This window comes from Mastacembelus armatus, chromosome 3, assembly GCF_900324485.2.
Source record: "Mastacembelus armatus chromosome 3, fMasArm1.2, whole genome shotgun sequence".
NCBI lineage: Eukaryota > Metazoa > Chordata > Actinopteri > Synbranchiformes > Mastacembelidae > Mastacembelus > Mastacembelus armatus.
This window is the reverse complement of record NC_046635.1, coordinates 113573-250590: the sequence shown is the minus strand read 5'-3', so window position 1 is coordinate 250590 and position 137018 is coordinate 113573. Positions and strand designations below refer to the sequence as shown.

General features: G+C 39.7%; 12 protein-coding genes and 2 non-coding genes across 17 annotated transcripts; 3 read left to right on the top strand and 11 right to left on the bottom strand.

The window, feature by feature from the left end:
• Positions 1 to 558: 558 nt before the first annotated feature.
• LOC113138039 (tetraspanin-18-like) lies at positions 559 to 23931 on the bottom strand. The gene is made up of 9 exons (XM_026320162.1): positions 23793 to 23931; positions 15571 to 15647; positions 6274 to 6369; positions 5481 to 5675; positions 4252 to 4326; positions 3197 to 3295; positions 2581 to 2748; positions 2127 to 2210; positions 559 to 1363 (listed from the first exon to the last, which is right to left on the bottom strand). The coding sequence occupies exons 3-9, from the start codon at positions 6334 to 6336 to the stop codon at positions 1316 to 1318; spliced, it is 732 nt and encodes a 243-aa protein (XP_026175947.1). The 5' UTR covers positions 6337 to 6369; positions 15571 to 15647; positions 23793 to 23931; the 3' UTR covers positions 559 to 1315.
• A 6198-nt stretch (positions 23932 to 30129) lies between these two features.
• LOC113138146 (CD82 antigen-like) lies at positions 30130 to 51483 on the bottom strand. Its single transcript, XM_026320320.1, has 9 exons — positions 51294 to 51483; positions 41633 to 41705; positions 40349 to 40421; positions 36268 to 36389; positions 36016 to 36090; positions 34281 to 34379; positions 32864 to 33037; positions 32703 to 32786; positions 30130 to 31372 (listed from the first exon to the last, which is right to left on the bottom strand). The coding sequence occupies exons 2-9, from the start codon at positions 41693 to 41695 to the stop codon at positions 31295 to 31297; spliced, it is 768 nt and encodes a 255-aa protein (XP_026176105.1). The 5' UTR covers positions 41696 to 41705; positions 51294 to 51483; the 3' UTR covers positions 30130 to 31294.
• A 2328-nt stretch (positions 51484 to 53811) lies between these two features.
• Positions 53812 to 57365, bottom strand: LOC113137972 (G2/mitotic-specific cyclin-B2-like). Its single transcript, XM_026320024.2, has 8 exons — positions 57134 to 57365; positions 56714 to 56827; positions 55796 to 56080; positions 55569 to 55727; positions 55263 to 55499; positions 54635 to 54775; positions 54431 to 54541; positions 53812 to 54355 (listed from the first exon to the last, which is right to left on the bottom strand). The coding sequence occupies exons 1-8, from the start codon at positions 57158 to 57160 to the stop codon at positions 54245 to 54247; spliced, it is 1185 nt and encodes a 394-aa protein (XP_026175809.1). The 5' UTR covers positions 57161 to 57365; the 3' UTR covers positions 53812 to 54244.
• Positions 57366 to 58720: 1355 nt separating this feature from the next.
• Positions 58721 to 68240, bottom strand: kmt5b (lysine methyltransferase 5B). 3 transcript variants are annotated; one of them, XM_026319948.1, is made up of 10 exons: positions 68094 to 68240; positions 65459 to 65716; positions 65233 to 65380; positions 64938 to 65103; positions 64740 to 64849; positions 64480 to 64646; positions 64340 to 64359; positions 64079 to 64215; positions 63620 to 63819; positions 58721 to 63245 (listed from the first exon to the last, which is right to left on the bottom strand). In XM_026319948.1, the coding sequence occupies exons 2-10, from the start codon at positions 65625 to 65627 to the stop codon at positions 61756 to 61758; spliced, it is 2607 nt and encodes an 868-aa protein (XP_026175733.1). In that variant the 5' UTR covers positions 65628 to 65716; positions 68094 to 68240; the 3' UTR covers positions 58721 to 61755. The 3 variants fall into 3 exon arrangements, with proteins under 3 accessions (XP_026175733.1, XP_026175732.1, XP_026175734.1); XM_026319947.1 differs by lacking the exon at positions 68094 to 68240 and adding an exon at positions 67699 to 67889; XM_026319949.2 differs by lacking the exon at positions 68094 to 68240 and adding an exon at positions 67293 to 67675.
• A 1936-nt stretch (positions 68241 to 70176) lies between these two features.
• Positions 70177 to 72986, top strand: pole3 (polymerase (DNA directed), epsilon 3 (p17 subunit)). Its single transcript, XM_026320317.1, has 4 exons — positions 70177 to 70609; positions 71435 to 71520; positions 71778 to 71896; positions 72016 to 72986. The coding sequence occupies exons 1-4, from the start codon at positions 70544 to 70546 to the stop codon at positions 72204 to 72206; spliced, it is 462 nt and encodes a 153-aa protein (XP_026176102.1). The 5' UTR covers positions 70177 to 70543; the 3' UTR covers positions 72207 to 72986.
• An 855-nt stretch (positions 72987 to 73841) lies between these two features.
• On the bottom strand, positions 73842 to 76115 carry rpl12 (ribosomal protein L12). 2 transcript variants are annotated; one of them, XM_026320315.1, is made up of 6 exons: positions 75956 to 76115; positions 75308 to 75381; positions 74851 to 74949; positions 74647 to 74728; positions 74475 to 74561; positions 73842 to 73997 (listed from the first exon to the last, which is right to left on the bottom strand). In XM_026320315.1, the coding sequence occupies exons 1-6, from the start codon at positions 75990 to 75992 to the stop codon at positions 73879 to 73881; spliced, it is 498 nt and encodes a 165-aa protein (XP_026176100.1). In that variant the 5' UTR covers positions 75993 to 76115; the 3' UTR covers positions 73842 to 73878. The 2 variants fall into 2 exon arrangements, with proteins under 2 accessions (XP_026176100.1, XP_026176101.1); XM_026320316.2 differs by having other exon boundaries at positions 75881 to 76092.
• Positions 74223 to 74350, bottom strand: LOC113138313 (small nucleolar RNA SNORA65). The gene has a single exon (XR_003296442.1). It is a non-coding gene; the product is annotated as a small nucleolar RNA SNORA65 (small nucleolar RNA).
• Positions 75123 to 75250, bottom strand: LOC113138315 (small nucleolar RNA SNORA65). Its single transcript, XR_003296443.1, has one exon. It is a non-coding gene; the product is annotated as a small nucleolar RNA SNORA65 (small nucleolar RNA).
• A 12862-nt stretch (positions 76116 to 88977) lies between the features above and the next one.
• LOC113138095 (potassium voltage-gated channel subfamily G member 4-like) lies at positions 88978 to 93347 on the top strand. Its single transcript, XM_026320242.1, has 2 exons — positions 88978 to 89736; positions 92505 to 93347. The coding sequence occupies exons 1-2, from the start codon at positions 88978 to 88980 to the stop codon at positions 93345 to 93347; spliced, it is 1602 nt and encodes a 533-aa protein (XP_026176027.1).
• Positions 93348 to 98210: 4863 nt separating this feature from the next.
• LOC113138088 (C-C motif chemokine 7-like) lies at positions 98211 to 99842 on the bottom strand. The gene is made up of 3 exons (XM_026320229.2): positions 99663 to 99842; positions 99453 to 99573; positions 98211 to 98775 (listed from the first exon to the last, which is right to left on the bottom strand). The coding sequence occupies exons 1-3, from the start codon at positions 99724 to 99726 to the stop codon at positions 98661 to 98663; spliced, it is 300 nt and encodes a 99-aa protein (XP_026176014.1). The 5' UTR covers positions 99727 to 99842; the 3' UTR covers positions 98211 to 98660.
• A 5613-nt stretch (positions 99843 to 105455) lies between these two features.
• On the bottom strand, positions 105456 to 109519 carry LOC113137923 (gamma-aminobutyric acid receptor-associated protein-like 2). Its single transcript, XM_026319921.1, has 4 exons — positions 109281 to 109519; positions 107236 to 107291; positions 106956 to 107128; positions 105456 to 106015 (listed from the first exon to the last, which is right to left on the bottom strand). The coding sequence occupies exons 1-4, from the start codon at positions 109312 to 109314 to the stop codon at positions 105925 to 105927; spliced, it is 354 nt and encodes a 117-aa protein (XP_026175706.1). The 5' UTR covers positions 109315 to 109519; the 3' UTR covers positions 105456 to 105924.
• Positions 109520 to 109990: 471 nt separating this feature from the next.
• Positions 109991 to 126282, bottom strand: nqo1 (NAD(P)H dehydrogenase, quinone 1). Its single transcript, XM_026319922.1, has 8 exons — positions 126146 to 126282; positions 124720 to 124821; positions 113813 to 113955; positions 113038 to 113205; positions 112472 to 112602; positions 111782 to 111895; positions 111001 to 111102; positions 109991 to 110621 (listed from the first exon to the last, which is right to left on the bottom strand). Exons 3-8 carry the CDS (start codon positions 113814 to 113816, stop codon positions 110304 to 110306), a joined length of 837 nt encoding a protein of 278 aa, XP_026175707.1. The 5' UTR covers positions 113817 to 113955; positions 124720 to 124821; positions 126146 to 126282; the 3' UTR covers positions 109991 to 110303.
• On the top strand, positions 125949 to 129030 carry LOC113137922 (interleukin-17C-like). The gene is made up of 3 exons (XM_026319920.1): positions 125949 to 126055; positions 126140 to 126369; positions 127817 to 129030. Exons 1-3 carry the CDS (start codon positions 126032 to 126034, stop codon positions 128052 to 128054), a joined length of 492 nt encoding a protein of 163 aa, XP_026175705.1. The 5' UTR covers positions 125949 to 126031; the 3' UTR covers positions 128055 to 129030.
• Positions 129031 to 130462: 1432 nt separating this feature from the next.
• Positions 130463 to 133594, bottom strand: LOC113138030 (beta-1,3-galactosyltransferase 1). The gene is made up of 2 exons (XM_026320145.1): positions 133301 to 133594; positions 130463 to 133047 (listed from the first exon to the last, which is right to left on the bottom strand). The coding sequence occupies exons 1-2, from the start codon at positions 133369 to 133371 to the stop codon at positions 131763 to 131765; spliced, it is 1356 nt and encodes a 451-aa protein (XP_026175930.1). The 5' UTR covers positions 133372 to 133594; the 3' UTR covers positions 130463 to 131762.
• Positions 133595 to 137018: the final 3424 nt, after the last annotated feature.

The window sequence follows — 137018 nt, the reverse complement described above, 5'->3', positions numbered from 1 at the left end:
AGAAAAGTTGGAAAGTTAAGAATAAAGTTGGAATCCTTCCTGAACACCTAACGTTGTCAGATTTAACACTGAAAACAAATTTTAAGAAAAATATCTGCGTCATAAATGACAACCTGGAGTCACTGGTTTGACCAATAAGCACATCATAAGCAGAGCTATTAGGAAACTGAAATGAAATAAATATTTACATGACATGTGAATAACAAGACATGCTGTAAATGGAGCTGGAGCACATTTGGTGATTTACAGAAACAGCCACATTCTGTGCAGCAGATGCTGCAGAGTATTTGACTCAGACACTGACGGCTTCAGTGTTTTCAACCTGTTCATTCATCCATCTCCACGACCGTCTACGTGTCCACATCACGGCACACAACACTTCATTTTAGCTTTACAATTTTTCATCATCATCATCATCATCATCATAACTTCATCTTAAAGCCTTCACTCATCGTCTATAACTATATAAGTCATTTCTCATTGTATGGGGTCTTTTAATACAGACATTGTTAAAATTGTTGTTTATAACTGCAGGACTTTAAGAAGATTCATTTTAGTCTTGCATGAGGATTTTTGACTGAAATGGGACAGAACAAATAAAACAGGTGGTAATAAATATAATCTAACAACCAGGTCCCTACACATGAACATCAGACTGAAACAAACAGTTTGGAGACTGTCTTGGAACATGAGAAAACCTCATGGAAAAAAGTAAAGGTTTATGACAAGAACGCAAAAATGTTTTCACGAGGCCCAATGTATTCTCTCAGTAACATGGTCAGCTGTGCATTTCTCATATTTTCTATTTAATCCTGACAGCTCGGACTCTTCTGGGATTAAGTGGAATACAATATGTGCTGAGTACGTCATGTGTGATGATGGTACCTGAACTGTTTAGTGCAGAACTGTACAGTCCCTCTGTGATCCTGAAAACCAATCACAATGGCGAAATTGAGGTTCTAAGTCAGACTTTCATTTGTGTGGTGCGTCTCCTGGACCGAAGTCACGCCTGTGTTGAGCAGATGGTCGATAACTCAGTTTTCCGCAGAGTGTTTAGCTTGTAGGCGTTAATCCTTTAGTAAACAATGCGGAGTGCAGGACCTCAGCCTCAGGTCATGGATTACTACCTGTATGTGCCTGTTGTGCCCAAAGCAGTACCTCAGATACCCTGCTGCTGCTGCGAAGTACAAAATGATGTCACAAAACCAGTGAGACACATAAACGATCACTGTACAAATACATTTCATATTTTACAGTTTTTCTTCTGCTGGAGCCGTTCTGAGGGCTAGTGATGACGATGCTGAGCACGCAGTGGTTACTGGATGCCTCTGAACAAACACATTGCAAACACCATGGCGAAGAGCTGGGGAGACACACAGCGATCACACTGAGTTAGTTTTAAAGCTGAGGAAAAAAAAAACAAAACATTTTAACGCTTCATTCGTCTGAACATGACGGCAGACACAAAGTGTTGCAGCACAATAAAAGGTAGTCAGGATTTTATTCCAGAAGGAAAAAACAGTAAGGGGGAAGGAAAAGACCAAAACCAAGAAAGTACCAGACCAAACAAATGACTTTATTTCTGCCTGAAGACAGAAAAATCTTTAAAAACACCTCAGAAATAAAGGTACATTTTTTTAAAAAGCTCAGTCATTTTCTGGGGACGTAGCACTTTCACCTCACAGCAAGAAGGTTCCTGGTTTGAATCCCATTTACACCAGTTTCCTCCCACAGTCCAAAGACGTGCAGTTAATTGGCGCCTGCAGCTGTGAATGTGAGTGTGAGCTCTATGACAGACCGAGATTGGCTCCAGGACAAGTGTTAAAGAAAATGGATGGATTTCCTAATTCAGATGGACACTGCAGTATGTAACTGAACAAACAGAGGAATGAGTGTACTTATATCTATATTTAGCGGTCTGGTATGTAGTTGGAGCAAAAGGACGGTGTATGTAGGAAAATAAACTACAGTGTGTGTGCTCATGGTAAAGAAGGAAGTTAGATGTGACTTGCCTTCAGTAGTTTCTGACATTAAGAAAGACCCTTGTCTTTGATCCTCCATATGAAAAGTAACACACAATAATTATCCAGTATCTTAATATGAAAGGGTGAAAAAACAGCACGTACTTCGATTGTCAGCACCACAATAGCCAGAGCTCCTGCTGTGTAGATGTATGTTTCGAAGTAGTCCACCATTGCAGAGTAACAGCCCTGCATGAAAAAACAAATGCTGCTATTAACACACAGCCTGGTTATGCAACCACAATGAATAACCTTTATGTCCTTAATGAAACTACACTGTGGTGCATCCATTTTACAGCATTTCTGTAATAAAGTGTTTGATATTCTGTATGGAAATGTGCATGACACTGAACTTACAGTCTTCAATTAAAAGTAGCAGTAATACAACTCATTTATTATTAAAATGCTGCTCACACATTAATGTGTCTGTGATAATGATCCAGTATGAAGGACTTTTAGTGAAGTGTTTTTAAATTGTTCCACTGCTGCTCTGTTTTTGCTGTGACACTTTCCTCAAACACGACAGGACGTGCATTTAATTTGTGCTTCCCTTAATGACCTTGTTGTGTCTGAAGGCCACGCTGCCGCTCACGCACTGCTCCACACTCATGTCTCCCGGGTGACTGTTCCTCTGGCAACAGGCCTCAGGGACCATCTTGTTGGGGCTGAGGAGCCTGAAGAGGCTCTCCTCGAAGTCCTCGGGCCCGCTTACCCCACAGCAATCGAACTGTACAGACGATGGGAGGGGACAGAAGGTTATAGGAATTAGAAAAAGGGAAAAATGCTCTTCAGCCACTCTAAAATGCAGCAAGGACTATGTACTAAGCTTTTATTGAACTGGGCGTCACAATAAAGGACATCAACATGGTCCTCATCATTTTACACCTGGGTCTTCCCATAGATGGCACCACAGAATTGATGCCATCTCCAAAATATCTGAGCATCAACATCACAATAAACTCAGATTATATAGGCCACACAACTTTATCACCATAAAACACATTTTGTGATATTGGAGGTTGTTATAGGACTTAAGGCTTATAATGTATTTCTTCATTCGGGTCTGGATATTTCAAACCATCAAACTGTAGACTGTAGGACGAGGATGGATGGTGCCGCTGTCACACTGGGCTGACTAAATGTTAGTAAAGAGCAGAAAGAGCACTGGTAATGACCGTGGTCATGATGGCGTTCCATGTGGAGGTAAAGACGTCTGTGTTGTTGTGACCTTGGTAGTGACGCTTCAGCTCCCTGGTGAAATACTCTCTGGTTAACTGTACAGAGACACAAACACAGGTCAGGTACTCATGACCTATAAATAAATAGTGAGTATAAACAGTTCGCTGCTGTAGTTTAGACCAGAGCTGTTTTTTGACTAACATGCTGAAAATATTTAATAACATGTCCATCACATATTATACTGCATCCATCTCCAGTGCCTTTCTTTGTCAATTAAAAACCAAAAGGCAATTTTGGAGACTTATGAGTGCTTCAGTTCTTACTCTATTTATTTACATTTGAACAACTGTTTCGTCATTAATGCATTTTTTTTATTTTATATTGAATCGTAAAGGAGTTTTTAAAGTCTGTGTTAAAGGATCGATGTCTATAAGGATCGAATACGAACTGTTGCATTTGTTTAATCAATGAATGAGCCTTTAAATCTACACAGGGAGCAGGTCTCCTTTCATAGAGGCAGCCATGTTGGATCACCATGTTTCTACCGTAGCCCAGAATGGACAAACTAAACTATCGCTCTAGACGGGAAGTCACGTTTTGTTCTAAAGGTGTACCCTCCCTCATACCTGGAAAAAGGTGAGGGTGCTGAGAAGGTTGTATTCTCCAAACTCACCAGTAGATGCTGCTGAGTGTTTTACACATTGCACCTTTAAGGTTAGAATCAACTGAAAACTGACATAATATGATGGACAGGCTGTATAAATACAGTGGCAGCACCTATGTAAAAGTGGAATCACTTATAAAAACACATGAAAAACAAAACATAATGTCTATTTGATACCTAAACTGTTTAATAAGTATTGCTGGCAGTACTGGACCAGTAAAGAACTCATGGTTTTTACTGTTCTTTCAGACTTTGGGAAGGGCTGAGCTTTAAATTTAGCAGCTTCCTATAACTTTTCTTGTTGAAAAGACAGTTTCTGGACACATCACAACATAAATGAGTACTGGTTAATTAAACTAGATGCCCTGATCCAGAGACAGAACTCACGTGCTCCCTGAAGAGGAAAGCCAGGATGGCAGCTGCCAGTTCAGCCAGGAAGATGAAGAGGATGAGCATGAAAAACTGAGAAAAGATCAATAAGAAGTGACAGTGTGACCCAGTGAGCTTATGCTGGTGGATTATTACTAAACTCAGACGGTCTATGTAGAACAATCCTCCATTATAACTTCACATAAATAACTAAACTAAGCTAAAGTAAACATACAGTAATTGATGTTTTTAAAATATTGTGAAAGGAACAAATATAAACCGTTACCAAGATAAATAACTCAGTTTAAATAACACTGCAGTATACTGGCAACTAATTCTGTCAGCATTTTGTTTGTAAGTGAGCTAGAGTTAGAAATAAATGTTGAATAAACAAATAGAGCCAGAGTTACAGTCAACTCCTCTAGATGGCACACTTGTATTGTCTCACATTCATGAATATTATGGATGAGACTAATAGTTTCCCTTTATTTATAATGGAGTTTCAGTACATTTGCAAATACTGTGTAAAAATAGTAAAAAATAAATCACAACACCAAACACGTGTAAAACACGAAACACACTTACCCACTGGCAACAAAACAATTTCTGGATATATTTCTATTGTGATTTTAATATGGACTCTAATGACACAAGATTTGGACTAAAAGAGATAAATAATGAAAAATCACAAATTGAAATATTAACATCTAAGGTGGTCACGCTTCTTTGGTCAGTTACACATTAACTAAGATTCACACCCAAAACAAGCTGATGTAGTTTAGACGCCGCCAATATGATGAATATGATTATAGATGAGGTGAACTGACTCTTAAATAAATCTCAAACATTGATATACACTCCGAGATAAAACATTTCCAACGTAATACTACAAATATCAGCTGACTGCAAATGGATCAGTACCTTTGCAGAGGTATGAAGTACTTTAAATACTGGTTTATTTATTTTAAATACAGGTTTATTTCTCAACTGAATCTGTATCAACACTGATTATTTATGCTGTTATGACACTTCGTATTAACACCGGCTCAGTATAGGTGAGACTATGGTCAACTGACAGAACAAGTTACTCAGCTACCAGCTACAAGCATCTAACCTCTGATCAAGATAAAACTGAATTTTACTCAAAGTCTGCTTGGTGCAGGACGATGACAACGTGTGCTGTAAAATTAAATCCATATCACAAACATCAATGAGAGAAAACTTCTGGGTCACAGGCGCAGACTCACAAACAGCAGGAGACATTTGTTCTCCCTGATGGCCCCGCAGCAGCCCAGGAAGCCCAGCAGGAACAGCATGCTGCCCATGGCCAGGATGACGTAGACCCCGGTGAACAGCAAGGGGTTGGCTGCCACAATCTCCCTGAAGCCCATCGGGTCCACCAGCACCCAAACACTGACACCCAGCAGGAAAGAGCCACCCAGCTGGTAAAGAGGTTAATTATTTAGTCAAACTGATAGATACTGTGCCTCAGATACTGACTGCACTAAGGTTACAATAAATAAGCCCTCTCCCCTGCTCAACAGCTGCTGTAAGTGCTGAGGTGCTTGAAACAAACTGGTTTACCTTTGAAGACTGACAGACACAGCTCTTTCAGTGGCAACGTTAAAAAGGTGAAGCAGAGTTTAGACGCTGATCTGACAAACAGGCTGTTTAAGAGACGTCTTTAAGATGCACTTTAACAAGGCACCAAACGCCCCATTGCTGCAGCGGAGTGGGGCCACGCTGGGAGCCTCCAATGTGGGACTAGCATGGCTTAAAAATAAATTACTCTAAGTATAATTACAATATATGGCACTCTGGCACAACTGGAAATAAGAGGCATGTGCAAGCTGCATCTCATGGACAATAAGTGACTAATGATGCTTTCATTTTTCATTGTATGAGACCTTTTTATATTTTTATCTTCTAAAACATTATCAGATCAAATTCAACCTAAAACGTTTCACGATGGTTTTCTTGTCTCCTTTGATTTAAGTCGGATGTTAAACAACATGTGAACAACAGAAGTGTCTGACTCACAAAGATGAAGAAGTTGAAGATGAACATCAGGTACTTCATACAGCTGAGGCAGTCGCCCTCCATGGCTGAGCCTCTCGCTGAAACCTCCCCCTGCCCCTGACACACACAGACAGACACACACAGACACACACAGACACACACACACTTTAAGCTGGTTTTCTGTATAACTTTTGTGATGCAATGTGTATTTTCAATGACATATTTAATAAAAATGGCTGCTATTAAAGCTGAAACAGTCAGATTTTAGTTTAGTTAGTTTTTTGGTAATTGACTGACTGTTTTTGGGTTTGGACTGAAAATTGCACTTACAATGTATTAAAACCAACACAGCACAAATATGCTTTGTCCAGTAGCATGAATAAATGCTGCATCTTACATTAAGATGCTAAAGGCAGGCTAACTGTTCTGTCTCGAGCAGCCTGATGGAGAAATGCAGGATGACACATCGGCAGTAACAGTTTTTGTCAGTTCTGGGGACGTGACACTGACAGCCTGTCCCTGTGGGATCGTATGACACATGCTGGCTGGTGCTGGGGAGGACATGTTGATGTAGTTGGGCCGTCAGTGGGGGTGTGAGGAGGACCAACTGTGCACTTATGGTCCTGATGGTGTTTACCAGTTAAAGCTGAAACACAGCCACCTGTCCCATCTGAGGGGATGGCAAGCGGTTTCATCTAATAACTGCAAATTTAATCAGGAGGATGACTACTGCGAAGGCTTTCACATGTTCCGTGTCATTTCAGCGTGTTGAAGGTCCTAATTTACCTTTGGGAATAAACAGTTCATCTGAACTGCTCAATGCACATGGTGATTCTTTTTCTATATATTGCAGGAACGAAATATAACAATCATCACTTTTTGTGTTCCTCAAGGTTTCATCTTGGAGAAACTGACCAAACACCGAGTGTAAACAAGAGGAAGATTTCAGAAACAGGCTACAGTTAAAATCTGTAGTTTCATATGGCAGGTCTGTTACTATTCTGTTTCTCTTACAGGCAACTGGAAATTACACAATTGACTTGAACTGAATTTGATCTACGGCCACACTGTCCTACGAGTGCCCAATCCCTGGTTAGTACTCAGATGGGAGACCACCTTGGAAGACCAGGGGCCACTAGACTGAGCCAGCACGGTCTTAGTGTGGGTCCAAGTAAATGAGAGGGTTGCATCAGGAAATACATCTGGCAGAAAACCAAATCAATCATGCTGATCAATTGATCCGCTGTGGCGACCTCTAATAGGAGCAGCCGAAAGAAAAAAAAGACAATTTAAATGAGCATAACTTGGAATAAATAGATGTTCCTGTCAGCAAGAATATGAAAAAGACGTTGGTTTGATGGAGATATTTCCTGCAGGTCTCTGGGATTAAACCAGGCAACACAAGTCGCTGCAGCTTATTTACCTTCTCAGCTTCAGTGAGCTCTCAGCTGTGTAAATGTGCATTTACTCCTAATTTGACTGCTCTATGTGGAGCTTTTACATTAATGAGGTAAAACGCCGGGTGCTTTGCTCTCACTGCAATTAACCACAGGTTTTGTGATTGCCAGTGCACTCTGGGTAATTGCAGCCTCTTTGGGTGAGGTCAGGGTTAATAAAACAAGGCATTTACGTTGGTCGGGAATCTGTCTACACATGCACTCAGTCCTATTAGCACATCCATGTCAATCACTCGTGTCAGCACAATTACACAGGAATTACACAGATACATCTGTTATTATGAAATGAACAAAAGGAAAAAAAGCAATTACAGAGACTGACTGTAAGAAAAAAAAACAAAGATAAAACCAGAACAAGACACAACATATGTTGTAGTGTCAGAGAAAATATGATTAGAGAGCCGTGTTTATTGCAATCGCAAAACTGCTGCCAGAGCTGACAAGGCAGAAGCAGGCATCTTGATTAAAAACCAACAGGGGTCATAGGTAGAAAAACAGCCGTCACTGCTACAAGTAATCGTGATTTAATCAGTAATTATTAAATTACTACAATTATAATTATGTGATTAGAATTATAATTAAAATCCAAAACAGCTGTAAGTGTAAACTCACACCAGCTGCAGGTTTAATCACAGAAGCTTGAGGATGATTTTCTTCTCTGCTCAGTCGAACAGAAATCCTGTAACTTCACCAGCGAGAAATGTGAGAGTGATGTCTGCATGAATGTAGTAATGAACAACTGGTCAGAACCCCAGTAAAATAAAACAAAGCACCACTTGTTTCAGCCTGGTATGAAGTTGCTCTTACATATAGAAAACTATTACAAATAAAGCTCAAATGGCCAATTCTTGGGAAATAGAAACCACAAGGTCTTAACTCCTCAAATCTAAGCTGTGTTGTCTCTTCAGTACCTGCATACTGAGCACAGTGTTTTCACACAGAGCGAGGGCATTTAAGGTATTTGGGATTTAACTGAGGATTTATATTAAACTATTAGGGAGACTATAGACTGAGCAATCAAAGGAAGTTGATAATCCCTCACCAGTTTCCCAAAAGCAAATATGACATGTGTCTAAATGGACTGAGCCCTGCGGTGGAGAAACTAATCCATATTCGTGGAGGGAAGGTTCACTGGAAACTGCAGCTTTAGTTCAGGTTGAATTGGTACAAAAGAAAAAAGAGAAAAACAGAGAAATGCAGGTCGAAGTCTTTGTTGTACCTTGAATTCTGAATGTGTACTGAACACAAACACATACATACTGTACACAGAAGATAAAGTGGTGCTCAAATCCCATTTAGCAGCTGTGGCTCCTTTCAAAAACAGGCCTGTGTGCAGCTGGGTAATTTCACACAGCCACACAGCGAATGGCCACAAATGATTCGCTCTCCCCTCTGTGCTCACGGAGAATCGTTCTGCATCGACTCTACTGTCCTGCTGTCTCCTCATTGCGGCTGCTTCCTGTGGGCCAACACTGGAGATTAAATCTACCGACACTCAGACTGTACATACCGCACGTATGGGATGAGCTTGTGGTATGTGTCTGTCTGTTTGCATTGGTGTGTATCTGATGTGTTTAGCCTTAAACTTGCATTGATCCACTGTTTTGGTATTGTGGGCGCAGCCATACAACAACAACACCACAAATATTATCACCTTATATGGGTGATGTGTCTAAACAGCTGCATATATTATATATTCAGAAGACATAGAGCAACATCAGCATTCAGGAGTCACATTTCTGGACACCCAGTGAATCCTGTATTCATTCTCCTGCTAAATGCTCCACTACGTTAAACAGCTAGTCTCTAAATTTGTCTGAAGACACTGGGCATTAGTGCCATGTGACAATCAAAAAAACACAGGTCTTTAAATCTGGAAAAGGTGGGGCTAGTATTTGAGATGAGAGAAGCATCAGGCCCAGTTGGAAACCAAACCAAGACCTCCATCCGCACAGGGCGCAGCGTGAAGCCGCAGGATGAAAGACACCCATCTAACTTGTTAAAGTTTGATGGACGGGCTTTGCTGGAAAATCCACATCAACAACTGAAATCAGAATCACAGGATCCAGGAGGAAAAGGGCGTTAAAAGACCTGAAGAGGCAGAGAAAGGAGCTTCTGGTCACGGCTGAGGAGAAAAGACTTGAGGTGCTGCCTCACAGCCCTGAGGTGATCACGGGGTGAAACACCAGAGAAGGTGGGGAGGTGAGGACCTGCAGCCCGTGCGCACTGTCCGAGGTGCAGGTTCTCAACTATCGCAGTGACTACTGAGCATCTGGGTTCAAACCTGCCAGATAAATCTTTTGCCTCAGCTAATAATTAACAAACGGACACAGCTGACTAAGCATCAATGTCTGAATCTGAAAGATTTTTACAGCATGAAAAAACTCTTTGCACATCTAAAAGATATAACTATACATATGCCTTGTCTTTTCAAATATCTCAATTACAGTGATCAAAATAGTTAATTATTTTTTACTCAATCAACTAATCAAATAATCATTGCAGTTTCACACCAGAGTAATGAGATAAATACTTTGGCAAATGGAGCCAATGTATTATTATTATTATTATTAGTTATACCTTAACATTTCTAGAGCTTAATATTTCAGTTCAGTTTTACTTCCAAAGTGATGCCTGATGCATATGACACTTTTATAGCATTTATAATACAGCCACCAGCCCATAATGTTGGGGAATGCAGAGTCAGCATATTGCAGCAGTGAAACAAGATCCCAGTGTGAATCCCCAGGCTTTCCACAGTCAGTCTGTGTAACCGCTTCTGCAGTGATTACCCAGCAGTGACAGGACGCTCCAGTCCAATAAATCACAGTGTCACAGAGGCTGGAAGGAAGTGCAGTTGCAAACAGATGTGTGTTCCCTCGATGCTGGAGAACTAGCGGACCTGATTGCCTCCATTCATCAGAACAGTGCTGTGCAGCAATGAACAGGGACAGTGGAATAAGCCCAGTGGATTTAATCTTCCTGCAACTGAGCACCAGTAATGAGAACCATGCAAACACAGATGAAGTGCCAAAACCTAAATATCCGTGTGGCTGCTAACTACCTGTGTTGGTCCTGATATTCTGAATACAGTGAGTTTTACAGTATATTCTTACTGATCCAAACATTATTAACATAAAATCAGCAGTTTGTGCTGTTCAGTTTATCCCAGAGCTCTTTGTGATGCAGTATTGTCTACTTCCCCCTCTAGGTTTTATTAATAAATCTGACAATATTTAATATTTTTTATCATTAACAAATCCTACAAACATTGAAAACCATAAATAAAGTGATCCCCAAATTTTCATGCATCAAAAGTCTGATTTATCTGATTTGTTTGTGCCACAGAGTGAACTCTGTTGTTGTTATTAAAAACGTGTCAGTGAGCCACACTGCATGGTGGAGCAGAGGTAAACTTGTTTATGTGACCGAGCGCAGGGCTCTGCTTCACCAAATCATCTGTTCTTTAATCTGAATTAACAGTTCTGAGCTAAACGGATGGAGATAAGAAACACTGGTGAAATGGGGGAGGAGAGAAACCCCGGACAATGCGAGCCTGAGGAGAGTGTTTTCACAGAGGTAATTATCATCACTGCCCTGTCTGTCTTTGCTGAAAGCTACCGTTATGAAAACCAGTCACATGGACAGTTTCGCCGTGCCTCATAACCATAAACAGCACGAGGCAGGGGGCACATCAAATTATCTTCTTTCACAGACTTTGAGTTTGAAAAGGTCTTGAGACGCATACCAAATAAAGCAGGTGGATGATGAATACATAAAGAAGGGGGCGTCCCTGAGGGCAGAGGAGGTGTGAGCCTCTTTGCAGCAACCATATTGACTAACTTTTCTGTTCTGAATGCTAAACAGATGTGGAAGTATAGAAGCGGAGAGACAAGAGAAAGGAAAGCTCTCCTGGGCTCACCAGCAGTTTCAGATTAATTAGCCATATCATCAGCCACGTCAATGAGGCCAATTTAGTCCCATTAGCTGCTGCTGCAGCCATTTTACAGATTCAGAGCTGGAAAGCTAAAGCACAAAAACCACACAGCAGTCTCATACCACTGCTTAAGACATGCTTCATAAGAATCTGAGATATCTGACAAACATTTACTGTAAAATTACACTGACTCCTACTTTCATATATCTATGAACTCTATATCTACACAGATGATCCCATTTTACACCAGTTAGCACGTGTTGCTATTGAACAAGGTTGTTTTATTCTACTTTGAAGGCAGTACTGTGAAACTATTTTTGCCAGTACAAAATGCTGCGGACAGAGCACTGGAACCAGTAGACTGGGTCTCACTTTTGTAACCTACTGGTTCTGGAAAGAAAGTAGTTTTCTTAGAGGACAAAACAATTACACATTCACAACATCAGCTATTATGTTTGAATAGAGAGAGTCCTGGTATAGCCTCCTACAGAGGGTTGTTTGGAAGTTGCAAGGCCAATCAGTTGCTCACAGTCCATTTAGTGCGTCACTTAAATCATCCCTAACTGTGCTGTGAGACAGTGAGCAGCTGGTGCTGCTGTTTCAGTAGTTCTTAACTCCAACCACCAGCAGCAGGGTGCACCTCCACCGCTGCAGGTCTCTGCTCCCTCCAGTCCTATCGCTGTCTGTCAAACTGGTCCACTCTATAATGTCAGCACACATTTCAACAGAAAGTCTTGTAGCTTAAAGCAGAGGGAATGTTTACTGATATGACAGTAACTAGCATCACAAATGTTAAAAGTATTTGCTTTTCTTCGGACCTAATGTTGCTACAAAAACATCTGTCATGGGAAGGCGGTCAGTCTAGCTGTGTTTGGCACTGCCCCATCCTCTGCACCACATCTGCTGGAACCTTCACACTGAAAACAATGGATGTGGGAGCAATTCACCTCCATTGCTCATCATGTGAAAGCACATTGAAAGTGTATTTTAAGTCTCAGTTTAATTTAAATGAGCTTCTAAATATTTTGCCACAGATGAAATAAACAAGTCACAAGTGTCAAACAGCAAATGTCAGAATCAGACTAAGTCTGCAAACATGCCACAGGCTCCAGGCACAGCGTTGCCTTAAGCTAAATGCTAACATCAACTTATTAACATGCTGCAAGTAGATTTGTCCTGCTAACCACATTCGTTTTGTGTTATCATGCTAACATTTGTGAATTTGATCTATGCAAAAAGCTGTTTTGTAAATATTTTCCATAGACCAGACAGAGTGAGAACATTCAGTAAATAACCAAATCTGATGGAAAACAATTCAATACAAACTCACCTAAAACTTAAAAAAACCCAAAAAATTCAAGGGAAAGTCAGTAGGCGTCATCCCATGAGGATCAATTTCTGGATAGACAGAGAACATCCAATAGTGATTGTGTACTTGGTTTGAACTAGTATTCAGGACAATATGGAAATAATCTGGTCAGAACCATCAGCCGGCAACTGTCTGACCTGATTAAAAAAATCTGAGGGACGGTATTGATTTGGAGCTTCACTCCAGGGAAAGTATTGATTATTTGCTGATAAATTGAGGTCATTGAGGTTAACTGTGAATTTCATGAGTCTCATATTTACATTGATACATCCCAGTAAATTTTTTGTAACATGCTGCAAATGCTGTGATGTAAACTGAACGCAGTAAAGACTGCAGTACTACACAAACCTGACAGAGATCCACATTTTTACAGGACATATTATATTTTTATGAATTAAACATAACAACAGAAAACAATGTTAGTGTAAAATAAATGCCCTTAATTTTTTTATATGGAAATTGTAATAAAATGCCTGAACCTGAGTCACATAAGTGTTTCGTGACATCTTTTCCAAGTTGAGATGATTTTTATTCCCCTCACAGTTGAACTGAGGTGAAGGTGATGTAATAATAAGTGCTGACTATGCACTCGAGGACAACTTGTATCCTAAAATAGACTTTAAAATTCAGAGAATTGACCTGAATTATTTAACACGTAGCTAAAATAACTACTAGCATCAGTATTGGCAAACGTGTCATGTTTTAGTCAGGGCTGCAGACTAGACTTTTCCAGGCTGTTGGTTTGGAGCCGATATAAAAGTTGACAAGAGGAAGAGAAAGATGCTTGTGCTCGGACAAAGTGAGGGCTGTGAAGGGACAATGCCACTTTAATTTATTTATTTTCCCTTATTTTACTCATGGAAAGTCCAAGTGTTCCACTCAAATGTCTGTTCTGCAACAGGACTTTGACAGTAACAAATAAGACATAAACATCTTATGAGTCAAAACTAAAAATAATGTTCAAAATTGAATGAGGACTGAGGACTGAACATTCAAGCTCACCATCTGCCACAGTCACACATTAGGACACGTTCATGTTTGTGTGTCTAAATATGTGGGCATGACCACATGCGCATGTGTGTTTCACCAGGTGCTTCAGTCCAAGCAGCACACAGTGAGGAGATAAATCACATTCCAGCCTCTCGTTCTCCATAAACAAACACACGTACAAACCAGACGATGAATGTGCTTCTATAGAAGAACAGACACTGACACTGTACAAATGTTAGTTTCAACTGGACTCAACACTTAGCAGCCAAATCAGCTTGAATTTATGTTGGGTCAATTTTGCATAACAAAAGTCAGATCACATTTAACATCAGCATGGCACGGCAAATAAAGTATTGACAAAGTATGTGTCAAAAACAAATCAATCAAAATATTTACCAATAATCTGTCATAGAGCACCAGAGCTATTAAAAACAGATTAGGGACCAACTCTGACGCACCGGGCAACATGTTCCTTCATTACCAGACACACACTGTGTAGTCTACTTTGACTCCTTCCCACCAACCTGCTGCTGCAAATACTCACTGGAGAACCAAATGTGGATTAATCTGCTGCTGCAAATAGTTCCCAACAGCTGCACTTGCTCCTCCTGTTTGAGTAATTGTTTAAACAACAGTGACCGGCTGCTCTAGATAATTACTGGGCGCTTCGAATAAAATAAATCAACATAAGGGAGAGGAAGGGGGAAGTCAGTAGTAATCAGTAGTCGGTAGTCGGCAGTAGTAGTATTCTGTAGTAGTCAGTAGTAGTAAGGTGTGTTTCATCTTGTCATTGACAATACAAAATATTACCATTATATCTAAATAGTTTTTTAATTTTAAGGTAATTTTGGAAGATAGAATTTGAAGCACTATTACACTACATCAAGACGTACATGTATTTATCAAATTATATATATTAGTTTTATTCAGATAAACAAAATCAAATAAACTGTCTATACATTTGTCTGCAATTAGAGAACACAATAAGTAATGTTTTTAATTCCTGTGAATTACTGGATAATTTACCTTCCTCAGGTTTCTAAGTTATAATTATAAATCCATAAAGCTTTGGAGTCATTGCTCAGGCTAAGAAAACAGACAGATGTAAACAAACACTTTGGTAAGCAGAACCCAGGAACATGGGAAAATACTGAACAAAACGTAAATTGGAATATTTGAAAACCAAAGGGAACTGGAGTGTAGGAAGTTCAGAGAAAAATAGACTATGTGTTAAACTGCAAATCACAGGCTACTACTTATTCCAACATAAATATATTCAAACATTTAGGATTACAGCACCTAAAACAGTTCAAGTCTACTAAACGATGAATGAAAAATAAATAAAATGTAGATTTTTTTTTTTCTCCACTCCAATTCAGGTTCTTTCACTGTTGCTGTGTTTTTAAAGATCCTCATTAATCACAGAAGCTTCACTCAGAGTGAACTGGAAAGTCCTCATGGTTATTCAGGATTAAGTTTGGTTTGTTAAACCTACTTTCTGAAATACGCAGCTAAAGACTGAACTCTGGACTAAGTAGCAACAGAAAGCATCGTACCATATATACCTGTTTAATGGCTGTCGGCTTCAAATGTAGGTGAGAGGTTCACGGGTTCTTTAGCCTTTGACCTTGTGCTGCTTTAACTGTGGAGAAGAGAAGAAAGCGGAATAAATATGGTGCATTAAACATGTATTTACACGCTGTGAGAGGAATAGCCAAAAGGTATTAAATGCCTAAATAATCACAGGGTGGGACAGTAAACCCCACCTCATGTTTTGGACTCTACCATAAAATGCTGACAACATCTCAACCGTCCCTCAGACTTTGATGATTTTTATCCAGCCAATGAAATAACTACCAGATAGACTGGCATCAAATATTGTACAGACATTTATTGACCCCACATGATGAATCAAACTGGCTGATCCAGATGTTTGTGGTTCCTATTAATGTTGTATAAAATTTCTTGACAACTATTTAAAACATTCCTATAAGATCTGCTAAACACATTCACGTTCCCTCAGGATGAACGGTTCTGCCTTTGTTCTCACTTTTCACCTTCATCAGGTCCAAATTTAAATTTTTCCAGCTCTTTGGTTTAGACCAAAAAGCTGCAGGAGAAATGCCATTCCCATCAGTTTCACCTGTGTTTGGTGTTTAGTGGTACATGTTCAGCACCTGCTAGACTGAGGTCAGATGATCTGTTGGAGTAGGATCAACCATTAGAAGACGTCTATAATTAATTAGGAGAGCTCAACTATCTATCAGACCTAAATGGTCTATAGTGTATATTAGTGTTTATTACTCTTAACTATTCCACAGTGACGGCAGTGAGGAGGTACAGTATGTGGCCCCACATTTAAAAACACAAGTCTGACCCTGCAAGTCTCAAATGTATTTCCATATTTCTTAAGTCACGACTGGAAAGTTTTTCAAAACACTCTTCTAGACAAAAGCACAGATATGTTCGTACTGTGACTCCAGCCTTGTGGTCTTTCCAGTGCCGGGCTGTTTCTATAGCAACCATCACATGCGAGCAGGAATAAAATCTTGATCGATGTGGCTGCTGCAAAGGTACAGTACCCACAGTGCATCAGGCCATGGGAGAGAGAAAAGGAAAAATCACTTCAGAGTGATTCATCACGCTGCGGCGTCAATGCTCTGTGTTTGTGTTGCATGATTCATTGTTCATGATTCATGGTCTTTGTTTTCAGGAAGTAATTAAAAACTATTTGTCACAATCTTCAAGACTTGTGAAGTAAACGGACATGAAAAGAGATGAATCGAGTCGTGACAACACAGAATGAAATGGAAAAACACTGATAACTAAGGCTGAGTAAGTAAACTATTAATCGGTCTATAAAATACCATCAGACAATAAGACGATACTGCAGCAAAGTTAAAATTGGACACACTAATCCTACGGTACTTAGGAGCCTTTGTTGAATATTCAACGTGACTACTGTCCCCTGTGAGCCACCATTTATTATTCTGTGTGGGTGTAATAGGCAGGCAGCTCTAGGATGCACAACATGTCTCTGACTTTTCTTTGATTATACAGTAGCACAATATGACTGACCTACAGTCTTCATTGGTCATTTAACCCCCTGGAAAATGTTTCAAAATGTATTTAACTGGAACATGCCTAAATATTCTTTAGTAAATTTGATACACTTAAGCTTAAAAACCACAGTAAAACAAAAGTATTTGTTCAAGAAGAGTTTAACAGTCAAAAAGTCTGTTAATCTGCTTGTTTATGTTTGATCAGATCTGACAGACAGTGACCAGGCACCTTCCACTAACAACCATATAAAAACTGAGATGTTGCTAAATCCTGTTCACCCTTTGCCTTCACACACAGAAATGTGAAACAACCAAAGCTGTTCAAACTTTGGCACAATACTCTCTGCTCATGTGTGAGCCCAGTGTTCATACTGTGGTGTGGCACTAATTGAGAAAAGTGTTTTCACACTGCACACTTTGGATTCACCCTGACTAAACAAAAAGGGCAAACTGGGGCTTAAGACGAGATCACATTAAAACACCTGCAATTAGAATTAATTCTGGCTTATTCAGCTTTTTGCCAGTGTTGCATTACAGTTTTACATGTAAGTAAGTTAGCTAATGAAGAACTGACCAACAAAAAAAAAAAAAAAAACTGCATTAAAGCCAGGTCAAAGTTTCACTTTATTAAACTACAGCTGACAGAAGGTCATTGCCAAAATACAGAACAGGCAAAGGCATTTAGCATACGCTAGCTGCTATGCAAAAATACATGCTATGCAACGGAAAGGTCATGTGAAGGTTACCTGTAAATACATACAGCTGCTGGTCACTGCTGTGAGGAAAAGGTCTTCAAAATAAAATATTAATGGCCAATTAAAAACACACTGTGTGCAGTTTCTGGACAAAACTGATCCTAAGTCAAGTCATTTTTTATATTAGTTCAAAATCTCCACATTCCCTTGACAAGCTTGTCAAAAATTGTTGTAGTGAACTAATATTTAGGTAAATGTCTGTTCAGTGCGATGTTGTGTTGTAATCCTGTGTACAGCTACAGGTTGCTGCTGACAGCTGTGTTGGTGATGCAGGCCTGTCAAACAGAAGGCACATGACTCACGGATGTGGAGGACCTTCCAAATCTGTTGACAGCAGCACTGCCCACACAGCATAAAGCCCTGCTCCCTGCTCCTCACTTGTTCTACCTCCTCAGTGAGAAACCAAGAGAAAAAACACATTAACATACATGTAGACATGAGGCGGGATCGTGACTGACTGTTCACACTGTAGGAGAACTGAATCTTTCATCTGTGCCGTGTTTAATGATGTGCTGTGGATGCTGTCAGGTCGTAAATAGAGGACCCAGATGGAGACTCAGGGAAAGGACACAGTCAGGGTGGGTGGGGTGGTGGGTGTAGGGGTTGGGTGTAGCACAGGGCTCAGTTAAGCTGGTCACCAGGATGATGAAGCGTGTGGTTGTGAAGTGTAGCAGGCTTGCCGTGAAGCGTGACTTGAAAAACATGCAGGTCGACGTGGCTTGATGACTGGAGAGTCAATGTGTGACTACAATGAAATCAGGCAGCTGGTGAGTGTGAGCCTAAACGCAGAGCAGCAGAAAAGACTGATAGGGGACAGGTGAGACCAGTCAGGGCAGGAATCAGTCATGGCAAAGCTGGGACCAGAGGAAAGATAAAACAGAAGTGTGTCAAAATAAACGTCTGAAACAGAATCGTGACAGATGCAGAGTCCAGCTCTGTCAAACACACCTGAACTCCACCTCGGCCTTTTATTTGTCAGTGGGTTGCAGAGACACACGCAGGAGATGGGGGAGGAAGAAATGGGGGGAGACGTGGGACAAATGTTGACAGCTGGACTCAAACCGCCGACATCCCACATGCACATGGTGCACTGCCAAAGTGTGAAAACGATTATTGTGCAAATCAACAGCTGTCAGTGATGACGCATAACGCTGATGATTCATAAGTCTCTGAAATCTTCATTAACCTGTTAAAGGTTTATAATGCAAAGATCATCAAACTGGTATTTCCTACAGGTTCGTTCACCATCAACAGCAAATACTATGTTTAACTGCTGCTTGGTGTGTGTAGATGGAGAGAGTAACGGGCGGTAAAAGCAAGATGGGAACCATGAAAACTGATTTTAATTTAAATTTTAGGTAAAATTATAAGCTACTAACCTAAACTGACCAAAACTGTTAACTCTGCAGAAGCACAAAAAACTGACAACCAACATCAAAACAGAGACAGAAGAGCAACCTCAATCACCCTGTCAAAAGCTGGTTTCAAACCAAAAGTTATCTGCTTGCTTTAAAAACAGCTTTTCCCCTGATGGAAGTGTGATGAAAAGGCGAGTTATTCCCAATTGTTGCCAACATTTCAGCCCTCACTGCCACCTGACGGTGCTGAGCTGTCAGCCCGTGGAGGACAAACCAAATCTTAAAAAGATGAAAGTGAAAATGTCAAGCACAAAAGCAGATACATAATCCTCCAGAGACCCAACTACACCTGAACCCCAAGAGGTGTATGCAGAGGTGGAGTGAGGTGCCCACTCTCTTCTGGAGGAGGATGGGTTGTGCAGCTACTAATCAGCCTGGTACTCACTTCGATTAACTGCGTTTATGAAGTGAAATCGCTCCATCAGGTGTGAGTAAATGCACCTTTCTGACCTTAACGTCCCAACCGTCCATGCAGTCTGACTGGGACCACACAGGGAGCAGAAGAAACGTCTCAGCCATTACAGCCGGGGCCATCTGGTTCAGGTCTGCAAGAACAAACTTGTGCGTGTGGAGAAAACTAACATCTGCTGGTTTCTCTCAGTGGCCTTAGACTGAATTATTGGTTCCCAAGAGTTGAATGTGTGCACGAGTGGCTTGGTGCCAAATGCTGTTGTGATTTAGCCACTGTGTTACAGCACCACTTCTTTGTTATTTAATAAACCACAAGGCCTGAATTACCAAAGCATTTGGTCTTGGCAGAATGTGCTTAAAGCCACCATGCTGCATGTGAGCTTTGTACAGCCAACTATTATGGTTAGATGGTAAATTCTTTAATTCGCTTAGCTGAAAGTCAGCCTCTAAAACCCGAGAGTAACTTCTGACTCGCAGCTGAACCGTGGTAAATAATCTGTCCTGTTACTTCCAATCACAAAAGATTCAGAGCTTAATCAAAACAAGGTCTGCACACCAAATTCTACAAAAGTCTCTTTTATTTCTTAGAGTATTTCTGCCATGAAGCAGAACAGGAGGGAAAAAGCATCAACGTTTCAGCTATGCCATCGTCAGTGTGCAACTGCTGAGCCCTTTTACCTTCTTACTAACACTGGGTGCTGATCTACTCATCATGACAACTGCATAAAGAGGACACCTTCAGTCAAAGGATGTCCTCAGCACTGCCTGTCCAGAACGTCCTTATAGACACAATCCAAAAACACTAAACCTTATATTGAAGAAACTGTATGGAAACAAAAAAAAAACCCTATAAAATACATAAAATAAGTATCGATAAGAAACATCGAGGGACATCAAGATGGTGTCCAGCACTAAGACCACCACAGTCAGCCCTTTGTCAGTGGACCAGTCATAAACAGTCATCTAGCTAAAGAGTTTAATTCCCTCTAGGGCATTTTATCGATGCTCCTCCTTGTCCTGAGACTCTTTATTAAATAATCTCTCACTTGCCTTTACTTCATTTACAGTATCGATTTAACAGCAATAGCTTTTTTGCATGTATGTATCTCATTTCTGATTCAGTGCTATGCTCTTTGCAGATGGGATTTTGAAACCTACTTTTGTCTGTAATATCTTAAGTACAACTTACACAACTTGGCCACAACGCAGGGAGTGAACCAGCGGTTTGAGCAAAGAAAAGAAATGCTGGTAAAGTGTCCGGGTGGTGACAGAGCAGAGTTCAGTGCAGGGGTCACGGTGTGGAGGGTGGGGCTTACCATCTGCTCTTTAATTCAGTTTGGCTCAATTTGATCTTGTTAAAACTAGAAACCATTGAAAGCACCAGGGCATTAGCATTCTGTGTTTGAGGAGACAAGGATGTGTTAAAGGCTGCTAATGTAATCAACAAGTCCCTGTAACAAACCTTTTCCTTCTTCCTTTTTGTCAGATTGTCATTACCACTCTATCATACACATTTCTCAGCAGTTCTAATAATCACAGTAACAAAAAAAAAATCAAACCCATTTCATTGATCTGAGAATTTGCCAATTTTCTGTTTTATGTTATTATAAACTGAAAAGCTCAGATTGTTTGGCAAAATAATTAATTTACAGACATTATCTTGTGCTGTGGGAAACTAAACGACACTTTAACTAAGAGCCATTTTTAACTTTATGATCTTTTATCAATTAAACGATGAACAGATAAAACAAGAACACAGGCTGCAGATTCACCGATAAGTTACAGGTGAATGATTCACTAATCCAATAACTGAGCAGTTGTTTCAGCAACTAAACCAAACAACGAGCTCCAATGCCTCCTGTTTGGACCAAACTTTCCTAAGCAAAGGTTAAACCAGCAACACTGCATCCCAAGCTCAGCTACCAGGCTGGTATCTAGTATTCAAGCGTGTATATCGACAGCCCCGAGGTTGATCTCAGACCGGCCAGTGCCACTCTTCCTTCAGTTTACCCCCAGTTTGGAGGGATGAGAGGTAAAGTAGCTGCCAGTTTTCAAGGATCACACCCCCAGTGGCTTGTCAGGCCTTTGTCAGGCACTGCCACCCTGCTGTGATGCACGAACAGACGGAGTGTCTTGGTGCTGCACATGAAGAAAAGGAACAGATGGACCTGTGGGTTCTCCTGCCACAACGTCTGTATATTTAAAAAACGTGGGACACCACAGACATAAGGACAGTTTCAAAGATTTTTAACATTATAGTCCTCTGAACACACCATCTATCACTTGAGGATTATTTACACAAATAAATGGTTTGTGTACCTAGTGTGTAGACAAGTTAGAGCGTTGCAGACGTCACACTATCCCAGTGGACATTCTTCATTATCTTCTGATATTTTATAGACATGCCGCTTTATTCATCATTAAAAAATATCAAAAGACAAAAAGGCAAAGAAAATGATCAGCAGCCCCCTTTGAAAAATACACCAAAAATCAAAATGCACCAACCGCAAAGAACATTGTCAGGAATTTGTCCAGGTTTCCCATATTAAGGTGGTAATTGACATCTGAACATTTGACACTACAGCACTGCAGCGTGATATACGTCTGCTTTTGGCTCTGCTGATTTGGAACACAGACTTGCTCAGGTGGTAAATACAATCCTACTCTGAAGCATTTATTCATGCAGATGGTGCGCGTTACTGTGCCAAACTGATTTATGCAAAATGTGAAGGAAACTCGACACAGAGGGAAAAAGCCTCTTGAAAGCCTGGCAGAAAAAAAAACAAACTCATGGGGTCAGTTTGTGCTGATACAGACTCAAGGTGTGAAAGTAGCAGCAACCGGCAGCCAAATGCTTGTTTGGCTGCTCGACTGGCCACCGTGCCAAGTAATCAACTCTCATTTGGACACTTCATTTTGCTCTAGAAATATATCTGGCTGACAGACTGTCAACAGAGCAGGTAGTTCCCTGTCTTACACACAAGCATTCAGCTAACAGGTTCATCCACTGGAAGGAGCTGGGCCTCAGTCCTGCCACCGCTGTCCTTCAACTCACCCCACAGAAAAACGTCCATTGTGATTAATTATAATTACACTACATTACATAATATTCCTGAGGTTACACGCCGCATCAGGTCGATGCAGACACTCTTTAAGAGGCCCTGCAGCTACATTTAGCTGCCATGATAATCGAGCTACAGGTACGTCGGCATCCTCCACTCAAACAGTTAAAGCAGCCCAGCAGATCAACGCCGATATTTGAAAGATGGGCTGAAACGATTAGTTGATTGATTGATTGATTGATTGATTAGTCTGTTTCTCTGTTTCCAAAGATGTGTCAACAGGAACAAAACTCATCAGTTCAGATTTTATATAAACTGATAAATGTACAAAAGTACAAATAAAATATTGTGAATGGATGAGACCTGAATAGTTGACTGGCAAATATTCAGGTAATAAATAATTTAGTCAGTTTTCAAAAACAGTAATTTTCTACTTGAAGCTTCTCCAGGAATAAGTGAAGCATCCTTCACTATCTTATCATGGACCAAAGGGTTAATGGATTTATGAGTAATTAACACGTTTTATTGATTATTAAAATAAATTGAATCTTAGATATATGCAGAACAGATCTGCAAGAATTAGTTCATAAATCATCAAAGCAATATAATCTACAACTATTTTTAAAAAAGCATTTTTAAGCAACAATACCACAAATTTTTCAGGCTCCAGTTTGTCAATCAAACAATCATTGGCCTCAGCCCTGAACAAGACAGTTTACAGTTTTATATATGGATATTTACATGTTGATCAATACATGTAGGCTGATTTATCAGTGGGGTCTATAGTTTAAAGGACCACGTCAAACTATCACACTATTGATGCCATGACATTTAATTTACTGCTGTTTGTGTATTTAACATTTATTTGACTTTAATTCAGCCAAAATAAATTTTTGAGCTGTCGAACCACTTGTTTCCAACGTGTTGTTGTTCTAATCAATAAAGTGTTTGTGTCTCTCAATATTTCAAAGCAGTTTCTAAGTTTTAAAACCATCGTTGGGCTCATTTCAGCCCGTGGTTCCAATTTTCAGTGTCTGATAACAAACCGGACACAACAGACTATTGTCAGTAAAACTTACCGCCGAGCTTCTTTGTCCAGGTGAGACTTGTACCTGCGGTGGCAGCGAGGTCGAGCTAATTAATCCAACAAACTCTCCCAGTCCACACGAGTCCGTCCGGCAGCCCAGGTCCGCGCAGACTCGAGTCCATGTCTCGATGTGCCCGGTTAGAAACGCGACGCACGAGCCGCTGCCGCACACCACCCACCTTCCTGTTTCAGAATAAAAGCACGGCAGGCACAGGTGTTTCAACAAAACGTGACCTGTCACAGTCACCTGCATAACACAACCCACACATTTCATGGGCGGCTTGGACTACCTGCTAATTTTATCATGGGAGCTGTAGTTTTTTTATTCTGTGCTCACAAATAATTTATCATTGGTAAAATAAATAATAATAAAAATAACTGGGTCTTATATACACAGTCTGAACAAGTATGCAAAGGGAGAAAGAGAGGCTGTCCTAACACATCTGAATTTTTGACAGGCCTGTCTGCTGTTGAACGGGCTTGTGGGTAATGTAGGCAGTGGACCTTGAAAAGGAAGAGAAATGTGGGCAATAAAAAGATAATACATCAGTTGCAATCACTTTCTAAACTGTCCATTGTGAGTGTGTTTCAGGCGAGCTATGTTAAATTGGTATAGGCTGTTAATTAAAACTGCCAACACATTACTGGACTTCCTGTGAAGTATTTTCTATTTTAATCTGAAATGATGGAGGGAAACTGTCCCTTTGACTGACCTGCTCATAGACAAACTATGATAAAACAACAGCACAGTAACCTGTAATATTCAGGCACCATTTGTCCTTCTCATCTCCTGATCCTGGTTTACGTTGTACTTGGAAAATGATGCTTATGTGCACAGGCCATCACTCACACCGTGCATTAAACCACAGAAGAATATAAAATGAGGGCGAAGGGAAAAAGGATGACACATCGAATCTTCTATCCACTGATGCAGCTCTTTGTTTTTATTGACGCTGGGCTCGCTTTAATTGAGATGTGTCTGATGGACTAGTGCAGCCCCCGGTGCCTCTGGGCAAGGTGACCTGCTCCTGTTTGATCATTAGGCTGCACAGTTCAGTTTAGTTCGCCTGGATCCCTTTGTACATCTACTGAAGCACAATCATTTCAGGAGAAAATAAGAAACATTCATTAAACACCTGGAAACATCATAAAAAAATAAACTAAAATATTCATGCGACCCAGTGATAATAAAACCCAAACAAAGCTATGTCCCTGCTCTGCTGGCCCTGCTGTAAACGGACAGTTTGACATTTTGGGAAATGCTCCATGCTAAAATTTAATAAAAATGTTCCAAAAACATAAAACTTTTAGGCTAATTTGAGAGTATTTTCTTCTATTTTTACACATATAAATACAATTCTGTGATATTGTTTATTAACTACAGTATAACTCCATTTATTGGAAGCTCTTACAATAAGTCATACAGAAACTAATACAGTGAGATTATTTCTTCCTTTTCCTGTTCATCTTCATTTCCCTCCATATTCCAGTATTTCCCTTTATTATAACAGAACGTTAAAAACCAGCCACTAGACAACGGTCAAAGAAAATGGGCTAAAAACAGCTTTACATGTTCGAAAGGCTTCAGTTACTCAGACGCACCAAATAAAACCTGAAGTACGGCAGGTGGAGGTCAAGACGCAGACGACAGTCGCCACAACACAAGCAAGCCAAGAACAACTTTGGGACATACAATACACAACATATGACAGAATATGATTACAGACTTTGGACACTCAACCTGAATAGGGGCCAATTACAGACACAGGCAGTAAGTGCACGGGATGCAGTTTGCTTTTTCAAACAGATTTTTTTGTTTTCATTTTTGACATACAACTTGTTGAGCATGCTCAGAGTTTTGTCCACCCCTTCACCTAAAAATCTGTGGTGAGGTTTAAGCAACAACTATAATGTGTGCACCTCCTCTCTCTCTCTCTGTGAGTGAATATAACAGGCTCTTGAAAATACACAGTATTTTAACACTTGAGCTTCTGTGTGAAGGGAGGGTTAGGGCACAGCCCACACAGTGGAACGGCAGACAAGCGTGTGAACAGGTCACCTCAGTTTCCTGCACTGACAGAGGAGCACCATCTGTTGAGTTTGTTCAGCACAATCAGGAACGAGTGAAACCACCTTCTCCATGGGTGGTCCAACCAGCACCCACAGTTTAGTTCTGAGGAATGTTCATCTCCTCTCTTGTATGTCGACAAACACAGACTACCAGTTCTGTTCTTTGCTCTCTGAAACAGAGAGACCGGCAGCGGTTTACAGGCTGAGACTGGGAGGAGGATTTTTAAATAATGCAGCAGTATTCTCAGTCTCACAGTAGGTGAGAAATCCAGTGACAGCAGGGAAACCATAACACATCAATAGGATTTATCTCAGCTTAGAATTCATATTTTAAAAGCTGCACCTATCATTATTTTTATAGTAACAGTGGATGACGTGAAGTTGTATAACATGAAAAAGGGAGCACATTATATTATTTAAGGGCATGTAGGTGTTACTGCATTGGTTAAGGATCCCTGCTCTTGTTTACAGATGCAAGAGGCAAAAAAAAAAAATCTCTGACAAACCTACATGAAGCAGACAACAAACAGACAGTCAGTGAGGAGCTTGTGAAAGAAAGTGCAAGATTGAACAGATTGGACCAAATCAAAGCTGAAAGAGAGGGACTGTTGGAAACAAACTGGACTCCAGACGAATAATAATCTTGCTCCATAACTGTTAGATGTGTAAACAAGTGTTCAACTTCATAGGAGGAAAATTTGCCAATGTTGTGTTTACAGCCTCTTTTATCCTTCAGGTGTTGCTGGAGCCAAAACCAGCTGACACTGGATGAGAGGCAGGTCACACCCTGGACAGGTCACCAGTCTATCACAGACACCTACAGGCAAGTTAGAGTCCCCAGTAACCGAAACAGTCTCTCTGGACTGGAAGCTGGAGAAAACTGACAGACACAGGGAGAACATACAAACTCCAGACAGATTCAAACCCATAAACCTCTAGCTGTGAAGCGATAATACTAACCACTGCACTACCATACAGCCTCATTTGCTTAATATATTATCATATGTCAGCCTGACCCTGTGTAGGAGAAAGACATATTCTGCAGCTGTTGCTTAGAGAGCAGCTATGTCAGAAGTCAAACAGAAAACACTCTGCACACAAATGTTTTCCTCTGGTTTTCCAGAGCAGCACTTGCCATCCTGCATGACACCTTGTCTATGTCAAATCACAATTCTTGCTGTCTCATCTTGTACATTTTGGACATACAAATAAAATCCCTCCCTATTGGTGCTGCCTGGAACGACATGGAGCAGTGAGTTGCTCTGTCTCTGTCCATTACCCCGATGCGTTTCCCTGCCACATGTGACCGGCACCGTGGTCGTCGCTGCAGGAGCTTGATGTATAAACCCTGACAGGCCTCTGGATGAGCTGCAAGCATGAAGGACTTTGGGAAAGGAAGGTCGCCCACTGTGGCTTGGCACTAGCAGGGGGTAGATTTGTGTCTGTGAGGTGTTGTAATTCAAAGAGTGCTGGAAACAACTTTCAGTCTGATGATGTGGAAAAACATATAGCGCATAACGCCGAGCCAGCTCTCGAGCAAGAAAAATAACTTTTGTTTAAAGCTAATGCTAATGGTGTTAAACAGGACTAGTCCACATGTTTTTTTTAGAAGAACAGAGATATCAAAACTTCTTAAATCACTACTGCAGAAAAATCCACTTCTCCACTGTTCATTTATGTGTTTACAACACAAAACTTTACCTAAACTGGTCTGTTTGGCTGCTAGCACAAGACCTTTGGCTGGAGGTCACAAATCACAAACTTAAATAGTGACCTGACAGAGAAAAGTGCTAATTATGGATTTAATAATGATAATTAATTAAGAGCATAGAGCTGTAAATATTCTTATTAGCTGCGGGGGTTTACTTAATGCAGAAATTCAATTTACCTTTAATATATCTGCATTTCAAGTAGCTTACCTTTCATTACTACTGTTTGATATTTTACCTACAGGAGTAGAAACGTTATTTTGGTTAATAAATAAGGAAGAAGAGGAAGAAGAGGAGGAGGAGGAGGATGAGGACTCCTGGGTTTCAGCACTTACAGATTAACAAACGCTGTTGCCTGTTCAGGAAAAACATCTGAGAGACCTTGTGGACATTCACGGCTGTCGGTAACTCCAGGTGAGGTCCTCCACGCTACGTTGCCCTTATTTACATGCACGACGAACCAGAATCAGTGAATATTGAGCTCAAACCCCGAAGGACAGAAAGACTCATGCAACATTTCAAGAGCCAGTCTATCAAAACACATACAGCAGCAGCCTCAGATCTGAAAGGATTTGGAGTTGGACACATTTCTGACTTACACCTCGTTAAGAGATATTTCTAATGAAGGCCCAAACACATCTCTCGCCTTCTGAATAGTCCTCGTAGATTCAGCTATTCTACAAAGCACACTGGTCATGATAACATTTCCTCATCAGCTTCACCCATGATATATTTAAACACACCCATAGTGTTTGCCACTGATAGTCTGACACTGATGAAACAAGTGAGAAAATGCTAAGGCAAAGTGATGGAACGTAAACCTTTTGTATTTTTAGGTTAATTGTGACTTGGTTCTGTCTATTTCCTAGAAACATCAGGTGTTGAGAGGTCAGAACTAAAATATCTCAACATGTAAGATATTTCTCGACATGATGTGAACGAGTCCTGCTGCTTGAGCTCTGAACGTTTTCCGCCCAGCTTATCCTGCAGAGGGTCGCGATAGTGCTGGAGCCAGTCCCAGCTGACGTCGGCCAAGACGAGGGTAGAGGTCAGCGAAACATAAAAGTCTTCGCAGGGTCTTAACCTCCTCAGTCATGTCACCAACCGCCATGAATGAGACGATGACCCCACACAGGCTCCCATCCGTTTCACTAATGACTTCCTCTCTGTGCATCCAACGCCGCTCGTTATGAGGTGAAATTACATTATGCTTAACATGGCTGACGATGACCTCACCGGTCTGGACTGTGCAGAGGAAGAGACTGTGTGTGTGTTTGTAAATGCAAGGTAGCAGACCTTCACATACACACAGACAGATGCCTGTTTCCTGTCAGCTGTTGTTTCTCACATGTCTGTGTTGAAGGATGTGGAGAGAGAGAGAGAGAGAGAGAGAGAGAGAGAGAGAGAGAGAGAGAGAGAGAGAGAGAGAGAGAGAGAGAGAGAGAGAGAGAGAGAGAGAGAGAGAGAGAGACAGGTGATTTCCAATGTGGAGGTCCTGGAACAAGGAGTCACAAGATAAATCTGAGGGGTCACGATGAGAATCCAACATTTTTCTTAAATAAAAATGTTTTTAAAATATTTTAGTCATAAAAACATTTTTCATTTTTCAGCATCAATCACGTTTCAGTCAATTGTAAGTTTTGATTAACAAGATAAACAAGGCAATATTCCATTATGTGTACAAACTAAACAAACACCCATTACTCATCATCATGATCACCACAAACTTCATTCAGCTTTTCATCGGTTAGGTATTCTCTACATTTCTCTCTGTATCCTTTAGGCACTTTCAGAATAAAAGCATGTGCTACTGATTAGGGCTTTGTGTGGAGTGGCATCTTCCCCTAGTGGGTTGAATAAGAACTACAGTACAGCACAGCTCCACACGGTCACTGCTCATTTTATTCATCAACTGATCCTCATGTTCTCTTCAGTAACTACGGCTTTTGAGCATGTCACATGATCTTCATTAGCAGATGCCAGATGTCATGGAAATGCAAATTTATAAATATTTCCAACACCAAAGATAAAATACTTGTCAAGGACATACGTCATCAGTGAAATGAAGCACCTGAAGGTGCAGCAGTTTCAGCCCAATCCGCTCCAGGTTATATCTGCTGCCATTCTGCCACCTACAGGCAACGGATATTAACTGTGGATGTTTTAGCTGATGTGGTTCAACCTATCCCCGACATGATATTGGGCATTTGTTTCATGGGCCCCTGGCATTGTCCTAACGTTCTATTCTTCACCCATGAAGCTCAGCTCAGACTGAAAATTGCTGCATGGGCTGCAGCTATTTCACTTCTTTTCTAGTATCATTTATATATTAATTCACACAGGCCTGCACTGCATTCATACACCTGGAAGCAGAATATCTTAAACACTGAGATTTATGCACGTGTTATCCAACAGTTACTTACAATAAAACAGTCATGATTTTGGGGCTGCTGAGTTGTGGGTTGTAAAACGAACACTACACTGCCTTGATTAGTACAAGCTTAAGGGCCGTGCAGTTACACTACAGGAAAAAACACTAATGGATTTCAATCAATCTACTGTAATCAGTTTATTGGCAAAATGAAACAGAATGAATGTTGTGAGTACACACTTACTAATCCAGCTAGCTACAATACCAGACGTCCATGTAGTCGTAAACACCCTCTTTGTCTTAGACAATTATAAGGTTAATGGGAGGTTTTTCACACAGACTGTACATTAAAAAAAAGACAGATGGTGAATTTTTACAAAAATAATATATTGACTGAAATTCTACTTTAATTTGTTTCAAATTATTATTTGGCATAAAGAAATTTCAATTTCAAGATGGATCTGCCCCCAAAATTTTGCTTGTGCTTTAGAATAATTTGTTGTGTCATTGTTCCTTCACACATATCGCCAAAGTGCCTAAAAACACTGTGGCCTCTTAAACAAACTTAAAGCTTAAAAAAAGAAAGTCTTGTCCAATTACAACTGTAAACTGGGGGAGATACTTTGGAAAATAGGCAAAGGTTCCTCTTTAGTATGTCGTTATTTCAATTATTTCCACAACAAAATTCAAAATTAAGAAAAAAATATAAGAAAACCACCAACTTCTTAAAAATTCAAAGAGAAACCAGGTGGTTAAGAAAACAATGGCAGTATGTCTTGGATCCAGATTCACACAAATAACTAAAATTATATACAAAGTACTAAAAACTTTTCACAAAAATGCAAAAAGGCTGGTCTATAAAAAAAAAAAAAAAAAACACACACACAGACTCACCACACTAGGTGGAATTTCCAGTTGTCCAAATTAACAAAAAACTTCTTTACAGACAAACATCATTCGTCTTCAGATTTTTTAGGGAAACTAAAACCATGAGGCAATCATTTACAGACAAATGGAGACCAGCAACACTGTCATTTGAGCCCTGTCCTTATTTCACCTTCTCCTCAACACTTCCTACGTTAACAACTATTTACCATGATGGTCCTCAAATTTTCAGCATCATGCTCTGATCCAAAGCTCAAAACCAGAAAGTCTCTAAAGTGCTCCAAAGAAACTGGACTGACAAGTGCCTCGAAAGAAGAAAAAATATAAAACAAAATATAAAAGACATTTTACATTTGGACACAATGTCTCACCAAATACAGGGTGGAAATAACGCATTATTTTTGCAGCCTCTTCTTGTTTGAATCTGCAGTTTGACTGTGTAAGTTCCTCCATTAGTCTTTAGTACTTTGGCACCTTGGTGTAATCCTCTGCATGAACGTTCTTGCACAGGCAGATGGACAAGATCATCCCGAGCAGCTGTGAAACAAAAACACAAATCAAACTTTTTACATCCTCAAAATATTCAAACACATTAAATTTGTTTCAAGTTTTAAAGTAGTGAAGTTACACAGCGACAGTTTTTCCCACTTTTAGTGCACAAATCAATGCACATTAAGATCTGACAGTAAATATTTGACTTCACCGTCATCACATGGTCACAGGCCCATTCAGTCCGAAACAGTTATTTCTCTCAAAAGTCCAGAAAACGACAGACAAAACAACCTCCAAGGGATGGATTAACTTTTACTTTAGACACATTGAGTCAGGCGGCAAAGTGCGTCCATATTTTGTGAGAGGACAGAAGTGAATGCTTTTTACGATTTTTCAAGACCTGCAGAAAAACTGTCCCCGCTCTGTGTTGCACAGTGAATCACTGCTGCTTCTCCATGTTTAGTTCGCAGTTTCCATGTCTCTAACCTGAGGACTTCATTAGAGGGTTCATTTTACAAAAGAGTCAGAGATTTACAGTATCCTGGTCTAAACCATTGAGAGATTTACTGACCAGCAGCAGTACAAGCTCTGTGGTTTAGGACACAGGAAGTGCGTACAGAGAGCTGATCTGGTCTGTCTTTGTTACGATTCTGGCAGCAGCTTTCTAACAAGCCGAGGTTTTGTTTTTTTTTTGGGGTGGGCACACCAGAGAAAAGACCTCAGAAGAAACCTGCTGGAAATTAAAAGTGGTTTCTCCAGTTCCTGCTTGGACATAAATCATCTTGCTATGTTTTTAAAATTGTGGAACGCAGATGATTTATTTGATTTCATGTGTTTAACTCAGAGTCCAAGATCTCTGCCTTGGTGTCTCTAAAGCTCACACTGAAAGAATAAGTGGAAACACAGCACAGCCCAGGGGCTTCAGTAGGTTTGAAGGGCAGTGGGGGAAAACTGCTCTGCCAACTTTTAGTATGTGTCAAAAATATGTCAACAAAGCATTTCAAGATTTAAAATTCCTTTCTTTTCTCCATTTCTCAAATATGAAAATCAGTGTGAATTTGGGACTCCCTGCTGCGTACAAGGTCACACCTGATCCAGAGCTATGGCTTTGGCTGAGCGGTGTGTGTTTGGATGACTCTTTGCTCATTCCACTAAAAAATGTTGGTGGAAAATGGTTCTCCAGAAACTTTAAGTGATCAAATCCATGATGAATACTCCCCCAAGGATTGATTTCACGTGGAAACATTAAGAAGCTAAAGATGCACCAACTGTTGTTCCACCTTGTTTTAGGTGTTGTTTATCCACAGAGGTACAGCAGAAGCATCACAAACACACCAGGCTTTAGCAACACCACAGTAATGTCAGTGTGGCGTACCTCAACGAGAGCGACTCCGAGGCAGATGCCCAGGATGACCCCGATGTTGGTGAGGAGCCACTTCTCCACACTGGCAGCACAACCCTGATTGAAACACATGCAGATTAATTTACCAGGACACACGAGCGAACTGCATGACAGTAACAGAAAACAGCATTTACCACATCGTATACGGGCCAGTCGGGCGTCTGAGCCTCACAGAAGCCAATCTCAGAGAAGTTTCCAGTGGCGAGAGAGACGTTCTGACAAGAGCAGGGAAACAGCAGCTGAGAGCTGTTGATGATGACCATGTTCCCGTTCCAGTCCTGATGACCACTCCAGCCACAGCACTCCATCTGCAGTCAGGCAGGACCACACACTTTAACAGTGACAATCAGCAGACAGGTAAATGAAAAGAAGTCACAGACTGTCATTACCCGCCTTGGAAAAAAAATAAAACTGCTTTTCAAGAAGATTTAATATGATTTGACCAACTCTGCAGAGAGGAACGAGCACTGTACTATGATTGTCTGCTCGGTAAATGGGTTGATTTAGGAAAATGAAAATTTGGACTTTGGCTTCTGCATCACTTTCTCTGACAAATGGGAGACAGAGTTTGGCAGGAGCTGTTTCATCGAGTTTCTAAAAGCCATGCAGCTCACTGACACACACACACGCGCACACGCACACACACACACACACACACACACAGTACTTATTCATATTTTCATATTCATCATGCACCCCCCAAGGAATCTGCCCAGGCCCAAACTCATTCTGCAGCACAACAGCCAGGGCCAGGAAGACCTATCTTCAGTGACAAGAAGAAGAAGAAGTCCTGCAACAGATGGTTTGGACCCCACACAGTCCTGATCCCAACACCATGGAGTCAGTCAAAAAACAGAAGACACAGACAGACTTACCGTGATGTTTTGAACAACCTACGTTCTTGCCTATATAGCAAATCAGCCAGATACGACAAAACTGAACAGGATTTCACAAAATGTTATTCACACAAGAAATGGGCTGAATTTTCTTATTGCACTGGCAAATATTAATTTTCTTAAAATAAAAATATGTAAATAAATAGGATATGAAAATTAGATAATTAATATCTACTAATAACACAAAATAACTGAGGTCTGGATTGGTGATTAATACTGTCAGTGCCATAAACCTCCATCTCGCCAAGCAATTTTTGGATGTAGGCAAATCTAAAACAAAGTATTGTCTTTAAGTAAGTGATGAAAAATTCTCATTTTCATCTTTTTTTTCCAAACTTTTTCAACTGTGTGTCAATAATATTCTGAAAGTCAGTGTCAGATTCTTAGAACATGGTAAATAAATCAGATTGGAGGAGAAAAAGTTTGACTACAAAAACATTCAAACATGTTCACTGACACTGGATTCAGGGGAAAAAAGACTTTCAGTGCTGAGTCCTGGACAGAAATCTAGATAGTTTTGCAGATCAGGTTTTTATTAACAGGAACACGAGTCCCTGTATTTGCTGTAGCTCTAAAAGAAAAGTTTGCATTTTGATCAAAACAAATAAGCTTTAAAGAGCATGGATCTGATCTTAGATCAGTGTTTCCAACTCACATTCCTCTGGATGAAGTCCCAGGCCTGCTCTGTGGTCGTGGAGTTGCCGGGGTAGTTGTCCAGCACCTTCGTGACGATGTTGGACATCTGCACGTTCAACTGGGACAGAAAAAACAGGTTGGGGTGTTGATGAAACAAGTTATATGATGAAAACTGAGGTGATTCAAAAAGTATTTTAAACCCTTTTAAAAATTAGTGAAGAAAAACTGTTTTGTCCAAATATCATAAAAGCTCCAGAGTGAAAAAAGGCTGCAGTATAAAAGGAAAAGGAGAAATAACGAGAGAATGAGAGAGAAATATCTGCGGATGAACAAAGAGTTTTAATTATCACACGTTTTACTTCAACACTTTTTAAGGACCATGAAGCTCAAATATACTGTAAAGTCTTTTAACAAATCCTGCTGGATAATTTTACAATATTAAACAGTTATGTCAGAACCATACTTCATGTGCGCTTGATATTTTTTAGGAATTTTTTGCCAAGTGATACTAAAACTTGGAGTGAAGAAAGTAGCAGCCACATCTGTGAGATGAGATTTGTGGGACAGTCAGAGGAACCAAACACAGGACCTCTAGTGCCTGAACTGAGCCAAATGCTCAGCACACCAGATGCTTCAAATCTGTGTAATTGTTAAACTTTTTAAGGGCCCAGACTTCAAATGTTAGTGTTGAGAAACTCGAAGTCTCCAGTGAACAGTCAGATACTGTTCTTTTCAGAACAAGAGGCTTTGCCTTGAACCTCTACTTGACTAAGTGAGCGGTAGCAGAAAAACAGTCCAAGGATGTCCAGCAAATGTTCAAATGCAATAAACAGAGCTGCGTCTACGCTGGGAGGAACTCAATTTATACTTTCCATTCTGTGGAGCTGCGTATGCGAAGACATGCAGCTGGACCACTGAGGATATGTGAACCCAAAGGCAGAGCACAGTCGGGGAGAGGTAACATATGAAAAGCTGCTTTTATTGAGTATGTTTTTTTTTTAATGTATTTAAATTGGCAAAATCTTAAACTGGTGTCTCTGGTTCTAACACATTTCACTCATCTGCTAGCCTCCATGTTTGTAGTCCATACCTTCCTTATGGTGAAGTACATCATGCTATGTAACACTGTTTTTGTCTGTGTCTTATCAGTTTGAATCTATGTCAGAGTAAAGTCTGCAAAATGTGAAGGTGTCAGAGAAGCTTTTCTTTGTATTAACTATTGTTGTACAGTAAACTCTATCTACAGAGCCAGAGAACAGTTAAACTTAGATTATTTAAGATTTAATACATTTGAACTCGCTGCTGCTTTGCTGCATATGTGCAAAGGGCCTCAGACTCAACAGCTGGGGGCGCTGCAACACCAAACGCTGTCAGGTTGAATTTCAGTTTGCTGGTGGTACAGGGACCACATGTCACCTCCTCAGACATTACATTCTCAGTAATGGTGCCACCCTGTTGTCTGCACCAACAAAGGTAGTGTATTGCCTGTATTGTTTTCTTCTCAGACAGAGCACATAGTTTTGATGTGATGGCATGTTTTGACACATCGTGGGTGTGAACACCAACCAGGCAGAAGATGAAGGTGTGTTATAAACAGGTGTGCTGCACATGTCCACATTCCACTCGTCAAAATCACCTGTTAATGTTTTGCATTCATGAACGTGGCTTCTCGCCGAGAACATCCAGAGAGGAAGCTCCTGAGATGCTCATGTATGGCTGCGCTCAGGAGATGAGCTGAAGGACAAATTGCTTACCACATCTTTCTGGAAGTAGATGAGAGCACCGGCTGCTATCTGAGCAATAAGGATCAGCAGGAGGCAGGTGAAATACTGTGGAGGAGAAGCAACAGATGAGATTACATTAGTGACTGAATGCTACTGATGAGACCTTTTTTAAAGCCCAGTGGATTAATTAACATGCGACTGTCATTTAGGACTCGAATCATGTCTGCAGGACCCAACAGAATGTCTAAATGATCATGCCATACACAAAGTACTCTTACTCACCAGGCCTAGCAGGCAACGGATCTCATAAACAGCCCCCATACAGCCAAACAAGCCCATGAGCATGGAGAAAGCCCCGACTCCAATCAGGATGTAGCATCCCACCTTCACAGATGTGGAGCTGTCTGTAGAGAAACGTCAGAGTCCAGAAAATCAGCAGCTTAACCCCAGTGTGATGTAGTTTGACTGAATATCATTAACTCTGCAGAAAAACCAATCTGCAGCTTAGAGAGGCGACAAACACACATTTGTTTTATTTAGTTCAAAACTAAACACAGCAAACCCTTGACCAAACTACACTCGACTCCAGAGACTAAGTCAGTGTGGACAGTGGGGGACGTGCGAAACAAACTGAAACAAGATGAGCTCGCCAATACAGCATCAAAATGAATAAAATAAGAAACTGCTGTGTAGCAGCAGGACTGTTTACGACAAGTGATCAGTGACAAATGTAATGCAGGAGGAAAAGGTTCCAGGATGGGCCTTTTTAACCAATGGAGCATGAAGCATCAACAACTGATCCAGCCTGCAGAGACGCAGTTTCACAGGATGATCTGACATTAATGCTCAGAATCTCTCCACTAAATGGAAAATCTCTATTGACCTACAAGCTGAGAATTCAGAATAACACAAAACCATATCAAGTGTGCGTATACGCAGCATAGTCGAAGGAACTTAAGCATGTTGATGTCTTACAATACAGCGTTTTAAAGACAGAACCCCTACAAATATGGCTACAGAAACGCAAATAAGATATACCCAAATAATTCATTTATTAGTTAAAGTGTGTGGGTAAAACCTGCACTTGCCCAATATCAGCTGATGAACTTTCTAGCTGCTGCCTCCAAGAGGAAAAAAGATAAATAACATTTTTCATACCTTCTAAGCCTTTTTGAGGGAACTGAAGTCAGGAACTGCAGCCTGAACATGTCAACACGTCTGGACACACAAGTCTACACAGCGCAACACACAGTCATGTGGACACAGTTGAGCTTGATCACCTAATCAATTTATTCACTAATTTTAAATATTCCCTAATGGCAAAATTTCTTTTTTGGGGGGGGCTTGGCTTAATGTGTCTTTGAACTTATTTGCTCATTACCATCAATTATTCAGTTAAAATACTTTCATTGATTACATTTATATTCCATTTACAGCTTTGGATATGAATACTTTATCCTGATAATAAAAAATAGGAATAAAAGCAACCAGACATCACTATCCTGATACAGTTAGCACAGTAATCACAAGCGTAAACGTGGCCTGAAAACACTGAACAGCCACGAAATAGAGAAACAATTGGAAAAGTCTGCATCACTAAATCTCAGCCATTAACTTAGTGAACTAGATGTTGGTTTGCTCTTGTTGTGACTCAGCGCAGCACCAGGCTGATTTCATCTCTCACATGCTGCACCAGGCAGCTCATTGATTCACCCTCAGAAACCACTGATCATCTGTGAGCCCATGACGGGCCACTGGCTCAGTTTATAAAAACGTTCCACTGAGCATCAATACATCTCATTTATGCGCAGACACAAAGCTAAACTGTCCACTGTGTTTTAACCCCCATGCAGTCTGTGTTGTATGACTGCATTCCTGACCTCAATGAAATCCCTGGACTCAAGCTACGGTCGTCCCTCCTCTCTGCTCGGACAGCCCGGTGATGTAGTTTGTGTGTGTGTGTGTGTGGGCTGATGAGTAAGGCGGTGAGCGCACTGGGCTGATGTGATGCATGCTGATGCCGGACGGAGCAGAAAGAACCCAGTGTCTGAGGAACGGACACCTGCAGAGCGACTATGGACAAACGTCCTCAGTGACACACAGAGGCGTTCGTCCTCTCTCTATTACACTTGCTCAATGTCCGTCTCTATATTTCTGCATCAGCCCTTCTTCAGTCATCTCTGTGCCTTTCTGTCTCGCTGACACTGCTCGTCTGTTTCCCTTCATCCTTTCTTATGTGCTCGCTCTGATAAACTCTTACAGCTACCAGTTCAGACAGAGTGTTGGGGCTTTGTTGGACGTTTACACCGATTTGCTTTCTTTCTAAAAGATGAATAAGTACACACTGATATCCGAGCTGGACTGGGTCAGATGTGTAGTAATTAGAAAAAAGTCTGACATAAAACGTGGAGTCAGGTAAAATGAGCTTTGTTTCAACCAAAACCTCCAAACCTGAATGAGTAAGAAATGTAAAACAACAAGGCCCAAACTATTTCCTGCTTCCAAACAATCAAGCAATCCAGCTGCAGGAATCCTGTAACAAGACTGCCGAGCGCTAAATTTTTGTGTGACACACGGTGCAGTCGTAGCCAACCCTTGATAGACATCAGCCCTGCTGCCAATATGAGACACATTCCTGTGAGGAACAGCAGCTACAAGTGATAATATGAGCACAGCCTACAAACAGTCGGCCACGCAGGCAGCCAGAAAAGACTTGTGTGTCCAACAACAGTAAAAATTAGAAGTACTGAAGAACCACCACTATATTAATGTTAGCACCAAAACATGTGCATGTGATGTGCCTGCACGTCCAGGTTTTTGTACTTGTAACATCAGCATGTATGAAATCGTGTTTCCTCACAATAGAACCGACATAAACTGTATGTGAGATGTGCTACACTCCTTCCTTACGTTTTTGGTTTGAGTGTGTAAATGACAAAGTGTTGTTCACGTGTATTTTTCACTTTGGACAGATCCAGGCTACTTTCTCTCCCCTGGCCCCAGATGTTTATGCTAAGCTAATTAGCTTCTGACTTCAGCTCCATACAAACATTAATAGAAGTGGAAAAAAAAAGAGGAGAAAGAGGATGACAAAGCAAGTGAAAGATAATCTAACGATGTGGCACTACGGCTTAGAGGAAGTTCCTTTTTTTTAAACCACAGTCCAGACAACGGAATAGAGGAAACCTGTTGGACGCTTGTGTTTAACTGAACAGTCTCACTCACACCAGTGACGGCACATTGCAGCTCAACAGGCCTCAGTCCTGGCACCACCAACACATGTTGGTCTACGGCCTCGGTCAGGGTCGACAGAAAGAAGCAATGTCAAATTAATCAGACTCATCAACCATTTAATACAAAAGGAATAAGGAACGTTTGAAAATGACGGGGAGGGCGTCTCATTCTTATTTATCATTCTTAAAAAACAAAAACAGGGCCCCCCTCGGCTTGATTAAGGTTTTGAAATATCCTCTCCCATAACATGTAAAGCTACTATAAGCGTTACACTGGTACCAGCGGTTTGATCATAAATAAACAACCAAATTTCACATTTATGCCGTGGAAAATATTATAATGTGTCTTCTAGTTCTGAACCAACAAAATGAGCTGGATGCCTGTGCAGCTAAACGTGTATATTAAAAAAAAATATATATAGACGTGAAGTGACGAAAGTTTTAGACAATAAACCTCAGTCTACAGTTTCATCAACAAAAGGAAAAGTGCATATCATATGGTCAGCCAGTGCATTTTCAGCTTCTCTTCACTTCAGAAATCAGCACAATCTGCCCATTAGGGTTCATGTAATTGCATTATGTTTTGGCTTTGTACAACAGTACAACAACCTGGATCCTTCTGCTGTTCACTGTTATGTTCCAACAGTCAAACAGTAAAACGTTTGAGGTGGCCAATGTGTGCCAACAGTTTCATCTTTATCTGTCTCTCGCACTCAAAGACACAAATGGACAGAGACACACACACTTGCAGCCTGCAGCCAGAACTTGGCCTGTTTTCAGTCTTTTAATCATGGCTCCATTTTGTATTGACCTACATCAGCTCTACAAGTGGATTAGTGCAAAGGGCCCAGTGGAAAAAAATAAATTGGCTACTTCTTTTGTTTATGGTTTAGTAGTTACCTGATTAAAATCCCACCAGGAGAGCAATTCTGATTAGTCCTCTATATATAAAAAACCAGACCACCAAGAGATTGTTGGGCCTTAGTCAGGTCTGTAGTCATTTTCTCTCTGTGAGGGAAGGATGCACGGCATCAGGGGCCCAATATGTCACAACCTGTCCATGATCACAGTGTGTCTCAAAAACAAATCAGTTCGCTGAAAGAAAAATTATATTAATTCCTAAAACTTACTCAGGACAACGATGAAGCTCTGATTGTCCAGGAGGAGCCACAGTCCGAAGCCCATGATGACGACCCCGAACAGCTGGAGGACAAACACACAGGTCAGCCATGAGAAATGCTCCCAGCGAGCTGCAAGTGTGTAAGTGTGTGTGTGTGCGTGTGTGAGCATATTTCAACACAAATATATGCACCTGGTCTAATTCCACATGTATGTAAAAGCACCGACATACCCATTAGTTACACGTGTTACTTTGTTCCATGTTTCCACAACTGACCTAAAATACATTACGGATGTCACAATCTCAGTCGCTCAGTGGAAGCTAAAGCTCTGGTTAATGTTCTGATCACCTTTTTGTTTTTTGTCCAGTTTGGCACTGGTTTTATTTTGAAGCGGTGTGTAATTAGACACAAATTTAAAAATGACAATTATGTGAGAGGAACAATCTACAGCTGAATATGAAAATATTGAAATGTTTAGTGTTGACAGGTTGAAACAAAACTAAATTCACCCTAATTCATAAATGAGTAATTTACCTTAATTCATCCTAAACTCCACTTGGACTAATCATCAGCATAAAGCGTCTAGATTGTAAATTAACCTCAGATCAGAGATTTCGTTTCAACAGAAGACGGAGAGAGGAAACACCAAAGTAACAGCCTGATAATTGGGCCACAAACGCCTCATCTGAACTGTAATTAAAACTCGGATAGAAAGAGCATGAATGAACAGAGTAATCTCACCATTTTACATTATTTACATTTAATTTTAATACATTTTCAAAGATTTCTCCTAACATGCTTTAACACACTGTCATTATGGACTAGTAAATATAAATCAAATGAGAACAATGCAATTTTCTTGATTTAGAATTAAATATTTGGGTTTATAATATTAAATATTTAGCACTGCAATGGAAAAGGCTATGGCAGCAGAGGCTTTTTTCCATCATAAATTCCCATTTAAAACATTTTCTTTTTAATTGTCTCCTCCATCTGCACCTGCAAAAACAAACAGAACCTCCTGGGGAATTTACCAATTGCATATGTTTATATTATGGGCATTGGCCGTAAAAGGTAGGTTCACGATTTCTCAATCTTTTCTTTAAACAATACCAATGTTCCCATGTGTTACAAGACCTTGAACACATGGGCATAATAAAAATAAATACATCACGAAAATAATAAAAATAAATAACATTCTAAAGGGTGGAACAAAAAAAAAAAAAAGCTCTTAATGTCATTTGGATTGGATGGAACATTATCATGAACCGCTGGTGATGCTGAAATACTCACAAAGAAGATAATGTTGAAGAGGAACAGGAAGTACTTGGTTGCTGTTATGCAGCCTTTTCTCATGGTGCCAGATCTGTAAACATGAAACAACAAACAAACATTTACATAAATACATAAAAGTTATGGACAGAGCAGATAAAGTTGTTCTCTATGCCTTTTAGTTGTAACATTAGTTCAGTGTGTTTCCAGATTCGCTTCAGATTCAGCTCGATGTGACCAAGTGTTGACAGATGTTGTAAGACCCACAGACCTCTGAGGCTAAGCTGGCCTGGATGATCATGATCGGGACTTGGGGGGGGGGGGGGTGTTCAAATCTCCAGGATTACTGACTCAAAACCAGTACAATCCCAACGTCAAAGCACATGAGGAGGAGGGGCCGAGGAAAAAGTCATTTGTGTTTTACCTGCAATTGCTCGTTTTCCAGCCTTTGCTGACTGACAGAAGCCTCAGACCCACGTCCTCTCATATTTATAGGAAAGTCAATATACCACAATACACTGTAACAAGAGTAATACTGATATATTTTGAGCAGTGATGAATACTGTGAAATCTGATTATTCATCATATAAATCTGGTTATAAACCGTATGGACTTTACAACATGGGCAGATAAGAATATTTGTATTGACAAAAATGTGGATTTATGTGATGACAACATTGTCTTCATGATTTGAAACCATAATGTGATATTTCAAAGTACTGTACTTTTAAAATTTCTGCAGATCAGAAACAATTAAAACAAATATATATATATAAAACATCGCCTGCTCTCAGCTTTGTAGACAAGACATCGCTTCAGATCCACAGCTTTTAATGAAAAAGTGTGGGCAGATCTTAATGCTCGTCTGGCATCAAGAAACGCGATTCGATTACAGAGTTTTTAGAGGGGACGCCTTTTATCTTATCTGCTGCTGTCAGATATGTGTATATCCTGTTAAAGTGCAATGGGAAAGTGTTGTTAGATTAGGCACTGCACATACATCCAGCATATGTCTGCCAATAAATGACAGGAAACAGAAATTTCTTTGTCCCGTCTCATATTTCTGGAAAACCCAGCCTGACATGAACGCAGCATCCCTGCTCTATTTTTAACATCTTCTCCTCTTCCTCTCCTGCAGCCATTTATTCTCTCATCCTCATCCTCATCCTCATCCTCATCCTCATCCTCATCCTCCCTGTACTGTAACGGCCCCTTACTGCCCAATAAATCATTGAAAATCTGGGTGAACCAGGCCTGGCTCAATATTTAGGCCTTTCAGTGATGCCCATGAATCCGACCCACATTCCCGTCACTGTAAATGGGCTACAGTTACAACACGGCCTGTGCCAGCGCAGGGAGAGATGGTCGGGGGAGTGACAGAAAGAATATGCAATGTGAAACACATTTTGGAAAACCAGATGGAAGGTATTATGGGCTCTAACCAGAGCAGACTGAGGCCTTGACAAAGACCAGGTCGGCCTCTGAAAGTCACTACATTGTAAAGCAAACACCAAATTTCAACAGTTTTAATAAGTGTTTTCTAAACTTAACCTGAAAAGATAACTGGGTAAGGATTTCACTAAAGATACCGAAGCAAAACAAAAATGATAAAATAAAAGCATTTCTACTGTATAGTCCTGAGAACTACACGCCAAATACTGATAACATGATAACACGCTAACATGCTCCTGGCCTGTTCCTGACAGCTTGTCAGCTGCAGGAGCTCAGCAGGTAACACAGAGCAGCACTACATCACCAAACCAGCTCTGATACTGGAAAACTTTGAAAAGAAAAGTCACCCAGTGCTGCAGAGCGGTTCACTAATGTGCTTTATATGTTTATATTTATCTCTGTGGAAATGATTTTGGTCACTTCATGGCATCTGTTGACAATAAGATTATAACCAGCACGCTTTAAATCACATTATGGTGGATTCAGTTCTTTCCAGAGCATGAAATTCTGGACTGCTGGTTGTAAACATGGCAAAAGCATTGATATACTTCAGGAACGAAAAACACTAAAGGTCTTGAAACAAAAGTGTGTTAAATGTAGAAGTGCCACGGAGCCACTTTGTGCTGCAGCTGCTCAATGACAGACTTTCCTGCCTGTGCCAGGAATGCACATGTTATTTCAATTTATTTATTAGCATGAAACTGGTGAATGTGGCTACTTTTTCCCTCCATTGTCTTTTACATTAACCATAACAGAGACACTATTCACAGCTGCTGCTTATTCCACACACCGATACAAACCTTGTGTCTGCCTGTCTGAAGCACATTATGTAAAGACAGACAGTCTTAACATGTAATCAAATTGATTAGTGGCAATAAACACAGGCACTGCATCTGTCCTGTCAGAAGCTTTGACCCAGTTCACACAGACTTTGAAAATGGGTTGTCTCTTGACTCTGACCTGCCTCATTGGTCAGAGGCAACAAGTCCCAGTTACCACAGTACTGAGTGCAATGTGTTGAAGTGATGCTGTTGTCAGCCTTCCAACGCACACAGACTCACCCACTTCACTGCCCGACACACACACACAGCTAACAATGACCAAAAAACACACAAGAGTGAGACTGGGCTCTTCTTTACTGAGAGCGAGGAGCCCATGACTCATTTATTCTCATCTCTGGGTAGCTGTCAAAGACGACACATGCACATACGCCTCGTGGGTCTTGGAACAGATCAGATCCAGTCTCTAAAAAGTGCAAAGGCATCCAAGAAGCATCTGAGACAGACTGCTCAGAACATCTTGGATATACAGTAAGTGGCTCTGGCTCACATTATGCTCGACGCACATGGAGTGAAAAGCCCAGTGCCGTGAGGGGCAGTAGGGTGGACAGGCTCTCCTAATGTTGTCCTTGGTCGTTCACATGAAAAGTGACAAAGACTAAAAACCCAACTGAAGAAGAAGTTCAGAGGTTGACTCCTTCTCACCTACCATAGAATGTGTCTGCTGTGAAGAGGGGCCATTTAATCCACCTTCACTGACACTTAAACACACAAGTGCATCTATTGGTTAGATCGCAAGTCTTGGACCGTTGCGCTGATGCAGCTGAAGCTAACTGCTGAAATACCACACGATAACTTTTAGGCTAGTTTCGAAATACGTTACCAGGAAATGAGTTTTTAAATACATTTTGAGCAGTGCCTGCAGAGGCTTAATGGACTTGCTCCCCTTTCTTGGTAGCAGGTGTGTGACAGCAAAAGCAACAAAGAAAACACCCTTTTCATGATTAGGCAACGCAGATAACTGGATTGAAAAAACACAGAATACTGTTTAACTTCAAACTGAAACTTTCCTTCCAGACACTCACACCAAAGCTTCCTGACAGAACAACCCTGAGAAGCTGAAACGACACGAAAATGTCACCATATCTTAAAAGTCTTATTTCTCCTTCAGTTTTATTCAGTTGTAATATGGAAACAAACCTTCCACTCTTGATTTGAATGTTCCTCCTCTTTTCAAAGCCTCGTGTTGTACCAGGCACAACAACACGCACTGAATGATGCAACAAGGCAAAGGCAAATTTATTTGTATAGCACCTTTCATACACTACGCAATTCAAAGTGCTTTACAAGGCATATAATTACATTAAAAGCATTGAAAAGAGCATTTAAAAATAAAGACATTTAACATAAAATAAATTTAAATCAAGTAAAGTAAATTAAAATAAAACATAAAAGCACATTAAGAAAACAAGGATGAACAATTATTCGAAGGCAGCAGTAAACAACAGAGTTTTCAGTCCTGATTTGAATGAGCTGACAGTTTGAGCAGACCTCAGGTGTTCAGGAAGTTTGTTCCACAACTGAGGAGCATAGTGACTGAATGCTGCTTCACTTTGTTTGGTTCTGGTTCTGGGAACACACAGTAGAGCTGTCCCAGATGACCTGAGGGGCCTGGAAACCTCATAGGGAACTGAACATATTTTGGTCCACAACCATTTAGTGCTTTATAAACTAGCAATAAGATTTTAAAATCTATCCTTTGACTAATGGGAAGCCAGTGTAGTGATCTGAGAACTGGTGTGATATGGTCCAGTTTCTTGGTGTTTGTAAGGACTCTGGCAGCAGCATTCTGGATTAGCTGCAGCTGCCTGATTGACTTTTTGCTAAAACCTTTGAACAAGCCATTACAATAATCTAACCTACTGAAGATAAATGCGTGAACAAGTTTTTCTGCATCTTGTGTAGACAGAAAACCTTTTCTAGCAATGTTTTTTTTTAGCAAAGTAAAAATAAACAACAGAACAGGTTTATCTCTTCCTGAGCACGTGGATCTGCACGTAACCTTAGTAAACAATAACACTGTTATTCAGCACTGACAAGAAGTACAATTTTGTTCTCTAATGATTAGTCAGTTAATCAATTAATATTTTGATCAATTTAGATGAGCATTTTTCATCACTTCTCACATTTTACACTAGAAATGTCATGAGTCGTCCCAAATAATTGGCACTGGACTTGATTTCTATTTCAGCAAATCAATATTGGCTAAAATACAGCAAATCAAAACCTGATCCGCTCTTGTACTGCAGTTTGTCCACGTCAGTCTGCTGCAGCACTCCCCTCCGCCAGACTCTACCCTGAGCAGCATTTTGTGTAGAAAACTCAGTGTGAGTGTTAAAGTAAAAGACATTTCTCTCGACTCCTCACCCTGACAGGTTTTCCTCTGACAGAAGGAGAAGCATCTACGATTCTACTACATCGGGTACATGCTGCGTACACAGTCTGACTCATGCAGAAACATGCAGCAGGTGCGTGGGCCAGCAACAACAATAAATGCTTTTGTTTGCCCAGCGCTGCTCTCCTCATAAACAGCACAGAATCCATTTCTAGCCAAAAATTTTAATCTCATATTATGTTAGCAGGGATGAACAAAGCGAGCGTTGATCCAACAAAGAGCCCAATAAACATCTGGCTCTTCAGCACTGGTGCACCAGCCGGTCTCCAGCTGTGTCTGGCAGCTGTTTGGTGCTGAGCAGGTAATCTAGCAAGTTACATGTTGTGGTTCTAGTCATGAAATCCATTGCAAATACAAGAACACTGATCTATTTACATACTGTGTTGGCACTTTCATCTCACTGTAGTATTAGCACAGAGAGCCTTTCATTTCACATTCATGAAGCTGTACGAACATTTACTAAAATACACTTGAATGAATGCCTTGTACTTTAAATGGAGTACTGTTTTAGTAGTACATGTCTTATGTAAAAGTTTTCAGTACTTCTTTCATCAATGAAATTGGTTGTATAACATCTGCAGCTCTCGTTCAGAGGAAATATGGTAAAAATATCGTAAGAATTTTCCAAGTAATCATTCAAATGCTTCATCAGTGAAACCAGCCAGTTATTTACACGAGTTCCCACACTGTGCAGACAAATGACAACACGCCTTCTTCACCTGGCATCAACCCCCACTCCACCCCAGCAGGGTCCCGCTCTGACTGGCCATCAAAACAATGGCAGCTTTCAGGCACAGTTTTGTTCTGCAGCAACAAAAGGGGAAACTCGACTCGACGAGGGCTGTGCCGGCCTTACGTTTCTCCACACAATAACACAACCGCTGCCGTTTGAACCACAGCTCTTTTCTCACTGTGAGATGTTGTTTTCAGAGACTCCTGAAATGCCTGTATTTTAGGTTTTGTGCTGAGCTGCAGGACCAGTTTCATAGATGAAGCTGACAGGAGATACGTCCAAACACAAAATTAGAACTATATGGATGCACCGCAAAATAAACGACACCTGTTTTATCTTTAAGGGGCATGTGCTCAATTTACAGCTTAATGTCTATTTGTCTTGAAATCCACCAAAACAAAGTTGTACCTGAGCTCATCAGTAAGTGAACCACACCCACCATAATTAATTCAAAGTTTGACCACGTCTATTTCCATTTTCCAAGATGATCCAGCAGAGGAGGTGAGGGGGCAGTAACTAAAATCTTCTGTACTTGTCTCAGTCCCACAGTATGAAGCATGTAAACAGCCCTGCGTCACACTTCTCTGGTCAGTTTTTGCTTCGACTTTCAGTATCAGCCTCCTTACAGATTCATTTAATTCATGAATTGTTGGTCTAACTAAATGTCTTACAAGTTAAAATACCCAAATGACATGAATTTTCTAACCTAAAGTCCAAAATCATACATGCAGGTTACTAGCACAGAAACCCATTGGTGGTAGAAGTATTCATTTTATTTACTTAAGTAAAAGGTGCAAAAGAAAAACGTTCATGGAAATGTTAGTTATGTAAAAGTATGTAAGTATTACTAGTATAAACAAAACATACAATTGTGTATGTAAACATTCTTCTCCTTTGGGTTGCTCCCTTCAGGGGTCGGCCACAGCGAATCATCTGCCTCCATTCAACCCTATCCTCTGTATCCTCCTCACCCACACCAACTATGGAGACATAAACATGTCTATGTAATATTCAGCTGCTGCAGCTGGATGAGATTCATTTCATCTGATAGGTGCCAAAGCTTCATTCCTACAAAGAAACAGGTAGGTAACCTAAATTCTCCTGAGGGTTCCTGGACATAAGTACCGAGGTGAGAAAAAGTGAGTGAAACCTACAGTTTGTATAAATTTGTCTTAAACAAATATGGTCAGATCTTCATCTACAACTGCAAACAAAGAACCAAACCGAACTAGTACACAACTCCTTGCACTGTTCATGTTCACAATGAGGACGACTCCAAAGACACAGAGAGTAAAAACAAAGCCCAGAGAAACTAAAAAGGTGGAACTGGCGAACACTTCTGCTCATACATTATGCAAAGTGCTGTGCCTGGCTACACTGCGGTCATAAAATAATACATCCCTTTGTGCCTGCAGTTTGCCGAAGAGCACCGTGACACTTTGCAATGCTACTTGAAAATGTTTAGTTGACCAAAGAAATGTTGTTTGGGTGCAGCACTACGCATCATGGCTTCATACCTCTGGGCCTGCACAGCTTTCCATCACAGAGGAACATTTGTTTTGTAGTGGTCGGGTCAGAGCCCAGACCTCAACCCAATGAAGAAGCTGTGGAACGACCTCAAGAGAGCTGTTCCCCCCAGACAGCCTGAGAATATCAATCTCAGAAACACAACTAAACTAAAAAGACATACCCGTCTGAGAACATCATCTTTACTGTTCCTATAATTCATTTGTGCTAAATTACACAGGTCTTTCCAGTTCTAAAGGCACTTTAAAAATCCCTTACCAAAACTTTCTGCAAGAAAAAAAAGGTTCATAAAGAGAATAAAAAAATAAATAAGAGATATTCCCTTTATTATTATCAGTGACTTTTGAGAAGCTGGAGCCAACTAGTATTTAGCTTTATTATTTAAAAACTGACTACTTATCAAAATAACTGCAGATCGATTAATCTGTGGAGCTCTGAAGAATTAGAAGTTCTTCTATGAGTTAAAGACGTTTATTCATGTTTGGAGAAATTTGACCATTTCACTTAAACCTTTTTTTCTCTGGGGAAGGTTGATTTCATTAAGTGGTTCCCAGCTGCCAGCAGCAACGCTCATTACATTGTTTGACATTGTCGAGAAACGTGAGCAGTTCAAATGCTTCAAATTTTATTAAAACCATAACTACCTTTAGGTAATGCCACTAAACTGGATAAACAAGTTATGGACTCACGCACCCCTGAGGGTGAATCTCGATCACATGCAGCTCGCAGTGAAACATCCTTGTAGGAGTAACTTCTGGTCTTCTCTAGAGGTGAAACCCACAGGTGTGGGCTCAGGATAAATTCATCATGTTAAAGATTTCAGACTGTTGCAGCAGTCTCAACAGTGAAGGTTCCCAGAATGCAGCAAAACTGGTACAAAGCTCGTAATGGTGATCAGAAACATTCTCGTTTGTTGTCTGACAACTGTCCAAACCTTAACCACCAACAGCTGCTAACTTCTGCACAGCAGAAACCACTCGACAAGACACACTTTTCTGTTCCCTCTGCATGGAAAGGTAATTAAGGTCATGCTGGAGCGAAGCAGGCCCTGCAGCTGAACTGATTTACCGCCTCACGTGATGAGGAAGTGATGGGAGAACCAAAAGGGGAGAAAGTGGAATTTTGACTGGGTGTCGGTGCCACCGTGCACACAAAACACTGACCCACATTTCCATCTGTAACACAGACCAGTGCAGTCCTCATTAACCCACTAGAGACCCAGTCGGGTCTTAAAGGGGCACCACTCAGTCACTAGTCCAGCGGGGGAGGAGCTGGATGTTACGAAGATGTTGACTCACTATTGATCCCTCATTATATTTCAGTCAGTGCTGGATCTTGGTCTTCTAGTATCAGCACATCAAGGCCAATAATAATAGTAATAAAACATCTCAAATATGAGAATCTGCTGCTTTTCCTGGTCATGACAGTGAACATCTCTGGGTCTCAGAGGTTGGACTAAACTAAGACATATGAGCTTTGGCCTCTGGGAAATTGTGATTGCAACCTTCCACCTTTATCTGACATAAACACACTCGTATTTCTATCTTTGTGAAGACACTCACTGACATAAGGCACACCTTAAACCCTAACCCTTGACCCTAAAACCAAGTGCTGAGTCTGAAAAAGTGAGAACTGGCCAAATGTCCTCATTCTGTTCTCTTCACAATGGTCCTCACAAAGGTAGAAATACAGTCACTTTTACCAACAATTGAAAAAGACATTTTATTTATCTGAATTTATTTATTGATTTATTTGCACAAGAAGCCAAAACACTTTCCACACACTGCTACTCAGACACTTCTGTGTTGTGATCAACAGCTGATTAACTTTACTGACAGATCAATATGTCAAACTGATCTTTAAGAACGACAAAACACAGATGCGTGTCGTTAGCGTCTAAAGATGATAGATATTAGATATTGATTTGAAAGTATTAGTTTGTTGGCGCTTTAAACATGAAGTTTTACTCAAAAACCTGCATGTGCCTCCAGTTTCATTTGACTGTTTCAACATGTCTTGGTGGATTCAGCTGAAACAAGAGCTGCATCCCTGAGTCAGACTTTCATTGAGTTTAATACGTTTCAGTCTCTTGATGGTTCCTGCAACAGAAACCAGGTCAGCAGGACAGGAACCAGGCAGAAGTATCTGCTACAGAAAAATGGGGTGAATTGTTTTACTTCTCTCTAATCTTTGCCTGTTTCTAGGGCTCTAGAAGGAAACTAGAGAAACACTTTGGCTCAAAGCAGCAGACACATGAAGCAAATTCAGGTGAAAACACTGGTATCTGTTAAAAACTGTGTCAAGGTGTGTAGGCCCAGACAAAATCCAGCCAGGGATGAAGTCTACTCTCCTCCCCCTCATGGTGACAGTTTATCAACTTTATCTTCAGTTTCTGTTTGCACCTACTTCAACAACAAACCAGCTGTTTCCACCAGATAATACGAGAAAGAAGCTGCAACCGATCCGGCTCTGGCAAACACGGAGCTGAAACATTTTATGAGCCGAGTTGTCAAACGAGGTCAGAGACTTTAGGAGCCTTGTGTTTCAACTAACAAATGGACTCTTGTCAAACGCATCAGTCATCAGCCTCTCCACCTCCGTACATGCGTAAAACAACAGAAAGTCGCTCCTTCTCACAAATGTCCGATCAACAATGTGATGATCGATCAGAACCCAATCACCCGCGCAACCACGCACGCCTCGTGTTCAAAGACCTACGGGCCGGTGCTTACTTACGTGTTTCCTGCGTTAAACTGCGGAGAAAAGTGGTGTCGGTGCGGCGTGTCCTGTGCGGGTCCTGTGTGCGCTCGGAGCGGACTCTAGCCGGACTCGGTGACCTCCTGCTCGACGGGGACGACAAAGCAGCAGCAGAAAGTCTGAGGACTGAAGCAAAAGACGGGCAGGCAGCGAGGGAACCTCCTGTGGTCCCCACCATGTGGCAGATATGGGAATTAACGGTTTAACCCCTAAATCCCCGCAACCAGGGAGGATTAGAAACACAAGTGTTTGTGAACCACAAACAAAATATTGCTGCTATTATAAACACGAAAAGCTGTATGGCACAAATACATAACACACACAAATACATGTATTATTATAATTATTATACTTTAAGTATTTATTATTTATTCTCAACTGATTTTTTTCTTTGTCTTCTAATTATTAGGTCACAATTTAAACAAACAGGTTATGCATACTTTTATCACTAAAGAAATGTACTAACTATATATACGTATATATATATATATATATATATATATATAGTTGTTAGTATAGAAATACCCATCCAGACCTCTGTTGTAAAAAAAATGAAGTGCATTAGTTGTAATTGAGTCTTTGCTGAATTTTCATTGAAGCTTGATGTGTCATGTGTAAATATACAACACAATACGACACAAATCACAGGACACAACATTCATACTACAATAAACGTATCTAATGCACAGATGCACAAATATGTCAGAGAGAGACAAACTGCCAGCACATAAAACCAGAGTTTGAGTTTCAAAAATCTGCTGACCAGCACCTCTAAACATTATTACTAAACATCTCGTTTAATTTGATCCCACAGAAGAGCAGAGATAACATGTTGTGTTTTTACAGCAGGTCACCGTAGCCTGTATGCTTTGCACTGTATCTTGACTCCTGGAGTCTGCTACCGTTCAAAGCAGCCTCATAGAGCTGATCGGATTTATTTTAACATTGACTGTAAATTTCTAAATTAAATTTCATTGGTCTAATACTGTGTTCATAAACGTACTGGAAATCAAACTATGAAATAACCAGCAGTTTTTAACTATACGATATAAACTCTCACCAGAAATGTGTTGGCAGCCCCATTTTAGATAACAGCTGTGTCACTTCTGTTGTGTCCAGCAGATCACACCATTCAGCATTTACTGACCTGGATGGGTGGAGGATGGTGAGGTCAGTCTGAAGACTACAATGCTCCTCCACATACCACAGCACACACACATCAGGGGGGTCTAACCCTAACCCACACACACAAACGTGAGCTGCTTTCACTGATGGTGCTTTTTCTACTTTCTTCATCATGAACTACAGATATACTGTCCTATTGTTTTATATTCAACGACTGAAGAAATTTCTGAGTGGATCCTTGAACTTTTGATGCTTTTATAACAGAAGAGTGATGCTCAGGGTTAATGACACTGTGTGAGCTGCTGGGCTGAACTTTGACCTCAGACTTTTCTCACTGTGGTTACATCATATCACCATGGCCTCATCTGGTTTTCTACAAACATCAGGTGCTGTGGTCATTAAGTGGCATTAGTTTGAAATGCTTTACATACAGTTAACTGGTTTCTTCTGTTCACAGATAATGGCCCCAGAGGTGCAATTGGCAAATCCTGGGTCTAGGGAGAGCAGATTTCCTTTGCCCAGTTTCCTGCAGGATAACTCAGTAAGAAATTACCCTTTTAAGCCTCAAGGTACTAAAAGCTACCACAGTAACTGGCTCAGCACATAAAAGAACTGCCACCTCACAGCTAGGTTTGGGATTTGAATCCTGTTCACACCTCAGTCTTTCCTGTGTCAAGTTTGCATGTTGGCCACGTTTGCGTGGCTTTTCTCCAGCTTCCTTTCCACAGTCCAATGACATGTACTTTGGGGTTATGTTAACACTATATTTCCTGTAGGTGTGAACGTGTTTGTGTCAGCCGTGCAATACACAGTGACCTGTCCAGGGCAGGGAAAGCCATGTTCCTCAATGGCCACTGTCCTGCTTGTTTTCCAACTATCCCTGCCCTGCCCACTGCTGATTACATGGATCAGGTGTGTTCAGCCAATCAAGCTGGAAGATACCATCTAAGATGAAGGTGGAAATGGGGGAAGACAAAATGAATTGGTACCATCCAGGTTCTGAATAGCTGAACACACCTGATCCAGGTAAGCAACAGTGGGCAGGGCAGAAATAGTTGGAAAACAAGCAGGCAGTGACCCTTGGTGCCCACCTCTGGTCTAGGATGGACACAACCTCTCACCCACTGTCAGCTGGGATTGGCTCCAATGGCACCTGTAATCACAAAAAGCAAGTCATTCAGTCAGCTGTGTGGGAATACTGTATATCTGTAGCAGCCTAAACAAAGCCTGCTGTGCATTATGTTCAAAAAGGATGTACTTTGAAAGTGAAAGCTTTTATTTTGGTTATTAAAACAAAGATTTCATCTTACACAAGGTAAATGATCAAATCAAAGACATGTGACAGTAAGTTGAAAGAACTGCTATGATTCACATTGTATAAAGAAAATTAGACAAGGATTTTAGAGCTTGTATTATTGTTTTAACAGCCTCAGACCAAAGCTTTATAAAATGTATTGCAGATAAAATATTAACTCAGTTACACATGTATGAAGAACAGTGTGTATAAGTATCACCAGAAACTACTGAGTGTACCACACATTTATATAAAATACCCAATGTAACACTTCCTAAACTGAACTGGCAAAATATGGGGCAGGGGAGGAGCCTCCACCACCTGTACCATAAACACTTCCCAGAAGCAAAATTAATGTGGTCGCAGTTGTGAACAGACCATGATGCTTAGACGAAGGAAAATAAAATTCTAAAACATTTATTTAAAAAAAAAAAAAAAAAGCTAAAAGTTTCTCAAACTGCAGTCAGTCTAAAATAAAGTGCAAGTGAAATGTCCAACGACAAAAACGTTCTCATGAGGTGCTGAGCAGAGGAGCCGCCATGTTTTTGATGATCGACGACTTCAGCTGAGGAACGAGGCTGATCTTCATCAGTTTGCTGCTCGAGTACTTGTTCTTCACAGCCTGTAGAGAGAGACAAAACCTTAGTTCAACCTCTGAACAAAAAGCGTAACCTTTGCTCTGTGTCAGTCAACTCACCTGGAACTTTGTTTTCCCCTCATTTACAACCACAACATTTTTGGCAATATGTTGCATGATTGGCGTCAGGTGGGCCTCGTCATAAGTAGAGTAGTGTTGCTGTGTGGGCGACTAGGGCGAGACGGGAGACCAGGTCGCCAGTTTAGCTGAAGATGCTAAATTATACCCAATAAACCAGTCGAGAGTAAAGAGCTCCAGACTCACCCAGGGGAGGCCGTCAAGCAGCAGCTGGGAAAGACACAGGGAAGCAGCAGCGACCTCAGAGGGTCGATAGTGGACCATGTTGTAGTCGAGGAGGGTCAGCTCCATCAGGTACTTGGCCAGAGTGTGTCTCTCTACGTCACACTACGACAGAAACAACCAGCACTCAGAACTGACACGTCCTGCAACATCTTACAATTTACACCAAAGACCATTTCAGCACAGCCGTGTACACAATCTGTACAAGCCTGGCAAGTTAGGGATAATATGTCAAGTTACTATGATGTTTACAAACTGTCAACTTCACAAAAAGAATTCTGTACAACCCATCAGTTTTACTTGATGCTATTACAAGCAAAATACTTATAAATCCTCAATTCACCAATAAGCAAGTGTTGCCTTCAAACTTCAAGCATGACTGGGAGTGAGTGGTGTACAGTGCATGGAAACTCCAGCTTGAGGAAGAAGTACGCATGAAAAATTTGAGTTCAGTAGTTTCAGTTAAGTATGGCAAAGGATTTCACAACTGAACTATTAAAGATGACTGGGGTTTGTTGCAGTAGTTAAAAATCAAAATTCAACTTTTCCACAAGTTTAACACTTTATAATCAAACTAATACAAAAAACTCACATCAGCCACCTTCGAAGCCCGTCTGAGGAAGTGTAAGGGAAGAGGACGCCCCAGTTGAAAATTAAGGCTCCTCAGCACCAGCTGCTCCATCTCCAGAATCTGAGACTTTGTAAAAGCGTTGTCTGTGATGTAGGCAAAGTCTCCAACTTCAGGAGCATACATCTCCTCGTATTTACAGGCCACCAGCATGGCGGTCACACCAACAAGCTGCAGTTTTCTGCGAGAGACTGGTTGGACCTGCAGCAAAGCAGGGAAGGTTATTGCACAGCTCACAAAACAAAGAAAAGACTATTAAATGATTCTTACCTGCAGAAAACGATCCAGGATGGCAACTGTGAGATAGAGAGTCTCCTGTAGCAGCTGGAACCTGGCATGAACCTGAACCAGCCAGTCGATCAGAAGAGCTCGCATGCGTTCGTTGATTTCATAGTCCTGCATGTAGTTTGCACGTACAGCCTGCTGCACCTGTGGAAACACGATGATGTAACAAGAGAAACTGGGTTTGGTGTGAGGAGAAATAAAAACTCAGTCACCTCCAGGATGTGCAGGTAGTTATAGATATCTTTGACATATTGTGAGCAGAGCTGTGGCAGGTCTGCGTCCTGCTCGTCCACATCAGGCACAGTGAGCAGCGTCTCGGAGAAGGCTCGGCACAGCTCCTCCTCCTTCATGGACACGTCGGTCGACTTCTTTGAAACTGAAGGCACGGGAACCGCGGGTGCTTGGACCTGGACCACTTGAGGCACCAACCGGACCACAGGTGGTTTTACTTTCTGGACAGCATCTAGTTTGGCTGAAGCTTTGGCTGGTCCAGTCCTCTGAGGAAACAAGTCCAATGAAATCTCAGCAGTCAAACAGCCAATGAGATTACAGCTGCAGTTCCCAGCTGACACTGGGTGAGTACAGAGTCCAGAACACCTTGAACTGGACCCATCAGCTTCACAGAGGGTCTGTTGAACAGGACTGACCGTTTTAGCTTGGTACACCTACTGAACTGACAATGTAAATGACAAAACTGGGTGCTGATTCTCAATTTGTTGATCCACTTATTGCTCTGGGAGTTTAGACATAATAAATCTTCAATTATGAAAACAGTCAAATTCACTGTGCTCACACATTTAACAGCCTTTCACAATGAGCATGTTGGAGACTTGTAAAAACAGGTTTTCTCTCACATTTGCTCTTTCATGGAAATTTAATGCACTGGGTTATTCATTTTCATTGTTGATTAGGCTGCAATTTATTTGGCTAATTAACTGCTTCGTCTACAAAATTTGTGTTTCCGAAGACGACAAAAAAAAAAAAAAAAACTAGTTTGTCTTGCCTCATAGCAATTAGCATTAGCCTGCAGCCACCTGTTCAATAATACACAACCACCCAGAAACCCGGTGCAGGGTCATATGGGGCCACGGGGAGCAGCTAGAGAGCCACACCGGGGGGTCCTCCGGTACCTTTGTGTTGGCCGCTGCTCCAGGAGCGTTGGTGATCTCTCCGAGAGCGGCTCTCCTCGGACCTGCTGCTGGGGCTTTGCCCGTTTTCCCCGGGTTCTCCGCGGGGGGCAGCGCCTACAAGAGAAGAACCAGAGCTCAAACATCGCTCGGTGGTCTGTGACCGTGAGCCCGTTAGCAAACTAGCGGAGCCGAGCAGGCGGCAAACGGCCCGTGAACTAGAGTTGACGCTGCTAACGCCAAGCTAACGCTGCTAACGCCAAGCTAACGCTGCTAACGCAGTTAAAACTGTCAACACCCCTAACGTTGCTAATACTGCTCTAGCGCTGCTAGCTGACTGTTCTGACCCTGTTCTGACGCTGCTAACTAGCGGCGGAGACAGCAGTGGCCCCTTCACAACAAAACAGGGGCCCAGTTTCTCACCACAGACCGAACTTCCACAGACGACATGGTCAACGTCCACGGCAGCGACGTCAAAGTGGGACTGAAGACACGACACGGCGATTTGTTCCGGCACCGAGCAGCACAAGCGACAGACGAACAGCGTGAACACCGAGTCCTGCATGTAAACACCGGAGAGACGGCAGCTTTCAAATAGCGCTCCGTCGAATCTGATTGGATACACCTGCACAAGGACGCTCCTGATTGGCTGACAGCCTGACGTCAAAGGTACAGTACAAGCGAAATGGTTATTTTAAATCAGAATATGAATTATTTGTGATTAATAGGATTTTATCGGGAAAATATATGATCTCTGGTTCCCGAAACCTTTATTTTCTTCATGAGTTTAATTCTCCTGGAGGAGGAGAGCACAAAACAGAAAGTTCTTAAAACCCCAGAAATGCATTTGTTAGCTGTTTTTCTTTTCAAATTAATTCATTTACTTTTTAAAATCTATTCGAAAAGAATTTTCTGTAATTAAAAAAAAAATTAATTTACTTAACCAGTATGTACTTTAGGTGGAAAACATTTATTATTCTCAGTTAATCTGCAATTTTCTTGATTAATCTATTTGTTTTGTCTATAAAATGTCCAAAATATTAAAAAATGACATCATCACCTGCAAATGTTTTCTGTTGTCAACCAACAGCCCAAAACCCAAAGATACTTTCCAGTATAGTAATAGTTTCCAGTGACATACAAATGTTACACAATAAAAGTGTCAAATCTGCACTTCTGTGAAGCTGGACATTATAGTGATTTGATCCAGTGGTACGAGCAGCTTTAAGGCCACCAAAAGAAATTATCAATAAAATGTAGAACGTATAGTTTGTAAGTGGGAAGGTTGTGTATTCTCCTTATCGTCAGAAAGTACCATGAAAGGACCATTAAACCATGAATTAATACTACTAACAAACTCCTGTGTGTACCCAAAGCCTCTGAGCGGTAGAGCTCCATTCTAATATCAATTAAAACACATGAATGAACCACATTTCTACCCTAGATGAGATGCTACAAACGCATTATTGTTTTTATAAACAGAACTGTATATGTGAGAGGTGTGAAGATTCACATCTTCAGTGGGAACCCATGAGTCTCTGGCTCATAAATTGAACCACCATGAATCAGTTTGCACTGTGATGAAGACAAAAAGTTCTGGCATGTCCCAAGACTGTTTACTAAGGATAAGCAGGTTTTGACTAGTGGCACAATGATACATACCGAAAATAATTTATAATAAATATGGAAAATTTTGAGTAACTGCAATGCACAAAAGAAATGGGTTTTTTTCCACATATGGAAAAAAATGCTGATAAAAACTGTACATGGTGCAGAGAAACTTCTGAAAAGACAAAAACAAAAGACTGATTTCTATTTGTAAATTTGAAGTGATGCTGCAAAACATATACTATAATTTCTTGTTAAAATGTTTCCATTTTGGTATCATACCTCCTAAAACAGTAACCTGTAATATGGATTTGGGACACAGCTCTGGTTTTCACCACCACCACCACAAACACCACACTTCGACGTCAACCTCTAGCAGACTTCAAAACAGGCTCCAGAAACAAGAGTCACAATGAAACTTTATATAGTTTTCAAGTATTCAAAACTGTTAAATAAGTACAAGATGTGTTCACATGATTTACATATTGGACAATATATGCACTGCCCATTTTAAATTCTCTTTACATGTGTCCCCACTACCCACGCAACACACTAAAATGTCCGCAAACTATTCACATTTGTTTTGTCTTTTTCTTTCTTTTTTTTTTTTTTTTTTTGCTTTTTGAATCAACTGGAAATTTTGACAGCTGTCTATTGGACAAGAACCACACAGACGGTACACCTGGAACAGTTTACAGTGTAGGATGGAGATGTCCGACGAAGGGGAAGGACAAACTGAGCCAGGTTCAGAACAGGAATTGGCTGCTGGTGATATGAATAGTACATATTAACACAAGAAAGGTGGGTTAACATTCAAATTCAGTTGATCCCTTAATCTTTTGGGCAGTTAATTTACTTCCACACAGCAAAAATAAAATAATATACAGAAGGACTGACGGTGGACTTGTGTGTTTCAGTATTTCAAGGGGAAAGCAGATGGCTTCACTCTTCATTGATTAGTTTTGTTACAAATTTGGTCTAAACGTGTCAAAAAGCTTTTGTTAAGGCACCTAATGCTGTAGGATATTTTTTATACAATTTTGCAAACTAAATAACCAAAAATATATATGCTCCTGTGGGGGGAAAAAAACCCTTAAATAAGCTATAGATAAAACTGATAAAACATGTGTTACCAACATTAAATGTGTATTCTACAGAATTTGGGACTGTTAATGCTCCCACCACATACCAATACAGTGACACAGGACAGAACAGATGGTACGGAAATAAAAAGTAGCACCACAGATAACAGAATGTATGATTCTAAGCTAGCAAATACATTAGACAATGTGATTTTCTTCTCCAAAACTCTACTGCTGATGGACATCTCTTACCCCCGAGGCTGCAACTTCTAATTATTTTACATATTGGCTTAATTGTTGATTCTTTTGGTAACACTTTACAATATGGGTACAATTCATATACTGTAGGTTATTTTCATGCATAAATTATTTCAAGATGTATTACGAACACCTGGTAACATCTTGGTCACAATTAAATGACCAAGATGTTAATTCATATTTACATTTATCGATATGCCACCAGTTAGCTGCACTCCAGTTACCCAAAAGTACAGTATGTATTTGGTCAGCTTCTCTATAAGCAGAAGAGAACCTATTCTTGTGGAAATATGAAGCTACAATAATTTACATGGTGCCAAATTTAGCAGGTAGATAAAATATATGGGTCTGAATCAGCTTTTGTGTAACTGGAATGCAGCTATTTCGCTAGCAGATCAATTCATGTATCATCACAGTTAAGAGTCCTTAATTAATGATCAAGCATGAAGTAATCACACAAAGTCATTTAAGTTCACAATCTTGTGATAATTCATGCATTAATTAAACACTACTTAAATATATAATTTGTACCCTTAGTATAAAGCGTCCTGATGAGTTTCTCTATTACTCAGTTGTTTGTATCAATAAAATGTCAGAAAATTGTGAAAAATGTCCATCATGGTTTCCCAAAGCGGCATATTTGAACTGTTCAAAACTCATGTTGAATGTTTTATGACAGAAAGGAAAAAGTGTGCAGAAAATATTTGCATTTTACTTTTCTGCTGAGTAAATAATCAACCATCATTGCAGTTCTAGTTAACTTGCTTCCAAATTTCAGATTAGACAAATAAAAGCAGAGACCTGAACATAAAATGTCATAATTCAGCTGAGGGACAATAGCCAGTCTTTCTGTACATTACTTTTAGAGATTTAAAAAGCATATAGGTAGCCTTTATGTGGATTTGGTTTATGTTCTCAATTGTTCAAAAGGGTTGACCTACTATGCGTGCCATGTTATCATTATACAGTAGCTCAAAAAAAAAAAAAAAAGGGAAAATTCTGGTCCTTGTCATTTCCAACATCTTGGACTGTACTCAGTTGTTTATAAAACGTTGTGTGCTTTAATTTCTTGGAAGTCTGAAGCTTAATTTCTTTACAGCGCTCTGAATGAATGGTAGGGAGTCCATACAGATAAGAAATTGTGCAATACCATTACAAATGATTGTTTTTTTTAATGATATGAGTGTGTGACACCTGCTGGTCAACTCAATATACACTGTAGTTCCACGTACATAATTTGTTGCTGCTGATATTTCAGAATGACTTGAATCTGCTAGTGGTCTACGACACAAACTATGTTTTGATGGATGTTAATTCATGGTAAAGTGTAAATTCTGCTATGCTAGGTTACTCATGACGCTCCCATGAATAATGAAAGGAATAAGACATGAATAATGATGACATAATTAATAGCCTCTTGTAAGTCCACTGGTTCTTTAACAGAAACTCTACTGGGATAATGACAACATGGCACATGGTTCTGACTGACTGATCGTATAATGCCTGTGGACTCACCACACCACACTGCACATTCAGCACAGTAGCTTGGTTTGCCACACAAAAATGACCAACTATGGGACAAAACACAAAGGTCTAATAAAAACCTGCCTATGAGACAGAGGGGATAGTCACCATACTGTACACTTTCTACAATATCCATGTCCATTATGAATATTACAAGTGCATTCTCTTCAAAGAATAGTTAAACATAAAACAAATTCTTGTTTTTCACTTATGATCAGGCCAAATTATTCATAAACAATAAGAGGATGATTTGGCAAATTCCTGTACTTTACATTTAGCACACTATGCAGATAAAATGTCAATAGAGCTGGACCAGGTAAGTAAATGTTTACTTAATCTATGTAATCTGTCTTAATAAAAACTAAAATTACACTTACTGATGAGCACAACTTAAGTGAATAACAGATTTGTTTTAGGTTAACAGCACCCTCTAGTAACTTTCATTCAGATTCTTAATTTTTCAGCAATTATTTTTGTTTTTTAAATTACTGTACTTCTTTTACATCAACACAATAGTTGATAAGCAAATCATCTTTATCTACAGGGAAAGGTGGGAGTGGTGTGCTCCATAGCTTATGCATTGAGCCTCAGAGACTGATCCTCTCTCCTCCTGGAGGAGATATCAATGTCTATGGAGTCTTTACCCACAATGAGTCGGAGCCGCTTTGCAGGAGGAAGTGGAATGAAATCATCTTCAAACTCTTTGTCGAAGTAGTCATCATCATCATCCACATCCTCATCGTTGTCCTCTTCAGATGAAGGGTCCGCCAGGAGCTTTTGGGCCCGAAGTCCACCATTTCTGGCCTCCAGACTCTGACCCATGTCCCCATTATAGGACACCTGGTCCGCCTTTGTCTGAGATATTCTCCGTGCATCGTCCTCTCTTTTCAGCTGGATCTTCAGCTTGGTGGAGTTACTGTGGACCACAGGGGCAAAGCCATTATTCAGTTTGGCAATGTATGAGCTGCCTTTTTCCTTATCGTGGTCCTTGCTGAATTTGATGCTAATTTTGCTGGAAGAGGCCGAGTTGACTGTAGAGGCAGAAAGGTTAGAGGAGCCAATGGGATCGTTTGGATCATTGGTCTTGCTACTGCTGCTGTCCCTCCGCCGGCGGAGCGTCAGTTTGGGGATGCCAGAGTTGTTCTCCAGTATAAGCTGGGCATCATATCGTGTAATCTGGCGCTTCTTCTTCCCCTTGTCCTCCGACCGGCAGCCACTCTTACCCTTGTTCCTGCGAAGGGATTTGCTGCCATTGGCAACCCCATTGTAGTCCCTGTGTCGGTCAGTGTAGCTCAGCAGCACGTTGCCACAGTCTGAGAAGTTAGCGGTGTGGCCAGGACCAACCGCCATGAATGGCTCGCCATACGAGTCCTCACATTTAATCATCCGCTCGGTCCTTAGCCGTGTTGGCCGTTTCTGCCTGGAGCATGAGCCTCTTCTGGCGTAGCCAGGGTTTAATGCCGGTTGCTCCAGTCCCACTCCATGGTGGAGATACTCCTCCATGTCAGCTGGCTCTGTTTTAATGACCACTCCACCAGGGACTGGGCTCAAGCCATCCATAGCACTAGGCTCCAGCTTAACGCCTGATGCCATTTCCTGGGCTTTTACAAGGATCCTTGTGGACCTGCGAGTTCTGTACATCGAACACTGGCTACCATCACTGCTTTGCACAACCGGTGGATTGCCATTTTCCTTGGTAGCGTGACGGGTGAGGCAGCCCCGCTGGCCTAGTGTCTGCTGTACCAGCTCCTGTCCATCCTTCTCTTTCTTGATGGTGACACCTTTACAAAGCGAAACCTTTGAGTCCCTGAGACCTAGCTGGCAAGTCTCTCCTTTGGCCACTGCCTTGGGCTCTGTACCCCTCCTGCGAGTCCGCAACTGAACTTTACTTAGTGAAGGCTTAGATTGGGATTTTAGTCTCTTTGGTACCCTGTTATTGTTTACACGACCTTGTTTTGAGCATGAGGTAGTAAGGGATTTTGATAAAGTCTGTCTGGTTTGAGTCCTGTTTTTATACTTCAGGCCAGATGATGATGATGATGATGATGTTCTTTTTCTGGCAGCTGGATGAAAAAAAAAAGTAATATTATATTACATTTTAGTAACACTTTCAGAATTACACCTACAAATATGGAAACATTACTAAAATAACAATAATGAAAATTAGAACTTGTGCAATCAAGGTATATCCACATACACCCTAGTTGAATATGACTGCTAGAATACCAAACATTAAGACAGTAATTGTGCATCACTTTACAGCATTAAATCTGCATTCTGCCAAGCTCTAATATCTGTACATAATACAATTAAATAATGCTGCCCTTACCACATTATCGCATGGAGTTTCTTCCCCCTCATTTTTGAGTTTGGGATCTAAACCAAACTATTAATATTACTATGGCACCAAATTAAAGACATATAAGGGAACTCTTACACTGAAGTGTTTTTGGCATTTCCTGAGAGTCTACATCGGTGTGTGAGCCTACAGAGTGACTGTCTGAGCTCCTGTTTCCTTCCCCAAGCTTCTTCAGTCTGTTCAGACGCTTGTCCGTCTCCCGCAACCCATACTTGCTGTTGATCACCGGCACTTCCACGGGCAGTCCAGCTTTGGATTTGAAAGCACCAGTACCCCGTCTGTTTGACAACACCAGAAAAAGTTCAGTTCCGGCCCTATAATTTAACTTTACTTCACTGTATATAGTTTGTATTTAAAGCAATGCATCTTGTGATGTTTTGTATTAGTTCAACACTGCTTATCTGCACAAGACAGTCAGTTTTAATAAATTGTGATATTGTTACTGTAATTAATGGCACCAAGTGCATATAGACATAACACCTTCAAGGTGTTCTGCATGCATTTAACCTTAAATAGTGAACTTATTATTTTACTTACCGTTCACATGTATAGCATTCACAAAACTCATTGTTTTCCCCAAAAAACCCATCTCCATAGTAACAAGATATTTCCTCTCCTGGTTCAATGTCCCTCAAAACCTTCACACAGGCTGTGTCCCGCCCTGTTGACACAAACTACACAACAATAATAAATGGCTGTTATAATGTTGAACTCCCATACTGAACAGCAATTGATCCAGTCAATTGATTTTCTTGAAAAAAAACAAAAAAAAACAAAAACAAAAACTAAGTGGCTTACCTTGCAGTTTGGCCGACAATCTGAAAAAAGAGGGGACAAAAGAAAGACAAATTACTATAAATGCTCTCCAGACTTAGAGCACTCTATGTTGTTACAGTACTACTGACAGCCAAATACTAGATACTATAAAAGACTAATACCATGATTGATGAAGGCAGCTGGTCCCAGCCACAGTTGCGCACAGTTCTTGCGGGTTGAATACATAACACTGAAATCATTCTCCCCATGCCGGAGCAGCATGTTCTCCTCGCTCTCTGAAAGCTCAGCAATGCATCCCACCAAATACTCGATCTTGTCATTTCTTTTCCTACAAAACATTACAGCGTAAGGTGGCTGGGGGTTAGTGACAGTAGTGTTTGACCAGTAGTACTGTTATAGTCAGACTGCTATATGTCCTCACCATTCCTTTGTTGCAACAATTTTAGCGCCATTTTGCTCTGATGAATAGCGATTACAAGGGAGAATCTCAAACCCACTGTCTGTGGCAAACATCCGCAGATACACAAATACCTGTGCAAAACAGAAAGTTATTAATCTGACTGGTTGATAAAACATGGTGACGGAAGAAAACTGTGAATATACTATAAAGTATTTTTACATGTTGCTTGAAGAGCTTTTCTTGAGCTTTTGTTTTGTGGAGAAAAAGATTTCGAGACCAGTCTCCTGATGTCAAAGCTCTGAAAGCTTTCTCCAGGTTGTCATGTTTCTTGAAGCGCTCAATAATCTCTTTTAGCTCCTCTTGTCTTCCCTTAATTGGTCGAAATCTGTTGAGACACAATAACAGGCACAAAACAACAAAATTGTTCAGAAATAATGGACACGGGTAAGAATGCTTTTACATGACTGGAAACGGGCTACATGACTATGAGTTTCAAAGTGAACCCCCTGCTTACCTGGTGTTCATTTTGTGAGTCTGAAAGCCCAGATATGGATCTAGGATGAGGCTTGTGGTCAGATCATCATTTTCACATAACTCCTTGGCAGTCATTCCTGAGGAGGGCACATAGCGCCTCTCTGCCTCCAGACTGGGTGCATTAAACCCTGGAAAAACAAAGTGTCCTGTTAGAGTATGTGACTGCTGACAGATTTTGACATCTGTAAACCTGAATATTAACTCACTCCGGCTACATCGTCGGTTTCTGGGGTGGGTTTTGTTGTGGCGAAGGGATGCCCTGTGTGAATGCTGAGAGCGAGTCTGGCTTTGACTCACAGGTTGCTCGCTGGTCAACTTGGTTCCGTGTCGTCTGCCATTTAATACCATGTTCTTGGATTCGCCCAGCCACTTCATGCCCACAAGCCCCCTGGTCCAGTTGCATTTAGTCTCCGAGATGAAAAAACACTTTTGAGTGGGGAAGACTGGGGTCTAGAGTCTGATACCTGGACAGACAGCAGAAAAAACAAATTTTACTATATGCACAGCCAAGAAATGTATTTAGTTCACTCAAAAAACAAACAAACCAAAAAAAGAAAAAAACACACACACACACACACAAAACAAAATGGGATGTAAAGACAAACTGCCAAGGGAGAAAAAAAGAGATACCATTTAGGAAGGATTGGAAATATAACTTTTATATCCCTTTTCTTAATCTTAAATCTTTATTACATTGTACTAATTTGACACGCAACTGTCAGCATAGAAAAGTGATTGCACCAAAATGCCTTAAGAAACTCAGGCCATAATCAAAGATAATGAAGGTTTCAGTCACATTCATACATGCAGTGCATCCATCAATCCATTATCTATACCTGCTTATTCCTAATTAGGGTCATGGGGATCTGCTGGAGCCTGCATGCAGTGCAGTGGAAGGAAATATGAGAACTGTCTAAAATGTTATTTAAACAACTTTGAAAAAGTTTTGACATCTACATGAAATTAGTTATTGCCCAATAAATATTCTGCGACCATTAAATCCTGCTATTGGCAGCTGCTGAAGTGCAAAATGTGAACAGCATCAGTTAATTTACCCTGTGTTGACTGGTGCTGTTTACACTATGCTAGATTTACAGCACAGCAGGAGAAAGGAAACAAGTTTAAAATGATCCTACAGCGCCCCTCAGTGGTCAACTCGAGTAATACACTGGCTTACTGTCAAGTGGAACAGTAACGGCTTTGGTGCTATCACGTTAACGTTGCTTGGATAATTTATGGACCTTATAATCATATGTCATATCACGTCTACATTTCTAGCTGCATAAACCGACCATGTTACACCTCTTTAATATGAGTGTTCTTGTTTGCACAGGAAGGAGCAAAGGAGTGTAATCTCATTTGTAATCGATGCATTAAGCGCTTAGCATTTTTAGCTTAGAAGCTAACGTTAGCCACAATACAACACAACACAACACGCCGCAGGGATCGGGAACCACTGAAGGAAGCCGGAAGGCCACGCCGCCGGCTAAGGCCGAGACTGTATCGGTGATCAATACAGCTCGCATTGTTTGCTAACAGCCACCGTCTCTCCACCCATTCGCTCCGTTAGCATGACGCTAACAACCGAAGGCGACGCCAGGGACACGATGTGTTGTGGTGGTTAGCTTGCAGCAAACGCCGGCAACAAGCCATAATGGCAATTTCCAACAAGCGAGATGGCATTAACGACCAACCACACAGACACCGGCTGTCAATTTAACGCAAATACCGAACTTTAATACGACAGGGGTGGTGCCATTTAGTCTTGTTTTACGATAGTATCAACCTAACGTTAACTTCACACCTTACAGCGGCTTTGGCATTCCCATTACGTGTGTGAGCCGCTAACATCATGACCGGTGATTATCAACATTTAGCCCTCGGTTTAAAAGCCCTCGACCCCGAGTCAGTTATGTAACATTACCGGACTTTTCAGTTTGTGTTAGCTCACCAGCCACCATCAAACTTCACTCCACCGGGCTGACAAGTTGGTCTCACCGTCAGCTAGCACAGTCCATGACAAACACACGACTCACTCACACTTTCTCCCAGAAACGACATTTAGACGGTCCTCGAGGATTCAGACACGGTAGATGTCCCAATGTGAGGCGAGCAAACGTGACACTACCTCCCCGTAAACCACTGGACCACAGCGGCTAACGCCGCGTTAGCTCGGACTGTTGGCCGTGGAACCATTAGCTAGCTCCACAGGCCCAATCTCTCGTCTGTAGGCGAATTAAAAGTTAGTTTGCATGCCTGTACCGCGGTAGAGACGACCTGCCGAAGTGAACCGAGCCTGGTACCGGTGCCTGGCTCGGTGTGGGAGATGTTGTTCGTGGTGAGAGCTGGTAAATAAGTAGCAGGGAGCTGGAAGCGTTTCACGCGTTGATGGTGTTAAATGTCCCGAGTGAACAACACAGGTAGAACAAACACACAGAATACTCACTGGATTATATTTGGGGGGAAACAGTCACGGAACAAAACACCACTCCTCCAAACTAATCCAAATTTGGCACGACAGCCCTGAACGCAAAAATCACAGGAAACACATTTTTTTTTAGAAATTAACATTAAAATTCAAGATGGCGGCCTAGCACAGGCGAAAGAGACAGAAAGGCGCAGCACAGCCACCCCAGAGAAAATAGACCCGAGAAATACGCAAGAGTTCTCATCTGCTGGGAACGAAATCGAAACGGTAACCCGGTGCACAGTCTCAGACTTAAAAAGTGAACATTGTGGACAGGGTTTCATAGCTTACGTTGAAAAAAAGTCTAAAATCGTTCTCATAGTTTGTTCCAGTAATTGTCGGATGTATACAAAAGTAGTGCTGCATAAACAAACCTCTGTACTCTTCCCAAAGAACCCAGTGGTTCCGACAGCGGGTTCTCCTGGAAAGCTCACTAGAACAATCTAAAACAGGCGAACCTAAACCCACAACTACACAAAGGCCCTTATGGCTTCTTCTGTTTACTCTCTACTATTTTGATTTACCCCGCCCTCCCCTTTTAACCGATCATTTGTTAATGTGGGTGGTACACGAATAGACCATTCACTTATTTTTTACAGAACCAGACAATATTCCATTACACAGCAACTGATAATTGCTCCATATCATTGTTTTATCCTTTACTGGGCTGAATTAAGGGAATACTCACCAAATATTCATTTAATACACTTCACTACCACCTGTTTTAGTTAGCCTAAATTCTCTCAAGAATGAAATAAAATAACAAATAATAACTGCATTATATATTTAATTGAATATAATCTATGACAATTTGAATTTCAGTTCAATTGAAAATACTTTTTGTACTTCAGGATTGATGACTGAATGGGCCTACTGGGCACAAAGCCCAGTGGTCCAAGTGGTCAAACAAATTCAAATACAAAACAGCCACAAAGAGACACACAAAATGACCACAGTTGAAAGCTGAGGGAACTTTAGTATCTTGGAGTGCTGCCCAGGAATAGCTACAGAAGTTTGAACTTGGTGGGTGTAGAAATTTGCCTTTTGTCTACCCTACAGGGTGGTTTACTCTGTGTGGGCAGGGCTGCATCACACTGCTGCAATTTTGCGGAACCCAACTGCCATAAAAACAACCTAAATACCTTTTCTCCCAACTAACCCTGACCTTCTTCATTTTGTAACAAAGGTGTAAACTGAGCTGGAAGTCCATCCCGTCTGTGTTTTTAATATTTACATGTACACTGCATATCATAATATGTGAGGTAAGTGGTAGCATCATCACTTTAGTGTGTCCTCTTGATTTTAGTTATCATAAATCAGATGGCTACTGTTGTTTATCAAGGATTACTCAAACATGAGGAAATTGCATTTATTGGAGAGTACTTTAGTAGATTAATCCATATTTGGTGTTCTACTCGAGGCAGCAGGATGGTTTATGTGGAACTGATTCAAAGTAGTGTGTGTGTTTATGGTAATGAAGAACATAAGTGTAATAGTCAAGATTGTTGTGTTTTTAAGAGTTTTTGGACAACTAATGAAGATCTGTGGCACAGAGGAATAAGATATATCAGGCTTTGCTCACAGGAAGAGAAGAAAAAAGAACAACATGAACAACACAGCAATAAAAGCAAACTGATTACACAGCAAGAAGGTTCCTGGTTTGAAACCCATCAGGGGCCTTTCTGTGTGGAGTCTGCATGTTCTCCCTGTGCTTGTGTGGGTTTTCTCCAGGTACTCTGGTTTCCTCCCACAGTCCAAAAACATGTATGTCAGGTTGATTGGTGACTCTAAATTGCCCATAGGAGTGAGTGTGAGTGTGTGAGGTTGTTTGTCTCTATGTGGTCCTGTGATGGACTGGTGACCTGTCCAGGGTGGACCCCTGCCTTTCACCTAAAGAGAGCTGGGATAGGCTCCAGCAGATCCCCGTGACCCTGGTTAGGACTAAGGGGGTACAGATGATAGATGGATGGATATTTAATCTGTTTAAATAGTTTCTTTTGTTGTTATTGATTCAGTGCTTTTTGCTTTTATCCAAAGTTGTGTAAAGTGCTATGTAAATACACTTTGACTATGTGCAACTTATTTTATGTTTGATTTGCACTCGGAATACACTATAAATTATTCTGAATAATGCTTTATTTTACCCCATATTCTGAAATACAGTTTGCCTTGATGCATATATAACCTATGCTCATTTTTCTCAATAAAAACATTATTTTGAAACATTACAAAAACTTGCAAATGTGATGACATAAGTGCTTTTTCACATATTTTTATTTAGAAACGTCTTGTTTCAGTAAGAGCTACAATCACACGTCGGTTTGATAATTTTGTGAGTAGAGTTTTATTATTTATTAACTATAGTAAAAATGAAGCACAAATGCAGCAGCTGGTGGGTTCTTTTTTTCTATGGTAATTACGTAACAGTCGAGACGTCCTCCTACGTCAGAGGTCGAAGTTGAAATGTGACGTAGGTAAGGCTCGTGGTTGGAAGATTCGCGGGAAACGTCCCAAAACAAATTGGTTCTGATGGACACGCCAGTGACTTCAGCCACAGTGTGACGTTAACCGATCAGTACTAATCAATACTAACTTCTTTTCTTAAACCCGGCAACATAACGTACACCGACTGCTCTCGGCGACAAACTACTCCCGGTCAAACCGAGTTACTTCACTTAGCTCCGCGCTAACACAAGTTAGCTTAGTGCTAACTAGCTGGCCGGGTTTAAACGAGAGGAAACGGCTTCTCGTTATTAGCCACGATTAACGGTTAACGGTGACGGCACCGTGAACAGGGCCGGAGACTCGGTAAACGGTGACTGAAATGGCAGAAAGGCCAGAAGACCTGAACCTTCCTAACGCAGTGATCACCCGCATCATCAAGGAGGCGGTGAGTGCAGGGAAAATAGTCACAAGGCAAAACTGTTTCATTTGATGGTGAAGTAAAATTACATACTTCGTTTAAGATGCTTTGTGTTATCTAGCTCCTTTTCTAACACCTCACTCAGTGGAAGAAATGAACAATAGTAAATAAGTATTTGCTTGTGATGGAATGTGTATATTTTCTGAGGTTCTTCTACTTAACCCGAGTGTTTCCAGCTCTACCTGATCAGCTTACCTGCTTACACATGGTATCTATGGGTCTTTATTCAAACTCTCTTTACCTTCATATCAGCAGAATCAGCAATTTATTTGATATTTCACAGATTAAACAATAAAAAAATTGGCAAACGTGAAGCCATCACTGAGATTTTAGAACATATTTTTAACATCTTCATAACCCAGACATAAGCCAAAGGTGGAACATTTCACAATAAAACTTTTTTGACAATAAAATAAACTAAAAAGACCTCACTGAAATCATGTTTTATTTCTGATAAAGTTATGGCACTGTCACATTGCTTTATATTTAGTGGTGTTTAATATTTAGCCTAGCCTAGTTGATATAAATGAGGTCGAACCAAACAGCCTCCAAAATGGAGATACAGATACAGTCAACTCATTCATGAAGGTGGATTTATTACAGCACTGTTGTATTAGACTGTATTTGTTTTAGCTTGGTGCTAAGTAGTAAATTGACAACTGAGTGTATTTGTTATCATTTGTTTTTGCCTCAGAAGAAATAAATACATTTGTCAGCCTGCCTGTGATTTCTGATAAGAGGGATATGTATGTAGCTTTGAGATAACTCCTCCGCACCGTTTGTTTTCAACAGCTCCCAGATGGGGTGAATGTGTCGAAAGAAGCAAGAAGAGCCATATCTCAAGCTGCCAGCGTGTTTGTGTTGTATGCAACCTCCTGGTAAGAATAAAAACACAAATTTATTTTTGAAAAGTCAGGTATTAAAGTCAGGTAAAGTCATAGTCAGGTATTAATTTACAACATAGTTTGATTCAAGTGGTGTCACGATTTCACGCAACTCGGAACAAACCAAGGACCATGTGTCAACTTCTTATATTGTGACGTTATGAGGTGACTAAAATATAACATTTAAGACCTGAATATCTTCAATTCTGGAATTTGATTAATAAAATCTGTTTGTCTTTATGTTGTTACAGTGCTAACAATTTTGCCATGAAAGCCAAGAGAAAAACTTTGAATGCAGGAGACGTTCTGGCTGCAATGGAAGAGATGGAGTTCGAACGGTTCCTGGAGCCTCTCAGAGAAGCTTTGGAAGGTCAGTACAATAGTAAACATCTACACGATTTTATTTATATCTGCCATCCTCAGGCTGCAAATTCTATATTTTATTAAGGGAAAATTTCACAGTTAACAGTGGGCATTTGTGTGCCACAGTGTATAAGAAGGGCCAGAAAGGAAAGAAGGAGGTGTCTGAGCAGAAGCGCAAAGATAAAGAGAAGAAGACAGATTTTGAAAATGATAAGAGCAGAGAGGAAGAGGAGGAGGAAGAGGAAGAGGAGGTGGAGCGCATGGAGGAAGAGCCCGAAGCCGAGAACGAAGCTGAGGAGGAGGAGGTGGAGAACTGAGGACATTTCACCACAAGGCCCTTATGACATCAATGAGATGCACTCTGTCAGCTCCTCTGAGGTTATCACTGCCTGTGTTTTAAATGATGCTTGGTCATCACCGAGCCACCACAAATCTAAGACGTGCTACTGAAACTAGATTTCAGCGAAACTGTGATGAGCTCAAAGGAGATGAGATTAACACAGCACAAAGAAACCATAAGCTTCATCACACACACCTTTTTTTGGTCCATTTTGTATCTTTTAATCTTTTATACCTGAAGCTTTCTTTCTGTAATTTCTTGATAAACAATATACAGTAGTGTACATCAATAGAAAGTAAAATGGCTGCAAGTGCTTCTGCCCACACTGAGCCAATACTCTTTGGTACTGAAGCCTTTCAGTCAGTTTACCACTGGAGGGAGTGAGAGCACAGGCAGTAGTTTGACTGGTTATGAACAGGTAGTTACTAAAGGAAGAATACTGTTTGAAATATATGAGCACCATTATAATTTAGGATTATGGTTTCAGTTGTAGTAAGGTGCCTTTTCCCGCATGCTGACAAATTCTAAAATAAAATAAATGTGCAAAATTGGTGGGATAGAGCAATTTGTCTATAAAGCATTTATCAAGCTGATAGATCTTAGGATTATGTTACATTATATTCATTTAATAAATGCCCCTATGTATCTTCACCTTTCTGTTCCTTGTCTGTTGGGTTTGTTTTTGAACCATTTATACTTTTTGTAGAATTGTATGTGATTTGATGGTTGAGACTTTTAATAAATACTTTGTACTAAACAGACTGCACTGGATAGTTACTGCACTCTCACTGCTCCTGTTTAGTTTTGTCTGATCAAAGCATTCTTCATTAGTGGGTAACGTAACCACATTATGCTGATTTGACATGAGTCTGGATCTCACTGGTTCTTTGAAGAACCCAAACCTGAAAAAGCACAGCTTTTAATGAAGTTCTCAAAAATTGACAAGATGTACACAAAACTTGATTAAAATGTTATCAATGGTTTCTGCAGATCCACTGAAGGTTAAGATTGTAAATGCCACATGTAATTTAATACTGGTTTTACTGTCATACTGGCCAAAGTACAATGATAAAACAAGTAAGGGCAATATAGATGACAATTTGTAGTACCAATTAAAGCAACCTGCAAAACCAGCAGAATTGATCAATTTCATCATCCACTTTCAAGCTGCAACCATTAGGCAATTAAATTGTCCAAAAAAAAAAAAAAAATTTAATTGCACCTATCTTGACAATCAGTTCACCATTTGAAGTTTCTTATACATATCAAATGGGTTGGTTTAATCCACAAAATGTAAAGCTTGGAATTTTGGAATGATAAAAGAGCAGGCAAGTTTAATACTTGCAAATAAATTCAAGACATTTTGGCCTCAGTAAAATATTAGGTTGGTACTAATGCAATACTGTAAGTATTGCAATGTCATGAATTTTGACTACTTTGTAAGTGGTTTATTTGCAATAATTTATTTTGTAGAAAAACACTAGTTGAAACCATCCACTCAACCCTCATAACTGAGACCTCTGTCAGTGGTAGTCTGGTTTGATGAGAGAAACTGAACTCACTGGCCACAACTCAAAGCACTATATAAGGGGGGGAAAAATTGGTCAAGACCTTCAGTATTTACTCAACATTTTATTTGAATTCTCCATTTACTCAGACGGGCATTCGACCTTTCCACTGTTGATGTCATCAATGACGTCATGGGGAGGACGACCATCGATAGTGCATCCAACAGACTGAGCGGTGCCCAGGATCTCCTTGATTGTTCCTGAGTAAAAGAATAAAAATTAACACATCTACTAATCACTGTCCTGAGATCACAAAAGAATGTTGACAAAGGGTGAGATTTTCACCAGCCAAGGGTACAGCTCATTCTTTAGTAAGGTGTAAAGCCCAATTTAAATGTTATTGCCAAGTGTAATGTGGGCAGAAAAATCCAGGTGAAAATTAGTTTAAGCTAATGAGACTAAATTAGTGCTCATTTATTTGGTTAACGTGTTCCAGGCTTTTCGGCACAGAACTGTCCATTAAGGTGGGCAGCCCTGTTTCCTAAAGCTGGGTCTATCTGAGCCTCCACTGGATTATACTCAGTCACTCTTGACAGACAGGCATAGTGGCAGGAGGCTGAATAGTACATGCCCATTGCTAACACCAGCCATAAGTAAGGATGACCATACAAAGTTCTTGTAGTGACTAAATAATGTTGGTAGCAGCAGGGAGGGGGAAAAAAAAAACTGGACCTTACCAGAAAGCTCCCTGGCAATGGAACGAGGCCTCATGACACGAGCAATGCTCACAATTTCATCGAAAGCCACACTTCCACTGTGCTTAACTGGAGGATAAAAGGAGTAAGATGTAGTCAACCCATTACATTTGTTAAGGTTTGAATTACAGACTTCCTGATGAACATCACTTACTGTTCTTGACCTTCTTCCTGTCACGAGGCGGCTCCTTCAGAGCCTTGATGATCAGAGCAGATGCAGAGGGAACCACTTCAATCTAGAAAGGAAAAGTTGGCTATAAGAACATCATCCCTCTACTGCTGCAAAACTGGGTGTTTGTATTCACAGTCCAGCAAGAGTTAACAAGGCCTGTGAAGTGTAACTGGTTATACTACATACTGCTGCCTGCCTGTTCTGGATGGTCAGCTTCACAGTGATCCTCAGGCCCTTCCAGTCACCGGTGGCCTTGGCAATGTCATCACCAACTTTCTTGGGAGACTAGTCAGAAAACAGATATTCAGCTTAAATCAACAGAACAAATACAAGACCTAACTAGTCTTATTCAGATGAAATTTTAGACGTCCAGAACCAAGATGTTAAAATTTACTGTTCTCATTTGCTCATACTATGATTACACACTGCTAAAAGTTTTAGCATATTGGAACAAGAAACACTGTTCCAGACCTTTCGGCACAGAGTTGTCCATTGGTTTTGGGCAGCCCTGTTTCCTAAAGCCGGGTCAATCTAAGCCTCCTCTGGATTATACTCAGTCACTTAGACAGACAGGCATAGTGGCGGGAGGCTGGTTCAATTTGTGCCAGTGCATTTTAATGTGCCCATACGTAATATCACTCACCAGACCCAGAGGACCAATTTTGGGGGCCAGGGCTGAGGTGGCTCCAACTTCTCCACCTGTGCACCTCATGTACACTGCAAAGCAGAAGAGACAAACTCACTTTAAAAGGCTTTATCTGGATCCTTTACACCTGCAGACAAAGGTGCACTGACAGATTTAACATACAACCCAGCTTCATGGCACTGCTCGAAATGAAACCAACTGTATACAAACTGAGTTTACAACAGCAGCCTGTTATCTTCCACATTATGTGGGATATCCACTTGTATATCCGTTTCAATATTTAACTTTAAAATTAAAGTCAAGACTAGTAAAGTTAAAACGAAACATCTTCAGTGGGTCCTGAAAAAGCGAAGTTAAAACCTTTTTTAGCTGAAATTAGCTATAGCTAACGTTAGCATTACGATCAGCAGCTAGCAGGCTTAGCCCACGTGGGCAAACTTAAACTAGCTAGATTCATTATTGTGCCGTCACCCACTCCTCATGTGACACCTGCTAAATACAATACCGTCCTCAGAGGAAAACATAACATATTTTTTGGTTTCTCAGTCGAATTTCGTGTCCCATCTTTACCGTGGTCTCTACGCCGTTCACAGGCCGAAACACTCCATCTTGGTTCTTATTACCCGCTCGACACTGAACACATACCAATTTTAATCTCGTTGGGGTCGAATTTGGGAGGCATGACGCTGCTGTGGAGGGTGAACTCAGTTCAGCTTGATTGGTGAGGGTGTCGGATGAACCCGGGACCGGGACGACCGATTACTGTTGCACCTCCACCGCTAACGGAGAAAAAAAAAGGGCCGATTCCAGGCCGAGCTATAATTTATACCTCCGCTAAGTCCCGCGAGAGTTCGTGATTCTCGTTGTGACGTCGAATAAATAGGTGGGTTGGTGCTCCCCATGAAGAATTATATACTGAATTAATTTATTCCTAAAATAAAATAAAACCAAAATTCAGCATTATATTACATTTTAACTATAACATTAGAACAATTTAAAACAAAGACATATGCATGGATTATATAATAAACACATTTTATTTGTTTAAGCCATTTTAGCATGCAATCCTTTTACATAACTCCACAAGAATCCCATTTCATATCACCACATAAGCTACTGCAACCCCTGCATCTGGACAGACAGAATTTAAACAGTTGCTTGTATTGTTCTATTATGTTTTAACTGGGGAATTTTACTTGTGTTTATTTGACTTTGAGCTTCTGGGAGTTTTTCTCTATGGTGGAATGCCATTTTCTCAACTGGTTCATGAACTCTGGAGGAGGCCAAAGTGCTGAATGTGGGCGCTGAGTGTATGAGCATCCTCTGTAGCAGGATAATGGGCCTGAAGGTGGTTGAGTGCTACTGCAAAATAAAAGTCAGTATTGCAATTTACAATATTACTGTAGGTACTCGCCAGGTTTCCAGGTTTTTTTATCATGACTGCTGTGCCGTTCTGAATTGTATGTACGAGCAGTGTTTTCCTGTTTGATTCCTGGAGGACTTTTTGACTCAGAGCTGCTCTACAGGAATAGCAACAGAACACGAGAGGGAGTAAGTGGGTGAGAAGCAGAGATCATCACTGTTGTGCTGTTTAATATGCATGATGGAAATCTGTGAGGGCATAGTCAGAAATTCACAACTCATATTATGAAAGGATAGAGTTATCTGTATTTTCAGAAACTGCTCAACATTTATGGGAAATGCCACATTTGAATAATCTTTTCTGATGAGCTGTTATGTCATGTTTTTAAGCTCTAATGCTGCAAGGACAGTTTTCTGAGTTCAATATCCCCATTTTTGCATTAAATTAAAAGATATAAGTTTTTTTTTAGTTTTCTGCCCAACTGAAAAGAAGAATGTAAGGTTTTTGCTTTTTGCATCTGAAAGCTTGATATTTTTTCATTTAATCTGGTTGGCTACATGTTTTTAATTTTCCTATAAAGTGCAATATGAAAAATTACATTGATGGTGATAAATTGTTTAAATAATAAATGGGAGATACAGTAAATTATTGGAGATACCTTATATCAGAAAATACATCGGTAGATGGATACTAATAGGCTTTTTGCATTTTATTAGTGTGTTATATATTAGAGTGTTATATTGGGGCCACTTATAGTTATTGCTTGTTTGTGTTAAGAAAATTAAGGAAAAATAAAGAAGAGGTAGATCAGTAGATTTTGCAAAAGTTAGAATGCATAATAAACACTGTGGCTGAATATTTTTCACCATGGAAATAAATTATATTAGTGGTAATAGGATCCTATGGATAACTTCCTCTTCCTCTATTTTTAATGTATTTTTATAACTTATAACCTATTTTGTTACATGTAAACTGTAGTCCAGTTTTGTTCTTGCAGAGAAGAGGACAGTGAGTGATGCGCTTACACTTCATACCCTTGTTTTTATGTGTGAGTACAGGCAGGGTAAGTGCCAGTTATTTCTGCATAAACAACCTGTGAGCCTGAAGCAGTAGCAAACCACACACACACACACACACACACACACACACACACACACACACACACAGCTTGGACAGCTCATTTGTTAAACTCAGGGGAATTATTCGATTTTGCCAGAGCTCTCCTCCATCTTTTCCTCCTACTTGACCTTTTCCTTGAGTTTTCCAATCAGCAGTCTCTTGTTCTTTGGTCTAATTTCTCAATTTTACACCTTTCTCTATTGATTTTAGCCCATCCCACTTGTGTCTTTTAAAATGAATCAAAACAGGAAAGAAATTGTCTTTGGATTACTGCTCCTCAGCCCTTTTAATCTATCACTAAGATGGTTCAAGCTTGTTTAGCTCTGATTGGGTTTGTGAGAAGGAAGTCAATGTGCCCACTCATTTATTGCACAATTTATTCTTGATTAAAATCTACTTAGTCTTTGTACTATGTGTCCCTTTTTCCTGAGGTAAGTGATTTTGTGACTGTTCAAATGCACTTCAGTACATTTGTCAGTATCACTGTCAGGGCCTGTCAGGCTGATGGCTGTAGCGGTTACTACACATAACGTTAACAGCTTATTATCTACGACAAAGCCATGAGATGATGTTTGTTTTTATGGCTTTTGGTGCATTTAAATATGGTATTAATGCAGAAATATTGTAGTGTGTATTGTGAACAGATAAAATGAAAATAATGCTCTTCCCTGCCAGAGCTCCACTTCTAAAAGCTACTGATTCGTTCAGTGACAACAGTGACCGAGGACTGTCAGATCACTGACACGTAGATTTGGTCATTTGTGTATCTTTGACTATCTCTTATTAAAACATGAGGTGTCAGACAACAACAAAGGGTCTACAGCCATGCTAGTGTCTCTGTGAGGATAATGGACGTGCTTTGAGATTATTCTAACATCTGCACACTAACATGCTCATAGTGAAAAAGCTGACATGCTGATGAATAGCAAGTATAATGTTTTAGTATTGTTAGTCTTAGTGAATTACACTAATGTTTTCTAATTAGCACTAAACACAATGTATTAAGGAGACTAACAAGAATGGCATTAAGTCTCCAGGGATTTGCTGATAAACCAAAATACTGGAAAAATATCTGGACAAATGTTGACCTGATGGTAGCTTTAGAGAAAAAGTTGGCAATCGCTAAAATCAGAGAGTCATCCTATGGGAACAATAAATGTCTGTGTTCCTGTAGAAAATTATAAAGATAAAAAGAGTAAAAATAAATAAATCCAAAGAGTTTTGCTACGTGGGTGATTTTTAAAACAGAGTAGAGCTGTACCTCGGAATAAATATCAGCCTCTTTGTTTTCACACTGATGGATGTTACGTTCCCTGTTGACTTTTGCTTAGGGAGAAAATGTCAACTGGCTGTGACTGGCAGTTCATCAAAAGCAGAATATTCTCTGCTATGTAAGTGGTTTGACTTGAGTGGTCTTTAATGGAGATGTACCAGCAGTATGAACCTTGCCTCTGTGATGATTTCATGATGCTGTTTATGATGCTACCAATCTTTTTTCTCTGTGTAGATTACATGCACAGTCTGCATAAAATCAACTAAATGGCTGCTTTATTTAATTAAAAAAACAAAGGCTGGGGTGCAGAGGTTTTTCTTACTCCAGAGTCCAAAATATTAAACAAAACAGTTTAAGTCACGTTGATATTTAAAAACAGCATAAACGGGTTGTGAATGTATTTTGATCCTGGCTTGCCTGCAAGACATTACAAGACATTGATCTTGATCACAATAAGATACTGAAGTATTTTTTTTTTTACAAGAAGCCATTTATGTATTCATATAGTGTAAAAACTGTGCAGAATAGGAAAATCTACCACAGTAAATATGAAGCCTTCAGTCTTTCACCAAAAGTCTTAAGACACTGTTTCTTTTTTCATTATTTAATAAAGGTCTTTGCTTTACCTTAAATAATAATCATTGTCTTACTGAAGACATGACAACTCCAAAAATGTCCTGAATGTTTTGTAGCGTGAAGATTTTGCAGCTTTCATTACTTGCAGTCATATTTTATTATGTGGAGAAAAAAATGAAATTCAGGTGGTGGTACACTTCTCACAAAGACATTCTTTGTTACAGGTTAAAAATTTAACAGAATTTCTTGGAGACACAATTTTGTGTACAGATTTAACAAATAAGTTCAAATTCATCTTTTAAATAATGTGCTATAGTTTTGGTAGGGCATACCCTCACTAGCTGTTTCTTCCTGGTTCCAGTCTTTAGGCAGAGCTAAGCTATGCTAATCACCTTTGTCAGACTGTCTGAAGAGGATTTTACCCTCACTGTTTTTTCTATGTCTAATTATTCCTTTACGGAGGTTCAGTGTTAAAAAAAAATGCACATGAAAAACGTTTAATTATATGTGTTATGCAAAACAAAGTGGATGAGGAATGAGGGCAGGGGGTTGTAAACATTGAAACACTGAGATCTGCATTACTCTTTAAAATATTCTGTCCCTGTTTTGGTGTTTGATCAAGCATGACTCAGCCCCATTTATTTCTGACAACTCTGGGAAATTTGAAATGACTGTTGTCCCAGAAGATCACCTTTACCCCATCATGCATCTCTTCTCAAAAGACACCAATGTGGTCCAGCATAATGGGTCTTAACAGTAAAGCTCTAATGGCCAGACTAATGCTGTATACAAAGCTATCCCTTGACGCTGAGTCTGTTTGTGAGTTTCCTGGACTGAATCTATGGTGTTTGAGTAGTTATGTTGTGGAGGGAGTCCAATTTGGTGACTTCAGTATTGCATTTCTGCTTTTTGACAATGATGTATAGCACTGCAAAACAGGGTTAAGTACTTTAGGTGTTGTATTCTCTCACAATGTGAGATTGTTATGCATCAAAAAATACAACAGGGAGGCATCTGATTGGTCCCCAATTTATTTTGCAGTCCAAACAATTTATATATATATATATTTTTAACCTCTTTCTGCTGCTCCCATCAGGAGTCGCCACAGCAGATCAATTGAACCGCATGATTGATTTGGCACTAGTTTTACTCCGGATGCCCTTCCTAATGCAACCCTCTCATTTACTCAGGCTCGGGGCCAACACTAAGACCGCATTGGCTTGTGCAACCTCAGCCGCCCCTGGTCTTCCCAAGGCCAGTTTGCACACTTGTCTTCTCTGCTGTGGATTACTATTTTTGGAAATAAATAATTTTAATTTCAGGTCGTTTTAAGATCATTTTTCAATGCAACACCATGAACAAAACTCTATTCACCTACACTGTATTATGTGTTGACAGAAAACAGGTACTCACAAGCCAGACAAATAAAACCAAAACCATGTTCATCATAAGCCAGCACAAAAAACAACAGAGAAAATATTTGTTCTTTTTTCAATTTTATATAACAAGCAGATCAGATCCCGTGGCAGGGTGAGCAGAGTGCACTCTGTTTATAGCAAGGTCTGTCCAGGATCAGGCAGCCTGAGAGCTGAGTTGGAGGGCTGAAGGGGGAACACGTCAATAATTGTAAAAGAGCACCTGGTCAGGATAATCTGATTTCTTTCTGAGAGTTTCCTCCATCTACGCTCCATGGGCTTCCCCTCCTTATTCATTCCATTATGAGAAACAGGAGACACAGAGGAACAACACAAACAAAGCCTGAATACTTACTGGAGCAAAGATCACAGCAACATACCATTTTAATGAAATACAGTTCAATAGCATTTGAAAGCAAGGGAGGCCTTTGACAGAAGACTTTGGGAGACCTGATAAGGCTGGGATTTGAGGCAGGAGTTAATTAATGAGTGTTAGAGATGACTGTTTGTGCTGAATCAAGGGTGAGTTATCAGTTGCCCTGCTACATGGGTCCCCAGGCAATTTGGGACAAATTGAGAGAGCAGAGCAATTCCCCAGGAGTCTGGCTTAATTTCTTCTGTCAGAGAGATTCCACTGAACCATGTTAACCCCCAGCACCATCAGGAAATTAAGGTGCAAAAGCAGGTTAAGGTTTCCATACAAAATGAAATGAAAGGTTGCCAGTAGTTTTCATCAGCATGCTCTTTGGAAATTCTTTAAAGAGAGAGTAATATTTCAAAAATGTAAATAAGCTGCTCTGTTCACATGGAGGGAAAGACAATTATTGGCAGGGGAGACATTATACAGCTTGAAGCAGGAGGTAGTTTGTCATTGAAAGTTCATCAACAAGGGAGTGGAAAAACGGGAGTGGAGTAAACAGAGACATTTAGCCTTATTCATGCAACACTTGTTCTCGCTTTAACACTTCAGTCCGCTTAGAAAGGCCTGTCCCCAATAACTAAAATATATTAACTTCAGTCTCAGGATTCAGGAAGCGACCCTCAAAGATACAAAGGTACACTCAGGGTGCTACTGTCATTTGAAGTGTTGTCCGGGTGTTTTCCAGGAGCAGTAGTTGACACCCTCCTGGTACCTGCCTACACCTATCCCCAGTGCACCCCAGCCCAGAGAAAGGACTTTGTAAGTTCTACGCCCTAAATGCCACCCAGTCGATGGTGTGAAAGAGATTTGGAGAGAACAGTCTGAACCAATCTGCATACATCTGAGTTTGTAAAGCATAAGTCACTTCATTTCTTTAGGCTTGAACATTTCATCTTTCTCTTCTTGCCCTGAAGACTCTTCAGAACCAGCAGGTCATGCAGCACATGTAGCTTGGATGGCTTTGGATCCTTATCTTTTGCTGTTTGTCTGGAGGCTGCTGGCAGGAAGGCAGGCAGTCTAGAGTGGGCATCAACAGTAGCATCATAGTTTTTGTTCAATCTTATACTGAAAGCTTATGAACAGCTCCACCTCTTGCCCCAGAAGCATCCCATGGCCTCTCTCAAACACACAGATGAAATCAGCATTAAACATAATATGGGGTTGGAGGGTTTATTTCAGGACTGTAGTATTTGACTACTTTGTTTAATTTAACAAAAATCCTCCAGTCACAGAAGGAATTATACAAATATTTACACTGGGTGAATAGTAATAACCATGAGAAGTAAACTGGCCTTTGTGTGTAAAACACATGCAGTGCTCCTTAAAAACTCTGGATAATCCCTGTTTATGGTTTCAGACTTGGACATGAAGCATTTATTTGTCCAACCTCTATCCGTTTGTGAGTACGCGATGCTGTCCCAGTCGGCCGTGAGGAAGGTTACACTCATGACTGTTTCTTTTCAGTAAAATTCCCAGCAAGCTCCTGCAGCCTAGTCCTGTCCTAGCATGAGCTCTAGTTTGCCTTCCTTTTGCCTCTCTGCTACTCAAGGATTATCATGTAATCCCTGATATTCATCAGCCAGGGAGGTCAAGGTTATCTTCTTACAATTCCTCAATCTTATATCCGTGTAGATAGACTGAATTGTTCTGATTTGTGGTGTTTAAGAGAGGTGCACAAACACTCCAACATATGAATGACAGCTAGATAATCTTCCTCTTCTAAACTCTGAGGTCTGCAGCATGCAGCTTTCATCTCATGGTGTTATTTTAAAGCATTTTACATACATGAGAAATGACCTGGGCAAACACTAAAATTAAAATGAAATAGAGCATTTTGTTGAGGGAAATTTATCTTTGCAAAAATATCTTTACATTGCAGAGTTAAAATTACCCTGGCTTGTTCTCTGACTTTGCATCTGCTGATAAGGGAAGACCTGAGAATAATGTTGACACATACATCACCCACAGTTATTACCGTTTGCCCAGGGCAATGAGCTTAATCAGCAGCAGTGAGGTGTTGTGTTTTTGCCCTGGGATTCGTCTCTTAGGCTACATACACGCTGCCTTATCTTTTCGATGAAGGTTTCCAGTCTCTTAAAGAAATGTCTGCAGACATTACTTAGTATTGAAAATGGCTGTGAAAATGTAATTTTTATGGTAATATTTTTTCATCTACATGTGCATCAACAGAGAAGCAAATGCAATGTCCTGGATTTGTGCATTATTCTTTATGGAAAGCAAATTTGGCCTATAAATAAATAATTATAGCAAATTATATTTCAGCATAATTTTTTAATGTGTTTAAATACTCACATATTTCACAATTTTCCCTCTAATCCTCTCAAATAGTTTGATTAAATAACTTTATTCAGGCCTGAAAAAGTCAAAGTACTGGTATTAATTGTACCATTTATTTTACAGAGGTGAGACCATTACAGTGTGGAGGTCACTTTCACACCAGCTGATGCTCTGGTTATTAGGTCTGAGCCAAAACAACCACCTGTTTCTTGTAAAGCAGCAATGCAAATCATGAATGACATAATTACCATAACAGTGTGTGTGTGTGTGTGTGTGTGTGTGTGTGTGTGTGTGTGTGAGTGTGAGTGTGCGTGTGTGAGTGTGTGTGTTGTTTATCTTCTGTCTCTTTTTATTAATCCCTCTGGGTTTGGATAACTGCCTGAACAAACTTTGTCAATCAGGCTTTAGCTGCATTTAAACAAAAGCTTTTCAGTAGAGTCCAGTTTATACAAAAAAGTCATGATTAAGTACATACCAGCAGCTCTACACTGTAAAAATGCGTTCACTAATCCATTTATTCATAATATTATGTACTGTTTGTGTCTACCTGCCCAGACACTACAGATGGAAAGTGCTATGTATGGTCCTTTTTGCACATTCAATATTTTTGACCCTGGTCCCTGAAAATATCTTTATTACAATGAAAAAGTGATTGTTAACTTAGTATATAGTTGATAGTTATTAGCCCATTAGTGTATATATGATTACAACTTAGCAAAACTCAAAATGTTAAGAGTTTTTATTAATTTGCTACAAATTCTCCAAACACAACTAAACATTTTTTGCCTTATAAATTGATGCAAATGATACAGACATAGATTTAGGAAAGATGATCATATCATCACATTAAACGAAGCCAGTGTTAACTATCAGTAAAGGAGAAATTCACAAGCTTTGCTCACGCAGCCATCCACCACCAACAATGTCACACTTCTACTGTTGCTCCTCAAGGACATTGATCATAATTTGCACAGGCACTAGACTCCATGGGCAGCGTTTTAATTAATAAGCTGTACATGTGCTTTCATGTATATTTTTAATTTTAAATAGTTTATGCAGATGATGACTTTAGCTGTTCTTTGTCTTTTGCCACATGGTTTAAGGATTAGGGATTATTGGCTGTATGAAGAAAGCCATTTAAAAAGCCTGCACATGTTAGCGTTTAGCTAAAGACAACTGTATACTGTCTTATTAAAGAAACAACCTAATAGTATCCTATCCTGTACCATGCTTGGTAATGTTACGTGCTATTAAAGATGTTTATTACCACAGAAAATGCTATTTAATGCCTGTTCCATGTCAACATCTGAAATTAGGTTTGTCTCCAAAGACTAATGACCATCACTTCTTGTAGTCTCTGAGGTGAGAAACAGTTAACTGTGCACATCTGTGATCTCTGATCTGTTGGGAGTGATAAATGAATGAAGCAGGCTGAAATTTATGTAATTCATTGCTGTTCTTAGTCACTCTGTTGCATTTGTGAATGATAACAAAAGTATATCAAATCATTGACCTTATCCTTTCAGTGCTGCAGCTGCAGTCCTAACTATAATGGTTAAACACAATACAGACCTGGATAATAGCAGAAAATGAGTGGATTAATTGGTGATTAGGTTAATCAGTTTAGAATATTAACTAATTTCAGGCCTGCACATGAATTTTGTTTAGGGCAGAGGTCTGGGAATTTAAATAATGTTATTTTCAGGTCAGAAAATATATTTAAGACTAAATTCAATTTAAGGCTTCAAGTCTTTACTGGAGCAAACTGACATAACCGCTTTTAAGCCTGTATCTGCTCAGCTGTAACAAAACGCTTTACTTTTACCGCTTGTTACACAACAGCACTTTACTTAGGTAAATCTGATTATTATGAGAGGAGCTGCCTCAGTGTTTTACAGTGTAGAAGATGAGGGAGGAGGAGGTGGAGGAGGAGGTGGAGGAGGAGGAGGACGGTCTTGCTGTCAAACACAGATGAAAATACAACAGCAGGAGCGCACCGGCGTTAGATAACCGCATTTATTTCCTCCTCTGGACCAATGGAAACGGAGCGACGAAGAAATCATAGGCTATTAATTTAATTCCCCCCAACTCTCCAAAGCTGCCGAGAGGCGACGTGCTGCGGACCGATGATGCTGCACAGACACAGCGACCCCGCAAACTTCAGACTGGATTTATAAACTGCAATAAGACTTTGCTGCCTGTCTCTGCCGGTTGGTGTCCAGATTAATAATTGGAGCAATTGGCTTGAGTCTTAATTAGTGAGAAGCAATAAACAGCAACAGCTGAAAAATGCAGAGGAGAAACAACAGAGATCTTTAGGAGGTGAAAGCCCACCTGCGCCTCAGAAGGTGAGTAGAACATTTACTCTACATTTACTAATGGCTTAGCCCACGTAAAGAACACACTGAACTACAGAGCAACTTTGACTTCATATTTGAATTTTTATTTTTACCTAACCAGGTAAATGGCACAAACTTCTTTTCTGGAGAAAGGGCTGCATAACAAGATTGTTCCAAGATTAAATCTAAACAGTATATGCTAAATAAATAGGCTAAGACAATTGACACAAGCTAAAAAACAGTATAATCTACATGGTAGTCAGTTAAGTTGCCATAAAAGAGTAAAAATGCAGTGTATTAATGCATGTTGCTATTTATGTCTCCAATAGGCTTTTGCAATAAAGACTTTCTTTTTATTGCCCATTGCTGATAGTCTTTGGCTCCCATCCTGACAAATAATATAGGCTTAACTTGATTTATATTGATGCACAGATCTTGGCTAAAGTGATTATGAAAATAAAACACAGCAGAATCTAAACAAGCATAACACAATTAGCTTCGTGTTTCATATTACCACACACTTCAAATGCGCTGGTCAGTTTGGTGATTTAATGAGTGCTTCATCTGAAGTGCACCTTCACTCCTGAGCAGCAAAGGTAGAGCACACGTACTGGAAAATGTATATGCAATGGTGCACAGGCTAAATTCAGATATATGTTAAGATAATATATCAATAATAATATTGTTTATAAGCAGCTGGTTTCAGGAGAGATAAGGTTATCAAAGTTAAGCCCAAAATAAACTACGCTACATGTGAAACATATGGCAAGTCTCTACATTTGTAAACATAATTAGTCTCTAATGGAACAACTAGATCATTTACAATGTTATAGATGCTTATTTCTAATTAGTGGTGGAGGGAAAACTGAGATCTTAAGTAACAACACCACACTGTATAAAAAATCAGAAATCCTGAATTTATAATTGTACTTGTCTTCAAAAGGAAAAATGTATTTAAAATGCCCAAAATAAAAGCACTTATACAGTATGAAGACCCATATCAAAATATTATATTATTAATTTTATATTACTTATTAAAACAGCAATGATTAGTCAATTAAGTGCTAAGTCTGCTTTTAATACTTTCTGAATCTTAGGGACAAAACCTGAATTTATAAAAATTAAGTATTTATTGCAGTATAATAACTGATGCATTAATAAAGTAAAAGTGCTTTGTACAGTGTAGTTCTTAAATAGCACCTTTGTAGATGTTGTGTTTTATAACATCTTAACCTGATATAACAGCCATCACATAAATGTACACTATTAGCCTCTGAAATGTAATTGCTGTATGAAGTAGCATGAAATAAAAATAACCAATTAAGGTTGGCCTACCTGAAATTTATACTTTATACACAGCTTACCTAAGCAGGTGAGGTTTGACTGGTTCTTTCCCACCATGGGACAGCCAGCATTGCTCCAGGAAGCTTTCACAGATGGACCCTGTTGGAGAAATTAAAAAAAATATTTATTCATCATTTTCAAAGTGACATAATTTTACATTTGAATTACAGGAATGTGTGCTCATCGGTGAGCAAATCATTCAGTGTAGTTAGTTACACATTAGGAAGGGTTGGTAAACAAAACATGGCTTTGCAGTGAAATAAAACACGACTTTCATCATTTTCTGCAGAAATTATAATTAAAGTTACAATGCTATGGCCTGACTGTGCACGATGGTGCTTGCCAACTATTTCATTCCAATGGGTTCTTTCAGGAAAAATTAAAAATAACATACAAGCAGTGCGATAGAGGGCCGGAACATGTGCTAAAATCAAATTTGTTGCAGATCAGATTAAAAGGTTGTATCACTAAACTCAGAAATAAGCATCTTGTGGGTATAATGGAGAGTTGAAACAGTTTTGTAGGTTCTGCTGCCTGCTGGGTCCCAGACATTTTAACCTCTCCGGGTCATTCACACCATAATGTTTCATTAGAGCCAGTGAGCGTTTTTGAGCTCCCACAGTTTCACCAGAATCACATGAGTCAAAGCATGATTTGGTGTGAGGAGTCAGGAGTACCAGGTCTAAAACTGGAGCACACAATTTTTCCTTGTGTACTTTCTTTTTTATTGATACACAACATAAATTCACACATAAAGCAGTCAACTCATTAAACAGAGGGACAGAGCAGATATAATCAAGTGTTACTGTATGTATCAGTTGTCTTGTTGCAGAGTTGATCCACTGGTCAAACACAGGACTGCAACAATCCTCTGCCCATTTTCTCAAAACCTCTATTATAATAAATAGATATAAAACTGTTTAGGCTCTAGCAGATCTCTGTGACCCTAAAACAGGAATTGGCTGGTATAGATATTTGTATTGTATTTGTATTGTTTGTATTTCAACAAAGGCCAACATGATAATTCTTTTCTAGAGATTTCATCCAATATCAATTTAAGAATCTCCCAAGTACAATCGGCAACATCTGGAAATAAGTCCCATATATTAATGGAGATTTTACATATTATGCTGTTCACCTCATTTTTAACTGTGATTAGACTGAGGTGTGCTTATTTTAGCCTTCAATGCTTACAAATGTTGAAACATAAGCCCAATTACATTTTTTAGGAAATTTGAAATGATTTTGTTACAGGTTTTAAATGAAATGAAATGAACTATTAATTATACAAACTGTTTAGTAGTGGGTCCAGGACAGAGCCTTGTGGCACTCCTCAGGAAACATGGTTTCATAGACTGTCTCTTAATTGTACTTCCCAGACAATAAAAAAGTCACAAGGATTTGATATTGAAACACTGCTTTTGTTTTGTCATTGTAGTTCTTTGACTTCTCTGTGGATTCTTTAACTGGATTCTTGAATACCTTTTCCATCAATACCATCAAATATTCTGCAGCCAGAATGCCCATCATTAGCCAAGCCAACCACGACTTTAGCACCTACTCCATCAGTAGTGACGACAGCAGCCTTGACCGCTTCTTCACTGAGATCCCGGAGACTGAGACTATCAAGGGCGTGTACTTTCAGCGCGCCCAGCTGCTTCGTGACCCAAAGGCCTCGTATGTGGTCGATCACGCCCTGCAGGTTCTCATCAACGTTGGGGGTAACCGTTATACCTTCCCCTGGAGCACCTTGGAGCAGTTTCCTCAGAGTCGACTGGGACGGCTTCGCTTCTGCACAACTCCTGAGGAAATCGCACGACTATGCGACGACTATGATGAAACCTGCCAGGAGTACTTCTTTGATCGAAACCCAACAGCCTTCAGAGTCATCCTAAATTTTTTGGCTGCAGGAAAACTACGTCTGCTTCGAGAACTGTGTGCCGTGTCGCTACATGACGAGCTCGATTACTGGGGTGTGGACCCAGGTCACATGGAGCGCTGTTGCCGACGGCGCATGATCACCCGTGTGGAAGAGGTGGCTGAGAAAGAGCGTAAGGAGGAGGAGTGGAGGCAGAAGAGGGTGTTGCTGAAGAAAAGCAGCACAGATGCTGAAAAGGGTTACCGCAGACTGATCGGGATGCTGCGGGAAGTGGTTGAAAACCCTCATTCAGGGTTGGCTGGGAAAATGTTTGCTTGTCTCTCTGTCATCATGGTGCTGGTGACTGTTGTCAGCCTGTGCATCAGTACCATGCCAGAACTCAGAAAAGAAGAGACCAAGGTGAGTGTGAAGCCTAGGAAACTCTGACACCCACACTGTCCTGGTTAGAGGTGCAAGGAAAATTCATATTTGCACCCTTTTCGTAATGTGTTCCAGAGTTTACATAATAACAACAATAACTTTACCTGTATAGCAGCTTTTAAAAGCAGGTCACAAAATGCTTTACAACCAATTCACTAATCATTGGTGGTCTAAAACATATTTAACAGGCTAGGAACTTTTAAACATAAAATGTATAATACATACAATAAAAAGACATAAAAAGGCAGCGTACATATGGTGCAACAGTAAAAAAAAGACAGATCTATGAGGAATGAAAGTTCTGTGTTGGCTGGATGTGTAAAAATGCAACTTCATAACGTTTTCACTCTATCAACTTTGAAAGGCAGTAATATGACAATGTTGTATTTACAGAGTGTAAATGGAAAATAAATAAATAAGCAATAATCATCAATGCACATTTAAACATGCATTAATGGAAAAGTCACAATCTCAGATAAGAAAAGAGCATTCAAATATGATGTAATCAAAATAATTAAACTGATGTGAAACCATTATCACAATAAAAAACTATATACAAATGTTAAATCAAGTTAAAGGCTTATTTGTAGAATGGCGTGAGTAGCTGCAATTGCTTTACCAACGTGACAGTTAAATAATAAATTTGTGCTGGTACTCCAGTCTCAGCTCACACATGTTGACAGGCTGTGGAACTGGTTATATAACTAATTGTCAGGGTGAAGAGTATACTGGACTGATCTGGTTATGTTCGTAAGCCAGAGACGGATCGATTCCTCCCTCCACATGCTGTTTGCACATTCAGTCGGACTAATCAAGAGAAAATCCAACTGTGTTCAGCTCAGAAGCACAAAAATATATTTTATATTTTATGTACAAGCAATCGAAAACAAGAGGACTGAACAATCTGAATCTCAGAGGGAAAAGTAAAGTGATTAACTCTATGTATTAAACTATCAACATGAAGACAAGTTCAGTTTAAGTCTCTTTCATCTCCTAAATATGATTTCTATCACAAATATTCCACTTATTTTCCAGACTTGCATTTCCTCAGTGTGCAGGCTTCTAGATTAAAAGTATTGACTTTCACACTTTATAAAACCTGCCTTTCAGTGCTTTCTTGTCAGGAAACATAAAAAAGCCCATGTGCAGTCAAAAACCAATGTTATACAAGTTTTTTCCACTCTAGTGTTGGTGACAATCATTCTCAGTTGAAGGTCTTTCTTTTTCATCAGTCACTCAGCTTTCAAAGTCAGACTGAAATGGAAATTGATTTTTTTTTCTACATTATGACTGATTCTCCATATTCGAACAAACACATTCTCAATTTGCAGCTCTAAAGAGATGTTGTATTATCTTGTGCATTTAAACCAAAATCAATTTAAATGGTGGGCAGTTTTACTAAAAATATACTTTTTTCATGTCCCAGTAAAATGATGAAATGAAAACCTGGGAAGGTGTGACAGTAAACACAATGTAATGTTGGGAGTAAATGGCTTGTTTATAGAGACCAAACCAAAGTTATTTCTATGGTGCAGCATCATTGGCAACAACACTATGTAATGCATTTCCTTTTATATTAATGCATTTCCAGTTATATGAAATGTTGGCTGTACTGAGTTTAATAAAACCAAATTATGTTATTATCATAAGCAGGTTATAGGACATGATGCATTAAAGGAAAAACCACAAAAGAGAAGTACTTCTTAAATCTGTAATCCAGTGCTTTAGTACTGTACTAAAATAAAGATGGACTTGCAGATTTTACAAGAATTGTTAAAACTGATACATCAAAAGTATCTTGTTGCTTAAATTTAACATTGCCATTTTAACTTTGTACTAAGACAATAGATGTGCTACGAAGACTCAACCCTATAACTCATCCTGATTTAATCCCATTTAGTACTTACTGCAATTTTTTTTTACAAAATGCAGCAATGGTGGAGATATTCTGACTTTTAAATCTTTCTATGGGTCATGATCCCAAAATACTCAGTCCTGCAATTCCCATAATGCAACTCAATAACGTGTTTTATTAGACACCCCATTCTGGTAAAAATCACCTAAAAATCAATACTCCGCTGCCCCTCTTTAACTTTAAAACCCATTCTCATTAATTGTTCTTGCCCTGCCTATGATTGCAGTTTAGCACCTCTACTGTGTTTTTGGATGCCAGTTTTTGAATTTACTTGACTCTGTTCTTGTTTTTCAGTTTATATTATTCTACAAACCTTTTAACAGGGTATTACCACAAAAGAGTGTGTACGCTCATACAAGCAACTCTATAAATAAAGGTCAAATAAATAAAGTGCCCACATCAGACACCATGTTTCCAGCTTTATAATGCAGGAGATTTTAATTCATTTAGGGAGACCAGTCCAGTGCACTTACCTTGTGAAAAAGAGGACATCTGGACCAAAATGCATTTATACAGCACGTAGTAACCGTGAACTGTTGTAGCACCTTTTATTACAATTACATTTATAGATGACTAACATTTACAGATGAATTCCTATTATAAATGGTTTTTTGATTATAGTACCTGTCCTCCAAGATGACTTATTAGAAAGAGAGAAACTAGTTACCCCATGTTAACTGTAGGCTTTGGTGGCTTGGAGAGGTCCCTCCATTGAATTTAAGATCCAAACAGACAAAAGTGGTGGAAGAGGATTTTCCAAAACCAGGCAACTCAACAGTTGTTAATTGCTCATAGTTTACCTGAGTTCACCTTTGTGTGTCTGTGTCTGCAGGGCGAGTGCTCCCAGAAGTGTCACAGCATGTTTGTGGTGGAGTCCATCTGTGTGGCTTGGTTTACCTTGGAGTTTGCGCTGCGATTCTTCAATGCTCAGAGTAAACTAGCCTTTGTTCGTGGGCCCCTCAACATCATCGATGCCATCGCCATCCTGCCTTACTACGTGTCCCTGGTAGTCGATGTCAGAGATGAGTCACAGGATGAAGTCATAATGGGTACCGGTAGAGGCTATCTGGACAAACTGAGTCTGATCCTGCGTCTGCTGCGGGCCCTTCGGATCCTGTATGTGATGAGGCTGGCTCGCCACTCTCTGGGGCTGCAGACTTTAGGACTGACTATGCAGCGTAGCATCAGGGAGTTCGGCCTGCTGCTGCTGTTCGTCTGCGTGGCTGTGACCCTCTTCTCACCTCTGGTCCATCTAGCGGAGAGCGAACTTGCACCGTTTGCCGCCACGCATCCGCATCACAGCTTCAGCAGCATCCCGGCCTCTTACTGGTGGGCCATTATCTCCATGACCACAGTGGGCTATGGTGACATGGTGCCACGCAGCATCCCTGGACAGATAGTGGCACTGACCAGCATCCTTAGTGGCATCCTCATTATGGCATTTCCTGCCACCTCCATCTTCCACACGTTCTCCCGCTCCTATCAGGAGCTTAAACAGGAGTATGAACAGCTGTGGAAGGAGGAGAGAAGTGAAGAAATTGCTGCTGAGTCAGAGAAAAGTTGGTCCAAGGTCGATTTGTCACCAGATGAGCTAATGCCTGTGTCCAAGGAGAATAATGACAGACTGACATCCAGTCAGCATCATCAGTGCACACTTCCATCTACAGCTTTCTGATGGCCCAGAGGAGACAGCCATGTTGATTCAAGAATTGTAAAACATGATAACACTTGACTCCATCCTATATAAGTACATTTACACTGCAAAGGACTGTTACATCAGTACTCTTTACAGTTTTGTCTATTCAGGATTCATACGTTAATACATTAGCCGTTAACAAGCTCTGGTCTATATCAGCTTATGTTAAATTCTTATTCCATTCTGAAAGAAAAAGCTTGTTAGCTTAGCTTTTTAAGGTTAGCACTACATAAAACGGAAAGGAAACAACACAGTAAAAAAATTTCGACTGGTACTGACTAGTACAAGCTCAGATGAAACAACAGAGTTCAGTTTATCAGGTTCATAACTTTAATGTCGGCGAATCGAAAATTTGGACCACCATCAAGGAGGCTGATGAAAACCAAGAGACAATAACTTCAGTGTACACACACACACACAACAAACATGGTGATGAAACCTTCACTGTGACAGATTAAACAGCACAAGCACCTTTCATCTATCAGCAAGTAGATTTCTCAGTAGTAACAAACAGCTGCTTGGAATTTAAAGACGTATGTTGTGGAAAATGATCAGTAGCAGTGTTTAAGTTGTGTATTTAATGGGCTAAAACGTGCAAAGTAACGAGTTTAGTCCTTTAATGTGCAGAGTGAGTTCATCCTCCAGCTGAATGTCTTGTAGCTCCACTTGTCTGCCTGTTAAAATTGCAGGAATTTCTAAAATAAAATAAAGTCTGCTACTGTTTGGTTTTAACTTTTCCCTGAGTCAAAATGAAAGCTCAGACTTTTGTGCTCCGCTCAGGAATCATATCGTAGCTCCACACAGCAGACGCACTGCAAAGAAAGATTCACTGAACACTGATCTCAGCCTGAACCTGCACAACTAAAGGAGGTTAAGATGAATCAAGTGCACAGTGTCAAAGACAAACAGGTTAACATTAGATTGTGATGTTTCTCATGTTAGCTGTGCATCCCTAAACTGAAATTCCTTACAACAAATAAACTGTGTGGCATTTGATGCCTCACAAAACAAAAATAATGTAATGTCTAACAGCAATATTTAGATAGGAACACCGGAAAAAAAACATAAGTAAATAAGTAAATTAACTGAATTACCACAATACGTCTTTTCCTGCATTTGCAGGTAACAACACAATAACCAGACAAGTGAAAGGCACCACACCCTCCTACATATCACGCTCCAGACTCAAACTGATTTAAATAGCATTTCTCTTTGTGGTCTCATTGTTCCTGTTTGTTAACCCATTCATGAGTAGACACTATGCAAGTTCATTTTGATTGGTAACTTAAGTTATGATTTACATTCAGTGTTACTCACCACACTGTGTGTATTCCTGAGCTCTAACATGTTCAGTGCATTTTGGTCCTCCTGAAACATTTGCAAAGCTTATTTAGACATTTTTAAATCTCCATGTTTCCTAAGGTAGCTGACAGACTTCTTCTTCACAGCAAATTGTTGCATTTAGTGGAGTCTTGCTGCCACCTGTGGATCAGTGGGGTAGTGTGAAACCACGCTTAGAGGCAAAATACTCCACGAGGTACATTTAGTACACAACTGTTCAGGCCAGGGTCTCTATTTAAAGACATAACCTCTGCTTTAGCGAAGATGGATTCAATACTGTTACGCCCCAGCCTAGGGGTTGCCGGAGCGTAACACGATTGTGGAGTTTTCCTCCAAACCTCTTCCACTCTCAACAAACACGAACGAATAATCGAATTACAATTAACACGAATATTTATTCTGTTTAAACACAGAATACAATACAGAATGTACAACACAAACAAAACGCTCCGTGAGCCCTACGATAGTACGAATAATGGAAAACAAACACAAACGCTAAATATAGCCCTACGATTTCAAACAAACAAAAGATCAAATAACAAAAACGCTAAACAGCCCTATAATATCAATCAAAAGAAACAACACAAAATCACAGGTCGCTAGCCTGGAAACTCCTAAAACAAAACAGGAGAAAACAAAACACAATTGTAGCCTAACTATCTAAGTATTCCTAATCTAAATAACGAAAATCCTATCAATACTGAACTTACCAAAATCGAAACAAAAATCTAATCACTAACTAATTCACTCGAAGTCGAAATCTCTAACAAATAGCTGGGAATGGCAAAGGTGGGAGAATAGCTCTCTTGAACAGTAGACCGTGGGCTTCTTATCTTCCTTCCGGGAAGTGTTGGACCAATCCCGGAAGTCCAATCCACGGTCCTCGAGTCCACGCCCACTCCAGCATCCGTCACACACACACACACACACAAACATACACACGAAATGGGGAGGGGAGAGCCAACAACACACATAATGACCCCTAGGGTCATAACAAATACACTGGCATGTTTTTCTATTTAATAACAGTGTTGGCTTATGGGGTGTTTCAGTATTTTCATTATATTTATGACCCCAGTTATTAGTCTGCATCTACATTCAGATGATATTAAAATTAAAGACCACATTGTTTATTTAAAAGAAAATTAGTCTGTATTGTTGTAAAAAGAAAGAAACAAGAGAATGAATGTAAAATAGAGCAGAAACAACAACAAAAACGAAAAGTAACATAAATTACACAAAGTTGAAAACAAGATGAAATTTGTACATAATTCAGAAACAAATGGTTATGAAATTGTCACTGACAGATAAAAGACACTATTGTTTGATTACAACTCTCACAAAATGAGAGTAACATTAAATATGTAAACTCCAGAGGTATCAAAACAGGAAGAAATTTAGGAATACCTACCTAAATAAAACCATACTGTAAGAATTATCATAATTAACATCATGAACATGCTACATATTTAACTGATAATCTAATGTTATATTTGATTACCCCCCCGGATCAATGTTTCTGACTCTCCCTGTTTCAGTAACGTTAATGTAGATTTATTTCAGTCTTTCTGTCTTTTCACCCATGAAACCAACTAATCATACCAACATCTGTTGTTATCAGCTGTGCTCGTTGTGGAAGACACAGATGGAGCAGTTTGAAAAGCCTCTTTCAGTCTCTACAGAACTTCTCCAAACAGTGTTGCTGGCATGAGCACTTCCACTAAAACTACAAACAATGGAAACATTGAAAAGTCCAACAATCACTTGTTCTTTTCCTCCACCACCTCTTCATTTCCTCCAGCCCGCTGTCTGCTGTTCTCACAGAGGAGAGCGTCACGCAACACAGGATGCTGAAATGTAGGAAGGAACAATTGATTTGTCCATTATAAACTGAAATGATGTGACAACCAAATGTTAAATGTTTAGTAAATCAGCACCATGTCTGCTTTTATTATTATTATCTTTTCAGCATTTTCTGAAACAACTGAGTCATTAACTGGCATCAGATGTTACTGGTGTTCAACTTAATAGGATGTTTCTTTTGCCACATGTTTTTGAAAACACAATTACACAATTAAAATAACGTCAACTGAAACAATGGCTGTAACATTGCACCAAACACAGAGCTATTAATGTTGGAGAAATAAATGCTCTAAATAAGGCCTCTTATCGGCTCTGTGGTGTGTGGGAAATGTGACTGTGGTTTGCCTCTGGGGGATGACAGTGCTGCTTCACCACTTCAGTGCAAACTCAAATATAATCACATTACTGGACAGACTGGGACAGTATTGGCTCTAATACTTGCTTGGGTGACCTTTTCATTGTGTACTACCATCAGATGAAGGTTTTCACTTACATTCATGATTCTCAGACAGTGTGTCCTACTGGCTTTAGGGAAACCTTTGTGGGCAGTGGTGGCCTAAACTTTAGTGCCTGTAAACAGAAGGTCATGGGTTCAGTGGGAGCAGGTCAGACTGTGGTTGTACTGGGCAGCTTCCAGGTGTTAATGTGATCTCTGAGTAAAGCTATTTAGAAGAAAGTTAGAAAGATGGGGCAGCACTGTGGTATAGTGGTTAGCACCCGTTGCCTCACAGCAAGAAGGTTCCTGGTTTGAAACCCATCAGGGGCCTTTCTGTGTGGAGTCTGCATGTCCTCCCTGTGCTTGTGTGGGTTTTCTCCAGGTACTCTGGTTTCCTCCCACAGTCCAAAAACATGTATGTCAGGTTGATTGGTGACTCTAAATTGCCCATAGGAGTGAGTGTGAGTGTGTGAGGTTGTTGGTCTCTATGTGGCCCTGTGATGGACTGGGGACCTGTCCAGGGTGGACCCCTGCCTTTCACCCAGAGAGAGCTGGGATAGGCCCCAGCAGGTCCCTGGGACCCTGGTTAGGACTAAGGGGGTCTAGAGGATGGATGGTTAGAAATCCATATACTTAATACTTATATACTCAATGTGTTAAATACTTTGGTTTACTATCAGCCTCAACTGTCGGTTGAGCTTGATTAACATTTTACATGCTAACATTAGCATATTAGCTTTAATGTTGCAAGCATTCAGATGTTTGTATTTAGTCTAGCGTGGCCAAAGACCCCTAATCGTGGGTTAAAAATGGTGGGATGGTTTAAACCTACAACGACTGGAAAACCACACACCACATACACTTACCCCCAACTACCACAGATTGTTTTTCCTAAAAATCAGAGTAAAAGAGTTTTTTTACTTTTTACTTTCTCCCTTTTGCTGATGGACAAAATCACTAACAAGTCGTCCAACTGGGTCCAATCAGTTTCCACACCAAACTCACTGTCAACGTTTTTTAACAGCTCCTGCCGGCGAGTGGCCTCAAATCAATAAATGCAGCTTTAGGAGCAAACATTTCATTATTAGACCTTTGACTAAGGAAAACTGAGTATGAAAAGTACATGCTGTAAAGGTAAACATCAGATTTTTTCACTCAAAGAAGTGTGGTACTTGAATCACGATGACCAAACAAAACACCAATTACAAAAATAAAGTGTTTATTCAGAAAGGGGCAGTATTTTATAAAGTATAGCACAGTTTGCATTGACTGAAAATATTCTTCTGTAAACACTGACACCGTTAAATGAAGATACAACTGTCTCACATACATCAGTTAGCAAAAAAAATATTACTTCACATCAAAAGTCATAAACAGCCAAACAGTGCAGTTTATAAACTTTAGTATTTTATAATCTTTGAGTAAAGCTCTGTTGTAATTAATAAATGTAGTATTAAAGTATTTAGCTAACTAAAATCATCCACAAAGAAACGTCAACAGATTTTACCTTCACACTTCTTTGTATAATCATCACTAATCATCAATAAATCATTAAGACTGCTGCAACAGCATGTTGATTTTACTGATAAAATAAAATAATTGTTGGGATAATATATGAACACAAAGAAACAGCATCATCACTGTTTGGGTTGCTAATTATTACATTTGAGAGTGGAGGGACCTGTCTTGTTAAAATGTATCAGCATCTCCTTCATCTTTGCCCAGTTGGGGTCAATACAAAACTTCTTATCACAAACAGTTGTGATGCTGTAAGAAACACACAGCAAATGTACATTGTTAGAAACACAAGGTCACAGACACTGATGCAAAGCTACTAAAACCAGCTATGAAAGTAGAAACAGTTGAACAAACACACTCCAAAAAAGTAAAAAGTTCCAAGTCCTACTTATTTAAACCTGCAGAGGTATTATGACCAAAATGCACTTAAGGTAATTTTATGACTGTTTAGAAAATAACTGAGATTTTAAAGGTGTCTTTCATAATGATGAACCCAGAGAGAGTCCAAACCCATCTCTGCAGGTTCTGGTTCACCCTCATCATTTTAGTATTCTTGTTTGATACATCAAGCAGCTGTTTTCAGAGAAAATAAAGATGAATTCATACTAAAATCATTAATTTTATGGATGACTGTAGTAGCCTAAAAATGGTCTCCATCTGAAGTGTAGTGAAATAGATGTATAGCATATCAGAGAACGGAAACAAGATTGTACCTTTTACAGTGTTTGAATAAATGCTGTGCCAATTATTGTAAAAACCAGACAAACAGCTTCCCCTTGTGGAGAGTCTGTAAACTACTAAACATCTAACTAATAATAAAGTGACAAACAGCAGACGTACAAAGTACATTTACTGTAGTAAAGTACTCAATGAGTTGTACTGTATTTGAGTATTTCCACACACATGCAGTTCTATGTTCTACTTACACAGATGCATTGACTCTGCAGTGACTTGGGGTCTTCCCAATGTGTTTAATCCTCAACTTAGGAATTCTTGTTCTGTTGAAGCCTTCACAGCAACCTGTTTCAAACAACGACCCGACGGTACCTGTGGACACACACACACACATCTATTACATGATGTCCAAATGCAGTTTAGATTCACATTTCTCAGATACATCAAGCAGAGCTACTCACTGGCAGAATTGTGATGCAGGAAGCAAATCACAGTCAGAAGAACAACTATCACCAGAGTCTTCATCGTGGTTCCCTTTACAGAGACAGATATTCTTCTTCTGTTTGGATGAAAGCTTTTAGTCTTCAGAGCTGATCTGTGTTTGAGAGCTGCTCTGTGGTCCCTTTTATATACGGCTGATGTCTAAATATTGTCTCATTCATTCTTTTTGTTCTAAGAAATCTACATGTAGTTCCCTTCCTGTTTCCTCCTCTTCTCTTTTCTCTCTTACAAGGGTTATTTTCTGGGCTGCGGGGAAATGTGAAGGTAGCATGTGAAACAAAAAGCCTTGATCATAAAATATGGGTTTGCTCTACTTTTGAGATTATTTGGATATTACTGTCATTCCAAATAAATATTTTTTATACTAGACACTATAATTCCAGTTTTCTTTTGTTAGAATGAGATCAGAACTATAAGCACTAAAATTCCTTCTGCACAGTGATTCTTTGCCAGAAAATGTTTAGAGCTAATACAAAACCTGAGATTGATTAGATGATCATAAAACCTTCATTTTGAATTGGCAGAACTCACCACAGTCCAGTGGAGATGATTTGTTCTGTTTATTCATCCACTAATCCACATATCTCTCTCAAGAGTCACTCTAATAAACAGACCTGCTTTCACTTGAAACATCCAAATAAAGAATTGACTTTACTTACCAGAGGAATGAATGATGACTGACTCTTTTGAACAGTATAATATAAAAGATATAAATGCATTGCAGTATCACTACCCATCATGTCTGAGACCATGTTGGTTAAGTAGAAAATGCTCACATTTAAAGTAAAAAGTGCACTTCATATATTAGATGACGTAATGTAGCCGCTGTCAAAGAGCCAAGCGAGCAGGTCTGTGATGCTGTCCATAGACTCAGGAGTGTTTTGAGATAATTGCTAATGTTAACATGCTGATGATTAATACATTTTCCATAAAAGCTTATTAGACATCGGTGTTAAAGGTTCAATGTGTGATATTTAAAGCCCTCTATTAACAGAAATAGAATATAGTATTCCTACAGCATGGTGAATTAGTGGTTTTCACTGTTGCCTCACAGCAAGAAGGTTCCTGGTTTGAAACCCATCAGGGGCCTTTCTGTGTGGAGTTTGCATGTTCTCCCTGTGCTTGTGTGGGTTTTCTCCAGGTACTCTGGTTTCCTCCCACAGTCCAAAAACATGTATGTCAGGTTGATTGGTGACTCTAAATTGCCCATAGGAGTGAGTGTGAGTGTGTGAGGTTGTTTGTCTCTATGTGGCCCTGTGATGGACTGGGGACCTGTCCAGGGTGGACCCCTGCCTTTCACCCAGAGAGAGCTGGGATAGGCTCCAGCTGATCCCTGGGACCCTGGTTAGGACTAAGGGGGTACAGATGATGGATGGATGGATGGATGGAATATAGTATTTATAAACACATTGTCATTAGTGAGTAATCACCAGAAAATACCAACTGCAGCATTTTCTTACCCTTAGAATGAGTCTTCAAATCTACACAGGGAGCAGGTCTCCTTTCATGTTTCTACAGTAGTTCAGAATGGACAAACCAGACACTGGCTCTAGACAGGGAATCACATTTTGTTTTAAAATTTATGGCCACCGTAGCTTCCTTATGCCTTGAAACGGTGGGGGTAAGGTGTGCTCAGAAGGCTGATATTAAAACCTAAAAACATATACAAACATTAGTGAAACATTTAGACAGACAATGTAATTTGTCTGCTAATTTCTCAAATTTGAGAATTTGCTGAATGTTATTTTGACACTACAAACATTGTGAAGGTGTCACTTTTAATCCATTGCTAAAAGTGACACCTTCACATGCATTTCTCCCTTTTATCAGGGTTTTTAGATGCCAAGCAATCATTGAATCAAATAAAAGCATAATTAGCAGATTAAATGCACACAGGCCGCATTCTGTTCTTTGCCCTGAAAAAAAGTGACGTAGTTTCACTTCCCAGTGCTTCCTCATTTAATGCTGTTGTGTTGTAACTGGAATAATGAAGTAAAAACATTTATTGTGAATGTTTTTTCTGTTGACACATCAAAGCGGTTGCACTTAGTTCTCAGAAAAAATAATGTTGTTTCTGGAGAAAATGAAAGAAGTGAAAGTCACAACTACTACTACTGTGCATGATGTCAGTGTATAATTTATACTTCTAAATGTACAATCACTTATACTTCTACTACAAATACTACTACAAAAAGAGTAGTACTGCTGGTACTGTGTCATGAGGCAACTTGTGGGACTTCCTGCCGGGACCCTTATTCTGAAGGGACTTCCTGTTTTCCCCCTGTATTGGTCCCTGGCAGCTTTACGTCAGTCACTGTGCTCATTCTCACCTGTGTTCAATTACCTGTTGTTCAGTCTTCTGTAAGTACTTCCTGTGCTCCTTTGTTCTCTGCTGAAGCATTAACCTGTGTTGATGGATGCAGATTGTTCGTGTAGTGCATAGAATTATTAAAGTGTTTGTTATATGTCTTACGTGGCAGATTACGCCGTTGCGCTGGCAGTTATTTGTTAACCGTTACGTCCAGTTGTACTTATGTTTTTCCTGAGCCCTGGAATTTCCAGGATTATTAAACCTTGTTGTCCTGCATTTGGGTCCTGTCTCTCCTTCCTCTCTCCAGCACCCCAACACACAACATACTGCCACTATTTTTATTATATTATATATTATATTTTATTATTCATAGTTACTGATACAACTATTTCTGTAAAAAGAATGTTTTTTATATTGTAGAAATACTAAAAGTTGCAGTAGTACTAGCAGCTTAATTTGTGATGTTTGTGGCAATAAGAGCAGCTGAAGCAATGATGTAGTGCAGTAAGTTTTAAGTGTCACTATAGTAGTATCTAATCTAGTCACATCAGTTACTACCACTACTATAATACCTGGAATAACTTTTACAGTTTCCATATTTCTCATGGACGGTTTATTGAATGACACCAGCAAAGCTACATCTACCATCAGTATTATAATACTACTGCAAAATATTTTATTCCTCGATAGTAGTAACAATAATAGTATAGTTGTAGCAGGCTAATAATAGTAATAGTAGCTATACTAGTAGGTGAAGCAATAGTATGGTGCAGTCTACTGTGTGTTGGATTGTACTTCATTTGTAAATTGCTTTGGACAAATGCATCTGCCCAATAAAACACCAGGGAATAAATCAGTGAAACAGAAAAGTAATTACAGGATTAAAACGCATAATGCATTTACTTTTTAAGTTTATTTTAATGGAAATCCTTATGTACCTTTACTCATTTTGAATATAGAACTCTAACTTGTAACAGTGTTTTTATTTTAAATATGTAAAGGGCCAGCATATTCTTCCACCACTGGCCCAAAGTCCCAGTCTGAGAGAGGCAAATATAGAGAGAACATATTTAAAATACAAACTTTTTTTTAATTTAAATTTGTATTACTTAAATCCAGCAGAAGTACAAAATTCCCCCACGTCAGATTCTTAAGAAAATTAACACATATTGTATTGGCGGTATACTTCCAGGAGTCCAGAGTTTGGGGTGGGAAAGCAAAAATAGACATCCTACTTTCTTACTCTGAATTTAACATCGTCAAAGTTCTGCCTGTTTAATACCAAGTAGCAAATTTGCTGAGACGGAGAGGAAGTGAAAATAGACAAACTACTGAGTCAGGCAGTTTTTCAGTGAGGTCAATGCGATGTTGTTTTACAGTGAAACCATCTATTCACAGTAACACATATTGTCTCACTGTTGTCCTTCCAGTCCAGCCTGCTGTTCAAGTGAACCCCCAGGTATTTGTAGTGGTCTACAACTTCCACCTCCTGGCCCTGGATAATGATGGGCTCTACTGGTGTCCACATTAAGGAGCAGGTGATTGGCCTGAGACCACTCCACAGAGTTTCTGATCAGTGTTCTGTACTCCCCCTCCTGTCCATCCCTGATACACCCAACCCCCATAGAGTCATTGGAGAACTTCTGCAGGTGGCAGGACCCAGAGCTGTACAGGAAGTCTGAGGTGTATAGAGTGAACAGAAAAAGAGACAGGACAGTCCCCTGTGGTGCCCCCACTTTACTGATCACCGTATCAGACAGGTATCTAACATACAGGTCAGTGTAGTATTTAAAATGATAGTAAAACGTTCAGGACAAAGGGTTTGGTGTGAATTCAAAGTTGGTGGAGGGCACATGAAGTCAAATGTTGTAAACAGAAAAATAATAGCTTATCATGAAATGCCATCTAGCATTAGTAGTCTCTGTGGGCAATGGTGGATGAAGTACTCAAATTCCTATACTATACTAATACCACATTGTGAAAATATTCCAAGTACAAATCTTTTAAGACTGGACCAATTTGAAGTACTTTATAAGTTTAATCTGTAGCAGTGCTTCATATTCTACATCAGGGGTCTCTAACTCCAGTCCTTAAGGTCCACTTGTTTTCCAACTACCCCTGCCCTTGCAGCTTCTGATTGGCTGAACACACCTGATCCAGGTAATCAGCGGTGAGTAGGGCAGGGATAGTTGGAAAACAAGCAGTGCAGTGGACCTGGAGCACTAGAATTGGACACCCCTGTGCTACATGATAGATGTTCAAAATTTCCACTGGACAGGAGTGAAATTTGGAAACTGTGACATATCTACAGCTGTAGGACAGATGGAATAAAAGTGTAATATCTGCCTCTGGAATTTAGTGGAGTAAATTTCAAAGTTGCATAACATGCAAAGTGAAGTATACGTACCTCAAATTTGTACTTAGGTAGTTGTTGAGTAAATGTTCCCTATTACTTTACACCACTGTCTGTGGGTCTTGTCAGGTCAGGATGTAGATCAGTTAAATATTCACCCTGCAGAACTCAGGGAAAGTCAACAAATCACTTTTTGGTCCTTGTAAAGCAATCAAATAATCAAACCATAACCCAAGCAAACAATGTTAACAGCTCAAACAGATACTGTAGGTGCTGAGTGGAGTTCAGCTCAGGGACTGATGTTTTAGACTAACCTGTAGATTTAACCAAGTTTGTGTTTTGCTCATATTCTACACTGTCACAATAATAAAGACTGACATATTTTAATCCTAAAAGTTAAACTGATTCCTGCTGGGTATCAAATGAAAAAAGAGAAAAACACGGGTCATAATTTGCACTTCAAAGGTTTAACAAACCATGAGCTGCTGCAGTTAAACCTCACACACGTTTTTTCCTATTTAATGCTTTTTTCTGTTTCAATATTTTTTTGAGCAGTCTTACTATCATGCATTATTTTTTCCAGTATAGTGGAAGAATACTGTGGAAGATCATATTCATAAATCAACCATACTTACATATAGCCCCTGTGTCTTTGACTAGTCTTCATTTGGTCACTTCTCCAACAGTGTGAACACTCTAAAACCTCAAATATGATCAAATTTAGTGTAGTGTTTCACTGCAGGAGGGTGTTTCTTTGTTTCTTCCACATCAAACTAAGGAAACAATTTCTTTTATGGCGCTGCCTTTGGTAACAGAGCATTGGGAAACCCTTTTCAAACTGAAAACACATTGCTGTCCATAAAAACTCACATGCTGTAGAATTAAATTTCCCTTGATTGAAAACAAGGGGTCCAAAATGTGCAGAACAGACCTAGGTTAAAAGTAGACAAAACTTTGTGGACATGTCGTACGATGTGTTTACAGACTAACAATTAATTGATATGCAATTTTTACTTTACATGTAATTAAATTAAAATGAAATTAAAACTAAACCAAATTTACATGAACATAACATTTTGAAAAGACAACCACATTTAATTTTAATCTTTTTATTGGTTAGGTCATCCAGCTACCTTACCTTCAAATAATTAAATTATAAGTTCTTTTTAAATATTGTCTTCAAATAGGAAAGCATAGTAACTTAAAGCAAAACTCATTCACACAGATTGTCTAAAATGTGAGATAAAAATCAAGGTTCCCCCTAAAACACTCAAATTACAACATTAAACAAATAGTGACTGAAAGGTAACACACTAAACACAAATCTATTAATATAAAGAACTGGTCAAACATGGGCCAGAACAAACACACCGGTGCACTCATTTATGTTCATCCAGTCAGGGGAGCAGTCAGTTCATCTTTCTGTTACGTTCATGTCACTGAATCTTTCTGGTGCTTCCCTCTGTGTCTCCAGGGGTCGGGTGAGGGCTGTGATTACATGTAGGTGGGTTTCAGCATTGCCTTGCAGCGCCGCAGGTCATGGTCATGCCTACTTCATTTAAAAACCAAAGGTGTTCTCGCCGCTGTAAGCCACGTATAAAAAGCCGTCCTCGTCCTTCTCTTTCTCGTACAGCTGCCCCATCGTGATGCTGAAACATGAAGGAACACGTTTCTGCTGGACACCAGGGTAGTTGCTGAATATTCCACATTTTTCTTACTGTCAGAATAACAATAAATGTTTCCTACTAACAAGATTTGTGTATCTATGCCTGATACATCTCATTACTCGGTACCACAGAGCTCAATTCTTCCTAAAAAACACATCGGTGATCCACAGTTTCACTGTAGATACAATAAGAACCACTTTAGAAGCTACATGGTTAAAGTACATATGCATGCATAAATATAAAATACTGTATATTAATGGGCCATTCTGTACAAAAAGTACTTAGAGTACGTTTTACTTAAGTAAAATCTTGAATTCAAAAGATTACAACACTGATCATCAACAACAAAAAGCTCTTTTCAGACAGTAGCTTCTTGTTTTTATTCGACAATGTCACTTCAAAATGGTTAAAATTAGACTGGTCAGATTTGGCAGATACCAAATGTTAAAGAACTCAGCTCTGGCCAAAAAGACTTGATAATTGTTTAGTGTATGAGATGATGAGGACCTGAAATGTCTTGCTTTATTTGAAAAAGAGTCAAAAACCTCAAAACATTCAGTTTACAATAATATGTGCCAGAGACAATCAGCACATCCTCATGTTTAACAGGCTACAATCAGAGAGTCTTTGGCATCTTTTCACTAAAAACACTGGCATATGCTGTTGATCAGTGAATCTGATTAATAATAAGCCTTCATATAAGTCTGACAACGATAATAAATAAATTATAATTATATTCAGTGTATGTTGTGGAAAGTGCAAAAATGTGCCCAGGTTATGTTATTATTGCAAAGTTACATATTATTTTGATTTCCTCGCCAAATATTATAATTTCCTCATGGCCTATTAGCAATTGTTTCAAAGCCCAGTGTTGGTCCACTGCCCAAGCACTGGGAAAGCAAAACAGTTTCCTGACCCTGACCTGGACTGAGGCACCGTCTTGTCCACAAACAGAAAGATGGCCTTCTCTGATGGCAGCTGGATGCGTTTTCTGATGATCCACATGAACTGAGCCACTGTGATGTCAGAGGGGACCAGGTACTTCCTCTTGTCAATGTCCACTATCTGTGATCCAGACACCTTCTCCACAATCACCTGACAAACCATACACATGCAACCCACATATGATAATAAACAAACTGCAACATATAGTAAACACAGATCCCCTAAATCACCTGTGATATCACACGACTTTCACTCACCGGGACCCTGTCAGGGTACTTGTTGCGGATTTTGGCAGATTCTATGCATCGGTGTTCTGTAGGACAAAAAAACATAACAGCATTTGTGGTAATTAGGTGAAGGTTTTACATATAAGAATGCACTGCATGTTAAGATGCACTGAGACGAGCTGAACACCACCCACAGATCTGGTAACTGAAAAAGGTGAATGTGCAACATTTAATCATGAATAAAACATTACCACATTGATCCTGTGATACTGGTTTAATTAACTCACTGGCAGCTAATACAATACACTGCCATTTAAACTAGCAGCTAAATATTTCACAGCAAATTTTTCCAGCAATTGCTTGCTCAAAAGTGAGTTAATCACTGCCTATTTTAATTATCGTAGCTCTCCTAGATTCCATTCAGAATTTCTAGACAGGAAATAACTGTAATAAATTGTAATAAATGTTTAAAAACACATAATGTAGCTGTAAGCAGCTAAATAAAAGTCTTTATTACCATTCTTGTTATAATCTGTTGCTCCTCATGCCGGGGCTCATATGTGGAGGACGGCTCATTGGCAGATGGGTAATCAATAACAATAAAATATATCTACAACAATATAAAATGTGCCTCTATAGGATATATGAATTGTTATTGCATGAGTACTTTACATTATTGAACACTTAAAACAATAACTACATTACAGAGTGCTGTTGCCACGACTAGCAGTTCTTTTCGGATGTGAGATTAGTTGACAGAAAATATTGCCAACAATTTTAATAAGTAACTAAGAAGCTTTTCATCTGTGGGAAAAAGCTGAACATATATTACTCCCAGCTTATCAAATGTGAGGGTTTCCTGCTTTTCAATGTTTATTATAACAATGAATTCACTATATTTGGGTCATAGACTGTTGTGGGACAAAAAACACCTTGCAAAAGTAATTTGCTGATCATCCCCAGCTCTGAGAATATAGTGACGAGCGTTTTTCACAATCTATTGTCATTGTCATCTTTTGACAACTCAACAGATTAACAGGACAGTGAAAATTACCATGCAGTATATACAGGTTGCAGTTATCTCTAGTATGAAGCAGTCTGCAGAGGTAACATCCTCTTTCTCAGAGGAAGCACATGGGTTTGTGGGTAATGAAGTCCTAACATTGACAATAACAATAAGCTGTGGTGGAGAGAGGCCAAATGCTCCTGCCATATCCTCATTTGTATAGTTGTGCTTCACCTGAACAACAAAGGCTGTGCACTAGTTTCTAATTAAAGGGCACTGACACTGTCGTCAGCAAGTTTATCTACAGCGTATTTATATACTATATTAATAAACTGAGTAAGTTAAAAATATTTGGTTTCATTTTCACAAATGGAAATAATGGTCTGTTTTCTGTGTCTCACAGCGTTATAAACACATCGGCCCTTGATAACCTGTGGGGACATTTGTCATTATTTTTGTCATTAAGTGTAAACACTTAGTAGACATACTGAGAAAAGGGGAAAACAAGAACTTCATTTCCCAGAGCCCAATGCGATGCCAATCTAATGTCAATCCACTGACAGTAGTGACAAATGCATTTAGGCTTGATGGGATGAAAAGTGCGTATTTATCGCGATGAAACAACTCTAGTGCAAAGAAAAACACATTCAGCTGCAGAAACACTAAAGCGGCCAGCTCCAACCTGCTGCAGCTTAATGTGTCGATATCCACCATCAGCCTGAAAACAGCTCGCCGCCCGCTGGCAGGAGGCTATGTTCGCCTACAATAAGTCATCACGTCGTTTTTAAAGTGCACACATGCGAACTGGCTTGTTTTTCAGCTGACACGAACATTTAGAGGAGGATTTGTCGAGTGTGTGTCGCTACAGCTAACTAACTAGAGCTAGTTGCCTACAGCTAACCAAGTACAGCTAGCTAACTACAGCTACCGACCTACAGCTAGTTAGAAGGCCGGTCTGTGTGCCCGACGTGTGTAAACATTAAAGCCCAAATGATATCCCAGACGATAAGATATTTTCCTTCATATAATTAATCTGCGGGTCCATTTTTCAATCAGTCTCCTCCCTTACCCAAGGAGTGATCCTCTTTGAACATCCATTTCATGTTTGCCGTTTCCGGGGTTTTTTCGCTCGGTGCAGCAATTTATAGACACGACTTGATGTAAAGCTGGTGTAAAACTGACTTTCTCTTTTGTTTGGTTCTAGTGATAACCTTTAAATTAATGTAGACACGGTACAACAACGACAAACACCCCAGCAAACTAACAAACAGCCTCCTCTTCTTTCACCATCAGTCCAGTGCCCCAGCGATGACGTCACCCCAGGACTGCACCATTCCGCTCCACAGAGAAAGGGGTGAGGAGCCAGAGGAAAGAGCGAGAGTCGAACATTTTAGAGTTATACAATTCAAGTTTAATACATTAATATAAAGGTGTAAGCTTAACTAACGTTTTGTTGATATACTGCATCATCCAGAGTAGATTTAAGGATTGAGACTGGCAACCTTGTCATATAATTGCCCCGTTAGTTATTTTGGTTTTACATTGTGTTACTCTGCTAAGAACATAAACAGAACCTCATTATGGAGGCCCTGGAGTGCCAAATAGACAACACCATAACAAAGACAAGACGTTTACCCACTGCATTTTAACATTTGAGGAAACATTTCACAAATTTAATTGTGCTCTGTGCTCACCAGCTATCTTTAACATATGGCCTGACTGCTAAACAATAAACTATAAAACTATAGATTCCAAAAGCCTATAGCCAAGGATAGATTTTTAGACAATGGTCACTACTGTAATCAATTTATTTGTATAACTGCCAATCTCAAATTATATTTAAAAAATGCCTTAAAAGTGTTTACAATTTGTCTGGAATACAAAAAGCTCACAGGAAAATAAAGGAATATTTCAGGATGGACAGACATGAAATAGGTGTAAGAATAGAAAGCAAATGGCAAATAGATTTTGCAGTGTTTGGAAAGTATTCAGATCTAAAAGTAGCCATACTACACAGTGAAAATACTATTCCTGGCCCACTAAAAATAATAGCAATTTTCTGCATTCAAAATCCTAGTTTATACAGTCTGATTTATTTTTCATTTGTGGGCTGAGCTTTGGTTTGATTGTCAGGTGGCACTGACTTCCCAAGATGATGCCCTGTGGTGATGCCATAGGGCTGCAACTCTCGCTCCTCCCTCACTTTGGGCCAGAGCATGAAGCCACCCTGAAAGCTGCAGTCAAACAGCTCGCAGGGGGCAAAAGTCAAAGGTTTTTCTTCCAACAATCCTTTCAGTCGAATTCGCCAACCTTCTAGCATTGTGGTTCGCACTGTGGGAGGACAGTGAGCAGGACTCCAGAATATCTGAGGAGCAAGAACCTCAAATCCACAGAAGTGCAGGGTGCCATTCTGGAAGAAATAAAAAAGAGAGGCAGGTTAAATGTTGTCCACCAGCAGGAAACTTGAATGAGAGTTAGGTCTGACATTAGGCAAAGGTCAGACAGAATCAAGACCGGCCTGTTGAAATTATACGGCATCTGGAACCAGCCTGTCACAAGACCTGAATAACAGAATTTCAAACTAACTATTCTGATATTTAAGAGTATTTAAAGTCAAAATAGGTTCAATAATATTTTTAATCCTTAGGTTTGAGAGCACATGTCAAATAGGGGATTTTTAGTTTCATCATTCACTAACATCAAAAATTTAAATTTTAAGCAATCTGATGAATATTGGCCTTGAGTCTTATTCTGGGGACACATGGCAGAGTTTTGTCTTTGTTTCTCACCTGTAACGGCCACAGCGTGACATTGATGTCACCATTGATACCATCAGACCGGAACATAGTTTCTATTGCCCCAGTAGTGAAGGATAACATTGCCTTCTTATCCTTTCAGAAAAAAATTACAGTAAAATGCAAAACACAGAAAAAATAGCAAAATAGTTGAATATTTGCATCACAATATAGTTAAAGTACTAAAAGTAATCATTATGGAGAATTTCACAATAATGTAAATGATCTTTAATGATTATAATTACTGTAGTGCACTGAAGGTAGCAATTTCACATTCCCCCTTTTTAAAACAGAGAATCATCACAGGTTTTCTTTATTCACATTAAAAGTAATATAATATAGGGTTACTTAGCTCTTATAATCAACTTAATTTGTCCGGTATGCCTTGACCAACCAGCCAAGCTACCCTTTACTTGCATGTTAGACTGTCCCACCACTACTGATTATGAGACCCCCAAAGTTGATGAGATTCCCTTAAAGCATCTCTGACATATCCTGTTCACCCCAATGGGACAAACATAATGTCACAGTGACCTTTGACCACCAAAATCTAATCAGTTCATCCTTAAGTCCAAGTGGACACTTCAGCTAAATTTGAGGAAATTCTCTTAAGGCATTCATGAGATATTACATTCATAATGAAATGCACCACCCACAAGCATAATGCCTCTGGCCACAGCTATCATCTGCATGGAGGCATAAAAAAAGTTGGGGACAAAGTGTGAGAATTTTGTTTTCTCTTGGTTTGTTAAAGAGTTGTACAGATGATACAGACCTTGAAAACACCATTATCATATATCTTTTCCAGGGAGAAAGCAAATCCCTGTGTCAGGACTCGGTCTATCCAGCCCTTCATGATGGCAGGCACACTAAACCAATACATAGGAAACTGCAGAAAGACAAAGAACCATTTATTATTAACACATACATTCATTTACTGGTAGTTTTACTGTATTTTGTCAGATAATTTAAGATCGCAGCACTTCTAGTCCTGTTATTAAGTATTGACCAGACAAAATCCAGTTAGATATTAAACACATCAAATAAGGCTGAACAATTTCCAAGCTTCACTGCACAATGTAAAGTAGATCAGGGTAAACATATTGCACACCAAACAATTAAAAAGTCCACTATTCCTTTATAAAAAGGTCTGGAGCCTTCAACAATAAATAACCTCTAACATTGTTGGGTAAACATGAAACAGGCTACCACAATTTCCCCATAGTGGAATCCAGTTTTATTTGGTTTATATTAGAAAATATGGAAACTTTGTTCTGTTTAAATGATGTAAATGTTGAAGTGTAATCAAACAATGGTTTTACACTGTCTCTTCATATTTTTAAAAATTTAAACTAAGACACAGATATGGTCGTTGAAAGTCAGGTCAGCTGAAGCTATAATGCTGTTTTCTCATGTGGTATTTTGAGTCAATATAAACAACAAACAGAAAGACGTAACCTCTGACCTGAAATATAACGAGCTCGGCCTCCTCTACTTTGCGCTGCTCGGCTACGATGTCATCACTGAGGCGGCCCTGCATCCAGGCGTGCATGGTTTCCTCTCCATACTGGAAAAGCTCTGAGTTTTTCAGGTCACCTAGACACAATAAACTCTGTTAGAATGTAAACAATTTACTAAATGTGGATTAATCCGCCAGTGAAAATAGTTCCCTACAAGTGCACTTTGTCCTCCTGTTTGAAGAATGTTTATTAAAAATTGCACATCAAACAATTTTAGGAAATTGTTTAGCCTTTTTAAGTACTGAAACTAAGTGTTTATTTATTTAATGGTATTTGTCTTCAGTACAAACAAGTGAGCTGCACAACACATTGTAGATTTTGGTCTTTTCATGGGATTAGATGACAATAAGATAAACATAAATTTAGAATAACTCCAGGCATATCATTTAATTCATGCATCCAGATCAATGTTCCCTTGAAAACTTTAAAACTCCACAATGTTGTGTTCTCAATTCCTGCAAGTGGAACATATTGTAAATTATTGAGTAATTGAAAAGAGATAGGGAATCACCAATGATGTCGTCCCGTGTTGCACTGGCTCTGAAGTTCATGGCATACAAATCGGACACGATGACCCTGTATCCCTGCTCTGTCAGCTCCTGAACCGCAACATCAAGAACGGCCGCGTTGAACGAGCCCGAGCTTTGGTGGCCGTATACAATCAGAGCCGTCCTTTGAGCTGTCACACACATGCAACTGAGTTTTCATTCCTCGTGGGGACTTTACTTTGACTTACATTCATTTCCTGGAGACCTGCCCCAACATCAAACATAACCTATACCTGCATAACCCTAACCTTACTCTAACCTTCACCTAACCATAACCCTTCATTAACCTTACACTCACCACCATAAAATTGCAATGATTTACAAGGTGGGGCCCAGCATCTAATCAATAATGGATTGCCTAGCACATTAGACTAACCTTAACCATCACAGCTAAATGCCTAAACTAAACCTAATTCTAACTTCAACCCTAAAACCAAGTGTTAACTCTGAATAACAGTGTTTCTGTTTCTTTTGCTTTAAAACAGCTCCTGTAATGCAGCAGGTTTGTTTTACATCATAAAGTCTCTGTCTCTGTCTCTCTCCCTCATTTACTCTGGATGATAGTGTCATAATGCCACTATTTGTGTTTACACTTCTGGACATATATCCATATATACAGCTGTCCATTTTTAGCTATGATGTCCTACCCCTGTTTGTTTACCAGCATTAGATAGAGCAATTTGCAATCTTACAGACAGATGTATAAGATGTGAAAGCAGTAAATTGATGGAGACTCACCCATACTGCGTGTTTGCTGGGTCTGTTTGTTGTAGACCTGGTTCCTGGAGACTCTTATAGAGTCTGTGGCTTTGTTCGCGTGGGAAACGTGGTTAGGTCAGACATCAGATGGAGCAAGTGTGCCTCAAAGTCACAGCTATGCACTGGGGAAAAAATTGATGACCAGTCCAGATCATTGTTTCGAAAAGGAGTGTGTGTGTGTGTGTGTGTGTGTGTGTGTGTCGGTCAGGATGTGGATTCACTGGTGCAGGAGAATAAGATTGGTTTCATTTAGCCTGGAAAAGAATGTTTGGGTCACTTTTAAGGGATTATCCTACAGGGTCATGTGGCTTTATAAACTCTTTAACCTGACTTAATTTTCCTTCGTTAGAAAGAACAAGGAGGAAGGCGTCATTTTAGTAAAGCCTGAATTGGTCAGCCAAGTCCCTCTGTTTAATGTTACCTGTCACCAGTGTCTCCATAGACAAGCTTTTATACGTTTTGAGCTTGTGTGACAAAAACTGGTAAAGCAACTTCTCACAGTTTTAAGAGGCTTTAATCTTTCTCATACATTATTATCATGATACTTTGAAAGGAAAAGAAGGCAACACATTAGACATACTATGTCTGCTTCTGTAGTTCATATATGTTTAGGACCAGGGGCTAATTTTACATTTTAGACTGTCCATGATGTTGGGTCAGCTTTAATTTTACTCTTAGATTAGTCTAATGCAAGTTTTTTTTTAAAAATTAGACATACTTATTCAAATCCTAAAAAAGTTATACACCCTACTGCCATGTTAATGGTGTATTCACAATGCACTGCCATGAGAAAGTTAATGCACCAGTGGTACCAAATGACAAAAAAGAAGAGAACATGGTTCCTGACAGCTGAGCCAGTAACAGGTTTTAGCGGTGTAATCAGCCACGAGGACACTGCCAGTCATTTTTATTCAGAAACTGTCCTGATTCTGAAGATCGAGACTGCAACAAATACATTTGTCTGATGTCCATGACACTCATAAATGATAAAATTTGGTTATCTCTTAACTTATCTGTTGTCATCATCAGGCCAACCACAGCTGCAGTTTGTGTTCAGGTCTAACTTGCAAATGTTAGGATGCTAAATTAAAATGTGGACCATTTTAAACATTATACCTGCAGAACAGCAGTATGTTAACAGAGCAAGTTGATGTTTTAGCTCAGTGGCCTACGTACAGCCCCACAGAGCTGCTAGCACTGCTGCAGACTCTTGACCCTTACATAAAAACAAAAAAGGTGTGCTCAGGACTTGACTAATTACCTGTAGAAAACATGTTTTTCAGAGAATCCATGCAACTGAATGTGCGCACTCTGCCTACCTGTTTCCAGTTCACACACCTCGGCTGTGACAGTTTTGTTTTTCAATCTGCCCTGCAGGCCCAGCTGGTAATCCAGACATGAAGCAGCCTGAGAGCACGCTGAATGGATTAAGACAAATTTATCCAAGTACACGGCAGAAAGTCTGATCCTATCATGTTACTGGATCTTATTATTTTCTTCCAACACCACTGGCATTTAGTGAAGATTATATAGTCGCCACAGTTAGCATGTTTCTCAGAGTCTCTGTCACTTGTCACTGTAAAATCATCTCCTGTGCCCCAGATTTCTGGTCAGCTGCACCATAAACTAAAAGTAACTAATTTCATTGAAATCATCACTAAATGACAACTTGATGGCTGAAGTGATGCAAACACTTTAGTATCAAAAAGAAGAAAAAAAATCTCATGTGATTAGTTTCCACTTTTATCAAATCACAGCAGAATGATTTATGTTTTCTGTACCACAAATGTACCAACTGAACATTATTAAAGTTTATCATAGCTTATTAGCTGTCCTCACATCACATCCTGTCCAATGTCTGTCCCACCAACTTGTATGACTAAGCTCAAAGTTTTAGTGGGGAGAAACTTCCTAGATCAAAAATGATCCCTATCATATATGAATAATGTCAAACAGTAGCAGAAGTCAAATTTTAGTCAGATGTCAGTTTAAACTGCAAGAAAAGAAAAAACTATAACCGACTTTCTTTGTAGTTGGAATTCATACAGTATTAAATATAACAAATTCACCAATAGACATGTATTAACCTAATTGGTGGCACTAATTCTGTAATAAGATAAGATAAGATAAGATAATTCTTTATTGATCCCACAGTGGGGAAATTCAATTGTTACCACAGCTACAGGACAACAGTAAGGTGCAAAGAATGAAAAATAAAAAGTGTGCAAAATGTGTGCGGAGATTAAACATTTTACTAATTTACAAATAAGAATGCTATACATAATATGTCTAAAATAAAATAAACTACACAAGATAAGTTAACATGAAAACCTCTATGTGCACAGCTGAGTTGTTAGATTGATTGGTTGTATAATCTAACAGCGGTGGGAATGAAAGACCTGCGGTACCACTCCTTCCTACATGGAGGGTGTAACAGTCTTCCACTGAAGGAGCTGCTCAGCGCCTCCACTGTCTGATGCAGTGGATGAGAGGTATTGTCCATGATAGATGTCAGCTTGGCCACCATCCTCCTCTCACCCTCCTCTTCCACAGAGTCCAGTGGACAGCCCAGAACAGAACCGGCCCTCCTGACCAGCTTATTAAGTCTTTTTCTGTCCCGGTCTGCGCTGCCTGCTCCCCAGCAGACCACGGCGTAGTGGATAGCAGAGGTTACCACAGAATCATAAAATGTCCTTAAGAGAGGCCTGCACACTCCACAGGACCTCAGTCTCCTCAGAAGGTGGAGTCGACTCTGGCCCTTCTTGTACAGGGTATCTGTGTTATTAGTCCAGTCCAGTTTATGTCACATATTGTGAATAAATCCCCTCCTAGAAATACAGTGGGTACGGAAAGTATTCAGACCCCTTTAAATTTTTCACTCGTGTCATTGCAGCCCTTTGCCAAAATCAAAAAAGTTCATTTTATTTCTCATTAATGTACACTCAGCACCCCATCTTGACAGAAAAAAACTGAAATGTAGACATTTTTGCAAATTTATTAAAAAAGAAAAACTGAAATATCACATGGTCATAAGTATTCAGACCCTTTGCAGTGACACTCATATTTAACTCACATGCTGTCCATTTCTTCTGATCCTCTTTGAGATGGTTCTGCTCCTTCATTGGAGTCCAGCTGTGTTTAATTAAACTGATTGGACTTGATTAGGAAAGGCACACACCTGTCTATATAAGACCTTACAGCTCACAGTGCATGTCAGAGCAAATGAGAATCATGAGGTCGAAGGAACTGCCCAAGGAGCTCAGAGACAGAATTGTGGCAAGGCACAGATCTGGCCAAGGTTACAAAAGAATTTCTGCAGCACTCAAGGTTCCTAAGAGCACAGTGGCCTCCATAATCCTCAAATGGAAAAAGTTTGGGACGACCAGAACTCTTCCTAGACCTGGCCGTCCAGCCAAACTGAGCAATCGTGGGAGAAGAGCCTTGGTGAGAGAGGTAAAGAAGAACCCAAAGATCACTGTGGCTGAGCTCCAGAGATGCAGTAGGGAGATGGGAGAAAGTTCCACAAAGTCAACTATCACTGCAGCCCTCCACCAGTCGGGGCTTTATGGCAGAGTGGCCCGACGGAAGCCTCTCCTCAGTGCAAGACACATGAAAGCCTGCATAGAGTTTGCCAAAAAACACATGAAGGACTCCCAGACTATGAGAAATAAGATTCTCTGGTCTGATGAGACCAAGAGTGAACTTTTTGGCATTAATTCTAAGCGGTATGCCCTGCTCATCACCTGCCCAATACAATCCCTACAGTGAAACATGGTGGTGGGAGCATCATGTTGTGGGGGTGTTTTTCAGCTGCAGGGACAGGACGACTGGTTGCAATTGAAGGAAAGATGAATGCGGCCAAGTACAGAGATATCCTGGAAGAAAACCTCTTCCAGAGTGCTCAGGACCTCAGACTGGGCCGAAGGTTCACCTTTCAACAGGACAATGACCCTAAGCACACAGCTAAAATAACAAAGGAGTGGCTTCGGAATAACTCTGTGACCGTTCTTGACTGGCCCAGCTAGAGCCCTGACCTAAACCCAATTGAGCATCTCTGGAGAGACCTAAAAATGGCTGTCCACCAACGTTCACCATCCAACCTGACAGAACTGGAGAGGATCTGCAAGGAAGAATGGCAGAGGATCCCCAAATCCAGGTGTGAAAAACTTGTTGCATCATTCCCAAGAAGACTCATGGCTGTACTAGCTCAAAAGGGTGCTTCTACTCAATACTGAGCACAGGGTCTGAATACTTATGACCATGTGATATTTCAGTTTTTCTTTTTTAATAAATTTGCAAAAATTTCTACATTTCTGTTTTTTTCTGTCAAGATGGGGTGCTGAGTGTACATTAATGAGAAATAAAATGAACTTTTTTGATTTTGGCAAATGGCTGCAATGACACAAAGAGTGAAAAATTTAAAGGGGTCTGAATACTTTCCGTACCCACTGTATACGAAACAGATGAGTGTTTATTTCCTTTAGCTGCTCCTGTTGCCAAAACAGATGAATCCATGATTGATTTGATTTTATCGCTGGATGACACAGCTCTCATTTACTTGGGCTTGGGATCAACACTAAGACCTCACTGGCTTTTACAGCCTCTGTGGATTTCCTGAGAATCACACTGCAAATGGGAAACTGCTTCATCATATTTTATATTTACTCTACACCCAAATTTCACACTGGATCTGAGAGGAAAAGAATGAAAGTACAATAACGTGGATCTCTTCACAGAGAAGGCCTACATGGAGTTTTTAAAAATGACTTCACTCTGCACAGGGTTCAAATTGCAGGAGAAGCACACAGCTCATGCCAAACAGCTGCTGGGTTGAGGGTGAAAAATCACTACAGAAACAAGTCCATTTGCATTTCATATTTGTTGGAAAAACTAATTCAAAAACAAAACAATTAGTGAGATAACATTTCCATTAACTAGTAGATGAAACCTTCTTTTGCCAGGTTTTCTGCAGAGTATTCCCTAAATTTTGCCTTAGCTGTAGTGCTGCACACATTACATGATTTCCTGGACTCACTTTGCACCATAGTTACATGCTCTGTGCCAAATAAATACAAAAGACATTGTATCTGATGCTTTAGTAGTTATATCTTGTATTTAATCAAGGAAAATAATAATAAAATCTTATCTCTTTTAATTGCATTACTGGAAGTGAAATGTATGACTCACACTTGCTTACTTATCTAAAAGCCAGCATAATTTTTCATGTCAGAGAGGAAGTCATGTTCACATAAGAAAATGGATCTGCTTTTCCCATTGTAAATATATGTTTCTAATAACATCACCGAAATACATACTCAAAAAGGTTAAAGGGTAAGAGTTGAATGTGAGACAACAGGGCAACAGAGTGGGAAAACAGCGTGCCAAAGTGACTCAGCAGCAGAAGGGAAGTGCAGCTATACTCATCTCATCCTCGTTTCCAATAGCAGCAGGGAGCTGTTTTTATGAAACAAGTTCTGATAAATCCACAGCTCCAAAAGCAAAGTTAGATACTGGCTGGTGAGCATTGTGTAGCATTTAGCATCTAAAGAGAAAGAAAGCTCCCTCTGGAGTTTATAGAGACCAAAAACAGAACTTATAGAGTCAGTTTTGGACTTAAATTTGTAAGTTGGCCAGACACAATGACAACTTAAAACTGTAAAAAGGTGTTGTTTCATTGTTTGTGTTGTGTTTTTATATGTTACTTATTACTGCTGGCTATGAACCAAATAACCCCCCATGGTGATAATAAAGTTTACTTGAACCTTGAACAAGCTAACAAGTTAGCAATATAATGCTATGTCAGTTTGCTGTTTAAAATGTTTCTGTTTGCCAGTTTTTGCAGGTAAATATTCAAAACAATTGCCTATATTTATTGTGTAGCGTAGTAGTACAGTATTTAAAGAGTTAATGTCAAAACGTGAAAGATTTAGCCATCTAGTGGTGAAACTGTGTATGTACCTTAAGAGCAAAGGAGGGTACAGTGGTCGTCACCTTTAAAAAAATCTGAACAGACATGACACACATTTTTACTTTTACTGTATCTATCATACTTAATTTTCTGTATCTGATATTTTAATAATATGTTGTGTTCATAATGCAGCCTTCACCCTTGTCCTGTATTTTACTATCATTTAACACTATGGGTTAAGAAAAATACCTAAAAGTTTATGCAGTAAAGTTATAAGGAGCTAAAAATCATGTTTTGCCAGTGCTTCCATGGTTTTATGAGTCACATGCGGAAACTGGTTTTCCCGTGTATATTTCTTCACGTAGAAAATATCATAGTTCTCACACAAGAAGAGCAACAAATTGTAAGATTTGTTCCTATTTCCTGTCTGGCAGATTTTCTCTCCCCGTCACCAAGTGTGAGTCATGTAACAATCGGTTCCTCCTTTCATTAAAAACACACTCATTGAGGCAGCTCAGCATCTGGGGGACTCCAGCTGTGACTTTTCTGAAGCCCACACCTCAGCAACAAGGGGCCTGTGTGAGTCACAAAAATCAGACCACTTAAAGTGAAATGTTTAGAAAACCATAGCCCCTTGTGATCTGAATGGTTACTATGTATCTCTAACAATGCTGCAAAAAACTAAAATTGAACCACTGAAAAACCACTGCTTCACAAAATATTTCTTACAATTTTTTGTTGCTTTTTCCAGAGACAGCACAAGCTTGGTTTGGTAGAAGGCATAAAATACTACAGCAACCATGAGCCTCAGCTACTGTTGCTTTGGACAAGAGAGCAGAAATCTGCTGTGGCCAAGTGCAATGGAATCTCTAAAAATGTCACAGCTTTGATTTGTATGTTTTTGATATAAAATCTCGACAATCTGAAAAGTAACTGTAACGTCGTATTTGTTGGAATCAAAAGTGCAATATTTCCTTTTTAAAAGAAGGGAAGCTGAAACATAAAATGGAAATTCATAAGTAAAGCGCATGTACTTTAAAATCCCATCACTAAGTTGTATTATCAAACTAAACACTTTCCATGCATGCTGGTTTTCATACCATGCATTATTTCTGTATTTAAAAAAAAAATCAATCCAGTTTTCATTGGGCTTATTTTGTAACCAGCTGATTATTAATTTTCCTGATTATTTCTTATGAAATTTTCATATTTTGCTTGTTTACCTCTCACTGTTACATAGCTTAGTGCTCTTTGTCATCAGTGCCAGTCCTTTAACTCACGGCGGGGTGGCGTGTATTAACAAACTCGAACCCCAAATGCAAACAGAGTACTTTATTAAACTAGGTAAGATCACCAAACACAAGGATGTACACACTAGGGAGCTGGAGACCAGAATCCAGGAGCACAAGGAAAGAGAGAGAACACGGAGGAACAGGTAAGCGCGCTCCCTCACACAAGGAGTAGCCAGGAGAGTTTGGACTCACACAACACCAGGGAACCGGGAGACACAGGAGGAGGAAAGCCACGCACAGGAACAGGCATAGAGAGAGAACAGAACACAGAATAACTGATGATTAATCAGGACCAGGTGCTGCCAATCACCTGAGACACAGACAGACACAGAAGGGGGAGAGCAAGCACAGGTGAAAACAATCAACACTAATAAACATAAAGTCCAAAACTAGGGACCAGTAATTAACATTTCTATTTAATTCAATGATAGACATTATTTATGTATATTAATGTTCTTGATAATCTCAAACTTTATGAAAAGATAGTGCAAGATGCAATATTATTTAGCCCAAATATATCTGTATGCCAAAAGGAATATAGATTAAATCATTATAAATCATTTATAATATATCATTTATTAATATAATGTATATAGTTTTATAATGTATCAATAAATCATTATAAATAAATATAAATAAACTACCAGAATTTATTATTATTTATAACAGAATTGAACGTCTCTTTCAGTCTTTGGTCTTGCATCATCTTTGTCACAGAGTGTGATGGAGTGAAAGCCAGTTCTGTGAATGAGCTCACTGTGTGCAGAAGTAGAGATAACAAGCATATATAGTGAGGGGGAGGAGACTGCTGTGAAACTGCATGTCAGTCGCAAGGAGCACCTTGAGGTATGTCAGCTATGTGAGCAGCTGATCAAGATCCATGTAATTGTGCTGTTTATTGTTTATTGTGTTTGCATTTCTTGATAGATGCTGGGGTTTACATAATTTAATCAATGTGGAATGGGTGGCTCTTACATTTTCTTATCAAAAAGTATGTGGTTAATTCAATATATGCATATACACTCCTTTGTTTTGGAAAACACAATCCCCATATATTAATATTTTTGTTTGCTACATGCTAGAATTATATGGTGGCATCTTTAAGAGTGGGATTTCCCCCAAACTCTGCCACTTCCACGTAACATACCAAACATCCAGAAGTAACCACAGCCGGTTTGACTTGTGTTTAGACCAAAAGATATTTTTTCTTACAGATTTGTATCAGATAAATAGTTACCTGTATGCACACAGCTACATGTATTAGCATGTGTTAGCCAAAGTGCTGTACAAACTCATAAGTAATAACATAGATTAAAAGTAAAATAAAAAAGTAAGAGACCACAAGAAATAACTAGTTAAAAGCAGTTCAATATAAATAGGTTTTTAACAGAGATTTAAAAATAGGCAGTGAAGTGGCCCGTTTAATAAATAAAGGATTATTTTATTTCAGAGGGTCACTGCTTCAATAGCAAATGCCCGGACACTACGAGCGTTAATACAAAAACAAGGGCGGGCGAGGAAAGAATTTTCCATTTACCTAAGAGGACTGGAGGGGGAATAGTTGGTTAAGAGACCTGTTAATAAAAGGGAGCTTGGCTGTTTGGAAAGTGGTCAAATATGCACAACAGCCTACAGGACTGCAAATACATAAACAAATACCACAACACCATGGTTTACATCTAGATTTGATTATCAAATCTTTACAGTAATGTCTAACTTACATATTGCTGAGCTCAACACAAACAGGTTTATTTATATAGCGCATTTTCTAGTCTCTACTGATCTATTAATTCCTTATAACCTTTCTCTTAGAAATGTTTTGCTGCATTTACAATTCATTTTACTTTGGCCTTTCTTCCAAACAGAAATTTGTTATAATTCACAATTACAGAGATCCAATAAATGCAGACTAATTCTTAAATGCAACAACTATTAAATAGTATTAAAATGGTAAGGTCACTGAAAAACCTCCACTAATACCCAACATTTCCCTGCTTGGCTTCCTTATGTAAAGGCCCATATTTAAAACAGGAAGTCAGCTTTCCTGTGAGTCTGTCAGTACACCAGTCAAGTCCAGTAATTTCAGATATGCTTACAGATATCCCTACTTTGGCTCTTAACCATACTGGCCCAGACTCAAAAGGTCAGACGTCCTAACTGGATTGCTATGGCGTTTATGACCTCCATTAGATAAAATTGACTCACCTTGGTGAACCCATTGTTTTTCCTGTAACCATAACAAACATAACATCTGTTGCGTTTAATGATTATGTAATGACACGTATTGGGTGGACAGCCAGGAAATTTTGTAAAAGCATTTGCACTCACCAGGATGAACAGTAAAATATTTTCTGACCCCATGACCTTTCATCTAGCCCCTTCCAAAAATAAAGCTGTCCAGTATTTGATTTCTTGCCAAATATCTGCAAACATGTTTAATGCTAATTAGTAAGTGTTAACATGGTAACGCACTAAACAGATAAAAACCATTGTAAACAGTACTTGTAAATATCAGCATATGAGCCTGTTTCCATGCTGGCATTAGTTTGGCCTGAGAGTGTTCTTTCCTGAGCAGTTTCTCTCTGCATTATTAATCAATAACCAAACCAGTACTGCTGAATTAAATATTAGACTTCAGAGTCACCAATCAACCTGACTTACTTTTGGTTTTTTTTGGTCTGTGGGATTAAACCGGAGTACCTTGAGAACACAAGCACAGGGATAACATGCAAACTCCACAGAGAAAGGTCCCTGATCGGTTTCAAACCAGGAACCTTCTTGCTGTGAGGCCACAGTGCTAACCACTAATTCACTGTCCCAGTCCGCACTAAACAACCTAAAAACATGGACTACCAGACCACAGATTCTTACCCTCAGCTATCAGACTCACCCATCAGTAGTTTCTATTTACCAGTACTCCCATTACCCTAAAAAGATGCACATGTACATGTGTTTTTACTCTATTTGTTTTTTAATTCTCTTCTCTAGAGAATCTTATTCATCTTGGGCTCTTCTATATTTTTTTCTGTGGTTGCTTGGAGTTGTTTCCTGACTTACCTCACGAATTTCACTGGTCAGAATGACTGAATGTTGTTATAATAAACATGGAAATTAAATCTCTGACCAAACTGTAGATGGACAAGCAAAAATGGTGTCATTCAGAAATCAAATATGCAGGAAAAGTATCATAAACGGATTTGCAGCCACTAAAAGAAATCTGACAACTTTAATGTAACACTATCTACAACCAGCAATGTTTAATAGTTTGTAATGGTAAAACATAACCAGCTATAAGAACATGTTTTAATGTGCAGTATTTGTCATCAGTTACAGCTATGTCTATTAACACAACAGTGTTATATTGTGATTTTTTATGTACCAACAGCTAACAGATGCATTAATGAACGTGCTTTACAACTAAATAGAAGAGTTTAATAAACATTTATTAAATGCTGCTTGCAAATACTAAACAGGGCACTTAAAGTAAAAGGTAAAATTACTCAGTGGGTAATTGAATTGGAGGTTTAAAAAGTTTCATGTTTGTATCTGCTTCCTTATTTGAGTTCATTAGACACAGCACCAGGAAGTAAAAGACTCACAAACCGCATGTGAGAGAGTCTTCAATGAGTTTCTAAATACAGGCTGCAAAATATTTATATCCAGGTTGACAGAGGGAGGGGACTCACGTGACATTGCCTCATCTCAGGCCTGATTAATGCAGTTTCATCATCCCAGCTATGGCCGTGGGTCAGCGCTCACAGGCTGTTGTGTTTACTTTAATGGATGACCTACAATAAAAGACACAGATATGCTATAAATAGTGAAGCGTATTACTGCATGTTACAAAAGAGGGGGAGTGAACAGGGAGATTCTTTTTAATAATAGATAGCAAACTGCCAGGAAATTACAGAAGCACGTGTCATCAAGAGATTTTGATTTGAACTATCATGTCAGCAAAACCACAACTTGACACAGATGGATTTATACTGTTTATGCTGATGTTTGGTGTTTATGCTGAATTTGCAGCTGATGGGCTAAGTACAAGTAGCAAAAGGAAAAATGTACTAAGGGTAAAAATAAAAAGTATTAGTTTAAACATAATTAAAGGACCAGAAGTATTCCTTATACATAATGTCCCATTTCTGAAAAGTGTATTATGAGGATTTGCATAAGTTGTCATTGATACGTATCTTGACTATACTGTAAGATTGTTTGTTTGTTTTATTCCATTGTATCTTATTTTTATTCTTAACTTTATTTTAATCAGTTTGGATCACGTGTCTTTTGTATGTTTCTACATGTTAAGGTCTTTGTGTCATTTGCAGTCATTTTGTACCTTTGTGTGTCTGTCTTTGTGGTATATATATATATATATGCGTGTGTGTGTGTGTGTTTTTTCTGTCTGTAGCTGTTGTGTCTCATAAAGGTTGTTTTATTTTATCTTTTACTCTTTTTGGTCATTTGGTGTTTATTTGTGGTTTTGTGTCTATGCATGAAATATCAACAGACCTATAGGTTTAACCAGCTGCATATCGTGAATTGTTCTTTAATACGTTTTAATAAGTTACCTTTTCATCCACCTGATCGTTGCCTATTTATTCATTTAATCTTTAGCGATTTATTCTTGTATGAATTTATCCCCCCTGCTTCAAACTGAGACCTACTGAGTTGAGATGTTGCGTCTGTGCTTTGTGTGTATATAGTTTCTACAACAGGTGGATATTGAGATACATTTAATGGCGTTTGATATAATTTCAGGCAATAACCAGAAAGTGTTTTTACTCGAAGTAGGCAACATGAGATTTCAAAAATCAGGATGAAACCCTGAGGAAAACCACCGCCCAGTGCAAAAGGCGGAGCCACGCGTCCTTCTGCCAGATTCAATAATCCGGGTTTCAGGGTTTCCCCTCAAAAACCGGCCGAACCGTCTTCACACATACATATATATACTGGGTCCAATGGACGGACCGGCCACAGCCAAACCAGTCCGGGTTCAAGATGACGTGGGCTAATCTGCAAATGGTAAGACTGGACGTGAACCAGAGATTCATGTCATTTACCGAGCAGCCTTGTGTTTCCTAACATGTTTTATTTTGACGCCTGCAGATCTACCTCTTGTCGCTGCTGCTGCTCCGCGACCCCGCTGCTGCTGCGAACGCGCACAGGTGCGTCAGCGTGGACGAGCTGAACAGTCGAGCCTCCCGATTTCAGAGGAATTACTGGGACCGACTGGGTCTCTCCGGAAACCCGCTGCCCGCCTCGCGCACGTGCGCGCAGACGGCCGAGACGATGCTGGGAGACCTGAGTGAGCGCGCGCTGTCCCCGTGGACATACCGGTAAGGGCAGACCACTACGGAGCCCGCGGAGGGACAAAGGTGCTCCGTATTCGCGTCACTTTGTTTTTAATTGTCAAATCTGTTTAGAAAACACCGAGATGTTTGTTTATGAGCTGAAACAGTGATGAATGGATATGAATGCAGTTTAAAAATGTTTCGAATGGTTGGGTTGATATAGGATAGATGATAGGTGAAAAATTAATAATCAATAACGAGTTGATAGGCTAATGTTTGTCAATTGATGGGCTACTGATGAATTAATGCTCAGATGTAGTCTAATCTGAACTGTCGAATTTATAAGAAAGATAAAAATTTCAGTCCACAAAATATCCTCTATTGTAATTTAAGATCAATACTCTAGTCTTGACATTTGTTGACATAATAATAAAATTGTGCATAGGGTCATAAGCTAGATAATGCATAACCTTGAATATATATTTATGGTTAACAGATCCATTAAAATAGTGTATAATTGGAAATTACAGTTGAAAACAACAGCCTACAGTAGTGAAACTAATTTCCCTGAGAGATCCTTCCCAAGAGATCAATAAAGTTTTTATCTGTCTAACTAAAAGTATAATTGCTGCTTAAAATGTTGCTTAAACAAAAGTACAAAACAACCTATTACCAACAAAGCTGTTTTTCACACACGATAATTTTGTGTAGACACACAAAACAGCACATGAGAGAAGCCCATGATAAACAAACAGTCCTCTTAGTCATGATACATGTACATAAAACACATGTATCTTTCATTTTTCCTTTTAAAGGCAGTTTAACAGTTTTTGAGACCCACACCTCCAGATGGAACTGGGAATTTTTTTAGGGAGGCAAGGCCTCTGACATCAACATAATTTGAACACTGGCTCCTCCAGTCTACAGTGACTATGAAGTGATCAGTTCCAAGGAGGAGCCTAAAGAGCAGCAGTCTGTTTCTGTCAAATATTAAAATCTGTATCTTCCAAACTTACATTCTTTTACTATTATTTTTTATTTGTCTCATTCGGTTTCTCTTGGTTTGTGCTGAACTTTGGAGGAGTTTTTGGACAGAAAGTGTACTTCTTAGATTTTCTCCAACTTCTTTTACACTGAAGTTTAACCAGGAAGGACAGGGTTTTCTCCAGGAAATGGTTAGCTGAGGAGGTCATTTCATGCAATACTGTTTGAAGAAAAAACATTCAGGTCAGACTCTGGCTTGTAATTTTAAGGAAGACATGTCCCCACATTATCTTTCATTTGGTGAAAGGAATTACAGATGTGCCAAACAAAATATCTACAAATGCACCACCAGTGTAGAGATAGATGAAGTCCAGTATTAACACAAATACAGTCCATTCAGCTCATTTTACACTCTAGCTATTCCCATGAGAGGTGACAGAACCATTGTGATTTATTCAGAGCTGCTGTATTTATAGCTGTGTGCATTCTGTCTGATTCTCTTCTTTAGCCTAGACCAAGATGACAACAGGTTCCCTCGTGAAATCTCCTTTGCAAAGTGCCTTTGTCAGGGCTGCATCATCAACCAGCGGGAAAACCTATCATACAACTCTGTGCCTATATTTGCTCATCTGATGATCCTGACAAAGACTCTGTGCCCTGATGACCCAAACAAATATCTGGTAAAAAAGGAAAAGAAAATTGTCCCAGTGGCATGCACGTGTGCCGTGCCTAATATGACTAAATGATCTGAGATACGACTCATTTGCTCAAATCAGCACTGATTTTGATTTATACTTCTTATTTTTATTTATATTTCACCTTCTAGTTTAGATTTTAATTATTTTTAAAATACAACTTTTGAGTTCTGCTCCAGACTTAAGAAACCTCATTAGATATTTGTCTAGATGGGGCTGACCGTCGTGCTAGTGTCATAGCAGTGTCCCAAAAACTGTCAGGCTGATTGCTGTGAAATTTAGATTATATTGTTAAACTTTAAATGACAGTTTAATGAAATACCTTTCAAAACATGTCTCACTGAGCATTGGAGTTTATGTACTGTGTCTTTAATGTGAAATAAGCTTCATTCGGATAGCTGTGAAGATCCCTAGAGTTTCATTATTTAATGGGTGTTTTTTTAGCATGCTTATTGAAAATTTTATTTTTATATTTTATTTATTTACTTTGTTATTGTGATCAAAGGTAGGATAGAGCTGATTAATGTAAAAAGACCAGTGAATTCATTCTGCAAGATATAAATATTTCCCACTGGTGGATAAAGACCATGATGTCACTTCTAGTTTAGATTTATTGTTTAAATGTTTCATTTACATTTTTTTATTAAAATATTTTACACTACAGACCATTTTATGATGAACTGTTGATACTATTTTTAACCTCTAATCTTGAGGCTTGAATACATAAGCTTATTAATTATTAAGTGCCTTTCAGATTTAGATTACATAGCCCTTCACCGACCAGTTGTTCCACAGTTTTAAGATATTTTTTTATTGTTATGTAACTTGTCAAAGCACAAATGAGCCTAATCATTTTCACATCTCACCTGAAAATTTTTTTTAGTGGACCCATGTTCTTTTTCAGTTGCAACAATGCACTTTTTATATATATTTACCAAAAGTAAAAGTGTTTCTTTTACTTATTTGTCCTGTTGTCTTTTGTACTATGCTTCTCACCTGCAGCTTAAAGTAAAATCAAGAACTTTAGCTTCATTCTCTTCTCTCATTCTCTTGTGAGCTATAAAATTAAAACCATGCCAATATTGATGGCCTTGTATTTCTTTCTTATTTCTTTCTTTAGTCATGATGCATGCTAAAGGAACAAACCAAACACTGGCTCTAGACAGGGAATCATGTTTTGTTTTAAAGGTGACCCTTCTTTGCACCTGGAAACAGTGGGGATGGGGTGTGATGGCTGCTCAGGAGGTTGCGTTTTGCAATCTCTCAATTAGATGCCGCTAAATCGTTCACATTTCACACATTGAACCTTTAAATCAGCTGTGACCATCCCAGTACCAATGAAATACAGAACGAACTGCCTAAATAACTAAATAAATAAGCCCAGTTGTTCTACCTGTTATAATCTTCAGATGTTTATTAGAGACTCATCCTGTCTCATGTTAAATCTGCCATCCCTGTTGATCTTGACCATCTCCAGTTTACAGCTCTTCACACAACCCTTATGTACCTGGACCAGGAAAACACCTATGTAAAAATGCTGCTTGTGGATTTCAGTTCTGCGCTCAACAGTTATTCCCAATAAACTGGTTCAAAAACTGCAATCTGGGTTTGACTATCTGTGCACCTGGATTCTGGGTTTTCTGAGGAACAGACCCCAGAATGTAAGGATGGGAGATTTTACATCATTTACTCGTATCCTGAACACTGGCACACCACATAGGTTGTGTTCTCAGACCCTTCCTCTACCAGTAGTGCGATAGTGTTCACACTGTTAATGTGCTTGTATCACGTAGCAATGATAATGATTGAAATTGTGTTTGAGCTTAAGGAGGCTAAGTAGACATGCAAGAAAAGTGACTTGATTTTGTCACATTATTGCAAGTAAATACAAACAAAGTAATATAAGTCCAAAAGGTGTCTCTTCAGAGATCATTATTTTTGTCACAAACCCCATTTCTCTGTAACGGGATTCCATCAAATCATGTGACATTCAAAGCATTTAAGTGCTAATGAACCATAGAAACGCACAGTGACTTGATTTTTTTCTTATGGTGTGTGAGATGAATTCATGATACAACCTTTGTTAGCTAATGCATGCATTTAACACATGTGCATTAGTAAAAACACTAATGCATGTGCGTTGTACCTTTTTTCTTTATAAAGTGTTACCAGTAATAAAAATAATGAAGTGTTATATTATTATGGCCATACAAAATAACATGGTGGGACTGTAAAAATGTAGTATTTTGCTTTGAAGGGGGTTACTGCTGGTCACAGCTATGCAACCCTCAAAGAAAAAATCAAATTGGTATATTTCAAAGTTACAGTTTTTATTGTAAAATCTTTTTGTTACTGTCCCTCCACTGGAGCTTCAGCAAGAAGTTGTGGCAGCCCAAGGAGGGAAATTTACACCAAAAAATTAGAAAATATACATTTTCACACAGAAGGAGGATTGTGAATTCTGAATGTTACGACTAGTATAGGTAGTACAAACAGGAGTGTTTAGTGTTGATAGTCACCTGACTGTTTTAACTGTGTAAACCAACCAAGACACTGGAACAATATATAAAAATATATCAGTATGCAAAAGGAGAGAGAAGACATTGTTCATAAAACATTAAGACAATAATTTAAAGTGTTTTCTCTCGTCCTACTTGTGGTGCAGGGCAACATGTCTTTGCTGAATATTGTGACTGTGTCTAAACATGCATTTAGCACAAGAGGGAGACAATGATTTCTCTGTTAACTAGTGACTAAAAACAGTTTAACAAAGCTGCAGGCATAGGTCAGACCAAAGCCATTTACACTTATCAAATTACAGTATTTGCCCAGGGTTGTATCCTATTTGCCCCACTTGTTTGGGAGTGGTAGTTATATGACAGATTTAAGGATTGAATGGTGTCTATTTTGCTTTACAACTTGTTATATAAACTGTCATGATCATGTCAAACATCAGACTGTTAGGACAAATCCAACATGTCTCTGTAATTCCTTTGACAAACACACATGGGAGATCTAGACAATTTTACTTGGGGTGGCAAAAGGTTTTGGTAGGGCTGTTGATGTGGGTCCTTTTACACAGTAAAAATATGGGGTCGGGGGCAGCTGGGGACGAACCTTACAGTAGGGGGGGCAGCTGCCCCTTCTTGCCCCCCTATAGATCCGCCCCTGAGGGTGAATGTTTCCTTCATATTTGTACATTCACAACCCCACAGCTCAGGAGAGGCAGGGCAGTGGGGTAACTTAAGGACAGAGTATAGAGTTTCTCGATTGTGACATGACTGGATTTGTAGTATGTAATACGTTCATAGCTCCAGCATGTCATTCAATTAAGGTTTTTTTATGTCTACACATTTATCAAAGGAAATTCAAGTTCATCAGTTCAAAGATTGAGAAACAGCAGCATAAATTGTCACATTTTCACTCATGTTGAGCCATGAGAGATCTCCATACATTTCCCTACCTACATGTACCCATGAACTCCTTGTTTTCAGTATTGTATAAATAAAGCATTATATTTAAAAGTGACAATATGTGCTTACTATATGGATTCTTAGCTGCCCTGTTGTTAAAAATACTTCATATAAAGGCTGGAAGAGTTTACATTTGAGATCTATAGACCACAGGATGAGTTCAGTGAAACAGAAAACTCTCTGCTGTGTTCTCTGTGTAACAAATCCAACCAATCTGAGAAGGCAGGCAAACATAGTCAAATTAAGGTGTGAACCTTATAAAATATACTAGTAATAACACTACAGATCAGCAGTATTTTCCTGGTTTTTTAAAGTCTGTCCAAACCCATATAGGATCAACATTTTCTTGCATTGTGGTGGCTATCAGCTTGGAGTAAGCACAGCGGCTGTACATCACGGGAAAGACCTGAAAATAACTCCAGTCAGGGGGGTCTGTGGGAGAGATGCCCAAGTACTGCATACACAACCCTAGAAAGACATCTTCAATATAAAGAGGTTTAATGTGTTTGGAAGCCTCCATAAGTTTTTTAGGGAGGTCTAAAGAAAAAACGTAGCCTAGACCCAAAGCATAATGTGGGTACGTTGAATGAGGGTAAACCTCCAAAGGTAGATACCATTTGGAATTTGCATTTCTCAGAACTGCAGCTCCTTTTGCTACAAGTCCTGTCATGTAATTTGACTTCGGAGCATTTGACAACAAATGAATGAGATTGGGCACATTTAGAAATATGTCTGAATCAATCTTCATGGCATAATCGGCACTGGAGCAGTAAGAGTCCAGCCACTCCAGCATCACCATTGTCTTGATGGTCAGGTTTTTGTAGCAGTCCAGGAAGTTGCTCTGGATCAGGTCTTGATGCTCTTTGCTCTCCTGCAGAAGCTGATTTTGCTGCTGCTCTGCTCCCTTTGCCTCATGCAGCCCCATCAGGAAAAACAGCTTCACTACTTTGCCCAGTACTGGACCTTCACCCCCCCAGGTGCGGCGGATGATATCGCGATTATGCCTGTTGTGAGGTGCCACAGGAACCATCAGAACCACAAAAGGCTTCTCCTGCTCACATTTCTGTGGCTCATTTATAATGAAGTGGTACTCATACGGGTATTCCACTAAATATGGGCCTGGCGAAACATAAGGAACTGGTGTTGTTGGCACAGTTGTCAGTTGTGACGTCTGCTCAGTCACCACTTTAACATTTGCAGTCCAATATGTTACAGTCGTGCCTGTAACATTTGTTGTTGATGTGACATTCTCAGTTTGAGGAAGTGCAGGAGAGTTGGTCTTATTCATAAACATGATTGTATTAACAGCCACCGTTGGTTCCGGTGTAGGTCCCAGGGTCGTGCTGGGAGAGACTATATTTTGTCCCAGACTTTTAAAAGGAATCCACAGTTTTATTGTATTATATTTTTTCTGCCATTTAGGGCTCCAGTCACGTGCCATATCCTTGATATTCACGTTATAAAAAAACAAAAGTGTTGCCAAAACCAGAAAGATGAAAAGGTAGTGACGGCGTGACCACCTACACCATTTCTTGTTTTCCGGCAGTTTCCCATTATCCATAATCCCCTGGCTGAGAGGAGATAAGGCAGAGAGACACAAAAGAAACCTATATCACCAGCATAGGCTATAACACTGTAGGTGGTTCTCATTTGACAATTGATTAATTGATAACAGTGTTAAATTGGTTTTAGCTTTGTATCTTTTAAACTTTTGAAGGAAATCTATGAGGCTCTCATAACAGTTAACAGTTTTTTTTATTTTCCATTAGACACCAATGCGTCATAGGTCACAAACAAAGATACTAATTTTAAAAGCTCACATACCTTTGCCCTTCCTTAGCGAAGCCATTTTCTGGCATGTTGGCACTCGTCTGTCTATAAACGTAGGTTTTCATTCTTTTCTATATATCACTGAAAAAAACAGGATGCTGCTCTGCTGAAAAAACACGACTGGGCATTCAGTTGCAGTAAGGTGTGACTTTTACCTGCCTGTTACAAAAAACTGGATCCAAAAAGAATAATGAAATCTTTCTAAACATAATTCCTGCTGTCTCTGTATCATGTGGTAATGCGAGCTCCTGGGTCGACCAACTAACCATGACACTGTGCTCTTTTTTACCTGAAGGGAAGCCACACCTGTGCGGGTTCCACCCCCTGGTTTGCAAGCATTATTTCCTCAAGGGCAATGAAAAGATGGCCCTCCTCCAGTGGCTATGGGAAATAGGTCTTATCTGAGCTGTTGCTCCTTTCCATGAAGAACACTTGCACTGTGTGTGTTTGTGCATGTGTGTGTTGAAGAAGGGTGTGTGTGAAGGCAAATAAAAAATGGTTTACTAATTATATGGAATTTGGAAGCATGTTGTATTATAACAATGCAATGTTCACAGAGCTAAGTTCTGTGTTAGGATTGAAAACGTATGTGAATTACTTAACCTTTGACTATTTAAACATCATCGTTGCTGTATATATTTTTGTCACTGTTATGGAATTTTTTTAATAGCCAGTATTCTATGAACAATCTAAAATAAACAGAATGGAGGATTTAATGTCTTTTATGTATTATCTTTGCAAGGAGGTCACTGTCCCGTCAGAGTGCTAAAGCAATGTGCAGGAGAGTGACAGAAAACAAAGGGCATGGTGAGTAACATGCAGTATTATCAGGATGGATACAGACACTATTAGAACCAGTTCAGACTTGTCTTTGTCCCTGAGAACATACATTAGCTACATTAAATTGCAGCAGTCTGGTCAATAACGTAGGTGTCAAGGTGTTCTTGTCATGATTTGTGTATCAAATTTGTATGGATCGTAACCTCGTCAGACACAAGTGCCCCGGACACAGAAGCAGATTAAGCAAAAGTTTATTTAATGTAGTACAACAGAATGAGAAGTGGGAATGCAGGCCGGTGGTGATGTGTTGTGAATCCAAGAGGTCGGCAGGAGTTGGTTTCTCAGACGGCCAGTTCCGGTACCGCCGGCTGGTCCTCGGAGATGGGGGTGGTAAGTCCGTGGCGGGTTCGCAGAGCAATATCTGATGAGTATGGGTCCCTCTGGGGCCTACCAGAGGCTGGGCTCTCTCCCGACTCAGAAACAGGAAACAGGAGAAAACCAGGTTAATGTAACAGTGACAAAACAAAGCAAACAGTGCTCGCACCCGAGACTCCTCCGGAGTGAGAGCACAGTAAGTGCTTGTATCTAAAGGTGACAACAGTCAACAAGCAATCCACAAAAGAGAAAGGCGTCCCCCACGTCAAGTCTATTCCTCTTCGTGGGAAGCACAGTCATGAGTTAGTTCATCCGAGCCATAACAGGGAAGCGACAGGAAAAGGTACACTAGCCGTAAGCTTCAGATTCCTCCGATCTAAGCCAAAACGGTACACAAAGAAACATTCACTTGCCGTAGCGTGAATCCAAACGGGAATTAAGGACAAACAATCCGGCGATCTGTGTCCCCACGAACCCAGCTACTTAAGCCAGGCCCGCAGGTGACACAGATCAGCAATCAAAACAAGCTGAGGGAATGTACCCAAAACATTTCCCCTTGTCCCTTCAAAATAAAACCCCGGCACCGGAAACCTAGTCTCCGGGACCTGACAGTAGCAACACAAAACAACCAAACCAGTTCCTGTCATGATCCAAAAAATAAAACAAAACAGGAAGTCCAAAATTGCGGATCATGACAGTTCTGGTTAAAAATGCAAAACAAGGACAAGCAGCTTCAAAACAAAATTCATACTGAGTTCAAAGTTCATCAACAGAAAAACTGCACAAAGTTCAGAGTAAGTGAACATCGTTCTCAAAGAGTAATTTCCCATTACAGCACTAATTTACAACCTCAATCATTAGTGACTTAGAATTAGTATTCAGATTCTTTACTTAAGTAAATGTGCTCAAGAACTAACTGCAAAATTTACTTATGGTATTAACAGTAAATATTATTACACCCACCTCGTGTCACTGACACACCCCTCAACTGCAGTTACCTCAAAAACCTCTGCAGAAGACATGAGTCAAAGTTTTACTGAGAATCAGAGCAAGAGGGGAAAAAAGAGGATGTCGCGGTGAAGCTTTGTTGCAGGCTATGATGGGGGTTTGGGCAGTGATATTGATCAGTGGAGAGGTGTGAGACCAAAATAGCTATGGAGACAGTGGGTTCTGTGTGGCAGCTGGGTGGGTCTTATTGTGGACTATTTTAATACTGTCTCCATTTTCCCAATAATTAATGCCAAATTACATACATGGTCCCTTTCTGGATCTAGCCAATGAATTTAAAGTTCGAGGATATTAAGAAACTAACAGGACAGATCTAAAAAGCCATCCTGGATTCCAGTTTATATCTGGGAATTAGTGGAATAATCATAATAAAGTGACACACAAATTATGCCAGAGAGCGTTAAAATCAACAGTAGAGCATAAGACAGCCAGGAAAATGACATAAATGTCTAAAGACCATATAGGTTGCTTCATTTTTTCCCACCAAGCTAATGTGAGTGCAGCCTTAAACGTATCATCTCCTCTGAAGTGGATGGTTTAAAAGAGAGGTTACAGAAGAGGGTAATACTTTCTAGTTATTTTATACTAATAAATTTGCCTCACAGAGCTTTACAATCACAACTGCTCCCCGAGTGCCGCAGCACTGACTGCCCACTGCTCCGGGTGTGTGTTCTTCTACCTCTAAAATGATAATGAATTTTCAGACTCTTCAAACCTTTTGGTTGTAACCAACATCTAAGTACTTTCCTAAGCAGCTGTCTAACACCTAAAGAAGGCTATCAAAATCTAAAATGTCATTAGGAATATATTTGAGGAGAAACAGGAACTGTGGAAAAGAAAACAAAATCTTGACGGCCAAGAAAACAAACCAAAAACTTTCCAACTCTACTGGGAAGACTCAGAAAGGCCCTTGTGGGTATAAAGCAGATGCTGGAAGGTGTCGATGACACAGCAGTGTACAACAGTTGTACCCAAACAGGGTCAGTATCTTAGTTGTGAAATGTGAATATGTGGTCCCCTGGTGCACAGCAAACATTGCATGGACAGAGAGAAGCATTCATTCTGCTAAACATCCGTAAACTCTGAATGCAAATGTCAAGCAGATGCAGTCAGTCAAGAAACCGAAACTGAAAAGAGGCTGGCTTCTAAGATTCAAAGCAGATGTCAAAATCCAGCACGAATGACTTCAAGAGGAAGCTTTTGAACAGCTTTCACCGTCCCTTCACTGAATATGTGTATGTCTTTATTATATACAGACGGTGCACAAGACAACCTGAAAGCACATCAGAACCTGGATGAACAATGAGAGTTTGCAGAACGTATGTAATACCATCTCCTGTTTAAATGTCTAATTCCAGTCACGAGTTTTCATCTGGAATGTGTTTATCACAGATTGTTAAGCAGCACAGATCATAATGCAGCCCCTAGTTTCGCAGAGTGTATGGCATTAGCTTGTTGTGTTTTACTCCAATATATTAAAGGCAGGTTCAGTTATAAAACTATATCATATGCCCATGTGAATGATGAAACAGATCAGTTGGACATTTCC

Excerpts from the sequence above, each read along its gene's own strand:
- LOC113137923 (XM_026319921.1), bottom strand. The coding sequence starts at position 109,314 with ATGAAATGGATGTTCAAAGAGGATCACTCCTTGG. Across the intron at positions 107,292-109,280 it reads CAAAGAGGATCACTCCTTGG|AACACCGATGCATAGAATCT; the intron begins GTAAGGGAGGAG and ends TTTGTCCTACAG. Across the intron at positions 106,016-106,955 it reads AAGACGGTGCCTCAGTCCAG|CATCACGATGGGGCAGCTGT; the intron begins GTCAGGGTCAGG and ends TTCATGTTTCAG.
- LOC113137922 (XM_026319920.1), top strand. The coding sequence starts at position 126,032 with ATGACGTGGGCTAATCTGCAAATG. Across the intron at positions 126,056-126,139 it reads CGTGGGCTAATCTGCAAATG|ATCTACCTCTTGTCGCTGCT; the intron begins GTAAGACTGGAC and ends TGACGCCTGCAG. Across the intron at positions 126,370-127,816 it reads CTGTCCCCGTGGACATACCG|CCTAGACCAAGATGACAACA; the intron begins GTAAGGGCAGAC and ends TCTCTTCTTTAG.
- LOC113138030 (XM_026320145.1), bottom strand. The coding sequence starts at position 133,371 with ATGAAAACCTACGTTTATAGACAGACGAGTGCCAACATGCCAGAAAAT. Across the intron at positions 133,048-133,300 it reads TTCGCTAAGGAAGGGCAAAG|CCAGGGGATTATGGATAATG; the intron begins GTATGTGAGCTT and ends ATCTCCTCTCAG.
- rpl12 (XM_026320315.1), bottom strand. The coding sequence starts at position 75,992 with ATGCCTCCCAAATTCGACCCCAACGAGATTAAAATTG. Across the intron at positions 75,382-75,955 it reads CCCCAACGAGATTAAAATTG|TGTACATGAGGTGCACAGGT; the intron begins GTATGTGTTCAG and ends TCTGCTTTGCAG. Across the intron at positions 74,729-74,850 it reads TCCAGAACAGGCAGGCAGCA|ATTGAAGTGGTTCCCTCTGC; the intron begins GTATGTAGTATA and ends TTTCCTTTCTAG.
- LOC113137972 (XM_026320024.2), bottom strand. The coding sequence starts at position 57,160 with ATGTCGTCTGTGGAAGTTCGGTCTGTG. Across the intron at positions 56,828-57,133 it reads CTGTGGAAGTTCGGTCTGTG|GCGCTGCCCCCCGCGGAGAA; the intron begins GTGAGAAACTGG and ends CTTCTCTTGTAG. Across the intron at positions 55,500-55,568 it reads TCCTGGATCGTTTTCTGCAG|GTCCAACCAGTCTCTCGCAG; the intron begins GTAAGAATCATT and ends GCTTTGCTGCAG.
- pole3 (XM_026320317.1), top strand. The coding sequence starts at position 70,544 with ATGGCAGAAAGGCCAGAAGACCTGAACCTTCCTAACGCAGTGATCACC. Across the intron at positions 71,521-71,777 it reads GTGTTGTATGCAACCTCCTG|TGCTAACAATTTTGCCATGA; the intron begins GTAAGAATAAAA and ends ATGTTGTTACAG. Across the intron at positions 71,897-72,015 it reads TCTCAGAGAAGCTTTGGAAG|TGTATAAGAAGGGCCAGAAA; the intron begins GTCAGTACAATA and ends TGTGTGCCACAG.
- LOC113138088 (XM_026320229.2), bottom strand. The coding sequence starts at position 99,726 with ATGAAGACTCTGGTGATAGTTGTTCTTCTGACTGTGATTTGCTTCCTG. Across the intron at positions 99,574-99,662 it reads CCTGCATCACAATTCTGCCA|GTACCGTCGGGTCGTTGTTT; the intron begins GTGAGTAGCTCT and ends GTGTGTCCACAG. Across the intron at positions 98,776-99,452 it reads TGCAGAGTCAATGCATCTGT|CATCACAACTGTTTGTGATA; the intron begins GTAAGTAGAACA and ends TGTTTCTTACAG.
- LOC113138095 (XM_026320242.1), top strand. The coding sequence starts at position 88,978 with ATGCCCATCATTAGCCAAGCCAACCACGACTTTAGCACCTACTCCATC. Across the intron at positions 89,737-92,504 it reads TCAGAAAAGAAGAGACCAAG|GGCGAGTGCTCCCAGAAGTG; the intron begins GTGAGTGTGAAG and ends CTGTGTCTGCAG.
- kmt5b (XM_026319948.1), bottom strand. The coding sequence starts at position 65,627 with ATGAAGTGGCTGGGCGAATCCAAGAACATGGTATTAAATGGCAGACGA. Across the intron at positions 64,216-64,339 it reads ATTGTCGGCCAAACTGCAAG|TTTGTGTCAACAGGGCGGGA; the intron begins GTAAGCCACTTA and ends ATTGTTGTGTAG. Across the intron at positions 63,820-64,078 it reads GAATGCTATACATGTGAACG|ACGGGGTACTGGTGCTTTCA; the intron begins GTAAGTAAAATA and ends GTTGTCAAACAG.
- LOC113138146 (XM_026320320.1), bottom strand. The coding sequence starts at position 41,695 with ATGAGAAAAGGCTGCATAACAGCAACCAAGTACTTCCTGTTCCTCTTC. Across the intron at positions 36,390-40,348 it reads GAGCTTCATCGTTGTCCTGA|ACAGCTCCACATCTGTGAAG; the intron begins GTAAGTTTTAGG and ends GTTTCTCTACAG. Across the intron at positions 31,373-32,702 it reads TCGGAGTCGCTCTCGTTGAG|CTGCTCGGGATGATCTTGTC; the intron begins GTACGCCACACT and ends TTTGTTTCACAG.
- nqo1 (XM_026319922.1), bottom strand. Across the intron at positions 112,603-113,037 it reads AACACGGGACGACATCATTG|GTGACCTGAAAAACTCAGAG; the intron begins GTGATTCCCTAT and ends TATTGTGTCTAG. Across the intron at positions 111,103-111,781 it reads ATGATAATGGTGTTTTCAAG|GATAAGAAGGCAATGTTATC; the intron begins GTCTGTATCATC and ends TTTTTCTGAAAG.
- LOC113138039 (XM_026320162.1), bottom strand. The coding sequence starts at position 6,336 with ATGGAGGGCGACTGCCTCAGCTGTATGAAGTACCTGATGTTCATCTTC. Across the intron at positions 4,327-5,480 it reads ACAAATGTCTCCTGCTGTTT|TTTTTCATGCTCATCCTCTT; the intron begins GTGAGTCTGCGC and ends ATCTTTTCTCAG. Across the intron at positions 3,296-4,251 it reads CTTTCCTCTTCAGGGAGCAC|TTAACCAGAGAGTATTTCAC; the intron begins GTGAGTTCTGTC and ends GTCTCTGTACAG.